The sequence below is a fragment of the Ursus maritimus genome, unplaced genomic scaffold (assembly GCF_017311325.1).
Source record: "Ursus maritimus isolate PB19 unplaced genomic scaffold, ASM1731132v1 scaffold_4, whole genome shotgun sequence".
Taxonomy (NCBI): domain Eukaryota; kingdom Metazoa; phylum Chordata; class Mammalia; order Carnivora; family Ursidae; genus Ursus; species Ursus maritimus.
The window spans coordinates 93,596,008-93,719,438 of record NW_024426552.1 but is presented as its reverse complement, the minus strand read 5'-3'; the positions used below and the strand labels follow the sequence as shown (position 1 = coordinate 93,719,438).

General features: G+C 37.0%; 2 protein-coding genes across 9 annotated transcripts; one reads left to right on the top strand and one right to left on the bottom strand.

Moving 5' to 3' along the window:
* Positions 1-5,021: 5,021 nt before the first annotated feature.
* On the bottom strand, positions 5,022-48,708 carry PDCD10 (programmed cell death 10). 4 transcript variants are annotated; one of them, XM_008710316.2, is made up of 9 exons: positions 48,554-48,674; positions 48,008-48,090; positions 30,778-30,989; positions 22,201-22,254; positions 15,510-15,627; positions 14,740-14,866; positions 8,718-8,796; positions 8,360-8,442; positions 5,022-5,503 (listed from the first exon to the last, which is right to left on the bottom strand). In XM_008710316.2, the coding sequence occupies exons 3-9, from the start codon at positions 30,871-30,873 to the stop codon at positions 5,422-5,424; spliced, it is 639 nt and encodes a 212-aa protein (XP_008708538.1). In that variant the 5' UTR covers positions 30,874-30,989; positions 48,008-48,090; positions 48,554-48,674; the 3' UTR covers positions 5,022-5,421. The 4 variants fall into 4 exon arrangements, with proteins under 4 accessions (XP_008708538.1, XP_008708539.1, XP_008708537.1 ...); XM_008710317.2 differs by having other exon boundaries at positions 30,778-30,884; XM_008710315.2 differs by lacking the exon at positions 48,008-48,090 and having other exon boundaries at positions 48,554-48,708.
* A 273-nt stretch (positions 48,709-48,981) lies between these two features.
* On the top strand, positions 48,982-118,216 carry SERPINI1 (serpin family I member 1). Of its 5 annotated transcripts, none has more exons than XM_008710312.2 (9): positions 48,982-49,586; positions 92,470-92,736; positions 93,770-94,000; positions 95,880-96,074; positions 97,378-97,582; positions 103,194-103,291; positions 115,869-115,955; positions 117,584-117,673; positions 117,899-118,216. In XM_008710312.2, exons 2-9 carry the CDS (start codon positions 92,487-92,489, stop codon positions 117,973-117,975), a joined length of 1,233 nt encoding a protein of 410 aa, XP_008708534.1. In that variant the 5' UTR covers positions 48,982-49,586; positions 92,470-92,486; the 3' UTR covers positions 117,976-118,216. The 5 variants fall into 5 exon arrangements, with proteins under 5 accessions (XP_008708534.1, XP_040477573.1, XP_040477575.1 ...); XM_040621638.1 differs by lacking the exon at positions 48,982-49,586 and adding an exon at positions 83,001-83,099; XM_040621639.1 differs by lacking the exons at positions 48,982-49,586; positions 115,869-115,955 and adding an exon at positions 82,998-83,099.
* Positions 118,217-123,431: the final 5,215 nt, after the last annotated feature.

The following is a 123,431-nucleotide window of genomic DNA, read 5'->3' as shown; positions in this document are numbered from 1 at the left end:
TTCCTGCTGGAATGTGAATTACCACAACCTTTACGGAAAAGAATTTGGCAATATGTAATAAAAGTACATATGCATATGTCTTTTGACTTAGTAATCCCACTTCTGGGAATCTACCCTGAAGGTATACATCAAACAAAAGAGAAATGCGTACGATCATTCCTTGAAACATTATCTGTAATTTTGCAAAACACTGAACTACTTGAATGCCCAAGCATAGCAGATTGATTGGATAAAGTACGTACATCCACATAGTGGAACGCTAGGCCACAACAGGGAGATGGGGGGGCACATGAAAAGATGCTCAACTTTGTCATCAGGGCAAATTTAAACCATGAAATACCCCTTTGTATCTATAAGAACGTCTATAATAAAAAAATTAATTAACAAATGTTAGGATGTGGAAAAACAGGAACCTTCATATATTGCTGGTGGGAATGTAAAGTGGTACAGTCACTCGGTAAACAGTAAGACAGTTTCTTAAAAAGTTAAATACAAATTAATCCCACAACCCAACAATTCCACTGTTAGGTATTTACCCAAAAGAAATGAAAACCCATGTCAACAAAAAGACTTGCACATGAATGATCTTGGCAGCATTACGCCTCAGGGCCGAAAAGGAAGCAACCCAGATGTCCATTAGCCATTAAATGAATAAGTAAAACAGGAGTTCATATAATGGAATACTATTAAGCAGTAAGAATACTGATAGAAATGCTGACACATTGCAAGGACATGGATGAACATAAAAACATACTAAGCAAAAGAAGCCAGACTCAAAAGATCCTACTGTATGATTCTATTTATATGAAATGTCCAGAAAAGGAAAATCTATAGAGACAGAAACTAACTAGTAGTTGCCTGGAACAGGGGAGGAGGCAGGGTGTGGTGGGAACACACATTAACTGTAACCAGGCATGAGAAAGTTTACTGGAATGATGAAAATGTTCTAAAACTGGATTTTGGTCAAGTTGCACAATTCTTTAAAATGAGTGAATTTTGTGAAATTGTACCTCAGTAATTTTACGGATATATGTGAATTTTATAATATGTACAATATGCATCAATGAGTTGTGTTTTTTTAGAAGGCAAATATATGGAATGGCCAGCCCTCCCAGTTTGCCCAACTATCCCAGTTTCAGCACTAAAAGTTCCATACCCCGAGAAACTTCAGTCTCGGGCAAAAGGGCTGATCTCTCTATATGTATGCTACCTTTATTTTAAGAAAAGGGGGGAGAGGAGGTAAGAAAATACCTTTATTATGTTTCTTCATGAAAAGAAGCATTGGGGCGGGGGGAAACTGAAGTTGGATACCTATGAAGGGAATGGGGCAAAAGGGATATGAGAGAGTAACACTTCGCAGTAAACCTTTGGTATAGTTATATGACTTTTAAAAACATGTATTTAGAAACATGTAGTATTTCATGTATTTTAAAAATTAAATCAACAAGGATGTGAGGTATGTGTGTAGGGGGGACCTTCAACTTGGAAAAAAACTGAAACAAATGAATCCAATTTATTTCAAATAAATAACATAATCACAGTGAGAGAAAAAAGAATTAACCCAAGTAGTTTATGAACACAGAATGTAATTATATATCCTTATTATGGGGCAGAGTACAGGTAGGGAGAGACTGCAAACAAGCCGTTAGGTGTTTTTTACAGTGACATGGGCAAAAGCAAATCTAAGAACTATTTTAGATGTAATACAGGATTGACCAAGTGAGAAAACTGACTTGTGCCAGAATTCTGAAAAAACAAGAGACATAGAAATATGGAATGTGGAAGTCAAGAAAAGACCCCTGAGGATGGACTGAAATTGGAGGTGTTAGTGTGAACTCATGATTTCTGAAATCAAACACAATGTGTATATAAGCACATGTAAAATGTACACGGCACATGCATATTTATGTGTTTACGGACGTACATGCACATTTCCTAATTCTGTCTGCTGAACAGGCCTAGAAGCAGATGACATCAGCAACCAGATCTGTGGGTCTAATATCATTCACCAGGGTTTCTTGGAGAAACTGCTGATTCCAGATCCTGGAACATCTTTAAGAGAATGTGCTAAATAAATAAATAAATAAATAAAACTAAAACGGATGCCACAAGGACATAGGAGCCAGATTGAAGGAGCTCCTACTGAGCAAATTTAAGACCATTTAAGCACCGAAGTAAGTAATGAATTATAAGCCACTGAAAAAATAGACAACCAAGAGTCCAAAACAATAGTAAATATAAAACTGTACACACACAGGTGTAGACGAATGAATGGAGGGCTGGGGGAGAAAGGGTTCCTGCTGACAGTAGAATGCTGAGTGTCAAACAGAGGAGGATGCAACGCCGGAGTCAGAAATACCAGCATTTTGCAACTAGCAAAGACTGAGAAGCAAAAATCACCAAAGGCTGCTAAATCCTGGTGGAAAATTTTGATGTTATAGCATGGACTTAAAGAGTCTTCTTCAGATTGTTTATTAGACACAAAGTAAAAAACAATAACTATATATTGGAGAAACTGAAAAACACCTTGACCAGGTGACCAAAATTAACATCACCAATGAGGAGCAGACACTCTGTGCCTCCAGATGTGATGCTCTGATGACAGTATCACCGATGCAGTATTCCAAGAATGCCTAATCTGAATCTAATGCAAAAACCCCAAATAAGGAACTTTCTATTAAAGAGGGGAGGGGAACAAAAGACTGCATTCTCCAAAAACATGTCATATCAATGCCATAAAAGACAAAGGGGGTCATGGAAATGATCCAGAGTAGAGGGGACTTGAGGGCAAATGAACAACCAAATGATAAAAACAAAAATGGTAAGGTTTAAAAAACAGGGAAATCTGGGTAAAAGATGTATTAGTGTTCTTTGTATTAGTCTTAATTCTTGCCAATTTTCAGTAAATTTTAAATCATTTCCACATAGAAAGTTAAAAAAAAATTAGGAGGAACTGATATTGGTTTGTGAACCTCATGTTTTGCTAACAAGCTTATTAAACTGCAATCATTAAAAAAAAATTCCATCAACTATTATATCATTTTACTTAAAAAAAAAAGTGCGAGAAGCAGCATTTTAAATATCCAAAATTTAGTAGTCATACCCCAAAAAATAATGGTCCTTTAAAATGCATAAATTTAGGGGGCACCTGGGTGGCTCAGTCATTAAGCGTCTGCCTTCAGCTCAGGGCATGATCCCAGGGTCCCGGGATCGAGCCCCACATTGGGCTCCCTGCGCCACTGGAAGCCTGCTTCTTCCTCTCCCACTCCCCTTGCTTGTGTTCCCTCTCTCACTGGCTCTCTGTCTCCCTGTCAAATAAATAAATAAATTCTTTAAAAATAAAATAAAATGCATAAATTTATATTTAAGAAAAAACTCATCACATTGTCCTAATTCTTCTCATTTCCCTCTGGACAAGGGGAGTTTTGTCAGTTTGGTGTTAGGGAATTAGAATTCTAAACAAGGTGTGTTTTCAGCAATGGATGAAGTACAGATCAGTGGAAAGAGCATGGAGGTAAACACAGAATTCAAATCCTGGTGCCAGAAGTTACCAGCTTCGTAACCTAAGTTCCCTTAGCCAGTTTCCTCACTTGTAAGGCAGATAGTTTATTCATGGGACTGTTAAGAGAATTAAATTAAATAAACGTATCTAGCACTTGACACAGAGAAGGGTGCTCAACAAATGTCTCCTCTTCCTTTTCTTTCTGTTCTCTGGAGATGCATCTGACTGGGACCATACTCGCCTTCTCCTCACTGATCCAAACGTGGACCCATTAGGATTATGTAAGAAACAGCATTATCCTGAGAACAAACCTTCCTTCGGAGTAAACTTTCTGGTAAACTTCATAAAAACGGAAGCCAGAGATACTGGAGTGAAATGGAAAGATAGATGGCTTATAAAAACAGATGATTTGGGATATGGCTGGTTAACTGGTGAGTTCTGTTAAAGAGGTCAAGACAATCGGAGGGAAGATAGTATTAGTCTGTATTAGAAAAGTTTGCTGCTCAGAAAAAGATAAAACAGTATATTTTTTCTTCATATATTCACAAATCTATTTTGTAAACAACCATCTGTCTATTTCCAAGAATGAATAATTTATATAAAAAATAAATTGTATTAAAATCACCAATTCCATTTGTTTTACCAGCTATGCATTTAAAAAAAAATCAATTCAGTAAAATACCCATAAATTATGAGATTTCATCGAACTGTCTATTGGCTTTTTTTTTGTTTCTTTCCATATATTTCCTGTTTGTATCTAATAGGACAATTTCCTTTTATATTGCCAATGATAGTAATTCTTTAAAAATCTATTTCTAAAAATAAAGAAAAAAGTTTAAAAATAAATTGCATTATCGCAAAGAAATTTATGTTGCCAAACAGAAATTTAGTTTAACATTTAAAATCTTTATAAAAGATAAGCAAATCCTGATTTTCCCTTTATTTTATCATAATTGAAAAATGAAATCACTTGACATGACCACTTGATACATAATTTCCTTAAAACTTCTCTATGGTGAAACAAAGCTCTATTTAAAGAGTGTATATAACATTTATAACACTCATGACAATTTCAAACCAACTAGCATTAGTATAGCTTCAAAGTACTATCAGTTGTGGCTATTTTTGGAAAAAAGGTACAAAGCTTATTATGGCCCAGCATACTAGAAAAACTTAATTTTACATTGTCATAGAGTTCAAGAAGTGACATTATAGTGTGAAGACACTATAAATTGCCATTTCTTTCTCGTAAGTCTCTTAAAACAGGCTGCAAAAATATTCAGTACCTCATATATATTAACTAACAAAAATATTTCCATTGACTACCTTTTGCCCAGAGTGATTAAGGACCAAAAAATAGAATTCTTGTTGCTTTATTATCTGATAAACTGCTAGTAAGCTCCCGTTAGAAGTTCTTTAGACATTACACCAAGTCATCTTGGTCTTCTGATCATATATATATATATCCATATATATATATATACATATATATATATGTATTTTTTCAAGTAAAGAAATGTTTAACAGATGTAAACTATTTATTGAATATTTGCCACCAAATATTGTTAAATACATTATCTTGCAGCATATCGCTTTCAAGTTAAAATGTCAAACAAACACCAATATTTACAATTCTTTTAAGGAATGTTATATAATGACACATTAAGGCGTAAATTCTTTTGGCTTATAATTCTTAAAAGAATGATAATAGCAAAAGTGATGCAAAATCTTCAGTGTGAGATTATGATTAAGCTACATTTTACAAAAATATGGTGTAAGATGGCAATAATCCCATTCAACATCCTGGATTAGATCCCTTCAGGAGGGACTGATAATTTATACAGTCAAACTTTAAAATTTACAGATAAAGGCAGTCCAATACTGCCACTGAGAAGTACATCTCTTAACATATACAACTTTCAGGCCACAGTTTTGAAGGTCTGAAGTATCAAGTTGGTTTGATGAATTAGTCGGTTGGCACTTATGAACACATTTATTGCCCTGTTAAAAAAAAAAAAAAGCATTAATTTTATCCAAAAAATTCATCCTTTAAAAATATTATACTTGATGTCATCTACTAACAGTAGCAAGGAAATCATTTTAGGAAAAAAAAAAAAGGGAAAGTTAGTACTGAGGACCATATGTTTTATACTAGCTTGGAACTGAATGGGCCTGCATCATTTGAAACTATCTAGGAATTACTGCCCCCTAGTGGTTCCGACTGGCAATAAGGTGCTGGTGGGCTGCTAATGATAGGTGGCGCCTCAACAACCAGATTTCGCGAGGTTGAACAAATAACTGGCCAAGAGGATTCAAATGCAGTCTCCAGCTCTGGTTTCATATAAGTTACCAAAGTAATATCTGTTCCAGTATTACACTCAGCCCTAAAGTCTCTACATCAATGGATATAATAAATACTTAAGAAAAAGTTAAATACTTCTCATTTGATTTATCCCAATCTCTCTTACTTCTTTCAAAAACAAACAAAAAACAAAACTAAAAACTACTGAGAATTCTAAACTACTTTTAGAATAAATCTACTTTTAAAACAAAATAACCATGTGGTTTCAATATTTAAGAGCTAATGATATATAAAAATATGTTCTTAAAAAATTCCTTTCTGCTGCACACATTTATCCTATCAGCCCATCTTCATGTGACTGGAAGAACTGATGCCCTAGTCCCAACTGTGTGGTCTTATCAGTTTCTCAGTATCATAGCTAAAACTTGTATCTTCATCCTAGACATTTCTCAAAAACGAGGGACCAGAGAGAATTAGTCGCATGAATGCAAATTCATCCCCCTATTGGAGGATGGCTCAAAGAACAGGCTCTATTAACAGTTTTCAGTTTCAAGAAAACAGGTACAAAACTAAAACCAAAAATAATGCCACATTATTCATATACAAATAATTATAAAGAAGCTACTGAATGGAGAAAAAGTCATAGCAGGGAGCCTGAATAATCTATATGCAGAGTACATAACTTCAGATTAATGAAAATTAGGCTCTAAAGGAATTTCTACCTTTTGATGTACTTATTCCATGATAGTTCTTAATTAAAATCAGAAATAATGATCCCATCATGTAAATTATTCTTTTGATGTGTTTTGGTTATTTTGGCTTAGCAGTGGAGACCAAGAAAAAACAGATGTAAGTTTATTTTCAGAACACACCTGCAAGCTTATTAAACTAAGTCATCAAGGAGCATCTCCCCTAGACTATCTGAAGAGTAACAAAACCATTAATAAAATGTAGCTCAATATCTTTAACTCATAATATAAATGTAAGATTTCAACCTATTTGAACTGTTAAAAATAACTGAAAATTAACAGACAATTCTAATGTATTTTTATTATTTTTAAATATTATTATAATATTATAATGTTTGACATGGATACAGGGATCTTTAAACTTCAATGGTAGGATAAAATGTTATAGGTCCCTGCCAATTATATATGAAATAATTACTATTTAGATTGTTTTTCTGACTTTAAGCACTGTCAGAAAATGGTCTTGTCCACAAAATTTCTAGTATTCTACTTGAGATACAAAGAACTCTCTACAAGGTACAATGCTACAGGAGACATGGCCTCTCCATCAGCTTGTACTTTATATGTACTTATGTAAACTGTGTACGTAAAAACACATAAAGTTTTCTGGTTTTCTTGAGTGTTCTATAGGTAACTGTATGTAAACTTAAAAACAACATCCAATTTACCTTTTCAGTATGCTACTTATCTTACAGAACAACAGTGAAAGCCTTCCTCCTTCCAAAGAGTGGGTCACAAACTTTGTAGTACTTTTAAATCACCTGGAATACTTTTTATAAAAGACTTAAACCCTGGTCCCACTCCAAGCTACCAGTATCAGAACCTCTGAAGTTGGGACCAAGGCACTGGAATTTTAAAACACTGAACCAAAGTGATTCTAATGTGCAAATGGGATTGAGAATCACAGCTTTAACTTTAGTTCTCAACAGACCTGGCTAAATATAAGTATTATCTGGAAACTTCTTAGAAATGCAAATTCTTTGGGCACCTGGGTGGCTCAGCCAGTTGAATATCTGACTCTTGATTTTACCTCAGGTCATTATCTCAGGGTCCTGAGATCTAGCCCCGAGTTGAGCTCCACAGGCAGAATGCATGAGAGTTTTTCTCTCTGCCCCTCCCCCAGTTCACGTGCTCTCCCCCCCCAAATTAAAAAAAAAACAAAAAAACAAGAAAACAAAAAGAGAAATGCAAATTCTTGGGCCCACCCTAGACCTACAGAATGGAGGGGGGGGGGCTCCAAAAGCAATTATATGTACATGTGTAAAATGTCTATTTTGTTCTTTAATAAGCCCTCCAGGTGATTCTGATGCTCCTTAAGTTTGAGAACCACAGCTTCAGCGGCTGGTAAAGTAGGCCAGTAAGCCAAATCTCACTTCCCAGGTTTCTGTACAGCCTGTAGGCTAAGAATACTTTTATATATTTAAATGACAAAAAAAAGGAATATTATTTACATGAAAATCAAATAAAATTCAATTTCAGTGTCTATAAAAAAAGTTTTATTAGAACATGGCCATAATGTCACTTGTTTCCATACTACGACTGCTTTTGCACCACAACAGCAGAGTAAAGTAGGCAGTTCCGACAAGCCCACCAAATCAAAGTATTTGCCATGAGGCCTATATCAGAAAAAGTCTGCCAACCTCTGCTCTAGACTAGTTATGGCTAGATTATCAATCAACAGTCTATCTTAGTTACTAGTTAACTCAAGTAAGAACAATATAGTAAAAGGGTTTAATTTATATGGTTTTAGTATTATACAAAACCACATAATTTAATTAAAAAAGGATGATAAATGACAATACTTACTTGCCATCTTTAAAATAGGTTTTCAGAGTATCACTGAAGCTTTTGGAGTACTTTACAAATTCTTTCTTTTGGTGTTCAAGTGCCTACAGACATCAAAAAGAGTAAGAAAAAAATATTAAATAAGAAAAGAGAAATAACAAAAACCAAAATCAAAGACAAGAGATTACACAGAATAGGATGGACTTTATATTACAAATTAGAATTTTTAGAAATATTTACTTAAACGTATTTTAATTCAAGGACAAAACCAGTGGTTAAGATACAAAGCTATTTTGAATAATCAAGCCATCTTAATAAACAACTAAGGATAAATCAACATCTAGGGTGGCAGCTTATATAAGGCTTCTACTAAACTTACCCTGCGGTTCTGGTATTGATACTTCTTGAAGACATTATTCACTGTATCAAGAAGTTCTTTTATTGCACTAGCTATATCCCTGTTGGATAAGAAAAAAAGAATCTTCTTAAAATCAGTTATATTTAGAAGAGGGGTGTATATATACATTTTTTTTTCTTTTTTTTTTTTTTTTAAGGATTACTAATCACACCGTTAATTACCACACTAGCACTGCACCAAGCCCAAACATCTGACTAGTTGGCTGGATGGAGTTTTTTAGCCTGTACCCTTCTGTGATCCTGACTTCTCTTGCACTGCTGACCAAACGTTCTACAACTAACTTCAGCCTTCCCAAATCAGTAACATTTCATTCAGCATTACTTACTCAAATTTGTAAGAATTACCTCTGCTTATCTTTTCTAGCTATGATTTTTCCTTTCTTTGATGTAGCTGAATTCAAGCTACTATATTCTCTACTTTTGCTATCTCATGAACAATTATATAAAATTTTACTATTACACGTAACTCACTTCTGTATTTATCAGCACTTCAATAGTTTTGATGCCTAATAGTTTTGATGTTTAAAATGAAATATTTCCTTCTCAGACATAGCTCTTCTAAGACACATCTACCTTCTAACAACTGCCTATACTCTTCCAAAAACTTTGTTGTCATTATTTCCTTTGGAAAATATATTTAAATTCCTGAGAGAGACAATATCAGAATATTTTTCTACCTTAACATTTTCAGCAATTATCTTTGGACTATATATGCATCAACACCTTCCCTCCCCCCCAGCTTTTTAAAGATTTTATTTATTTGATAGAGAGAGAACAGGAAAGCACAAGCGGGGGAAGGGGCAGAGGGAGAAGGAGAAGCAGGTTCCCCACTGAGCAGGGAGCCTGATGCTGGGCTTGATCCCAGGACCCTGAGATCATGACCTGAGCAGAAGGCAGTTGTTTAACCAACTGAGCCACCCAAGGCACCCCAACCTTCCTCCCCTTTTAACCAGATAAAGAGAAGAAATCAATAATTCTCATGAATTGACTGTTCTTCCTAGCCATTAACCATTTTTTCCCCTAGACTTTTCTTATCTTTTGTATCTATGCTCTTTTCAATTTTCATCTTCTAACTGCATAGCAATTCTTTTGGTCAAACTGAACTTAAACTTTTGCTGTGCAAATGCAATGCAAGTGTGAAGATATGAATTATTAAGACCTAAATCTAGACTATCCCAAACATCATCTTTTATTACTTCTTAATCACAAATGTCAGATTTTGGTTATTTCATTCCTAAAACATTTCAGCTTTACTAAAGAAAAAACTGAAAAACTCTGTATCCAGATTTCTGTGTGTATATGTGTGTTTCACAGCATATTTCTTTTTCTTTTCTTTTTTTTAAAGATTTTATTTATTTATTTGACAGAGGGAGAGAGGGAACACAAGCAGTGGGAGTGGAAGAGGAAGAAGCAGGCTTCTAGTGGAGGAGCCTGATGCGGGGCTCGATCCCATAACGCTGGGATCACACCCTGAGCCGAAGGCAGATGCTTAACAACTGAGCCACCCAGGCGCCCCTCACAGCATATTTCTAGTAAATAAGTGGGATGTCTAAGAATTACAAATATCCTAAGATATACAGGATTTGGGTATAAAAAGTATTTTAGCCTATTCTGAAATACTAATGACATTTATATTAAATACTTTAATAAATAATTACTTATTACCTCCTGTATGTCCAACATTGGTATTGGGCTGAACATCAAAATATTAGATTAAAATAGGACAATGAATGTTACATAGAAATGGTATTTGTCCACTCATTTTTTTTCTCCTTTGCCTCTAGTTTAGGAACGGCAGTTTTAACTTACATAACTGTTCCCTTCATTTATGGTTTCCAGTAAGTTGACTCCTGTACTGCTGTGATGTGCATAAATTCACCACTGCTTAACAAAATGATGTCATAAGACCATGACACGAGAAAAACTACAATTTCAACAAATAATTATTTGGAAGGTACTTCAAATCCACAATGAGCCCATTTAAAGCAGAATATAATGGAGCAAACTATAGTGATCAAACAGTGAGGTATTTATACATAACTACTTTATAGAATACTTGAATATTCTGCTTTAAAAAAGGGATTATAAAAATGTGCTTTTAGGGCCAACTGACAAGATGAACATATGCTCCATATACAATGATAATGGCTAGATTCCACAAATCAAAAGAGCAGATCAAAAGACCTGCAAAGAAAAAAAAAAAAAAAGGCAAAAAAAAAAAAAAAGGCAAGGGTTTTCTGAATGGTACCCCAGACTTACTAATGAATATTGGGAATCTGTCTGTACTTTAAAAGAAAACTTAAAAAATAAGTCCCCCAGGTGATTTTGTTGATAACCAAATTTGGAAACCCATGTTTGGGAACCTAGAGCCTAGAACTAAGGTTTGATCTATCATTGGCCACAGAGCTTTATAAAGAACTCTATAGAATGACCCAGGCTGCTTATCCCCAGGCCTGGCATTCTCTAAAAACAATGTGTGGCAATTTACATCAAATATTACATCATCTGTATGTACACAGAACAGTATTTTTATTTAAGGCGCTACGGTTTGCACCAGGGAAGCTAAATTATATTAGTAACTAAGGGTTTGTTTCCTACAAGAGAAAATAATCAGCACCAAAAAAATACTCCAGACAATTAAACAGACCAAGAATGGGAGAAAACTTGAGGGTAAAATAACTACAGTGTAATTATAAACAGTCTGGAGTTAAGTGATTCTGTGACAAGGGACATACAGTATGGGTATAATAGAACAGAATTTTAGCAATTTGCAGCTTTTAGTGTGGCAACTTTGGGGAAACATACACTGAAAAGAGAAGACAACAGGCATCAGAGGAAATGCAAACATACATCTTACCAAAAAATTGCCAATAGTAGACTTTATAATCATGTAAGCCAAATTTATATAACATATATTTATGTGAACATTCTAAAGGATGAAAATTCCTATGCTGTGTGTTTAGTTAGGTCTAGACTGGACATCTCTGGAAAAGCTACTCTGAAGCCATCAGGAAAACCAAACTCTGGTGAAATTTAGCGCATGAATATGCAAATACATATTATAAGAGTAAATAGATAAATGCATGGCTTTCTGGTTTATTAAGTCGCAAGTCTCTCTACTAGTCATCCATTAGAAAGTTATGAGACCTAAAAAAAACCCTATAAATTAAATTTATTAAACATTTGCATAAGCTTAAATGTAGTCAAACAGAAACATTCATTAATCAAAAGAACTTTTAAGATCACAGAGAAAAGGGGGAAAGAAAACCCTTATTTCACCCTTATTATGTGCTGCGAGCGCATACCAGGTTCATGTGAGGCCCTTTATGTACATCCTTTCTCTCAATTCTTAAAGTGTTACCCTCATCTTCATAGGCAGAAACTAGAATAACAGAAGCTAAGCAACTTATCCAGGGTCACACAGCTAAATGCAGGAATGGAAATTCAAACCTAGGTCTGCTAACATACACAAAAATACCTGGATATTTGTTAGCTGACAGGAATATTTTTCTACTTAATATAACCTATGAAATTACACATAGTACTTGGAATAGTTAGTATTTGATACATGTTTCTTGAAAAATACTGCTAAAACGAATGAAGAAGATAACTACCTTAAATACGAAAAAGTAAGATATTTTAAAGAAAAAAAAACACACAGTACGTTGTGCCTGAAGGATAAGCCATTTTTTATTCTGGTGCAATTTTATCTACTAATTTATTAAACAATTAACCATGGGGACAATATGTATCAAAATGTGTCAGTATGTATCAGTGATACAAATAATTACACCTTACCTATGTTAATTTATACACGGTCTCATAAATATATATTATCAACAAACTTTCCAGGGTCAATTATACCTCCTAAAATGGTTAAGATATAAATTTTAATTGCCAATACTCTTGATTCACCTGTGTGGAGTACACTCCAGAAAACAGAACTGAGGTATTACTACTGCCCCATAAATGAAAGACAAGCCCCTAATTCAGCTTCTGTCAATGGCTACAGACAAGGCTCTTTGGCTCCTGACCTCAACTTCCTTATGATTAAAATGTGGCTGTTTATACAGTGTTTTCAAACCTATCTGTCTAAAGCCACAATGGGTTCAGCAGAGATGCCTTGCGGACTCCCCCAGAGGGGTAAGACGGTGTCAAAGTAGCAGGGTGAGGGCTCTGGGCCTACCATATTTACCCCAGCTTCACCCCAACACTCTTCTCTCTCTTACCTACTGGCATTCTATATTAAGATATCCTTTATCACACCTCTTCCAGATTAGCTCAGACTTTTTTCAATCACCAAGTTAAACCAGCACTATTCATCTCAGATTGGGAAGCAGCAGAGTAGACCATGGAGTCTGTCTGCATTCGAACCCAGATCTACCAACTTACCAGCTCTGTGACCTTGGAAAAGTTACTTAATTTCTTCACCCATTATTATAGCATTGTTATAGTAAGTTAATATATGTAAAACGCTTAAAAAAGCACCGAGAACGTAATTCTAATAAGTGACTACTATTATTAAGAAGGCATTCATTCAATAAACCTCTCTTTCAATGACCTGAGGCAAAAATTTGCTGAAAATATTATTTTAAAATGTCAGATCGTCACAGAGAGGTAGCACAGATCATAAACAAATGTACAATCATCAAAACAAATTAAAATCTTATTCAATTATTTGAAAATTCTAAAAATAAGCTGTTTAAGCAACTGTGTGCTTCTGATAACTGGCAATTTATCCTTTTATGAGCTAAGCATGTTTACTTTATATTAGACTAAAAATAAAAATCCATAAACAGTTGACTATCTTCTTTTTTCACATATTAAAAATAATTAAAGGAAGCTGAGGCTTTCCTAGCAAGGTAAAATATTTACCTTGGGATTTGTTCCCTGTGACATGAATTTTAGCTAGGCAATGAAAAGTCTTTTTCATACTTTCAGGTTCTCAATTAGAAGACCTAAAAGAGGAGGGTCCCTCCTTAACAGCTGGGTTGTGTACCCATCACAAACTGTTACTTTCTACAATGGGATACTCTGCCCCCTATACCACTCAAAACAGGTGCCCAAACTAGCTAAAATAGCATTTTACAATGTGAATTACAAAAAATGCTGTTTCCAAGAGATGAAATCCAAGGTGAATTTACTAAAAGTGAACCTCTTTCCATTCTTTAAAGATACCAAGTATGATGATGCAGCCTCTTTCAGAAAACAACAACAAAACCTATGCTAAATCTTTCCTTTTCAGCAATTTCTACTTGTGGTTTCACCAAAAGGTTGTATTGACAGTGCCGCTCTAATTATTCTAAATTTTCTTCATATTATATCCAGTCAGGCTGAAGAAAATTGAAACTCTTTACTCACCCAAAAATTGTTTGGATTTTCCCCTCACTTTCCCACCCTCTCAACCCCTGAGGAGAGTGCCCCTGGTTTGAGAACCACTGCTCAAGGATGACCTTTTTTGCTGCTGCTCACCAGTCAGCCCCTGGCCCCCTGTGTATTCTCGGGCTTATTTAACCTGTATCCCAAAGGTAAGAATTTGGAGGTTTACAATTTAGCCAATATTTAAAAATGCTATTCAAGCCTGAGAGTACATTACTCATTCTAATGACTTATGCTATTTTTGAAACAAAAACAATACTACTGATATCCTTTGTTACCAATACAATAATTTATCTAATTTCTCTATTTACTTTAATCTGACATTTACATTTTTGCATTATTTTTGTAGTCTACACTACATTCCAATTTATGTACATTTCATTCAATTTTCATATTAACATTCTAAAAAATGTTATCATACTCTAAAGCCAAATACCACAGCTTAGAAGTTAATAATCAAAATGCAGCATTTAAAAATTTCAAGTCTGATTTCAAATTAAGATTTCAAATTAATATTAATATCATACCAAAATAAAACACCTAGAATGAGTGGTTCCTTTGAAGTACTTTCAAGAAAAGAAGAACCAAAGCCAAAAGTTGCTTACTTGATTGTCTGCAGAAACCTCACTCTGTCATTGATCTCATCTGGGATCTTACTGAGAATTTGTTTAAGTGCTCGTGCCTTTTCATTTAGGTCCTGGAATTCTGGCTCTGGTCGTTCAATCATATACTCTGATAAAATAAATACATAATAAAAACCATCATGCAACTCCCTGTCAAATTAAGTCTATGAATTCCCAATATTGGTTAAAGATGTGGCGGGAGAAGAGAAAGGGAAAGGAAAGGAAAGACAAGGTTGCAAGGCAGAATTCATTAAAGTTCAACTTAGTTCAGAAATAATGTTATGGCTCTCCCCAAGTATCGGAAGATGAAAAACTAAACATTCTCAATTTGGGATAAATGGACACTCCATGAAATCTTAAAACAAACTAATAAAAGATAGGCTCAATCAAATTTATCAGGTTTCTGAAGCTGTATTTCATAAGGAAACCTTGATGTAATGACATTCATAACAAATATAACAACAATATATATCTGTCAAGGGGGAAGAGGAGTTTAATAAAAACCTCTACACTGAATATGAAATGGGCTCATGGTATCAAAACCCAAACAACCTCTAATATCGTTAGCACATTCTTGAAATCTCAAATCAAAACACAAAATAATTACATAGATTTTTTCCCCGTTATCACCACAATAATAACAGTAAGAAAGGGGAGGAGTAAGGCAGGGGCAGAAGAACTATTTGTCAAATAACGACTTGGAGGAAGTGCTTTTCAACAACTGTGAGAAAATTAAACAAGGCTCTGACTACCTTCTACATCATCAGCTGCCATTCGAAGAAGGGACTCTGTAAAGTTAACTTCTACACTTTTTTTCTCTAAAATTTTCATAATGATGTCTTGTGTGAGTCCTGGATTTTCTTTTTCAGCCTATAAAGAAGAGAAAGCTAGTTTTAAGATACAGAAGCTCAATCAGCACTTTTTTTTTTTTTTGGCTCTTTCAGCCATTTCTTTTTATTTACAGTTTGTGTTCAATGCAAATCAATTCCATAACATGAGAAGTTACTATGAATCAAGGCATAAATACACAAACACAATATACAATCCAAAACAGATGTATAGCATTCAGGTATGAAACAAAATGCAATGTTCATTCACACACAGTAGCAAGAGATCTGTTGGATATGGTTGTTCTTGGGTAGGTTCCTAAAGATGGGAAAAAATGACTTTGGTTATCAAGACTACTGTGGCCATATTAGATACTGGAACATCTAAGCACCAGTGTGTGACCATGTGAACAAAAGACCTTAAGAGTATCTATTTTTAAAAAGCTTTCTGTGCATTGAGGCAGTTGTAAAAAGATTTACTTTTCAGAATCAAGTCCACTTTAGGCTTAGGACCAGGTTCTAACTATCTAAAAATATTGACTAACAGAAGTGTTCCAAATGTGGCTATTCTGATTCAGAGTTTAAAAAAAAAAAAGGTATTTACAAAAAGAGTATAAAAGTTTTTCCGAATGTAATGTAAGCTTCCAGTCTTCACTTCCCAAATACTTGAGTTACAATTTCAGCTCCTGCATGTATTTTGCCTTTTTAATTTCAAGATTTGTCAATTTTACCTTCAAAACAGATCATTTTTTAAATTATAAAAAGTATTCAACATATGCAGAAATAAAAAGCACTTTGAAATTAGCTAAGGTCAATGTTCTACTCTTTGGAATCAGTTTAGCTAAATGAATCTGGCACTCTTGTTGAATAGGAATAAGTGATCAGTATTATAAATAAAATGTACTCATTATGCTTCAATTGGGGGGTCGATTCCAATCCATCATTGCCCTGGCACATGTCAATTACTATATAAAAAATCAAACGCAATGTCAAATCCAAAGCCTTAGAGGAAAGAGTTCATTTCCCAAGAAACAGTGATAGCTTAACGAGGTAGAACTTTTATCTAGAGTACATAGGCATTAAGTTAGCTGCAGAAACAATGCACTGAGGATTTACAGTAACACCTGGAAATTCCTTCTAATGTACACATAATAAATAGAATCAGGAAGCTTTTTGTATTAACTGTTTTACGGCCTTAAAAAATTTAATGAACCAAATGAGAACTGAATCTGTTTACATCCCATCTTTTATATCTAGGTGAGATAAAATCTATTCTCATTGTCAAGGTAAAATTTTACATGTCCATATTTCTTAAGCCACATTTAAAGAAATTATCTCTTAACTAATTATGGATGTTGTCTCTTCATCTTGTACGTGAAACTCCAGTAGAATTAACAGACATTCATCACCTAGTCAAATCCTTCACATGTTCTTCAAACCAATCAAATTTGGGAACCTTAACATTTTCTGTGTCAATAAAATAAGGTGTGGAATTAGCAGATTCAATGAAGACATGTTTTTTTGCTTGTCACTCTGGATGTCTAGACACCATGTGGACTGGGTTTAGAAGATAGGGAAGTATACATGTTTCTTGGCCGGAGTCTTTTAACAGTAGAGATGCAGAAGGGAGAACAAGATCATGAAGAGAATACCTGCTGACCGCAGAGCCAGTTGCTGTGGTGGTGGTATTAGGTGGATTTGGGGTAGTCAAGGTACTCTGGGAAGAAGAGTTACTTGAAAGTGTTACAACAGCTGTTTGATTTGAATAAATCTGCGTGGGTAGGAGCAGCGCCAGAAGCAGTAGGCCCCAGTCCAAGCCTGGCCACCATTGCTCAGCCCATGTCTGCTCCTTCAGTGTCAGTGTGCAACGCGTCTCATTGGATGCGGGGTGAGTGGAGAACTGCTGGCTGGGGCTGGCGCAGGAAAGGTGCCTCAATCAGCATTTTAAAGCCAAAACTTAATTGTTTAGAACCTGCTGGGCCCTTCTTAATCAATTTATGACAGCAGAAATCTCTGTAAAATAGGCGTGGCAATGGCATTCACTTATGTTTTGTCGGAGCTTACGCATTGTGACTCATTACAGCCATGGTCCCATTTGCCATTTGAACATAAAGTACTTAACATTTCCTATTTCTCCTCTACACTCACTTGCAATCAAACTAGTAACAAAAAAAGAAATATAGATTATATATATTTTGGTAATCCTTCAATTACTCTGTTCAGTAGTTTAAATACACTAAAGATTTTTAGCTTTTTTTTTCATTAGTTAATATTTCAACTTGAGGATCAAGCAATAACTCATCTTACCATATTTCGCAGATTCTTTGCATTTAAATGAACAGGATGTCAGGAAAAACAAAAATGAAACAAAAGATGGGATTTCTTTTGTAGGTTTTATTTAAGCTATATAATCCTTTACTTTTCCATATAATGATTTTCATTTCCTATTTTACTTCTGAAGCAAAAATATTTCCTTTTGTAGCAAGAGTAACTTATAGAACATCATTTAATCCTTTTGTTATCTCCTGAGCTTGTTTCACTGATGAGTTTGCATTAGTTCTATGTTACTTACACTCACTTGGGCACTAAAATCTTCTAGACTAAACACAGAAAGTTCTGAGTTTACCAAAGTTAATTTTCAGATTTGGGTTTTACCCAGTAATTCTGCCCCATTTTATTATTTTTAAAAATTTTGTAATGACACTCTAAGTTCGTTTCTTTTAGGATGCCTGCCAATTTTCATCATTATGCTGATGATTTCCTATCTTTTTTGCCCAATATTAAACAGCAAATAGAAACACAATTTATGATCCTAATCAGACAGCAATCTATTTGCTTCCGTATGTGTCAACCACATTTAACCTCTGCCTTTCAATTCCATTCTGGTATCACTGCAGATCCAGTTTTCTTCTGTTCCTACTGCTCTTTCCATTATAACATCTTGTTTCTCATTAGGCTTCAATATCAAAAACTGAAAGGTTATGGAATGGGAAAAGAAAATATTCACATTTATCTCAATCCTGGGATCATTTTCACTGCTGTCATATGCTATTCAAGGAAATCATTTTGATAGATGATTAATAACAATGAAGTGTGTTCTACCAAATTCCATTTCCTTTATAACCTGTTTTGATTTTTCCTTCCATGAATATATATTTAAGATAGAATCTATTTTTAAAAAATAAGAGATGCCTTTAAAGGAAAAGTAGTACAAACACGGGTTAAGATGGTGTCAACATTATTAATTTGGTGACCTTCCACAAAACTATATACACTATTTAGATAAGCTAGTATTTGATAAAGTGGTTTATCTTCTTTCCCTAAGTAGCATTAAATTACCGATATAATGCATTATCTTACGAGGTAGGGGAATACTCTCCATGTGCTTACAAAATATGCCAGCAGAAAAATGCTCTCTCTGATTAAGTTATAATAAATTGCCAAAATCATTAAATGCTGAAGCCTGAGAATAAAGTTTTCAACACCAAGTTGGTGTGGAGCCCCAAACTGCCAAAACTGGAGCACTACAGAAATTTAACAGAGGTCTCTAACTTTCTCAATTTACAAGTGTTCTTAGTGCTAAGAAAATAGTGGCTATGTATTGAGTAGTTAGGTTCAAATAACTTAGTAAGTACTTGTGTCCTAACAATTGTCCTTAAAAAATACACAAATTGAAAGAATAACATTTTATTTCATTCTTAAATAACCATGATTACTTATTAATGAGATGCATTCACCTGTTGGGCACTACACAATTTCTCAAATGTTGGAATTAGACTGGATCCTCCCATCCTCATTTCCTATTGGACACTGATCTTCTTGTGGTGCTTTTTATCACAGCAATGGCCAAAATTCTAACTTCACAAAAATAATGACATCACTGAAAGGAATGTAGCCCAATCTAGTATGTTGAAATTGCACCTAGCTACCTCAAGCTAGCATAGTTCACACAGTATCAGATGTTTAGTATCGTTGTGTTCCTTTAAAGTTTTAAAATAATTCATGGCACTCTTCTGAGTTTGCTGTGGGACCCCAGGGTGCCTCGGCACCTAACTTGGGAAAAACTCTGTTAGTATCTTCTGGCTGAAATCCTGATTAAGTTCTCCTTCTTTTTCATTTTAAAAGCCTTAAATTTACCCAATTCCTCTGATTGACAAAATAAATAGATCTGTGCTTAAATTGGAGACTTTTAACTATCTGTACCTTCAGGTTTTCTCCCAGAATACAACCTTAATTCTGTGGGGATCCAATTTCTACGAAGAATCCAACTGTGAGAGAAAACTATCCCCCAAAGGCAGGAACATCCACTCTCATGATTCAGTGATTCTCAAAGCACAACCTATCAGAACTTTCCAGAGGAGAAAAGAATCAAAGAGAATAGGTATCTTAAAAGATAATATTCATTAGTATTTTATCTTGGGGAAAACAATTTTAATCCTTTTTCTCATGATAATAAAAATAAATATTAAACCTTGATAAATGACACTTGTGGTCAAAGAACTGGAAATATGCACATATATTTTAGGGATATATGGGTGGGTAAGGCATTTATTTTATTTATTTTTTGAGAGAGAAAGTATGAGGGGAAGAAGGAGAGGGAGAAGCAGACTCCCCGCTGAGCAGGAAGCCTGATGCAGGGCTTGATCCCAGGACCCTGGGATCATGACCTGAGCTGAAGGCAGATGCTTAGCCAACTGAGCCACCCACGCGCCCCTGGGTGAGGCTTTTAAAATCTTTTTTCAAAAAGTTGTAGTTTCAAAAACATAAAAATCTTCATCTTTTAAATGCATACCCTTTTAACTCCATTTGAAATTTAACAAATTAAATATGATAATAAAAATAATAAAAATAAATCAATGCAAAACTGACTAATTTGTTTTCCTCTCAAAATAACTTCCACTTTCCCCAATTAACAATCAGTGCCATGGATAATAAAATTTATCCATATGTTAAACCAGATCTATCATAGCCACATACTTTAAACATATTGTTTGCTTTTAAATTGTACTTTAGTGTTAAAACATCAGATTATATGTAAGGGTGTTTATAAGAAAAAGCTTAATGAAATTCATTATTTTATCTCTTCTAGAAATGACACTGAGGAAATCATCTACTACCTCAGACAGAGTCCTCCTTATGATGATCCATAGAAGAAATTTCTCTCTGTTCTTGATATCAGAAAAGCTAAAACTGACTTTTCCTTATAATACTATATTGTGCAACAGGTCATCTTTCCTTCCTTTGGCCACAAAGAAAATAGTCAGCAAGTTAGCTTAAAATAGTTTCCATCATGCCTCCCTAATAGCCAAATATGCCATTCCAGAGCCATACTGAAGCTCAAAGAAAAAAGAAAAAAAATTGATGGTGTTGCTTCATTCATTCTCTTCATTAACCCAGTGATTTGTCAGAACATATTTTAATTAAGCTACTACATATATATACATAGGGGCAGCATTTTAAGAGTATTAATCACATCAAAATAGCTCTAATACAATACACGCAATGTAGATTATTGTGGTGAGGTAAGAGAGATGTCTAGTGACATTACCTCTGCTGGCAGTTAAGAGTGGTATCAATAAACTACCTTTGCCATAAAAAGAATTCAAACTTGATGGATTTATAGTTTTAATCCAATAAAACTTAATTATGAATTTATTCTAGATTTAAACATTAAAATACTTTACCTGAAATATAAGTTATTTTAGCTATTGATGGGAACAAACACACAACAAGTAAATAAAAATTGAAGTTTTGGGCACCCTGATATGTACTGGGAAAGAAAGCGGTATGGATAAAGTTTTATATGAAAGAATGCACCCAGGGTGTAGAATAGGGCTACCTAATAGAAATGTAACACAAGCAACAAATATCATTCATTCTAATTTTAAATTCTCTAGTGGCCATGTTACAAAACTAAAAAGAAATACGTGAAATCATTTCAAGAGTACATCCAAAATATTATCATTTTAACATGTAATTAATATAAAATACTTAATACTAAGTTATTTTACATTCTTCTTCTTATAGTAAATATTCAAAATCTGGTGTGTATTTTATACTTGGGAGTACAACTCAATTGGAACTGGCCACATTTTAAGTACTCAAGAGCAACACGTGCCTAGTACTTATCAAACAGTTCAGGTCTAGAGACAACAAAAAAGTTCACTCTGAGTGACTTGGCTGTTATGTTTGCAAGGTGCCCTTAATCTGACCCCCACACAGGTCTTGTTTTCCCATCAAAAATACTGTTTTATACTTATGTTCTATAAGTAAGCAATATGAAAAACATCTTTTTGAATTATAATTTTACAAAAATTTTTATTAAGTCAAATAACAGAAAAAGAAATTCAAAAATATACCCTAAAGATAAACAGAAAAGACACCAAAGAAGTCAGTTCCGAAGCACAAAGTGACAAAAAGATGAATGCTAAGGAAACAGCATTTGTTTCAATTCACTTTGGAGAAGTGTTTTAAGCTTTACGGAGTACACTAAAACAGACATCAGACAGCCAAAGAGGTTTTCACTAAAAAGAAATAAGGTGGCAATTACCACATGGTATCCAGATTTATATACAACATACATTTTAATCATCATAATAAATTACTTGCACCTCACCTTAATGAAAGCTGCTCTCAGTGTCTGAGCTGCAGACAGGTTTACTCGTTCTAGCTGCAATATAAATTTTAAAACTCTATTAATATCAATTTCCTTAGAAAAAGCACATTTCTGATATTCCATTCTATAGTAATAACACTGATACAGCCATCATTTGATCAACAGAAATACTGGCTAATGATTCTAAATCACCTTAATTCTTCAAATACACAGGTCATCTAAAATTTTCATTAGAAACCATGAGAAATTAAGGGACGTACGAGTTCTTATTTTAAAAACAAGACACACTCTACCTTAAAAGTAGATTTAAGATAAGCACAGAATGCAAAATACTATCAAGTCCCTACAGAAAGAATAAGCACATTTTCTTCAATTATTAAAAACAGGGTTCAAGATCAACTCTCAGTGCTCTGCTGCAAGTATAGAGCAAACTGGATGTGCACTGAATAGAAAATGATCAACACCAAGAAAACATTTATTATTTAAGATTCTTTGTACTCATTACCTTATTCCTTTTTAATTATTTTACAGTACTTCAGCCAGGGATTAAGCTGAGGTTAGTCTATTTTATTAATTAGCAAACGGCACTGACAAAAGGTTTGATACTAAATAAAGACTGCAGATCATCTGTCCTCTATATTATCTGGATTAAAAAAAGATTACCTAAAATACTGAATCAAAAGTTCAATACCAAAGCTTTTAATTTTAATATCAAATATGTGAGGTTTATAATTTTGAAAGATACATGTCCTTATTATATACTTAACAGAATTCATTTTTCAGTGAGCCAAAAAAGACATACAATTCCATTAAAAAAATGCCATTTGTTGAAGAGTTAACTGCTAGGCTTAAAATAACCACCTTCAGTTAGATTCATATTTTTTTAATCCCTAAAGATTGGGCTAATTAACGCAATAAAACTCAATATATATATATATATATATATATATATTTTTTTTTGTTGGGGACAATACTGAATGTTCAAAAACAATGCTGACTTTTACAGGATTTTTATGCAAGTGGAATCTTTTTACAAAAATCTTATAAACAAATCATATCTCACAATAAATATTCCTTTCAATCCCTCAAGGCAATAAATTGAAGTTTTCCTTTATAAACAACATATATACAAATACACATATCTAAGGAATGGCCTACACTTTATTAAATCAATTTATTTTCTAAACAAGACAGAAAAGCCAAGAACCTTATCTCCCTAAAAGTTATGCACCTTAAGCAAAAAAAGCAACAAAAATGTGCCAAGATAAATACTTTATCTCCAGAAATAAATAATAGGCCATGTAACTCAGTTTTTAACTTGGCTTCTACAAATCCAGTAAAATCTAACATTGCCTTAGTAGATAAAAGGGAAGACACAAGAGGACCAGGTAGGCAAATACAGCAAAAAAGCAACTACGTAAGTTTATAAAATTAATGAAAATATGCTGCCACAAATGAAAATTTTCTTTTTCCATGGAATTCATTTAATTGTAAGGAATCCTATTTAAGAATAAAATAATAATACAGCTCTTCTGATCTCAAGTTGTGTAAGGGAGGGAGAGGCAGACACACAGGATGAATGTTCCCATTCTGATAGGAACCACTTCCTTATTTGGGTTTACACCACACTCTGACCTCTTTCAACAAGTCAAAGGTCTGAGTCAGATGTGTACCTTCAAGTTTCAGCATTATTAACTCATTCTGTACTGCCCTGACTGGTATGTGAAAGGGTCAAGGCAAATAAAAGAGGCCCAGAAGAGTCAGCGAAGAACTAATAAAATTAGCCAGACAGACATCAGATTTCTAGATTAAGTTTACTTACGTGTATCTTAGAAAAGAAAGGGAAAGGTCAGGCATATACTAAATTAAATCTGTGAGCTGTGAAGCACCTCAACCAGAACTCTGTGGGAGTCATTCTGGGATACATCATATACCCACACATCTTGCAATAAACCCCAGGCTTCATTACTCATATGATATCCCCATTGCCCAGGGAGTACCAGGCATACAGGCATGTATATACTTTTTGAATTGAACTTAATCTCTCATCCATAAATTTATCTAAATTATTCCTGAATCTATTTATAATATTCAGCTAATACTTAGCAAGATATGTTTTTATCTTCCCTAATAAAAAGTACTTCCCTTTTAGATCTTTCACTTGTGATAGATGATTGGATGATAAAATCATGTTCACCTTACCTTTCATGACAGTATAAGGTTCTGGCAGTATCCTAGTAACAGTTATCATTTACTTAGCACCTATAATGAACTTTGTTATGTATTTTTATAGAGAGGATCTCATCCTCACAATCTGTAACTAGCTATCATCATCTCTATTTCACAGAGGCAAAAATTCAGTTTGCATAAATTTACCCAATGTTCAATAGCTAGTATGTACAGAGGCAGGATTCATAACAAATCTGTCTGAAAACCTGTGCACAAGCCACTTAATGCTATCCTGCCTCCCTGAATTCACCGTTTCCAGACTGGCATCCACTCTCTCACTGAATCTCTTCAACTCCTTAAGAACTAACAAATTCTTGAGTTTCTACCATGTGTAAGAAAGTCAGTGTGAGAGATACAAAGAAATAGATTATAGTCCTGGAACCCCAGAAGATCAATTTAAGTAAGCAGCTACATGGAAACTGGTGGGATCACTATCAGCTGAAGTAGAAAAAAAAAGTCTTTATAAAGGTGAGATCTGTGAGGAATGCAGCTTCTTAAAATCACCTTCCTTGGCCACTTGCCCACTTATGGGTTTCTTCGGGGTTGGTAACATACAGGAGTAAAGTTTTTATGTAAGTTTGGAACAGAAAAAATTTCCATTTTGCTTCCAATACTTCCACTAATTAGTCCAGTAATTTTTTTTAGCTTTTGAGATAACAGTTGTTGGCTAGGGTATCTTTAAAAAGCCAATGCAATCATTTCTTAGTAGCAACTGGTTCTGAATTCAAAGGAGGAGGAGGGAACATACGATTATACCTTGCCTTAATGGATATCTGGACAAGGAGAGGCTTTCCTCAGGTCTCAGCCATCTAGGAATTCCATGTCACCAGTAAAAAGGTAAAGGAAAAAAAGAGAATAAGCACAAGAGAACAGGGCAACTAATCTCATTTCATCAAAAAGATAAGGAAAGTGCCTCCTGAAGTCCCAGCTAGAGGGAAATGATAGGCTGGGTGAACCTAACAGCCGGGCTCTCACCCCAACCTCACGTTCTGCCTCCTCTGTTTTGTAAGCTCCTCCTGTAATTTATTCTTGATAGCTACTGAGAGCACTATTAACTGCAAACTTGTCAAATTTAACTCTCTATAATGTTTATAAAAATATTTCAAAAGCTTACACATAATTTTGATTCCCTAGAGAGTGCATTTATTGCATTGGTCCCTCCAAAGGTATCGGTTCATTCCTATACTTATTTTCTAGTTATCAAGCCCATCTCTTACATCTGTAATTAAAAAAAAAATCCATTTAACTCTTTGGTTACTCAAGTTTTATAGGTCTTGCATAAAATCTTTTGAAAGCATGCTTTCTTTTTTTAAGGTCAAAATAATCAGGCTAGTTGGTTCTAAATTATCTACAAATTTTGCTTCCTCAAAATCAGGCATGATTTCTCCATACTGACATCCTTCTCCCCTCCCCACAAAAACTATTGATCCTATTCTTTAAAAGGAATCAAACAGGGCCAAGACACAAGAAAAAGGGGCGCCTGGGTGGCTCAGCTAGTTAAGCATCCAACTTGATTTTGGCTCAGGTCATGATCTCAGGGTCCTAGGATGGAGCCCCTAGGAGAACTTGGCTCCCCACTCAGCAGGGAATCTGCTTGTCCCTCTCTCTATGCCCTTCCCCCTGCTCACATGCTTGCTCTCTGGAGCGCACGCACTTTCTCTCTCTTAAATAGATAAATCTTAAAAAAAAAAAAAAGACACAAGAATAAAAGGTACATCTCTTATGACTCAAATGAAAATGAGGTGAGTCAGGTAAAAAAAAAAAGCTAGAACATAAATAGATGGACTCAAGAGACACCTATTAACTTTTGTGCTGCCACAGAGAAGACAAATGCAGTCATGTGTTTTATACATACTAAATGCAATAACTGTTTCTAAAAATAATCTGTTTCTGGGGTTGCCAAGTTGTCCAGCAAAAATGGTAAACAGAGCCACCTATTATAAAAACGTTTCATTAAAAACTGCCTACGAGAATGTAAAACCCTAAGGAATGATCACAATTTTATCAGAAAATTGCACGAAGACTTCTGAGTAACAGCTCTAACACTTAACTACATGCCTGGTACTATTCTCAGTACTACTATATATTAAGTCATTTATTTCACAGAGTTATGAGAAATAAGTATATTACTGTTTGTCATCAGTTTATAAACAAGGAAGGAAAGAGAAGACTACATAGCCTAGAATAAGGGGCAGAGAAGTAATTCTTATGCAAGATACTAACTGATCACCTCTGGTTGGTGGGACTGCAGGTAAAACTCATGCCTTTACTATGGAGAAGTATGTTTACTATGCCCCAGTTTTGGGGTTTGATTTTTTTCTTTCAATTAAAAAAAGGGATAGTTAGGTAATGTGAATTGGAGAAGTATTCGCAGATTTCATTTGCTTACTGAAAAAATTAAGAGTTGCATATTCTGCTGAGTTGGTAGAAATAACTGTGTTGGATGCATGTGAATAGAATATTAATTACTTATTCAGAAGTACCATTTTTGTGTGATTTATAAACAAGCATAAAAACCCTTGGTGATCTAAAATTCATATTTGGTTGCAAAATTGTTTATTCCTATCTCAAAACACAATACATATTTCTTCAGAAATTATACTTCACCTTAAAACAGTTCCTCTAAAAAGTCATAGGAAATGATGATACATGGTGCATATTTTCCTGGAATGAAGAACTGAACTATACCTCTCTCCTCCTCCATACACAATCAGAAGAAAGTAATACAGTACTTGAGAACCTGATCTAAGACTTGTCATGAGGCTTCCATAAACTATTATTCCATAAGGTAACCAGGAGACCTATTTCACAGTACATTTACAACACATGCAATATACCTGGACTCTGAACTCTGCAGCAGCTGATTAAATAAGAAGCCTACTCCTTTCTCAGCTGTCTCGGCATAGCTTCATTAAGTTTAGCAAGCATCAAACTCCCAGAATGCCATAAATAACTTTGCTTTGTGAGCAGGAGTAACAGTACTAAAATTTCCCAGGTGTAAGGATGCCCTACTATCTAAAAATCTGTTCTACAAGATGACTTTCAGACTACCATTGTTACTACTATGGATATAATGTTAAGGTGAGAATGCATAAGCTTTTTTAACTCTTCCAATAATACACTGTGGAAAAAATTAAGTGTATCATTCAGCTCCAAAGTTAAACATTTATCCCTACTCTGGTACTATTTTCTGTAAGATTAATTTGACAACCATTTTATCTTTAAATCTGCATAGCAGAGAAAAACAGAGCCAAACTAAATTTTAATTTCCCCATTAGTAGATCTGTAGAAAAATCTATGTTTGAACTACAGTCAAATATTTTTTTTAATATTTTATTTATTCATTCGACAGAGAGAGAGACAGCCAGTGAGAGAGGGAACACAAGCAGGGGGAGTGGGAGAGGAAGAAGCAGGCTCCCAGTGGAAGAACTGGGACGCCAGGATCACGCCATGAGCCAAAGGCAGACGCCTAACGACGGAGCCACCCAGGCGCCCCTAGAGTCAAATATTAATGTTTAACTGATTAGGTATCTTATTTTAGATGTTACATTAATACACTGGAATGTCAGACAACAATGCTAGTATTTTATGCCTTTCAACCAAACACTTCACATTTGAAGGCACAATTATTTTATTCCATTCCTACATCAAGTCCCAGATTTCATCTGTATAAAAGAGGAGACCTAATACCACTATTCCTAAAAGCCTATTATTTCTGAACACTTAAAAACAAGTGTTCAGAAATAATTTGTATAAAAAGCTTGATACCATGATGTTAGATCATAAATTCGAGAAATAGACCCTAACAATCTGACACAGTATCTCTCAGTCTGCTACATCTAACCATTTCATTTTCAAATTCAGTTCTAACAATTAATTCTTGAACCAACTATGAAATATTTGGCAACATGTTCTAATTCTGGGCCCATTAACCCACATATTTTTTAGATATCACCTGGCAAGAATCATTGCCTTTATTTCTAGAAGAGATTTACTATCCATTCACAGCCATTTCTTTTTCTTTCAAATTAATTTTTTCTTACACATGAATAAATTAGAAAAGATATCTCAGTATTAATCCCAATAGTTCATTTCATCAGAATCTCATATCCTATATAACTATTTTCCAAAGTCGAGATTCAAATAAAATCCATTTTCCTTATGTAGGAAAAGATCACTCTAATTGTTAGGCAAAAAAACTTCTCTCACTCCTCTTCACTAACTAGAGGGTCAAACAGAAGCTCTGCAATGTAAATTGCCCTTCCTTCACGTACAGACTGAAAATACTAGATAAATACAGAAATGCCGCATACAGCTTGGCCCAACAGCCCACAAGGGTAGCTAGCTATACAGACCCAAGAAGAGGGAGCACCTCCGGGGAGAACTGCCATAATGGTTCTTGACGTCCCTGAGAAGTTAAACACTAATCATCAACATACATTACCTTAATAGTTTCAGTGACTGTCTTACCTCACACCTGGTACAATGATAATTAAATAATATATTTGCTTAAACATCTGTTTAAGATTTTTAAGAACATAGTTAGTTCCCTATGGTTCTTAAGAAGAGGTATAATGCCTTTTTCTTTTCCACATCTCTGGACTCTAGCAGACTACTCAGCAAATAAATGGCTGATGTTTAGTTAATATTTACTAAACAGAACTGAAGCACTTGCTTCCAACAGTAACTGTAGTCTTGTAATGAATGGGTACATATTAGAACAAAATGGTGGAATTGATTACTGGAGTGTTGGCTATACCTGCCAGAGATAGGCAGACCTAAAACAGTGCCTCCAATGCTACCGTATTAGTAAAACAGGGACAGGTTTTTCAAAAGATGCCTCCTATTGCTTCCTCTTTAGTAACAAAATTTCTAAATTTCCCAACCTCCTTTGCAGCTAGGTGCAGTCATAAGACTAAGTTCTTGCCAATGAGATGTAAATGGAAGTCTTGTATAGGACTTTCAAAAAGGTTACTGGAAGGAAGCTGAATTGGCTGGAAGTAACAAGCCACCCTCCTATTCCATTTTTTTGTGCCTTCCAGACAACAACTTAAGACATGATGAATGGCGATTCAGCAGCTATCCACGTGCTGAGGTGACCTTGATAACAGAAAGTAAGCACTAGGATACCGAGTCATAAAAACGCCAGCACTGGACTGCTTACCGCCACAATTTTTATACAAGAGAAATAACTTTTATCCAAGCCACTGTTTTTGAGTTTTCTTTTATGGTCACCAAACCTAATAACACTATTTGATAGCATCTAGAATTTTAAAATGTATGTCTGAAATGCAACTAGGTCTGTGATTTCCAAGTTGAAGAGGATGAATCACTCTCTACCGTCCCCAAGACTTAAGACCACAAATGCATCAAATACATTATTATTAAACCTAATAATGTGGGAGAAAGGGCTTTGAAATCCAGAATCTTACTCTAATACAAATACTTTACAAAAAGGAATAAAAAGTCATTGGAAATAGTGAGGGTTTCCAAGTTACAGCAGGAACAATAAGGTCAATGGTGTTGATAGCTTTATAATTAAATAGCAAAACAAATAAACAAAAAGACCCTAATTAAACATACCGAAAGGCTAAGGCTGAAGCCACTGAATTTGAAATCCTAGATTTTAGTTCTAGGTAATTTCAGGAACACCATTTCACATATCAGCAACTCACTTCATCATTAAAAGGAGGGGAGTGATTAAATTATTTCTAAGGAATTTCCAGCTCTAATTCTCTAACACCTCAGCATTTTAACATTAAAAGAAAAACTGAAAATGTATTAAGTCCTAGAAAATTCCTCAAATAAAAAAGCAAATGCCTCTTCTCTAGAAACTAAAGCAATGGTATCTTCCATTTATCAGTAAAAATATGTTTTGTCTCTACCGACTAGAATTCATCACGGTATTTTTATGCCTGCTCTTCTGGCTACCTAAAATGTGCTCATCCCGAACTCAACTGTCTGTTATTTATCTCTTTTCAATCTTAGCATATATGTCTCATCTTCAATGAGGCTGGTGCTAACCCCTAAAGCAGGTCCTACCTGCTATTTTATTGGACATACCGTTTTTTGTAACTTCACAGCACTTACCACAACTTTCCATTTATATAATTACTTGTAGTCTTTTGTTCAATGTCTGTCTCTCCCTCTATAATGAAACCTCCACGTGGGAAGAAATATATCTAGGTTCCCCCCTCCCCATTGTTTTATGTCCAGTCCTGGTACAATGCCTAACACACAGATGAAATTCATTTACATATTTGTTATATGAAGGAACAAACAAACAAACAAAATTAGGCAGGCAACAAGAACTGAAGAGATCAAATGAGGAAATGTTTACCCGCTTACCTCATTAAACACAGGATACATGACCGCATAGAGGGGCATAGAAACCATGGAAGTGGTCTCAGCTTCATTCTTCATCTCTTCCATTGTCATCCTCATTCAAAAGCCAACTACAGTAGAAAAAGCAGTGCTAAAATGCAGAGGAATCTTCATTCACTGCAGTATTTCTTCTCTTTTTTTGTGATAAAAGAATAGGGCACAAAATATATACTGACCTGGTTAAAAGGGAAGAAAGAACAGAGATTTACTATATTAAGGGAAAACTACAAACACCAATAACTTTTTTTCCCAGTGTCTCTCTTATGAACAGCTGATTTGTTAATATATCTTACTTGTGAAGGTACCCCTGATCAGTAAAGACATCTTTTTTCCTCCTCACACTCAAGAATTTGCCCTTTCTTCAACTAATTTTCCCTCATTAGGTACTAATTCACAAAGCTGTGATTCATGAACCCAGTCATCTTTAACTGAGAGAGAGCGCTCCCTGAAGCACCAGGAATAATCATGCATCTAATTCCATAGTATATATAATCAAAAAAGTTAATACAAGAAATTATCAACAAAGTGTGTAATTATAGCATTTATACATAACATAAAAATATAACTGTGAAATACATAAAGCATAAATGTTTACTGAGAACTGCATTAAGAATTAAGAAAAAAGAATTAAGGTGTTTAGATTAAAATCTTTTTCCTAATAATTCATTGATTTTGCCACCAAAATAACAACAGAAGCATAGCCAAGCACCAAAGATTTAAGACAAATCTTAAAACTGGGAAAATTCTATCAAGGGAAAATGTTATTTAATTTTGACAGTGGTATTTTTGAATCTTTGTCCAAATTTGTCACAAAAACTAAGTAGAGAGATCCACAGACACTGACAGTTTGGCATTAAGATACTGAGAATTCAACAATATAAAAGAAATTTTGTCTTGAAGAGTTGAGGAAGGATGTTGGTTTTTAAGAGAAAGCAACTGTATTTATTTCCTTTGTTAGGCTGAAAAATAAGCCTAATTATAAAGTGAGAGAGTAATATTAGTGACATATCTGTATTTTAAACAATGTATATTGGTATACATATTTAAAAACCATCAATTTTTAATAATTTCTACCATTTATAAAGTAATTTTCAGATTATAAAACATTTTTCACATGCTTTTAGTCCTCACAATTACTTTACATTAACTGTCATTCTAATCTAATGGAAAAGCGGGTTCTGAGATGATAAATGATTTGACCAAGAACACATAATGAAGAGGCCCAAGACTTGATCCTAATACTCTCAATCCAGATCTGATAATTCCACATTAAAAACAAACAAAAAAAACAACAACTCAGTTTGAAGTAGAGACAAAGAACCTCAGCTCACCTACCCAAGAAAATACCCAGAAGTTATTCATTCACTGAATAAATGTATGTTTAGCATCTACTCTGTAAAAGATGCAGTGGGGGGTGATTAAGATGTGGTCCTAATCATTAAAACTTATCTGGGCCAGCCTGTGAAAGACCTAAGTGGTTTGAAAGATATAATCAAAGTCTGAGTATGCAGAGCTTCAAAAAGCTCTAATAAACTGTCCCATCTGAGAACTGCTTACTGTCCTTCCATAATCCCTACCAGTGAAGGGGAACTTGACATCCACGGAAACCGTTTAGTCCCATTTCTGGTAGCTCTAAACATGGAAAGTTTTTCCATTTTGGGGCTGCGAGCTGCTCCCTGAGCTCACAGGACCAAATCAATAAATAAAAATAAGAAGGCCTGGGGCGCCTGGGTGGCTAAGTCGTTAAGCGTCTGCCTTTGGTTCAGGGCGTGATCCCGGAGTTCTGGGATCCAGCCCCACATAGGGCTCTTCCGCTGGGAGCCAGCTTCTTCCTCTCCCACTCTCCCTGCCTGTGTTCCCTCTCTCGCTGCCTGTCAAATAAGTAAATAAAATCTTAAAAAAAAAAATAAGAAGGCCAATTCCTAAGTTTTATTCTATAGGGTAACAGAAAACCATTACCTGATCAGATCATTTATTTAAGCAGATTGCTTTGGTCATACTGTTAAGGATAGAATGGAGGAACATAAACTGATGGCAGGGGAAACTTAAGAGACTTAGTATAGTTATAAAAAGACCAACCGGACCTGAGCAAGTAGCAAGAGGAAGAAGGTAAGTATCAATTGTGACCCTGCTGTTTCTATTTAACTGGCCATTTGGTAATCTACTTTTCCACTTTAGAAATAAATTGTATATACTTTTTCATATTAAACTTGGAACAAAAAAGAGGGGCTGAAATGCAGGGATAGTAGTCAAAATGAAAATGATGGATACTGGATGCACAGTATAGACAGTAATTGAAGGTACCAGTATCAATGAAAAAAACAAAAAAACAAAAATAACCCCACAAGTGAGAAATAGCAGAATAGGGTCAACACCAGAACTGGAAGAGCTACCTCATGGGGTAACAGGAAAAAAAATTTTTTGTTTATTTAACAAATATTTATCCATTATCTATACAGAATTAGGCCTAAGACTAGCTACGGAGCAGTGAACAAGACAAGACAGTCTCTGACCTCATGAAGCTTATACTATGAAAGGAAAGCCAGAAAAATGAACAACTGTCAGTATCACAAGGGAGGAAGTCCAATGGGAGAATTGGGTGAGAGAACCAGCATCACAGAAACCAGGTGTTTCTAAGAGAAGGTGGCCCAAAGTTTTAAATGCTCCCAATCATGGACAATAACTTTTTAAAAATTGTTGGATTTCTTGATGAGGTCATGAATAATGCTGAAAGAGTAATGTCACTTGTATACTGGGGGAAAGAACTACCTACCTGTAGGAACTGAGACAGTGAGCTGGTGAAGAAAGGTGATCTCAGTAAAAAGGAGGTGAATTCCTAAACTAGGCTCAATTGGATTATTTTTGTCTTTTACTCTTTTGAACATGTATGTATCCCTGCATATATAAAGGCAGACAGAAGTGAATGGATCAGTAAAAGTAACCAGAGTCACTGAGAATTCCTGCTGGCACCTACCTATCTACCCACTAAACCTGTTCAAATACTTGATTTTTACCTTTTGTAAGTAGCGGCACCGAATTTTTTTTTAATTGTGTTGAATCAATAGTATTGTCCTACATCAGGAGTTTCACTTAAGATATTTATGATTCAAATTTAAGAAAAACCAAGCATATATATGTATTTCTTGCCTCTAAGACTAATTACAGTACTATCAGCTACCATTTGTCATCAAAAAGAAAAGTATTACAGGGGCGCCTGCGTGGCTCAATCAGTTAAGCATTTGCCTTGGGCTCAGGTCATGATCTCAGAGTCCTAGGATCAGCCCACATGGGGCTTCCTGCTCAGCGGGGAGTCTGCTTTTCTCTCCCCCCCCCCCCCCCCCCCTCCCCACTGCTCCTTTTCTTTCTCTCTCAAATAAATACAGTCTTTTAAAAAAAAAAAAAAAGAAAGAATTATAGCAAAGCTCAATCAGTTAAGCATTTGCCTTGGGCTCAGGTCATGATCTCAGAGTCCTAGGATCAGCCCACATGGGGCTTCCTGCTCAGCGGGGAGTCTGCTTTTCTCTCCCCCCCCCACCCCGCCCCTCCCCACTGCTCCTTTTCTTTCTCTCTCAAATAAATACAGTCTTTTAAAAAAAAAAAAAAAGAAAGTATTATAGCAATATTATGAGCTAAATAGGTATCTGTCCTACATCACACTTACCTACCATGGAAAGTGTTCCAAAGAACCAAGTTACAAGTGAACTTCTCAGAACACACATTAATCAACTGGGGCCACTCACAGTTTCATTAGTGTTTACATGAGATTAAAAATCAACAAATTCAATAAGGCTTTTTAAATATGCCAATTTTAGTTCAAGTTAAAATATGCTGTCATTCCTTCTACATGCTTCTTTATTTGAAATGGTTCAATGGACAACCTGCCATTACTCCAAGCAATAAAGAGCCTGTTAACCTAAAGAGCAAGGGTCAACTGAGCTGAGCAAGCGATTGAGGTCCTGCCCCTTTGAGAATGTTTCTTCCTTTCACCATGGGTGTTGCTCAGGCCCAGGGCAGCTGGGCAGCACACCACCAAAGTTTCAGTTCTCTAAGGGACACTGGCTTCTGAGGTGAGTGCTGGTCATGCACGCACAGCAAACTGAAGATTGGTAACTCCAAATCCCAAATCTGGAAAGGCCTTAAAAAGTCACCTCATCTACCATGTAGTACAGTAAAAACCACAGTCCAAAAAATGACTTGCCATGGTTATAATTGCTAAGTAATAATAAAAAATAAAAATTTAATGTGGGTATAGGGGCAACATGGCAAGAACTACTTAGTTTCCCATTTCCTATATGTTGCATCGGGGGAAAAGTTTTCATTTCAAAGTAAGCTTTGTTTCTCGAGGAGTTAGCATCACAACATTTTTAAAAAGCCAAACTATAGATGTGAATAACTTAAGACAAAACATAATACTTGTAAGCAACTTTTTCTTCAAAAACACCTTCTGTGATATGGTAATACCATACAAATGGAATATAAGCAACCGGTTCATTTATACTTCCCCCCCTTATTTCTCTGAATGTTCAAAATAGCACTGCTAATTTCTGACACAAGATGTGTTAAGTATTAAATTACTTCCTGCACTTAAGACCATTATTATTTGTTTAAAGTGAGGGGAAAACAAAAATAGGTTCCGCCATCTCACTGCCAAAGTCTTAGTCTTAGGAGCTTCTGTCCTGCCCTGCCCACAGAACCAAGAGGAGTCTGTTCGTTTAAAGAACTATACTTAGATATATCTCAAGGGTCAGAATCAGCATTTCCTGAGAGAGCCTCATTTTAATCCATCTGGGCAGGAGATAATTCTAGAGCTGAAGTTATTACTCACAAATATAAGGAGTGTCCACTGGTACTTGGTACTAAAATACCGCAGTTCTTGGGGAGAAAAAGAAAGCTCCTAAATAAATTCCACACTTAAAACATTTGTAGGCAGGTATATTTGTCTTGTTTTTCTTTATAGTCAAATCCAAAACTCAGCCCTCTCACCTGGTCTTAAATTCTTATAATTCCTTTAATTTCCCTCCTTAAAGGGGGAAAGATTGATTGATTGACTGATCGATTTTTATTGGACCCCCAACCTATTCATGAACATTTAGCTAAAAGAAGTTTATTCATTCTGCAGTAAGCAGAATTCACGCTTATGCTACCATCTATAAATATATTTCTTTTTCCCAACAGAGACATTAGTCAGTGTAGAAGGTACATAGTAGACAATAAATGTTTGTTGAATGAACAAATTAATAAGAGATGGGCAATTTATAAGTTGAATCAGTCTTGCTAATACTTTTCAAGTATCAAGCCTAGCAAAACAAAAACATAGAAATCTAATTATTTCTACTAACAAAATCGAATTTACCAGTCACATTTACCAGATTTTACTACTTCTTGCTATCCCAACCTCTTCCTAGTATGATAAGCTAAGAGAATATTAGCATCAGATGATTGCAACTAGAATCAGAATTCCAACAGAAATTTACATGAAAACCAAATAAAACTAAAGAAAAATAAAACAATCACAGATTATAAATTCTAATGTCTTTTATTTGGGCTGCTAGGATATCTTTTAGATCATGGGACAAAACCGGCATATAATTCAACAGTTCACAAAATTCTCAAAGTGCAAGAAATTTCCAACGTAGTTTAGCTTTGCTTTATACATCAAGATCCAAAAAGTTATCCAGCTTTCAGCAAAAACCAAAACTTTCGCTATGGGACAGGGTGCAGGAGTGGTGTGTAGTTTCCAAATGTTGGATGACTTAAGCCATCACAATCACTTCAGTCCTTATTAAAGATATTCTCAAGAGGACTCAATCAGAATCTCCAAGATGGGGTCCAGGATGCTGTATTTTTAGCAGACAACCCCGACGATTCTCATGAACAGGACAAGCTGGAAAACCACTGATATGGAAAGAACAGTGCCTAGAGAGTCAGAAAAACTAGCTGCCAAGGCCAGGCTCAGGGATTTGAGTAAAACTAAGTACCTGAGACAGGGGTTCTTTTTGGCTCTGACTTCGTGGAAGTTTCACTTAATCACTGGCCTTGTTTTCCCAACAGAAACAAAGAGGGAATAAAATTATATCACTTTAAAGGCTCTGGTATTCTAGGGGCGCCTGGGTGGCTCAGTCATTAAGCGTCTGCCTTCGGCTCAGGGCGTGATCCCAGCGTTCTGGGATTGAGCCCCACATCAGACTCTTCCACTGGGAGCCTGCTTCTTCCTCTCCCACTCCCCCTGCTTGTGTTCCCTCTCTCGCTGGCTGTCTCTCTCTCTGTCAAATGAATAAATAAAATCTTAAAAAAAAAAAAAGGGTCTGGTATTCTAAATTTCAGTGATATCAAATAAAATTTTATTACTGTGATCTACCACAGGTTCAAAAGTAATCTTATGGGAAACTAAAAATTTTTTTTATCAGATCACAAAAACTATTTACGAATTCTCATAGAAAGAGCCTCCCCAATAATGGGTTGATTGAAGGTTTCAAATACCTGACAACTCTTTGCGTTCTCTCAAGCACCTGGGATCGTGAATCATACCCATCAGGCTCCTAGAGAAAAAAATTTATTCTAAGGCTGTATAGCTCAGTCTGGCCATTTAGCACAGCTGAAAAGGTGAGCCTTTGATAATCACAACCTACCTTTTAGGGTCTTCTCACCTCAAAATGCTGTAGCCACTTTTAAATGAGACAAAATATTTAAAGGAGAAAGCTAGGAAAAAGGGACACAGAGGTATAGGGTTAAGTAGATCCTACTTAGACCAAAATAAGCTTAAAACCTTCAAGATATACCTACATCTCTCTCCTTCCTCTGCAAATTATATTTTCTATAATAAGGTCTTCCATATGTAGTTTTCTTTTTTAATAAGGTTATGTGGAACTCCACCTCCCTGAGAATGCACTACATGCATGCATAGTTCAGTTTTTACTGAATTTTGCATTTAGGGACATCTAGAAATAATCCCTTGTTAATGGTTAAATGTAACATATGACACTTTGCCACCCTATTTGTTTACATATATCAAACTTTTTTTCTAGAGATCTTCAAGATATCAGTGGAGAATTTGTGCACAGCTACGGGAAAAAAAAGCCTAGGCACTAAGGTCTGAAAACAAGGGCTCAAATTCTGCATACTGTCATTATAAACCATCTTATCTCTGAGCAAGGCACTTCACCTCTTCATGCTTTAGTTTCTTTCTTTAAATGGACAAAAACCAAGCAGCACACTTGAAAGAGATGTAGTTAGAATAAAAGATGAGGTGATTTCTAAATCAAACCATAAAACTTCTATATTAAATACCTGTAATTTACTAAGCACTGTGCTTTTGCACTTTTAAATAACTATTCGAAGAAACTACACATTCCACTATGAATTACCACTTCATTGGAAGGTCTAACCTCTCGATGAAATTTTTAAAGGCACCCTCTCCGTTGTAACACAATTTCCAGGTATCTGATACCACTAACGGCTGAAGGACTCCAGCTACGGTTTGTGAAAAAACAGGGTAAAAAAGATAAAGTCTTCCATATCTCTGTAAACATGATTGACCAAACAAGCATTTGCTAAGCTGTTAAGAAGTAACAGAAGTTCTAACTAAAACATCTGAAAGCTAAGATGGCTTTGAAAACAGGTAACACTAGCAAATTAGAACACAATGACCCATAAAGGAAAAATGCAAAATGTAGAAGTGCTCTAAATTTAACTCCGTTCCTTTATCATTCTTTGTTAATTCCCATATGCCTGTCACAGACAAGTGTTACTTTACTAATAAGCAGACTTGGTTCTAAACATACACTTACAAATTAGTCACTTAAAACTTATGATTTATTTTTCTATGGAGAAATAAAATTCTAAGAAACACTTCAAAATCCACAATGTTACCTAAAGGAAAATAGGAATAGCACTGCTTCCATTATACTTAGCTAACATTAATAGCACTGTCATTAGAGACCTGAGTAATAAGCACAATGATTCTAGAATCAGACTTAACCTAGATTCAATCCTAGACCTACCACTTGCTATATGGTGTGACCTGGGGCAAGTTACCTAACTTCTTTGTGCTACAGTCTTCTCATCTATGAAATGGGAGTAATAGTCTCTCTCTCTTAAGGCTGATGTGATGATTCACTAAGTTATTACAGATAAAATGTTTACAACAGTGCATGGCACACAGTAATTTTTCAATATTAGCTATTATAACTACACTGTAATCTAAGATGAAATATCAGATCTTTTTTCTAGAAATCAGGTCTCCTGCACAATCATCTAGCCAGGCAAATCAAGGATGCTTGAAAGCTAGATAAAGAAAGATAAGTGATTTTAAGCCTCTTTAAAACAGCAGAACTGTTGTTTTCAAAATAAGAGCTTTTTATCAAGAGAGATAAAACACACTAAAGTGTTCATTCATCCAATAAATGGATGAAGTCACTAGTACCAGCCCCTAGCCCCTCCTTCTCATAGGAGTTCTTTAAGCAACTCTCTCTCCACAGTTGGAAAACTATTGCTCTAGGACAAACAGGACACAAGCATTATAAACAAGCCATTATGAAGAACAAAGGGGGAATGAATGGTCCCAAAAGTAAGGTTAAGTGCTGGCAAAAGCCCTTCTGGGCCCAGATTTTTCCATAACTCAGTTCTAAGTCTCAATCTCTCACCAGTAAATTTACCCTTACTCTTGTCATATGCTTATGCATTTAAGAAATTTAAATGTTAAGACCCTAAAATTTTAAATTGAAAAGAGCCATTATATACTATTTCATCCCATCTCCAAATTTTACAACTTAGAAATGCCCACAGAAATTCACATGAAGAAACAAAACAGAACGGTGACAGACATTTCAAATATGCTACTGAGCTACCACAGCCTATTGTACAGGACATGTTAGTCTGCCAAGGGAACTACTTCTAGACTAACCTGCCCTGATCTTTACATCATCCATGGGTCAGTCTGCTTACAGCCAACCCCCAAATTCCACAGAGAGTGTTTGAAGACTGAGGCCAGCAGGAATGGGGCTCTGATTTAAAGTGGTACTAAGCACAAATATGTGGATCCTCAATTTGGTGCTGCCGAGACCTGTGACTCACTCACCTTAAAAGTTAACCACATCATGTCAGTGTATGCACTTGCATATTTTGGAGAGCATAGTTTCTTGTGGGGGAGGGGGAGTATTGTTTCTTAATACAGGAGTCTATAAAATGGACAAGAATTAAGTTTTTCTACACACAGACAGTACAGAGCACCAGGTATGCTCTCAAATTTGAAACAAGGACCTGAGTTTCAATTTTTGCTCAACTGGGTGTTATCATTTAAGTTATTCATCTCTCTTTCTATACTGAGAAATTAATGAAAATATTGAAGTACTCGCCTTACATGGTTATTAAGAGTACTAAACACATATGAAGCAGTTAATACAGTGGCTGACACACAATAAGCACTTAATTAATATTGTTACATTTTATTTATTTATTTGACAGAGAGACAGCACTTGCGCAAGCAGGGGGAGAGGGAGAAGAGAAGCAGGTTCCCTGATGAGCAGAGATTGGGATGACACAGGACTCGATCCCACGACCATGGTTGGGATCATGACCTGAGCTGAAGAGAGACGCTTAACTGACTAAGCCACCCAGGCGCCCCTGTTACTGATGTTTTAGACAGAATTCTATGAACCTGACATAGCAACAAGTTTGGAACTAGGGTGAGGCAAACCAGAACACTTTGAGCACAAAACTTAGCTCTGACTTGTATGACACAGAGTAAGTGCCTCCTTAAATTTTGTACCCTAGGCCCCTCATTTACCTCACACAGGTCCACACCTGCACAGCACACACAATGACAACCTTCTTATTGGTATCACAATGTCATAAAGGTCACTTTACGTAGTGTATTAAAAATTTTTTTTTCTCCTCCATTTGCCAAAATGGAGGCATAAAATACCTGGACCACCAGAAAAAAAGTTGCATATCGTCCAAAGCAAGCTACATAGCTTTAGAATACTTAAAAGAATTTGGCTAATAAGTGAATTTTTAAAATTATCTGCTAAGCCTATGTTAAAATTACTTTTTATTCTCTTCTTGTAAATAGATCAACTTTAGTAGAGAAAACTGGCCCAGAAGCACACCGGGTAGCAGACTGAAATAAAGATATAATCAAAGACCTCAAGATAATTCATAAAAGGGCACAACCTACATAGGATAATAAATAGCTGACAACAAAATCAAAGGGCTCGTTACCACCGAATTACCTGCTAGGAAATGGGAACAATAAAAGTAACAACAACCGGCTTCTAAGATATTTCTGCACAAGTAATTCAGGGGAAAATAGTTGTGACAATTCTCAATTTTTTCCTATTACAATGCCTAAACTTTTGTTAAATCCTAGGCTGAACAAAATTTAAATGAAAACATGTTGTAGGGCAGAAAACAAATTCAACCCCTTGAATACGTTCATCTTTTGTTATAAGTTTTTAACCTAGTGGCTCATCAATCAAATAATGCTCAACTGAGTAGCCATTAAGTGTCTGAGGTACATCCATTTTCCTTTTTATTGGTATTTGTGATCCATTTTAATTTCTCCAATATAATGTTAAAGCTTTCCTTTAAAGTCCCTTAGAAATTCAACTAAACTTAAACCTTCATACTGTCCCTATGTTCTCTATGCTTGAATGTACAATTTAAAGAGCCTGCACCACATGGGTTAGGGCTACGTGTTCTGTATCACTTTCAATCTTAGATACCTACCATTAATCTTAATGACTCTTAATTGCCTAAGGTCCTCTACCAAATGCAGTATGTATTTTCTTTACCTTACTTTACAAAATTTCTTTGCACCAGAACACTGCCACAAGGCACTCAAATGTTGATAAAATTGTTAGCTCCAGATAACAAATTCACTGGGTCATTTGTTTAAAACCAAGTGCTAATAAGGACAAGGTTTTATCTTGATGATAGCATTTAACTTCACTTTTAGCTCCTAACTATTCTCAAATACAAATGCTATTAGTAGCATACACACACACAAAAATGAGGATATCTGCTTGTATATATAGTTCCTCTTGTAGCCTTCCTTTTAAAACTGTAACTTTTTAAGGAGACACACCAAAATTAAAATAGGACCCCAGAAATCTGGAGTTTTGACAACAATGCCAGAATGCCAATTTTATTATGGATAAAGACATCCAGAAAGCATATATATTTCTGAATAAGAGACCACAGCAAAATTCAAAGTTCTTTGGAATTAAATTAATTAAACCTTGCAACACTGTGAACTGGTATAGGGAGCAGTTGCAGCCTAGAGGCCAGGTCTGACTCATCTACCATTCCCAACTGGCTTTTGTGGTGGTAACCTTATATAAGTCTAAGACAGCAGCAGGGGTGTAACATCTTAGGATTTTGTCATTCCTTAACTCCAATCTCCATTGGAGTTCCAGGTCATCCTGAAGACAGGATGGTTGAATGAGGCAGGAAGGCATGTTTCAGTACCAGAGACTGATGGTAAGTTAGAGAAACTAATTTTTTTCCCTTTTTATCAGCTCTCACCCAAAATTATCAAATGAACCGATGCATACAAAAGTACTTAATATGTAAGTAAGGGGGTAAAAGAGGTCAAAAGATAAAAAAAAAAAAAAATCAGAAAAAAAATATATTAGAAAGGCTAACTGCCCATGTAACAGTCTTCCCATCCCCTGCCCCTTCTACCCACTAAATGATAAACACATTAAAGAGAAGTTTTATTTTTCTCCATTTCCTAGTAGCTAGTGCAGTACTTTGCATAGTCAGTCTAAGTCAGCAAGTGTTAGGTGGAGATGTGGTGATGAAAAGTCAGAAAGTCCATGCCCCTGAGGGTGGTGCAGTTTTGCAGGGAGGAAGAACAATAAAGAAACACAACACGTCAAGCTGCCACTTTGCATAACTCCTCGAGCACACCTGTCTCATGTTATACATATACTTTCCGCACACAAGTTCAACACGCATGCTTAAAATTTTTTGAAGGAAACAAAAAAAGAGAGAGAACTATTGAAATCCATAGGTGATCATAATTCCATTCCATGCACATAAGCCCCAGAATGAAAGACAGGATAGACATGGATCTGCTATTCCCCCAGCCAGACTTAGAGACACAGTACTTCTCACTATGAGCAGCTCACCACACTATGATTCCTGTGTTATACGTATTTCTTTTCCAACATGGCTCTGAATAACAAGTCAAATGCTTCACCTACTACTCAAAGGAAAAGTAATTCTATCCCAGTGCTAAAGGAAAACTGGCTGGGTGAAAGTTATGTTAGTCTCCAATGTGCTAACCCCCTACAAGATTTTCTCTAGTAAGTTTAAATATAAGAAATTTTTGCCTGCCATAGTGACCTTAGCATCTAATATAAAAGTTCTCTGTAACCGCAACTCTAAATCTAACGGCCCTCCAATAGAGCTCAATCATTACATCATTTTTACGGCAATGATTTAAAATATTAAATTCTCTCTCTTGAGTGAGGCAGCCTGGATTCAAATCCTAATTCCAAGCGATTACTGGTTATATAACCTTGGGCAAGTCGCTTAAACTTTCTGTACTTTAATTTCTCCCATTTAAATTGGGGATAATAGTGCCTTTACCTCATAGGACTGTTGCAAGGATTACATGAAATCATGTGGCATGCTTAGTATGATGCCTGGCACTGAGTTACTGCTCAATAAATGCTATCAGATTATATTCCAGCTCATCCTAAATATTTAGGGTAATTTCACACATACTATATACTCAATAAATAACTGACAAATGAATAAACCAAAGTATTATTAAGCAATCTATACTTACTTCTCGTAAACTTATTTCCAAGGGACGGGCCTCAGTAAACAGTAGTGACTACCATTTAATACGCTGCACTGCTGTTACCCAATAATTCATAAGCTTGCTGATAAAATCCTTTTTTCTTTCTTTTAAATAGCAACAATTAATTGATTCTAAGCAATCACAGAAAAGTAAGATTAAGACTGAACAGATTCAACTCACTTTTTGGGTAATTAAAAAAAAAAGGTTATTCAAAAATATAAGGGTGATTTTGAAAAATAAGACTGTAATACTACACTACACCAAAGATGCAATTAATTTTGTAGATAAAATTTAAAAACTGAATTTTTCATTTCTACAAAAATGGACCACCAAACTACATTTTTTACCTTTCTGCAAATACATTATTTCTAAATGCTGCAATACAGGTGTTTTCATTGGTTACACTGTGTGTGCCCCCAAAAAATCAGTATCTAAGACTACAACTTTCTGTAACATTTCAAATGCAGTAATATATACAAAAAAAAAAAAATCACACTACTTAACTTCTAAATCTCCTTTACAGTTTATTTACCATGAAATTAGCTTAAAACCCTTAGTAATACTACCTATTATAATGACCCTAACAATCCAAAAACATGTAAGAAGCAGTACTTCAGATTTATTCTCCACATACTGGTTATACTAGGTAAATATGAATTTCTTGGATAAAAAATATCATAAAAAAATAAAAAATAACATAAAAACTGACTTTTTAAAAAAAAGTAAGTTTAGGACTTATCAAAGACTTACACTTATTAATAAAAACTAGGAGCGTTATCAAATTTTAAAGCCAAATACTAGCAATCATTTTTTGACAATCTCTCATGGGAGAGAGAATTGGTAAATTCATGAAAGCATATAAGGTTACAGCAACTCAGAGCTGTTCAATTTATTCTATGCGATTATTATAGTATCGCAAAGGATTATTGAACTTGTTTTCACAACCAAAATCTGACACAAATTTATCCCTGAAATTTGGTTTGCATGTTTTTAAAATAATGATCATTTTACTCTCATAAGTATCTAAGTTTAAAGCAAACAAGGCATTACCTTAAGACCCAGTGAAATATGAAAACCTTCAAGAGCCCAAAATATAAGCTCCTTTGAAACAAGCATGACTCCATTTTACAAAGTCACCTTGTCTAAAGCAGATGATATTAAAAGTAAAATTCAAAATTACATACCATGGTTAAAAAACAAAATGAAACAACAACAACAAAAAGCATGGATTCTGTTCAGGACAAAAATGAGATCACATTAGGGAAGCACAGAATCCATTAAAAGTTTGTTTCCTCCACATCTGTATTTTGTTATAATGAATGTTGCTTGCAAAAAGCAGGACAGTGATAAGGTCTCCAAAATGCTCTGTTACACACAAAGTTTGCTGTAACAGAAAATGACTCCTTTGTCATTTCCCTATAGAAAACAATCTATCCTGATTTTAGAGACCTCCAAAAAGAACAAACATCTTTCTACAATTTATATTCTAAAACTTCTGTCATAACTCCTTTCATCTAAGGGTGTAAAGCAAGTCTGTTTTTGTATTTCTGTCCCCAGCACAGTGCTGGAGGCACTGCGCATTAATGCACTCATTCATTCAATCATTTACTCACTCATTCATCAAGTATTTACTGAAAACTTACTTTCTTCCAGATACTGCCTAAGTAGTGAGGTAAGGCACAAGACAAATGAGGGGGTCCTACCTAGGTAGCTTATCGTCTAGTGAGAGAGACAGACATTTAAGAAGTAAGTAAAGAAATAATTAAGTTCCTATTGTGATGATGTTACAAAGATGTACAAAGCTGGTGAAGATACACTGGGAACTTAGTATTCTAAGTTCTAGTTTTAGGAAGGAAGGGTCAAAGAAGGTCAGGAAAGGTTCCCCTGAGGAATGACATTTAAACTGAGATCTGCAAATTAACTCGGAGTTTGTCAGATTTAGGAAGGGAAGGGAGAGCAGTCCTGCAGGAAGATGGAACATGTACAAAGGTTCCCAAGTCAGAAGGAACTTATGTATGTAGTAATTGAAAGGTGCAGTAAATAAGAAAGGTTGGGAATAAGTATGGAGAGCTGGAAAGAAGGCAAGGATAAACTGTCAGCATTAAAAAGAATATAAAGAGAATTTGAATATTTAAGTAATTTTAAGTCCTTATCTCATGTAAAATAAATAATTTTAGGAACTGAGTCTTTATTCTATAATAGTAAACTCTACAGTCAGAAGACCTGGATTATGCCTTAATCCCACCAGTCACTAGTTTCACGACCTTACACTTAACCGATCTGAATTTCATTCTCTGTGTAAACAGGTACTCAATTATTTTACCTACTGGGAATGCAATGATAATAGAGTCCTGTTCTCATGACCTTCTACCCTCAAAGATATGGGAGACATCCCAAATCCTGTAAGAGATGATGTCCAAAAGCTGACACAAGGCTTCTGCAAAACCAAAAATGAGAACAAATGTGGATACCGGTGAAGTGAAAAGTGTTATAAAAATACAAGTATACACATAACTCTGGGAACCCTAAATTCTTCATTGTGCAGAGATCCAAAATGACCACAGTACACCAGCATGTGACTGAAAGATGATAAATACAATAAAAACCCTACTCCATCATTGCAATATAGGTGAAATATCAAAACTATAATGGGCCTCAGAGATGAAGAGTAATGATAGAACTGAAGCCAGGACAAAAACTACACACTGAACAAGTGCATTAAATTAATTTTACTTATTTCCAAATTTTCCTAACTTTTTTTTTTTTAAAGATTTTATTTGTTTATTTGACAGAGATAGAGACAGCCAGCGAGAGAGGGAACACAAGCAGGGAGAGTGGGAGAGGAAGAAGCAGGCTCATAGCGGAGGAGCCTGATGTGGGGCTCGATCCCATAACGCCGGGATCACGCCCTGAGCCGAAGGCAGACGCTCAATGACTGCGCCACCCAGGCGTCCCCAAATTTTCCTAACTTTTAATTCAAAAGCTCATTCCATAACCTCAGAGCTGCATGCCAAAAGTTAGAGAACTCACTTCACACTTCCCCCAACAAAAAAGGAAATGCCTACACTGACATCTAGAAAACACATTAACACTCTTGCTTTACTATCACTAACTCATGTTCAGTTTACACTCTATATAAACTACCATTTCCTTCTATAATACAGCATGGAGCCAGTTAACCCCACATAATTTTCTGTTTGTTTAGTTGGTCTTCCTTCCTTGTGTACTGCATTACTCATAGTGCTATGTTACTCCTATACTTCCTACTTCATTCTATAATATCATATCTCTATTCTATTTTAAAGGTTATATTAATTTCCAGACCATCTTAACTTCAATCATAGCGGAACAATATACAATATATGATCCTAAAAAGCGTTTTTGCATTCAAAAGTTAAACACTTAATATTTGCAGAGTACATTCAAAAAGCAGCATATTTCAATGGTTTAATTCTATTAAAGATCCAGTAATATTCATGAGCTATAAATGGTCACACTAACAATTATAAAGGATAAGACCGTTACAAGGATACTACTTTCTGCTTAATATAAATATAAACGTCCGATTTTCCCATGGATGAATTAAAAGTCATTTATAATGCTAAGAAAAATAAAATAGCACTTGATGATTTTACACACACACACACACACACACACACACTGGAGACAAGAAAATGAGGGGAAAAATAAATAGAAATCAATAAAAACGTGATGTTACTTCTAAGAATAACTTCTTTTCTAGTAATGAGCACAGTAAACTCTCTTGATGCTACATTACTTGTAAAAAGTGTAAAATACGTTTTGTGAAAGAATTCCTATAATACTGTTGTCAGTTTTACAAAATCGGAGTAAAAACCGTCAGTCCTGAGGTAGGGAGGAAAAGAAATATCTTTTAAATGTAAGGAAGGGATATATTTTTTGACATTCTCCTATCTCATTATCTACCGTTTGAAATGGTGGTACAGTCTGTCACTGAGTATACCCGTAGTAAGTAGGCTGAAACTCATTCTTATTTTTCCAAAAAGTTAGTGTGTGTTCCGGTTTTACTGAGGAATTTCTCCCAACTCAAAAAACTCTTTACCTTACAAAGGGCTTCTCAGAAATACATGAAATGCATTACTTTGCAATTTCCCCCACTCACTTCACAAAACCACCAACCTCCCTACTCTTTCTTTCTGGTGCTGCAGCCCTGATTCAGAAACTGGATTACAACTGTATCAGATTCAGATCAGTCCCTACGTGTGTGACCTTGGGCACGTCACTTATTCCCTCAGTTTCTCATCAGCATCCGAAAACAGTGTCTTTGAAAACAGAACGGGTGTAAAGATACCCTTGGAATTACACCTAACAGGGTTAAGGTTTTCTGCTTAGAGGCAAAATTACCTCCTTAGAAGGGCCACATCATGAAACTGGAACTGAATCCGTAGATCTCTGTCAACATTTGACTCTTCCTTTACAGTTCTCCTCTTCGTTCAAAGGGCATAACCTGAGTCACCCCAAGAGCAGACTCCCAAGCGCCCCTTCCCTTCTCCACTCCTTCCCTATCCTACTTCTAAAGCAGGGGGAAAACAGCAGCCACATCTCCCCGCCCCAAGCCACACCTTCAGAGGACCCCACCCCAGGCACATCCGCCCTCTCCCTTCTCCAGGGGCACCAGAGGCCAACCTCGTCCTTCCCCTCCCGCCCCCACCTAGAGGAGACTTCCTGGAGGCGTTCAGGCCCGAGCAGGGCAGGCAGCCTTTACAAACCCGCTTTACGCCACTCGCGTAGGGTAACCTCGCTTACGCCCATAGGGCCCCGTTCCCAGCCCCGTCCGCTCCGCCTGCCAGAACCAAGCCCGAGTGCCTCAGCCACGGCCCCTGTGTGACCCCAGACCTCTTCTGCTCAGCTCGGGGCTACAGGGACCGGGACAGAAGAGCCACACCTTACCGGCAACTGAGGCACTGACTTCACTTCCCACCTTTGGAGCCCTCCTCAACTCCCGGATCAATTCACTCCGGCGACGCCGGAAGGACCCGAGAGGAACCAGGCGTTGTCCGGAATCCTGCCCAGCCGTAGTCGCGCAGGGGCCTATGGGGACTCGTAGTCCCGCTCGCCGGCGTCGTCGGCAATTCCTGCACAAGCAAGACTACAATTCCCGGCAGGCTGTGCGGTAGAGCCTAAGGCGATGGGTGGGGACACCTCTAGCCAATAGTAAGAGAGTTCCCTGCCTTTGCGGGAGGAGGTGAGACCGAGAGAGAGGGTGTTCGAAAGGAGGAGGAAGGGAGGGGTCAGTTCTCACCTGCACCAATCAGGGTGCTGGGTCGGCCCTGCAGGCGACTCACCCATTGTGGGGGCGGGCTAGCAGAGCAGAGGAAGGAAGGGGGTTGGGGGGAGAGCTTGAGGCGTGTAACGTGGGGCGGCTGAGCTGTGGACGCTGCACCAGGGGGAGGAAGCATCGGGGGAATCGCCGGCGTAGAGGGAGGGAGCGGTGTGGGGATGCGTCCTGGCCGGAGGAGCGGCTTCCCCGAAAGCGGACAAGCCCCAGGCACACCAGGCGGCCAGACCTGAGGGTCGTCGGGAAGGGATAGTGTGAGCCTGGGTTTCTGGGGGAGGCTCCCGGGCGGGGCAGGAGGCAGTTCCAGGTGTGAGGCCACTGACTGAGGAGAAAGGAGTCCCCAGGGAAAAGGAAGCGGCGGAACAGCCGCAGAAGTGCAGGGAGCGGGAAGGTACTAGGGCAGCAGCTTCCCGCCGCCACCAGCCGGGGCAGCAGCCGGAACAGCAGGGGGAGGAGCAACAGCTGCCGAATTCGCCAACTAGAGGAGGGGGAGGCGGAGCTTGGGTCCCTGTAGCCGCCGGAGGCGCAGTCTGGACTCTAGTTTCCCGGGAGAGACGAGAGCAGGAACACGAGCGGAGCGGAGCGGAGCGCAGTCCTCCGAGCATCAGCTCCAGCATCCCGCCAGGGGTTGCAGGTGTGTGGGAGGTAAGCGTGGGTGCCTCTTCTGGGCGTCCTCACACTGCCTGGGAGAAAGCGTCTTCCAATAGGAATTCTGTCAAGGCACAGCTAGATAGAGTCTCTGACTCGGGTTAGGGAACTGGTGCGAACCCTTTTAGATGAAAGATGTACATTTTGGACTTTGTAGGGGGGAAAAAAGCAAAGGGTGGCTTGATTCTGGGTATAAAGGGCGTGGTTAGTGTTTTGGGTGTAAGTTATACCATTAAAACTATTCAGGGAGATCTTGAGATTGTGGGAAACCCTGCTAATTGAGGATAAGGTGGATGATATCTGGATAGGTGCGTAGCTGGTAAAAAAAAGAAAAATTTTGTCATTAATATAGAATTACTTCAGAACTCTTTTACTAGGAAAATAACTTTGCATTCTTCTTCAGTGTCTACCCTGTACGTTGTTTTATCAGATTGTCCTGCTACCGACCTGTTTTCCAGGGTGGTTTACTGCAGGTTTCTAAAATTGAAAGAGATTTGTATTAAGGAAGCAAATGCAGGCAGGAATAATCAAGATGACTAGACCTATCAGAAGTATAACTTTGCCGGTAATAATGTAAAAACGTTTTAACGGATGGATACTTAGCTTTCCTGCCAGTGGCTCTAGAATATTGGAACAAAGACCAGGACTCAGCTTACAGTGGGAACATATGGTGTACTTCATTGCTGCTGCTTATTCTCTCATTTGGGTCTGGTAATATTTGTACATTAAAAAAAACTAAAGTATAAGAAAAACTGTGAGGATCTTTTCTGTTTAGGGAGTATGTGCCAAATGATTACCCTTAGTATGTGTTGTGATAGATTTAGGCTTAAAACACATGTAATAGTATCATAAAATAATAATTTATTCTTGGTATTAAACCATGTGCAATTTATTTGAATGTTATTAAATACCTGTGGATGAAAACATGTTTTAATACTAGGTGAAGGTGAAAGTCCCACCTCCCTTTGTGTAACTGTCACAAAATCGCAGCCTTTCTTTTTAGAAAAGTATGTAAATAGCTATTTTCCTAGTCATTTTCTTTTTGTTACAGAGGTCTTTCAGATTACATGGCTTTTAATCATAGTAGCATATTGCAGCACATTTTGCTCTGAAGTGCTTTCATTGTGACAATTGTGTATTCCAGGGTCTGGGCGAATAATCTGTATTTTTTTTTTTTTTAACTAGAATCAATACAATGGGGTAATTACCTTCTATTTTCTTGTTTTCATGCTTTTCTCATTTACTTAGGGTTTTTGGATTTTATTTTTGTAACACACACAAAATTCCTTTTAGAAAAGAAATGCCCAGAAGGAATTCTCTTCATAGATTAAAGTTCTATCCTACTGAGTGCTACTACTGATAAGCCTAAATGACTTACCAGTGTATTTACTCCTCCCCTCCAGCACCCCCTGCCACATTCTTACAGAGAAATATATAGATGGACAGATCTTAGAACAACAGCTGCTTTTAGACTGTCCTCAGGCAGATCAGGTATTAGAAGCAGCAGAGAGTTTAGAATAAAGAAAAAGCAACAGTAGCCACTAAACTTAGCCATGGTAAAGATCCGAGTTTATCTTTACTATGTCACCAGAGAGTCTGTTAATCCACATAGCCAATGAGATCCTACGTAAATGATTTTAGGAGGAAAAAAGTGGGTACTGGAGCATAGTGAGGCTTGGAAAAGATTGTGTTTACCCTTGTTGTTTGTGATTAAGTGGATTGTTCAGAGTTAGAGTCTTAGAATCTTTCTTAGACTCTGCCACTGATTGATTTTGTGAAATTGAATACTTGCTGTCACTAATTTATTTACCCCATGTAATAATAATTACTAATAATATTGGCAATGAAGTTCTTTCACAGCCTTTATTAAAAGATCTTTTGAAAGTGTTTGGTTGGGAATCAGTTAATAATCAAATAAATGGAGTAGAAAAAAATATCAAAACAGTTGAAATTCAGATGTACTTTGAATCCCAACTATTTCTAGGTCTTCTGCTGTGAGGTATCGTAAAGGATAGAATCTCACTAGAAGTGGATGATACTTTGTGGTATTAAAGTACTGGATTTTTTGCCTGCTTCCAAGATTTGGATCCTCTTTAATTTGTCAATGAAAGAGATTGGGTTCCTGTATCATTTGGGAGTAAGAGCATGTTTTTATACGGGAGAAAATCATTAGCAATATATAGTACTTAGGTATTTGTTACCTTGAACTCGTCTCAAGAGATTTTAAATTGGTGTTCATATTAAATCTCAGATAACCTGAAGACTTCTTGACTATATGTTACTGGTGTTAAGATGATTCTTTCTTTATGTGACAGCTTATACTTTTATGTAAAGCACTACTTAGGTTAAAAGCATATTATTTATTCTGCCCTTGATTTTTACCATTTGTGTATGGCTATTATTGAGCATATGATATGAGAAAGAAAAACCAATGGAGTGCAGAATGTCTCTCTGGAATGGACAATGCTCTGGGGATCACTGTTCTTTTGCCAAAAGACTTGGTTAATTTCAAATTATGATATATTTTGAACTTTTTTTTATTCAAAATTCTGACTCGAAGCTTATTGAGTGAAAATAATTGAGTAGCGTGGATTTCTCCTTCTAACAGGATTCACTGATGCATGCAGCACAAAGAGTTAGACTTTTGTTCAAGATCAAATGTTTTTGGTGTTTTGGTAGGGTGATTTATAGAGGGGGATAGATATAAAAAATACTATTTGATAAGCAGTTTGAGAAACTGTCCTTATCAGGAGAGAAAAGAGATTTGATCTATTCTGTTAAATGCCTGTGAGTGGTTCCATGACCTTTTTCCCCCAATCGTTTCTAGAAGCCTAATACCCATAGTGGGAGACAGTACTTTCCTATATTGTCATTTTAAACTGGAGTCAGAATGACATTAATTCATTAGATTTTGAGGAATCATGGGTTATTAAAGCAAAGCAAAAAAGATCCTCTGTGTATACGTTCCCTTCTAAGTGAATGAGTTATTTGGATATAATATTAAAAAGAAGTAAAAACCTAAAAGGTGTTTCCCCCTTCATAACAGAGATCCTTGAACCAGACACTAAAGATGAGCAAGAAACCTCTTTCCCCCTTTTTACAGCAAACTTCTAAGGTTAAATACTGCTTTGGGGGATCAGGATTAATTATTATACAAAGGTAAGGATTTGTTTTTGTTTTGTGTTCAATCTTCTAATGTTTTCAAAATTTAGTCCTTAAAGTTCGATAAATGTGTTTTAAGTAACTAGATTTTTAGCTACTGGAGACTACATACTTCTTTCCTATCTCCTGCTTGTTCTGAGTATCCTGTGTCACGCTCAGCATAAAGAAGTGGCCCTATAACCACTTACAGATTTAGAACTAGTGACTAAGACTTTTTTCATGTACACATTGAGACATTTTGCATTTTGATACACAGAGTTAAGTTGACCTCACAGGATAATTCCTATACATTAGGCTTTCTGAGAATGTCTTTGTGCTGATTGGCCTTTGCAAAAGTATCCATTGGGCCCAATTTCATTTAGATTGTGTGGGCGGCAAAGACTGATCTACAATTTTGTGTGCCAACATTTCTAAATTCATACCAGAGATAGGAAATATGGATGAGGGGAAAATGCTGTCCCACTGGTAGCAAACAAGGTCGGCATTTTCTAGCCAGAAAAGCCTATGGCTCAACACCGTTTTACCTAAGTAAGATACCTTTGTTGAAGCTTATTCATGAAACACATATTTCATTCCATAAAAACTAAATTTTGTTCTTCCATTTTTCTAATCATTTCTTTAAAAAAAAAAAAAAAACAAGAAAAGAAGTCAGACTGTGTTTAAGCACATGTGGAGCTGGGCATTTATTGTCTTTTGCATTCAACCTTCCAGAAACGAATTAATCTAATTAGTGTTAGAATGAAGAATTCAACTGTGATTTTCCTTTCATTATTATAAGACCTGGAGAAGTTAATTACAAATACTTTTTTAGTACTAAATTTAATAATAGCAGATATTTAACTGTCTTTGCTTTGCTTTTTAACATCTTTCCAGCATGCAAATAGATACAGATTGGCTTAGAATTGATAATTGATTAACCTTCCTTCTTCATGTTCCTTTGGCATTGCTCTTCATGCTTAGCATTGTGCCTTGTATAGGGTTAGCTGAGTTCATAACTGTCTTCCTCACCAGATGCTTAGTAACTTCAGAACTGAATTTCATTTACCTTTCTATTTAAAAGCCTTATATAACATATAACTTGATAACAATTTGTTTAAATATTTGGCAACCTATAATGAAACATCATTTTACATTTTTCACAAACAAGTACAACTAGAAAAGTGAATTTTTCTTAGGCATCTGTTTTAGCACCAAATGCAGCCCTCTGCCCACAACAATTGCTTATATTGAGCTAAATATAAATATTGGTGTCTACTGTTGACTTTGTGAATGAATAGAACAAATATTGCTATTAATTGCAACCTTGCATATGAATGTAAATTCATATGAATAATAAATTTATTAATTGTATGCCTTTTGGAATTTGGTCTCTCTTTGCCTTTAAAATTTTGCTGACTTAAAGATGTACTTTTAAGTAAGATTCCCCACACATTCATACACACACTTTCTATGACTTTTTTTTCTCCTGGACAAAGAAATAGAGAAAAACAGATAAATGTAATATGCGGCCTTAACTTAACTAAAATTTAACTGGTCTTTGATGTTCAGTTTTTTAGTGAAATGGTTACATTGGGAGGCCTGATTCAGGCTTGTTAAACCTAAATAATACAGGTATTTGTCATCTTTGAGTGAGCATGGGGAAGGGATGAATTCTGAGATTGCGTTAACAGTGTTCAGTGCTAGCTTTCTATACATCATTAACTGCTGAAGCGTACATGGTACCTCCAGCTCCAGCCACTGCTTCAAGACCTCCTTCTGCTTCTGCCTAGGAAAGGAGCCTTCTGAGCTCCTCACAGCTCCTAACTTAGTGTGGGAAGGAAGGCAGATGGAATTTATTTTGATTTAATAATCCCATTTTCCTAAGTGTACCGTTTTTCTCAGATATATCTCATACCAGAGTTCTCAATAACAATAACTCAAGTGTCACAAAGTGATAACTATTGCACAGTCTAGCAACTTAATGAGAACCTAACAACTTGAAGCCCATTTCCCTTGTAGCATCTTGACTTCTTTTGAATGGGCCCAAAACAGCTCACTGCAATACTTTTGATATGTTGCCCATATCGAATTGCTTCTGTCATTTTTTTTTTGATGACCTAAATTTTGCTTTGAAAAACTGACTAGTTTTATTTGAGGTCTTTAGCCCTCTGTCACTTGAAGAGTTAATAAACTTTATTTTTTCCACCTTTTAATAGTGTGCTATAAACACGGTATTATGATGTATAATTTTGCCTTTCATTTAATTGTTTGTACTTCACAATGCAATCTAAAATCATTGAAGCAATTAATGTTTTTTAGATACAGTCAGCCTTCCAGTTAAGAAACCTGTACAAAGTATTCTAATTTGCTTACAGATATTAAATTACTTGTTCTATGTTCAAAGCAGATTAAATTATATTATATTTTATTTTTTTAATTTTTTTTATTTTTAAAGATTTTATTTATTTATTCGACAGAGATAGAGACAGCCAGTGAGAGAGGGAACACAAGCAGGGGGAGTGGGAGAGGAAGAAGCAGGCTCATAGCAGAGGAGCCTGATGTGGGGCTCGATCCCATAACGCCGGGATCACGCCCTGAGCCGAAGGCAGATGCTTAACCGCTGTGCCACCCAGGTGCCCCAAAATTATATTTTATATCATAAGTCATTTGATGTATAATACTGGATAAATTTTGATAATACCAGTATCCTTACAGCCACATAACAAGGGTATAATTTTTGTTTTTACTAAATCAGGGAACTTTAAAAAATTATATTAAAAATAAAATGCTAATAACCTGAAATTATAAAGGCCTAATAATAACTATTCATTTTTTTTACTGTAACAGATTTAGCTAATAATTACTAATATAAAGTTAAACATTTTCAAGAACAAGAAATGTTACTATCAAGATTACCTGAAAAAGCAAATTCTTACTCATATGGCCCAAAAGTAATTGACAATTTAAAAAAACAGTTTTATAGTACATATCAATTAGAAATGCTTTCAGCTTCAAGTTTTATGTACAATAACATAAGACAATAGGGATTTATTATTCGAGAACAAGAAGTCTTGAAGCAGGTGTTTACTTTTTGTTTAGAGGCTCAGTGTTGTAAGGGTTTTGTCCTCATGCTTTTTCTCCTGCTGGCTGCAAGATGGATATTCCTGCTGATCCAGATACCATATTCTAGTTCAGGGCAGGAAGAATGGAATGGCTGTACGTCTTGTTTCTCTTTTAATCAGGAAATAAGAGCTTTCCCAACATGCTCCTCCTGCAAATGTTTACTGTGGACCTGCTGGCCCCTAGCATGTAGATGGCCCTAGCTTATTTAAGAGAAGCTGAGGTATTAAGAACTTTTGGCCTTCGTGGTGGATAAAGCAGGGAAATAGTGGTTTGAGAATGATTTGGGGGTAACCAGTTGATAGTTTCAGCTGTTGTCTGATAATTAAAACAATGTTAACTTTAAATTGTATTTCTTCTCATTCTAACTGACTCTGCTTTATGTTTTATTTGTTGTTTTCCCCCAGGTTAGAAAATGCTAACCTTCTTATACCCAAGTTTTCATTTCTGTGACTACCAAACTTCAAGTCTCTGGGCAAAGGCATTCGTCAGAGACTGACAGTATCTCTGGTTGAAGGTCATCTGGCCCATACCACATTTAACACTTGTCTTATAATTTTTATTACAGACATAATAACACCTGAAAGGATGCTTCTGTCTATTTTAAACTACTTTAAACCTCAAGGTGTCAGAGAATCTCCATGTAGCCTGCATTTGAGAACAAATGAAAGAACAAGTAATTATTAGATTCTTTTTACAGAAGATTTGTTTAGCTGCCTGAAAAAGCAAAATAAGCCATTGTTTCATAGAGAGGAGCTCATTCTAAAAAATTTTAATCCTGGAAAATGGTGTTATTACTCGTTTCTAAAATGTGAAAAATGTTATCAACATCCATATAGTAATTAATACCTAAATTTTGACTAATTCTTACAAGGAAGAATCTTTGACTTATAGTTTTGATAAACTCTGATTCCTTGAGGTTAAGAAAGTCTGAGGAAAAAGTGGAAACTAAGAAAATGTTAACAAATACATAGTTTTTCTACATAAAAAACCCTCATAATCAAAGATGTTGACCATAGAATCTTGGTTATATTACAATTGTCTACTTTTCCATATCAGCATCTTGTTTTTCAATTTTTACATTTCTATCATGTGATTTCAGGTGGGTGGTTTTATCAAAATTCTACAATACAGTGATAGGTAGATTTCTAAGCTACTTTTACAATCCGTAGTGTGGGGTTGGTGCCTTAGATACAACAAAAGGTATAAAGTCACTTACTCCTTGGCATAATCTTGGCTTTGAGGAAGAAGTAGGGCAGTGTGATGTGTTGGTTAAGAGCACAGGGTGGCACACTATGGCCTGCAGGCACACTACTTTTTTGGTAAATCAGGTTTTATTGAAACACAGCTATGCCCATCATTTACATATTATGAAGATTGCTTTCTTGATACAACAGCAGAGTTGAGTCATTGTGACAAAGACCATATGGCCCAGAGCCTAAACTTTTTCCTATCTGTCCCTTTTAAAAAAGTTTGTCAACCATTAGTTAAGAATGTGGGCTCTGGGGGCGCCTGGGTCTTAAGCGTCTGCCTTCGGCTCAGGGCGTGATCCTGGCGTTACGGGATTGAGCCCCACATCAGGCTCCTCTGCTAGGAGCCTGCTTCTTCCTCTCCCCCTCTCCCTGCTTGTGTTCCCTCTCTCGCTGGCTGTCTCTGTCAACTAAATAAATAAAATCTTTAAAAAAAAAAAAAAAAAAGAATGTGGGCTCTGCAGTCAAACAAAACTGGGTTCAAATTTGGTTTTGTAATCTGTAACTTGACTCAAAGGCTATTTATGTTGATATAATGAGATTTCACACAAAGTGCATTGCAGAATACCTGGCCTGTTCATAAATGTTACTTTATTACATATTAGATTTCATTGTTATGATTTATTATTTTATGTGAACTGTAACTTTTAATTCAAATGAAAACTAAAACCTCTAAATTTAAGTACTCCCTACTGCTAAAATAAATGTTCAGGAAACTGGGAAGGGTGTCATCTAATTGTAAAACATTTTCAAGTGTTGCACAAAATATGGTATAGGTACAATGAGATCAGTGTAAAAGTGAAACAACCTCAATGTATGGAAAAGTAAAGCCCAAACTTTAAAACACAATTAAGAGTGAATAGCATATTGAATATTGTAGGAAGCCATGACAGTCAATTAAAAAAGAAGTTAAGAATTTAGAAAAAAATGATATTTAGAAGTGAATATACTAAAGAGGAGACCAGTCTTACAGAAATATAAGATTATTAGGGAACACTATGAACAATTATATGGTATTAATTATATAACCTAGGAGAAATGGGCAAATTGTACTAAAACACAAGCTACCAAAACAGAAAAAGAAAGAAAATATGAATATATACTCAGAAATCCTCAACAAAATACTAGCAAATCAAATCTGGCAACAAATAAAAATTATATACCATGATAAGTGGGGATTTATTCCAGGAATGCAAGGTTGGTTTAACATGAAAATCCTTCAGTATGATGTACCATATCAGTAGAATAAAAGGCACATGATCATCTCAATAGACACAAAAACACTTGACAAAATTCAACTCATTTTCATGATGAAAACATTCAAAAAATTAAGAATAGAAAAGAATCTCCTCACCTGATAAAGGACATATACAAAAACCCAACAGCTAACATCATTCTTAATGGTGAAAGACTAAATATTTTACTTCAAAATCAGGAATAAGAAGGATGTTTGCACGCACCCTTTATTCAGCATTGTGCTAGAGGTTCTAGCCAGCACAGTTGGGCAAGAAAAAGAAATAAAAAACATCCAGATTGGAAAGGTAGGAGTAAATCCATCTTTATTCACAGATGAGATGATCTTGTATATAGACAACCCTAAAAACTCCATACACACACACAAACACACACAAAACTACAACTATTAAGTTCAGCAATTTTGCAGGATATAAAGACATCAATTGTATTTTTATGTACTGGCAATGAACATCCAAAAACAAAATTAAGAACATCTGAACAGAAAATATTTTAATCCAATTAAAACAGCATCAAAATAATTGAATACTTAAGTACAAGACTTGTACAGTAAAAAATGATGTACAAAACATCACTAAAAGATTAAAGAAGACCTAAATAAATTGAATATATCTTGTGTTTATGGATTGAAACACTCAATATCGTTGCTATTTCCTAAATTAATCTGCAAATCAATGAATCAAAATAGATATTTTTTGAAAAAATTGACAAGGTGATCTTAAAACTTATGTGAAAATGCAGTGTACCCAAAACATATATTTATTTTTTTAAAGATTTTATTTTATTATATTTTATTTATTTGACAGAGAGAGAGAGACAGCCAGTGAGAGAGGGAACACAAGCAGGGGGAGTGGGAGAGGAAGAAGCAGGCTCCCAGCAGAGGAGCCTGATAAGGGGCTCGATCCCAGAATGCCGGGATCATGCCCTGAGCCGAAGGCAAACGTTTTAATGACTGCGCCCCCCAGGCGCCCCCCAAAACATATATTTATTAGTGGAGTAGCATTGAGAGTCCAGGAACAAACCCTTAAATTTATGGTCAATTGATTTTTGACAAGAGAAAGGATGTTCTTCAACAAATCATACTGAAACAACTGGATATCCACCTGCAAAAGAATGAAATTGGACCCTATCTCACACCATGTACAAAAATTGTAATTCAAAATGGGTCACAGGCCTAAACATTAGAGCTAAAATTGTAAAATGCTTGGAAGAAAACATAGGAGTAAATTGTCATCACTTTGCATTAGTCAAAGATTTCTTAGATACGCCAAAAGCACAGTGATAAAAGAAAATATAAATTGGACTTAATCAAATTTAAATTAATTTAAATTAATTAATTAAATTAATTACAACCAATTAAAATTAAGCAAAAGATTTGAATAGACATTTCTTTTTCCAACCAAGATATACAGATGCCCAATAAGCAAATGAAAAGATATATAAGGTTGGTCACTAGGGAAAGGCAAATCAAAACCACAATGAGATACTACTTCCATTAGATGGCTAAAATAAAAAAGACAGACAATAACAAGTATTAGGATGTGGAAAAAATTGAACCTTTATAAATTCCTGGAGGGATTACAAAGTGGTGCAGCCACATTGAAAAACAATTTGGCTAGTACTCAAAATATTAACCATATAGTTAGCATATGACCTAGCAATTCCACTCTAGGCACATGCCTAGTAGAATTGAAAAACTATGTCCACACAAAAACTTGTACACAAATGTTACAAAGAAGCGTTATTAATAGTAAAAAAGCAGTGTAAACAGGGGTGTCTGGGTGGCTTAGGGTGCCTCAGTTAAGCATCCGACTCTTGATTTCAGCTCAGGTCATGATCTCAGGGTTGTGAGATCAAGTCCCGGGTTGGGCTCTGTGCTGGGCATAGATCCTGCTTAAGATTCTCTCTCTCCCTCTGCTTTTCCCCACTTCTAAAAGGCAGAAACAGCCCACTGCCCCTCAATGAATGTGTATAGCCATACGATGGAATATTATTTGACCATAAAAAGGAATGAAGAACTGATAGATGTTACAACATAAATGTCTCTTGAAAACGGTAGGCTAAACAAAAAAGGCAAGACACAACAGGCTATGTTTTATATAAAATATTCAGAATAGGCAAATCCATAAAGACAAAATAGGTTAGTGCCAAGGGACATAGGAAATGTACAGTCACTTCTGATGGTTATAGGGTTTCTTTCTAGGATGATGAAATGTTCTAAAATTAAATAGTGGTGATGATACAGCTTAATAAATACATTAAAACCCACTAAACTATATACCTTAAAAATGTGCATGTAAAAATGTGAGTACAGTTGACACTTGAATAATACAAGTGTGAACTGCACAGTTCCACTTATATGTCAATTTTTTTTATAAATACAGTACTATAAATGTATTTTCCTTATGATTTTCTTAATATTTTCTCTAGCTTTATTGAAAGAATACAGTATGTAAATATATGCAAAGTATGTATTAATCAACTTTAAGTTGTCAGTAAAGCTTTTGGTCAACAGTAAACTATTAGTAGTTAAGTTTGGGGAGCCAAAAGTTACACATAGATTTTCTACTGTACCGAGGTCAGAGCCCCTAATTCCCACATTGCTCACAGGCCAACAAAATATTATAAAATTAAAAAAAATACAGGGAAAAGTTATGGAAGATTGAATTATAAGGAACCCAGACTAGCAGACAAAATAAAGGAAATAGTCTCATTTTATATAATTTAATCTCAGAACACCAGGCAAAATTAATGAACGAAGACCAAGGTCTAGCCATGGTTTGTTAGAGTTGTTTTTTCACTTGTTAGTTTTTATTTTAAAATGAAAGGGAGGGGGAACCTTAAAGAACTGCAAATAAAAAAAAAAGGGAGTGGAAATCAGCTTGTCATTAGACTTCCCTTCTGCAGCATTTAGTAATGGAAGATAATAAACCAATGTATACAGAATTGCAATGGAATAAGTTTATGATTCAAAACTGGTTCTCCAACTGGGGTATGATTCAGTGTGCATAGGAACAAAAGAACAATCTTCTCATCATACAAAGGCAGACACACATACCACCACCACCACCACCACCAAATGCACACTTACTTGCCAAATAATGAGAATCAAGAATTCAAGATTGGGTCTATGAAATAATGAAACAAATGACATTTATATAGTTGCTGCTATTGTTTTAAAACAAGATGTTAAAATTAATTCTTATAAAATAAGGTTCCTATGGTAGGAAAAAGTTAATAAAATTCTGGGTCAAATCCCTCAGATCACTTCAAAAACAGGAGGCTATAAGAAAGTGTATTAAATGCCTTACTGTGTAGATCATGGATTCAGTAGATTTTTTTTCCCTCACACTCATAGAAAACATATATTTCAGAACATAGGAAAGAAATGTGATTAATGCAAAAAGAAAAAGATAAGCTATGACAAAATGCCATACACACATATTACAATTGCCAATAGATTTAGTCTTTTATTGAAAGATAGAAATTACCACGCTGGATGAAAAACAAAATCAAACTACTAGTTTTTCAAAGAGACAAAGCTAGGCAAAATGACACCAGCTTAAAGCCAAAAGGTGGCAAAGCACTAATAGACAAAAATTAATTTAAAAATATAGGGTGGCCATATTTTTAGAACAAGACAGAATTCAAGGCAAGGGCTTTAATTTGGTGGAAAAAAGTATTTTATATTGGTAAAGACATAATCCATACAGAACATTCAATAGCCATGAGCCTATTTGTACTAATTGTGTAGAATTAAAATATGTAAACAATCTGGAAAAGAAAATATGGCCTTGGTATCAGATCTGGATTCTTGGGAAACAAGTAAATAAACGTACAATGTAAAGAATAAAGAGAGGACAGAAATGGACTTGGGAAGAAGCAGAGGTGAGGTGCTGACCCAGAGATGACAGTAATGACAATGGTGATTCAGGGAAAATTTGGGATACACAACAGTTTTTGTCCCTGTGTTAGCTGCTGTGCAGAGATTATGAAACAAGTCAGAAGTCAGCCCACAGGTAAGTTTGTGTGTGTGTATGTGTGTGTGTTTACTGTATTTGAATACCGTTTTTCCACAATCTCCACCATTCTCTTTTGTCTTATATGGGGCTACTTAGGGTCATTTACCTTATGTCCCTGGCTTCTGCAGGCATTTCAATTTGTGACCCCTGGAATGAGATAAGGGGAATGGCTAAGGAAGAATGACTAAGAAAGTCGTGAGTCTGAGAAATAATAATTGTTCAGAAAGTAACAATTGCATACACTTAAAAATGGTTAAGATGGGAGAATTTTAATGTTTTTTATCACATTAAAACATAAGTTTAGAAACCTAAAAAGATAGTAACAATTATGAATCTACTGAACCGTTTAAATCTGTCTTAAAGGGACTGTGCTTATTCATCTGCATTTAGTTTGGTTCATATTATATTGAGACATTGATATATGACTATGTAAAAATTTTCCTTTGCCTTCAGAGCAAAGAAGTCAACTTTAATTAAAACTCTGTCTCATTTCCTGTCTTTGCAGTCTTAAAATTTTTGTTGTTGCTCTACTTTATGTTCATATCACCTTCCTTTTATGTCACCCTATTTGGAAAATTTTAGTTTTTGGTTTGATACCTGCTTCTTAAGTGCCACAAAGCATTAATTATGTGTTTTACCCTTATAGGAACATAACGTTCGGCTAGCTAACTAGCATGAACAATCAATCCATCACTGAGAATCAGTAACCATATAACAAACCAGAGTAATTGCTATCTTTATACAAGTAAAGACAAGCATTTGATTGTAAGGCTGACAACAGCACAAGTTTCTCTTTATGTATTTGTTTAATAGTACACCAGCTGATATTTTAAGAAATGTTTTCTTTCTCCCCATCAGAATAAGTTGTAAATGAAAACCTTTAACAGGAAGATTTCATTTATCAAATGGATCCAGAATTCCTACCAAAACACCAAACCTTAGAACCCAGGAAGTAAGCTTCACAACCCAGCCAAATTTGCTGCTGTGAAGGTCACTTTATTTGTTAGGCCCTTAAGCCCTATTCAGAGCCTGTTTACTTCCAATAAACTGTTTAATTGACTGTTTACTATTTAATTTGTGTAGACAGATTAACAATGATTCGATGGTATAAACCCTCTCAATGATATAAATGAGAGGGAAAAAACTGCAAAACTAAAAAAGTGTAGTTATCAAAAGGTCACATGTCTTGACAACTCAGTGAAGAGGTTTTTTTTAAGCCAGATGGAAAACTGGAGATGTGTGAAATCACAAGTGCTTACCCTGCTGAATGTGCTTACCAAGGAATAGGATTACTGGGGTTCTCAACAGTCAGAATATGGTGATAGGTTGTCAATGGCATTTTCAGGCTGTCAGCCTGATTGTCAGGGTAGAACTAATTGGTAAGTGGTATGTAGCATTAGCGTGTATGATTTGTTTTAATGTCTTTTGCAATATCTAAGGTAATATAGAAGCCTCTAACGTAAGCAAAAGATTACTTTTCATATGTGAAAGGGCAACATTTTAGAGCTGTATACTATCCCATGATTTAAATGGATTCTGTTCCAAATTGTATTTGTATTAGGTTGAACTTCATGAAGTTGCCAAATTTTGACTGTTTTTGTATTCCAACCTACATAGTATTGTTCCAAACTGGGAATGTGTTTTTTAAGGGAAACTAAAATATAATTTTGTTTCTAGGTGAGTAATAAACATGCCTTGTGTCCCTTTCACCAGGCCCTGTTCTCACATAGATGATAATTTTCTCTCTTTGTCCTCCCAAGTCTTACACATAATGGAATTTCCTAGAACTTGGCCATAGGCCATCTCCCTCACACCCCCCAGGAAATCTCATCCATCCTGCTAGTCTTAAATGTGCTGACAACTCCCAAATATATCTCTGTCCCAGACGTGTGCTCTAAACTCTAACCTTGTTTATCTAACAGCTTCCTTAACTCCCAAAGTGAATGTCATGTAGGCATCTCAGATTTATCTAACCAGAGCACAATTCCTGATGACCTTCTCTCAACCCTCTCTGTTTTTGGTTCAATCTTCTCCGTCTAGAGAAGGGCACCTTCACCCGCCCAAGTGGTCTAGGAGAACCCTGGAAGTCATCTTTCCTTTCGTTGCTATGCCCTGTCCAGTGAGTTTCCAGACTCTGTCTGCTCCTTTTCTACCTACATCAATACAGCTACTATCTCCTTTCACCTAGATTGTTGTAATAACTACTCAATTTGTCCTTAGGCTTCTACTCTGGACTCTCTAGAATCCATTTTGTAAATATCAGCTTCTTAAATTGTTCTGCATTTTGGAGAAAACACAGCCTCCTTGCTACCTACAAGGCCCTGTATGATCTGGCACCTACCTACTAAGCTGGCCTCCTCTTTCCCTTTTATTTACTGGTTTCTTTCAGTTCCTCACAGTAACAAAGCTCTTTTCTGCCCTTGGGCCCTTGTGTTATTCCCTCTGTCTGGAATACTGCTTCTCTCTCTCTTATTTATCGTTCAGCTCTCAGCCTACATGATCTTCGCTCAGAGAGGCCTTGTCTGATCCCCTCTCCAATAGGAAGTAGGCCCCCATGAATCTTTCATATAGCACAGTATGTTTTATTCATTGCACTTAACACAGTTTGCAATGAAATATTTGCATGTATATTTATTTGGTTGGTGTAAACTGCAAGAGGCAGGGTGCTTGGTTGCCGTGCTCACCACTGTGAGGGCCCAGAACATAGTAGATGGTACCTGCTTAAAGTGAAAAACAGCCTATCTTGGATGTTTGTACTTGAAGACCAGACTGTTCAGAAAGAGGTTGTGATAGGTCAGTGCTCTGGAAGTATGGTGTATACGACATGGAACACGGACTGCTCCCAAATCTCATCTTCGCTTCATGGGGTAACACGACTATCCTGAGGCCCTAAATTGTAAGCTTTGACAGCAGATACTTTGTCTCTTTAATTCACTACTGTATCCCCAACACCTAGAAAAGTGCTTGGTAAATAGTAGATGCTTAATAAACACTTGTTGAATGCATGAACTTCTGTTTCCTCTTTTGTAAAGTTCTTGTCTCATGATGGCGGGGTTTAATTAAAAACACACACGCACGTAAGTGCCTAGTACATAGCAGGTACTCAGTAAATGCCAGAAACTCTAATGTCTTCTTCAAAATGTAATTCTGATTTTTTTTTTACACCACTGATTCTCTAAAGCTCTGGGCTCCCACAAAGATTGAGAATGAGGGGCAGTGGGGTGGGTGCATCAGCCTTTGAGGCTTCGTTCAAATTACCTAAACTTCACTCACCTCACCTCCACTGCCTACTCCAGAGTGGCTATTATTCAATATATTCTGTTCCTCAGGTGTGCTGAAGCACAGGTTAAGAGACACCCGCCTAGAACCAATGTCACTGGAATATCTGATAAATGAGGGCTGTTTATCAGAAGACTGTTAATGTTCTTAGTCCAAAGTGTGTGTGTGTGTGTGTGTGTGTGTGTGCGCACATGTGTGTGGAACGATATATATAGTGAACTGCAATGATTCTGTAGCAGCGCCACTGTCTTTCTGTTGGTGAGAAATTCCAGTTTGTGTGCTTGATAGAGTGTTCCTCTGGATCTATTGCCTTGGATTTAATTCTAAAGACAGTTGCTAGTCCATCATTTTTTTTAGAAAAGGGGGACGGGGGCAAGAGAGATGTCTTCCTCTCTGAAATCATGTATGAACCTTACTTGAAGCTCCTTTTTCAAGGGAACTATTTATACTTCCAATGACAATGACTGATCGGAAGAACTCAGTTATGCCACGTTTACCTTTGCTTTATCTCAGTTTAAGCATTTGTGAGCTCTGCAATCGTTTTTATATCAGTTAATTAGGCATGAAATCCAGGCAAGAGAGAGAGGGATGAGGATTAGAATCACCACAGGATGTCCACAAATCCCAGAAATTGGGGCAGTGGGAATTCATCAACCAGTAGAGCCACATATCCCAGCCAGACCCCTGGCTACGGAGACACAACTCTGACAGTCAATCAGAATAGATGAAAGTGCCTCTTAAAGCCCTCTACTGGTCTATAATTGTAAAATGTTTACAACCATTTGGATTATTTATGCATTTGAAATATTTAAGCAATTCGAAGTGCCCTACTTCTGTGCAGCATATATTTTCATAAGTTGTAGTTTCTGGCATAAAGCTGTTCTTTCTATAGTATACAGAGGCTGTTCAAATTTGAATATTTTAAATGTCAACGTAGAATAACATTAAGGTTTATGACCTGGCTTTAAGAAAATCCACAGTACAAAATCTGAATTTACACATCTTTGGGACACCCTGGGAGTGTCACTAATCAGATGAATCCATTAGAAGTACAACTACTTCTGGTAGAGCTATATTCAAGAAGAGAAGTTAATTGAACACACCTTTAGGATTCCCCATAGTTGTAGCAAATTGTAGCATTTGTCGTTTTCCTGCTGCCACTCTGTAGTGCTCCCAGATTTGAACAGCTAAATCCTTTCATTGCCTTCCACTTGAGGATTTCTCAGTCTTTCATTGCTGGCCTAAATGCCCACTCACCCATGGATTTCAAGGTTAAACTGACCTTGTCCTGTCCCCAGCTTCCATGCCCAGGTCCCAGTAGTTGTGAGCCTCCTGGATTCCCCCTAGCACTTTCTCTTTCTCTGTGACTGACCACCTAACCTTGTTGGCCTTCCTGAGTTACTTCTTTTCTTCCTTTCCTACTGTTCACAAACATCTTTGATAACTTTCCTGCAGCCTCAGGCAGCACAGTGAGCCATTCTGTTGTCTGAACTGGTATTTTCAAACATATTCATTCAGCAAATCTACTCCTTCCTCCACTTTTACTTTGATTTTTCACATCTAGCAGATTATGAGGTTTACCTCTCACTGTAAGCATTACACATATAACCCCCCATCTACATTTCATAAATGTATCTGTAAAGGGGAAAATGTTACAATTTAATCCATAATGTATTTCAGGATAGTAGTTTGGAAGCACTTCCTAATTAAGAAACGGAAAGAAAGCACATGGTATTGTGGTAATCCTTCTAATCTGACCTCAGAGTAAATTAAGATTTTTTTTTTATCTGCAACACACCTTCACCTCTGATTTGGAGAGGCAAGTAACCAATTATGCTGATAGATTCAATATTTTTTAATCAATTTACATGTGAAAATAAGTTCTTGTTTTAAAGAAATTAAATGACAGTATCAGACTCCTTCAAATGAGCTCACTGTGCTATTGTTATGCTTTATAAAAAGATCTGTTATTTTAGGTTAAGATGTTGGGAGACAGGGAACTATAAGAAGTCTGTGGTTAGGACTGGAACCTTGTATGATGCAGACTAATATCACTGTTCAGACTTGAAATTGTAGCAAATATAAAATGTGAATTTGATGTGACATAAATAGTCTTTTTAAAAATATCTTGGTTTTCATCTGTTTTTACTTTTCTTCTCTGTAACCTCGGAGATTATAGTTCTAGCTATTACTAGCTATTTTTTTTAAAGATTTTATTTATTTGAGAGAGAGAGCACGAGCAGGGGAAGTGGCAGAGGGAGAGGGAGAGGGAGAAGCAGACTCCTTGCTGAGTGGGGAGCCCGATGCGGGGCTCAGTCCCAGGACCCTGGGATCATGACCTGAGCCGAAGTCAGACACTTAACTGACTGAGCCATCCAGGTACCCCTAGCTATTACTAGCTATTAAAATGAGTGTGTGTTACTGTTTTTCTAATTTTTTTAAAAAAATTAAACTTCCAAGTAAGTATATCTGACCATCGGTCATAGGACAAGGCATCTTTCTGATTTTGGAAGAGGTAGATAAGCAAATGCCCCTTAAAATTAATATGGCAGTCATAGCCATAAAAGCAGTTTCTAGTCTACCATTACAATTATTTAGATTAGCCATTTGATTTCCATTAATCAAGAGAAGAAAACTAAGTAACTGCAATATGCAACCGTCTGCCTCTGACTTTAAAAATAACGTATTCTGAGTCTCCACTGACTTTTCTCATGTCACAAGTCTGAGCCTCTGCGTGAAAAAGAGAGTCCAGGGCTGTATGTAAATGAGGTTTTCCACCCATAGGGTATCAGCTCTGAGATTCAGTAAGTATTTAAACAGCTACGAAGGATTTATTAAAGAGAAAAGTGCATCTATTACTGATTAGGATATTTTGATAGAAAGGCACATTAAACAGCAATTTTTAAATAATCAAGTTAGTGAATCACAGTATCAAATGACTTTACTGCTAAAAAGAATCTTTAAGATCAAAGGCTAACCCTCCTATTTTACTGATAAAGCCAAGAGCTTTTTCTAGAACCACCTGGAACATTTTAGCTTTTTGAAAGGACCTCAGTTCCACTGAACTTCAAGGTCACTAAAAACAGTATGTAATTGCTGCTTATATCCATGGTATTTGCACAGTGCTAGGGACATATTAAACATTCAAAGTATAAGTCTGTGTGATGAATTAATAAGTAACTTTATGAACAAACATGATCACCTGTCTATTGCACAGGGACTTATGTTACACAAATCATACTCAAGGCTGGCTTTATCTGTTTTCAAAAAGTTTACATTAAAGTAGCCTAAACTGGTAATAATCTCTTTCTCTCTCTCTCTCTGTCTCTCTCTCTCACACACGCACGCACACTCACACATATGTACACACACCCACACAAAAGTACACACACACCGTAAGATACAGTTATTGATCTTCTTGCCAGCCTCTGTATATTCAGATGAACAAGGGATATAAATGTCCCTACACACCCTTCTTGCCAATTGCCAGATGGGTAAATCACCAGCTAGAGTACAGATGTCTAGGATATTCAGTACCCTGAACCTCTGTGTGCTTATAGGTGTTTTGTCTTCATTTTCGGAGCTGGTAGTATCTGGGTCCCTGTGTCCTTGATACTCCAGACATTTTTTTCAGCTATACATTTTAATTTTTTCTCATATGCCACATCTCCAAACAGGCATTTCTTGGGGTAGATTGATTTTTAGCAAGGCTTTGATCTGTGTGAGTTGAGCCATCTAAAAAGGCCATAGCAAATCTAGGACAACATGAGAAGTAGAATAAATCATGATAGAGATAGACTATATAACCCATGGAATAAAATAAATACCTATGGATCCATACTGATACAAATAATTTGAATATATAAGTAAATGAGAGAAAAGGGATAGCTCTTTCTTACAGTTGAATTCCAATTAATGAATGTACAAAGAATAATGGAAGTAGAAATTTCACCATTTCGCAAACACTCTGTTAATTGTTGCAGATAAGAATAATCAATGGTTATGAAAATTAGCGGCCAAAAACATGTTGAGAAATAGGATATTTGCAGTCTTAATATATCTACCCACAAGATACTTTTTAAAAAATTGGAGGAGATGGGGGTGCTTGGGCGGCTCAGTTGGTTAAGTGTCTGACTCTTGATTTTGGGTCATGATCTCAGGGTCATGAGATTGAGCCCTGCCTCGGGCTCTGCACTGGGAGTGGATCCTGCTTGGGATTCTTTCTCCCTCTCCCCCTTCCCGGCACCCCACCCCCCACTCATGTGCATGCATGTGCTCTCTCTCAGAAAGAAAGAGAGAAAGAAAGAAAGAAAGAAAGAAAGAAAGAAAGAAAGAAAGAAAGAAAGAAAGAAAGACTAAGGAGATATGACAGCTAAATGCAGTGTGAGACCCTGGATAGAATCCAGGACCAGAAAAAGGAAGTGGAATAATTGGAAAAATTTGAATAAGGTCTATACATCAGTTAATAGTAACATAGCAAAGTTAAATCTCCTAGTTTTGATGATTGTGCATCAGTTATAAGTAAAATGTTAACATTTGGGGAAACTAGGTAAACTAGGTAAAGGGTATATGGGAACGCTACTTTTTTTCAATGTCTTTGTAAGACTAAAATTATTTCAAATTAAAATTTTAAAATATTTTTTAAAATAAATTACAAGGCCATAACACTTTTCTGATATTTGAATGGCCCTTCATAAAAGAAGCCTAAGAGATAGGGAGGTTTTTGGATCCACACTTGACATAGGAAATATGTGCCAGCCATTTCAGTGATTTGCTAAAGGCTACCCATTATGGATCCGGGTTTCTGTTCTATCCCATTTTTCTCACTATAGCCCCTTTGTTCTCATAACCACTTCACAAGGAAGATGGAGAAGGCATTATTATTCCCACTAAATAGACTTGGAAACAGCAAGAGGAAAAGATTTGCTGCTTAGTGAGTGGTAGAGTTAGAAGTCAACTTCAAGTCTTCCCACTCTCAATCCAGTTTCTTTTCATTCATATTCCGTAAAAACAGCTATTTCTCTATTACTTTCTTTCATTCAACAAGCATTTGTTTAGAATCTTCTAGTCAAAACCTTACACTGAGAACTATGCATATAGAAGTGGAAATGATTTGTGGGGGCCGACTTCAATGAACTAGTTATGGAGAAGCAATAGAAGTTAACCAGGGGGAAGGGCTAGAGATATCATTCTAAGCAGGAATTGTAGTAACTCAGCCTCCGAAGATGGCAGCGAGCACAACAGAATTGGCCTTGAACCAGCATCTTTGCAGTCCCGTTTATTACTGCTCTGCAAACATTGAGCGTCCATGCACCAGTGAAAGGCCACTTACAGACTATTGAAAAGTAAACTTTAGTTTCTTTCTATTAACTTTGCTCTGGGGATTGTTTTAGAATCTACTTACATCCTGCTTCACTGGCAAGCTTAAATTAATGTTGCTGCCCGAATATCTCTGTAGTCCAGCTGGCTAGCCTCATCAGTTCCTCTGTGTGGTGCCATCAATCAGATTGTACTGAAGTTATAATGGTTCTGCTAGGAGAAGAGCCAGCCACCAGCTAGACAACTAAAGTCAAGAGAAGATGCACCTACCTGGTTTTGGAACTCATCATAAGCTGTCCTGACACCAGGGCAACGGAAGGCAACTGACCAGAGAATGAGTCAGGCCTCCAATCTTCCCACACTATCCCTGGGTTGAAAATTCATAAGCTGATAGCAGGAGATTCTTTAATTCCGGTAGCCTTGCTCTAAATTGTGTGGTGTGTGTGTGCGTGTGTGTGTCTGCGAGCGAGCGCTCTAGCTTGCGCATGTGTGGTCTTGACTGCTTTAAAATCCTTAATCTGCTTAAACTATATGGATTATTTAAGTGGAACATCTCTCCTGTATTGATCTAATCTGACAAAAGATTATACAGTTCAAAGGATCTGAATTTGCCTTTCTCCATTGGTTTCACACCTATGTTCTCATTGGCCGATGCAGGGGATGATTTCAACATCATTATGATTTAAGGTGTTAACATTTAAGTTTTATTCGCCACAATTCTGCAAATAACAGTGGCCAAAGTCAGGGAGAATAAGACCAGATGATTAATCTCTGAATGGTGGCTAGTCTCGAGTCTTTAGCTTTGGAGTGCCATTGTTTTGATAGCATACGGGATATATGCATCTGTATTTCAGCAAGATTTAATACTAGTACAGCTCCCGATACACAATTAGTGCAGGTGAACTCTTTGCTTGTACAAGAGCCCTCTTCAGTCTAACCTGGAGCAGGGGAAAACAATGCTGCTTCTATGGTTTACTCAGGTATGATTTTTTTGTTGTTGTTCTGAGCCTGCCTTCAGGTATTTGAGTAATAGATTTTTGATATCACAATTTTGTTATAAGTTTATTCATTGCAAGATTAGCCACTGAGTTGCAACACCTTTAAGTCTTAAAGAGTCCAAATAACAAACTAAACTTTCAGGGGTGGCAATTTCAGTGTGTTAAACTATTCATTGGCCCCAGATTAAAAACTCCGTGGGCCTGTACTTAATGACTGAGGAATTTGCCCAGATTCTCTGTTTAATAAAATTGAAGTCCCAATTGTATCAGCTTCCAAGTGTATCATTAACTGTATTAGTTTAAAAACGTTAAGCCATGTTAGCCTTACAAATTTGATTGATGTGTTAGAGTGGAGGAGGGGTGAGTAATACCTGTATTATCTGACTTATGTTTGTCTTTATTTTTTTTAATGTTTTTTTATTTTATTATGTTAGTCACCATACAGTACATCCCTGGTTTCCGATGTAAAGTTCGATGATTCATTAGTTGCGTATAACACCCAGTGCACCATGCAATACGTGCCCTCCTTACTACCCATCACCAGTCTATCCCATTCCCCCACCCCCTCCCCTCTGAAGCCTTCAGTTTGCTTCTCAGAGTCCATAGTCTCTCATGCTTATGTTTGTCTTTAAATGGTGTGTTATCTTTCAACCAAAATTACTTGATCTACATTAACCCTCTAACACATGTTCTACTGATGTCCTAACTTCATAAGACATTAGACTGATTTCTGTTGCATAAATGATAGCTTTCATTGCTTATAAAATGTGCTTAGACACACTCAATGATGCCTTCTTCAAACTTATATTGCATTGATTACATCTGGCAGTCCCATATGGTGAAACTTAGTTACAACCCTTCCAATTAAATTATGGTTGGAAACCCACTTCTGGAGTGCAGCTCAGCGATCTACTAAATTCCTCAATGACATTCAGAACATGAAATAATTTTGAGAGAATAAATTTACAGTATAAGTGGGAGCAGAGAAGGTTTTCAATCTGTATTAATTTATTTTTCAAAATTCATTACTTGCACAGTTTACTTTCCAAGCTAATTCTAACCAAAGATGAGTAACACTGCTTTGGCAAGAGTATGTGCATATAAGATATTTCCATATGTTTTAGAAGAAATACCAAGTTCAGTGCTTACATACGAGTAAGCGCAGTGAAAAATGTTCTGAAGGCAGGTTCTCTAGCACCTGCTCCCTGGCTTGTTCTCAGCTAATGACCTTATAACCTATTTCATGCAGGAAAAGGGACCCATTAAAAATCTTCCACAGTCTCCTGCTACCACAGCTCCCCACCTAAAAAGCATCTGTACCCACATACTTTGCCTTTTCCCCTGTGTCTGTAGATGAATTATCTGTGCTTCTATGCAAGACCACCCCCGACCTGGACACAGGTTCTCATCCTCTCTCCGCGCAGCACCACTTCCGCAGTGCCCTCTCCTGAATCATCAATCCCCTCTCTCTCGCAGCATTGTTACTAGGAGACGAACATCCTGTTTTCTTTTGTACCTCAAACAAATAGGCAAACAAAGTAGACCCTTTCCTGACTAGTGTCTATCCAGCTACTGACAGATTTCTCTGTTCTTCAAAGGGGCTGTCTTTGCTCAGTTCCTAGACCCTCTCTTCCCATTCCTCCATATCCACCCACTCTCCTCCTCGCCCTCTCCATTCCCCCTGGGTTAGCTTCTTGCTGATCTTGGGACCAAACAGACATGCTCCTTCCTCAGGCATGTGCTCTTGCTAATCCCTGGCCTCTGGATCTAGTTATCAGGGGCTTGAAGGGGCTTTCTTGAAGGCTTTGTCCAGAAATCACCTATTCAGTGAAGCCTTCCTCATCTTTTTTATTTAAAACTAAAAAAAAAAAATAAGATGAAAATTGGGAGGCAGACCATAAGAGATGCTGAGTTTGCTGGAGGGGAGATGGGTGGGGGGATCGGGTAACTGGGTGATGGGCATTAAGGAGAGTACTTGATGGAATGAGCACTGGGTGTTATATGCAACCGATGAATCACTAAATTCTACCTCTGAAACTAATAAAAAAAATAAAATAAAACTGCAGTAGGCCTCGTCACCCTTTCACTCTCTTATCCCCTTTTGCTGAGTTGTCCCCACCCCCCGCCCCAGGATATTTATCACATTCTAAAATACTATATAACTTATTATATTTTCTAAATAAACTCCATTACAGGGATTTTTGAAGATTTGAGTGTTAATAGGCTAAGTTGATGTAGGTCTCCTTTACAAATAATCTAATGACCCACGACAAGATGGGGCTGTTAAGGGAAAGCCGCCTGGACTTTGATACCAGCCCTGAGTCTCTACTCACTACACACAGGGTGGTCTTAGGCTACCTACCCTTCCCGAGTCTCCTCGTTTTAATTAGCACTCCGCTATGTCTTCCTCCGCTGTTGCGCTCCCTGCTGCACTGTTTTCACCTCACTTCTACTGACACAGATCCTCCTCAGTACCTTACCAACTTGGTTTTCACCCCTGAGTACGTCACACAATCCCCTGAAATATCTCTGAAGAATACTGGGGCCCATGTCTAGAATTTCTGATTCAAGAGGTTGGTGATGTGGCTCCTAGCCTGCGCTTTCCTGCTTTCCTGGGAAATTCTGATGGGGAAGTCCCCAGACCACACACGGGGAAGTGCTGATTGAGAGAAATAGTTTTATTAGCTCCCTTTTTAATACTAGGTTATAAAAACATTTTAGAGTCATGTCATTCTGAATAAATTATGCTTCCCCAGAAGCCATTTAGTCTGGGACTTTTGCCTCAGATTAATGATATTAACGATCCTTAGAGGCTACACGCACACACTATCTAATCCTATGAGATTCTCAGTCTCAAAGTAACTCGCCCCTCTGAGGACATCTTTTGTTGCCTAGTAGAGTAGCTCAATTACAAAAAAATACTTGAGGAGTTTTAAAATGCCATCCACGCTCATTGCTAAAAAGTGAGGAACATCAAAGAGAAGCACAACCCAGAAAGAAAATGGACCAGAAAGCCTTCCTGCCCAGACACTACAGAGAGCCATCAACAGATGATGCTGACTGCTGCCATTATTAAGCCACGCAGGTTCAAATATGAACGTAATTTCATTTCATTAACACAATTAGGTTAAGGCAAGTAATTTTGAAATACGACATGTTCTGTGATAAGGTCATACCCACAGAACTATTCCTTGGTAAGTAATCACAAGGTAAGTTAGGTTTTATTCAATTCAGAATTATTGAAGCCTGGAGAATCTGACCTGTGGGTTAAAAAGCAAAAGCACACCAATGACAATTTATTATTTGTCTCTTAAACTACAGTCATATCACAGTTAGCTGTGTCCCAGGAGAAATTTGTTTTTCCGTACCATTGAGTTTTCCAGACAAATGAAATGTATTTTGGTAAATATCCCAATATTTTGTTTCTGATGGCTTATGGTAGTTTATCAGACGTGTATCAGACATCCCATATGGAGGGATGTACTGAACAGACTAAGAATTATTTCTGAGATGGCTGAAGGACAGCCTCATGAATATCTTACACTGGGTGCTGCAGAAATACCATGATTCTCATAGGAAATGTGCCTATAGTAAATCGTCCTGGACTTTCAGTCTCTATGTCAGATCTGCATAGTTTTTCACTGACTGTAGAACAACATTTTTTGTGGCTTCTTCCTAAGGTCAGTATGAGGGCTTCCAGCAGCCTTTTTCTCAATTTTTTTTTCCTTTTAATTGCTAAAGATAGGGAACCAAACCAAAACAAACATTTATGTTAGGATTGTATATAGAATAAAAGTAAGCATTCTGGAGTAAGGACCAAGGTATGCCCTTCTGAGTCAAGTATACAAGCTTCAATACAAAATGTGTATTTTTAGGGATTTTTATTTTTGACTATTTTTACAAATTTAAAGATTTTGTTTGTTCTAGTTTTTCCATTGCATTCTGGATTACAGAGATCATCTGACGTTGTGACCTTTGTGTGAGATAGAACCATAACACCAATCCTAGAGATTACTGGAGTGTTCTAGAATTTCTAAGAGGTTACTGTGTTTTTGCCCCAACCATTTTTTTCTGCAAGTCAGATGGCCTGAGCGTCATTTTAAATATTAAGAGTTAAGGCCTTAATATTACTTTAAAAAAAAAATTCATTTATTTGACAGAGATAGACAGCCAGTGAGAGAGGGAACACAAGCAGGGGGAGTGGGAGAGGAAGAAGCAGACTCCCAGCAGAGGAGCCTGATGTGGGGCTCGATCCCAGAACGCCGGGATCACGCCCTGAGCCAAAGGCAGACGCTTAAGGACTGCGCCACCCAGGTGCCCCAAGGCTTTAATATTACTTTTATCAATCTGATATGTAACTAATGGTACCTCAGTGTAGTTTTACTTTTATTTTTTATTTATTTATTTATTTTTTTAAAAGATTTTATTTATTTATTCGACAGAGATAGAGACAGCCAGCGAGAGAGGGAACACAAGCAGGGGGAGTGGGAGAGGAAGAAGCTGGCTCATAGCAGAAGAGCCTGATGTGGGGCTCGATCCCGGATCGCCAGGATCACGCCCTGAGCCGAAGGCAGACGCCCAACCGCTGTGCCACCCAGGCGCCCCATACTTTTAAATAATAATTATAAAAAAAGTTTGACCACATTTTTCTGTGTTTAAGAGCTTTTTAAATATCTTTTTGATTAAAGATCTATTCATGTCTTTTGCTTAATTTCCATAGGATTTTTGTTGGTTTTATTGATTTATAGAGGTCTTATGTATAAAGTAGGAAAATTATTGTTTTATCTGTAATTTAAGATTTTTTAGTTTGCCACTTGCATTTGACTTTACTCAAGTGTTTTTTGCTGTAAAGATTTTTTAATTTTTGTCTGTAGTCATATTAATCTTTTCTTTAATGGCTCCCAGTCTTTGTCACACTTAGGCCTTTTGTAATTCAACACTGTATGTGTGTAATACCTCTTTAAATATTTAAATAGTACATACGCATATATACACATAACATACACAGATGTAATATACACACATACATATGTATATATATACATGTTTTATGTATGGAAAATATATGTGTATGTGTGTATACTTATATATGAATATATTTGTAAGTTCCCAGGATTTTTCCTTGGAATTTCAAAGCTTCAGTTGTCACTTTAAAAGTTTGACCCACCTGGTATTTATTTCAATTTAAAGTACAAAGTACTTATCTTCTTTATTTTTTAATATATAGATATTCTGTTCTTCTGACACCAGTTAGCACTTCCTGAATGATCTCTTACTCCACTGATTGGACATGCCAAGTTTTATCATATACTAAAATATGTTTCTAACCACCCTCTTCTAATTATTATAGTTTTTAAATGCATTTTAGTATCTCATCACTATTATTTTTCCCCAGAATTTTTTGTTTTTTGCTATTCTTGCTTAATTTTTCCTCTGTGAACTTTAGAATGGCTTGTCTAATTTTTAAAGGTTGCTATTTTTATTGAAATTGCACTAAATGTAGAGAGTAATATCTTTATGATCTTGAATATTCCTATCTAAGAATAAGCTGTCCATTTCCATTTATCTTAGACATTTCCCCCATTGTCTCATAATACTGTACATGATTTTTAAAGTTTGTTTCAACCAACATCCAAATAAAGGCCAGGCATTGAAATCTCTTGATATGTCTTCTAAGTCTCTTTGAAGCCACTGGCTTCCTGCCTCCCCAGCCCTCACTGCCCTTTATTCCTGCATTTTATTTGTTGAAACTGAATCAGTTGTACTGTGGAGTTTCCCATGGCCTGGATCTTGCTGACTGTACCCCTATGGTGTTGTTTAATATGTTCATCTGTCCTTATTTTAGGAACAGTGTTACATAAGAAGATGAAACAGTCTCGTCTTTTTTTGGTGTCTATTTTTTAGCAGCTTTTCAATTTTTCTTTTGTTTAGGTCTTCCTTATTTTTTTCTAAGTATATTCCTAGGGTTTTTAATGATGCAACTCCAATGGAGGGCAGTTAGACAATATTTATCAAAATTACAAGTACTTGTGTCTTTCGGCCTAGCAATTTAACTTCGAGGAACTTATCCTGCAGAGATAATTGCACACCTGTGAAATGATATATTTCCGAAATTAGTCATTACCTCATTATTTGTAATAGCAAAAGATTGCAATAATCTAAATTCCCATTGGTAGGAGACTAAGTAAATTATGGCATATCCATACAGTAAAATGCTGTGAAGCTGCTAAAAAAGTAAATAAAATAAAATAAAATAAAATAAAATAAGGAAGCTCTTTATGTAATGATAGCAAATAGTTTTCAAAATATGTTGCTAAATGAAAAAAATGAGGTTGCAAACCAGTGTATATAGGATGCATATTATGTTATTATTTCTGTAAAAAAGGAAAGGGGAAATATATATACTGTATATACATAAGATATCTCTGGTTTGATAACATTGGTTGGTTCCACCAAGGGAAACTGGCAGACTAAGGAATAGGAGATAGAGGGTCTTCACTATAAGCCTTTTCATATCTTTTGAATTTTGTTGTCTGTGAATGTTTTACCAATTTAGCTTTTTTTAATTAAAAAAGCTAAAATATTGTAATGTACTATATAGCAAGTTAAGATCCTAATTAATATATTTTATACTTAAACCCTATTGTAACATTATTTGCCAAAGGTAGGAGCAATACGTTAAAGGAAGTGAGATTTCATCTAAACATTACGAGCTACCTTGCCAGCATGGAAGCCAATCAAACACTGAGATGTCCCACATACACATACATGCACAAACACAAAGCTGACATACACACAGGAATTTAAGCACAGTCAGTCTTGTGGAGGGAATTCCCACATTCAATATGAGAAGTAGATCAAGTGACCTCTAAATCCCATCCAACTGGGACAGCAAAGCATAGTAAAAATAGCATGGGGTGGGGTGGGGTGTGCCTGGGTGGCTGGTTGTGTAAGCCATCGACTCTTGATTTTGGCTCAAGTGATATCAGGGTCCCAAGATTGAGCCCCACATCGGGCTCTGGCTCATCACAGAGTCTGCTTGTCCTTCTCCCTCACCTTCTGCCCCTCCCCCTGCTCTCTCTCTCTCTCTCAAATAAATAAAATCTTAAAAAAAAAAGTAGAATGGCATTTGAAGCCTTCAGATAGAAGCTCAGATCCCCTTTCCATTCCTTAGTAAGCCGTGTGAACATGGTAAAATATCTTAAACTCACTAAGTTTCAGTTTCTTAATCTGCAAAATGAGGTTACCTTCTAGCTTGTTATGAGGATTAGCAATACTTTGTTATTATGTATAGATGACTAGTCCATTATAGGATTTTAGCCCTAGAAGTCCCTGAATTAATTGGTCGCTGGGGAGAAAACCAAGGTAAGAGGATCTATTTTATATGAAAAATTTCTCTTTTCATTTCAAAACTTAGATAGTCCTAGCATATTCTTGAATTTTATTAACAATTCCCTAGTCTTCAAGCTCTCAGACTCTCACTTGTAGGCTCTCAAGCAATTCTAGAAATGAGAAAATATGACAGCATATTCCATCCTATTTGAGTAGCCTCTCTTGAGTTTAACTCAAGTTGAGCTTTGACTCTCATTGTTTTTCTTATTGGGACTATAACTGTATATTTAAAAGATAGATCTATAGATCTGTTTCAGCATAAAAGCTATGAAGCTCGTGCCAACCTGATGCCCATCCTTCCATCATTCTCTGCAGGGCCAATTATCTGTATGTATTTTTTTAAAAGTCAACTTGAGAGAACTATTTCATTTTATCCTAATTTACTTATAGACAAGTCATTTGCAAGAAAGACCCTGACACATATCTTGGAGTCCTAAAAGTATTCTCTGAAATTTCTCTGACACACCTGGCTTTAACTTTCAATAATGCTCAAGACGTGTAAGAAGCAGCCCCCAAGTGAACAAAATGAAAAACCCACCTGCTTGCCTGCATTTCACTGTGACACTTCTGTGATCTTTCAGTGGTTAACTAAGGAGACGACACATCCTCACTGGGTGCTAGGGCAGGGAGCGCTAGTGCTCAGCATGAGAGCCATGAAGTATCCTTCCCATTTTACCCACCCAATGATGGGAAAAGCCTTGAGCTGCTGTGTAAGGAGTTGATAAGGGACAATTTCTTGTCAGTGAGGATCGTTAAACTTAGAAGACAGTCAGAAGAAAATAATTATATCCGTGTCTCTCCAGATCTCTGAAAATGAAAGCGGTTGATTACTAGTTAGATTGCTTGAAATGTGGGGACGTACACTATCTCCCCAAACTACTACTACTACTACTACTACTACTACTACTACTACGACTTCTCTCTCTCCTTTTTTCCCCCTATCTAACATTAACACTGGCTTATTTCCTTAATTCATCTTTCTACAGACTTCCTAAAGCTGCTACTATATTGTAAATGTGGTTCTGAAAATTACAGGGAAATGTAACCAGAATACTTTCATGGAGCCTTTTTATATCTACTTAATGTTTTACTTGTTTGCCCACACTCTGAAATAAAGATTACAAGTTGCCTTTTCAGACACTGACAGTGATGAACAGGAAGAGGAAACCAAACTTTTTTTTTTATAGAAATTCCCCTATTACAATGTGTGTGGTAGGTTTATAAATAGAGTTAACAGGTGGGTATTTTCAGGTAACATTAATACAACATTAGTCAATATCAAGGTAATTTTGTGTCTTTTGTTTATAGGAGTATTAAAAAAACAAAGCAGCAAAATTATCTTTTGACACATTCTTTCTTACTTTCATTTTCCCCATAGTAGTCCTGCAAAAGACTGTCTAGAAAATAATGTAGGTAACTTAATTTCCCCAGGGTACAGTAAGTAAGCCACAAGCATTTTTTTGTTTTTTCTTTTAAAGAAAGAGCCACCTAATTTAGGTTGGTGTTTTGTGTCAGAGAGATCTTTCTGTCAGTTTCTAGCATTTCTAGCACAAAGTAAAAAGAATTTTAAGAGAAAATCATAATAAATTTTTTTCAGATTTCTTAACTAGTATGCATTTTAAAAATGTGAGATATGATGACTTTTCAAAACACATTTTGAAATAACTATGAAATAAAAGGTAGCAAAACAGGGGTGCCTGGGTGGCTCAGTCGTCAAGTGTCTGCCTTCGGCTCAGGTCATGATCCCAGCGTTCTGGGATCGAGTCCCGCATCAAGCCCCACATCGAGCCCCACATTGGGCTCCCTGCTTGGCAGGAAGCCTGCTTCTTCCTCTCCCACTCCCCCTGCTTGTGTTTCCTCTTGCTGCCTCTCTCTCTCTCTGTCAAATAAATAAATAAAACTTTAAAAAAAGGTAGCAAAACAGCATACAAAAGTTCTAATCTCGGCCTGATACATAGTACATTCTCACTAAATAGTAGGTTGAAGCATATGAACATGCCAACATTTGACTGCTTTGACTTGTAAAAATGGCAATTTCACAAAATTTGGTCTAATGTTAATATCCTTCTATAATCATCTTGGTGTCAGAAACCCATGAGTCTAGAGGCACCTGGGTGGCTCAGCCAGTTAAGCATCTGTCTTCGGCTCAGGTCATGATCTCGGGGTCCTGGGATGGAGCCCCACACTGGGCTCTGTGCTCAGTGGGAAGTCTGCTTCTCCCTCTGCCCCTCTCCCTGCTCATGCTCTCTCACTCTCTTTCTCTTTCTCTCAAATAAATTAAATAAAATTAAAAAAAAGAGAGAGAGAGAAAGAAACCTGTGGGCCTACACCATTTAAGTAAAAGAGTACTTGGGTCTTGGGAATATTATAGTTATTAGCCAAGATAGGAAAACAGATTTGTGTGGTCTCGACAGACACTGAAGCGAAATGAAACTACGCATTTCACCCCAGGAGAGTTTAGGGATGTCCTCAAGCCCTCATATGTATTCTTATAAAATAAGGCAAGAGGTTAAAGCTAAAAGAGAAAAATAACAACAGCTATAAGGGCTCCTAAAGCTAAGACAGTAAAATAGTGGGGAGAGCTGGAGAATTCAAAAAAGAAAGACAAGACAGAAACACTATAAATATAACCCAAATAGAATTGAATATAAATACAAATATAAATGCCTTATATCTGTGCTATTTTGGTGTGTATGGCCAACGGCCCTAACTACCACTGTCCTTGGTTAGGATATAATCACATTACAATATTGTATTTGCAGTTATAACTGTACATCATCAAGACAGGTTTAAAACTGGCTTTCAATGCTCTGAAAGTCTGCCTGTGAGAATTTCTTCTTTAAATACTTTCTCTGGATATATTACCTCCTTCCCCAGCCCTTCAAGATATACTCAAGCATTAGCAAATGATTGGAAGGTAAGTTAGGCTAGTGTTGAGAAGCAACCTTACATCTGAGTTTTTCAGGGACATAGCTGGCTTTTAAAAATTTTATTAAAAAAATAAATAAAAACTTTATTACACAAGCAATATTTCAATATTGAGAAATTAGAAAATCCAATATTTTTAAAGCTCTGAATAAAAAGCTGGACATCTCTTTAAGGAATGCATACCTAATACATGAAGGAAAACTCCGCAAAAGCACATCTCTTGCATCATCCTGTTATCTTCCATATCCCTAGCACCTAGTACAGGACCTGGTATGTAGTTGGCAAGAATAAGTAGTTATTGAATGAATGAATGAATGAATGAATGAATGAATGAGTGAATGATTGAGTGAATTAAATTCTGGGTATTGCATTCACATTTAAAATTTATGTTTTTTTTTTAACATCTATAGTAGCTCATTAAGCATCCTTTGTGTACAAGAAGTTGTTCAGTACAGATGACTCAGTTTTCTCACCTATAAAATGAGGGTCTGGTCAAGGTGTTCCCAGCAGGAACATTCTGCAGTCTTTTAAACAGCTAAGCCCTAGGCTGGGTAAGAGCAATCAGCAGGGATTTCTTTTTTTTTTTTTTTTTTTTAAAGATTTTATTTATTTATGTGACAGAGAGACAGCCAGCGAGAGAGGGAACACAGCAGGCGAGTGAGAGAGGAAGAAGCAGGCTCCCAGCAGAGGAGCCCGATGCGGGACTCGATCCCGGAACGCCGGGATCACGCCCTGAGCCGAAGGCAGACGCTTTAACGACTGCGCTACCCAGGCGCCCCCAGCAGGGATTTCTTAAAGCATTAATGGGTAAGCTAAGACCATTAATGGCTGGCTTAGTTCCCAAATGGCCTTGAGCCACACATGACCTTGATTGATGATGACTTTTTAACCCATCTCTTTGAAACTGCTCCCTGAATCTTGCCTTAGGGCTTGTGTGTCACTTGTTCAGCTCTCCTGACAGTATTCCAAAGGAAGTCATTCATTGGCAAGGACAAAGTCTCCCTGCTTGTGCCAAACAGAATTATTCATTACCATTTTATGGAAAGCCCAAGTCACATTTCCAGGAGGGCTGGGATCTGCCAGCTCACTGATGCTTGTTGGCATTGACTTTATTTTCCCTGGTAGTTACCTGCGTTAATCAAAAGCCTTTGGAATTCCAAATGGAGCCTCTTTATCGAGATCTCTTGATGAAAAGGAATATGTTTATAACTAAAACATCTTATGTAAGGAGAGATGTTTTATGAGTTCATACTACTAATTTTTCTGTTTTTGTTTTAAACACTTGTATTTGGTTGCGAAACAATGTTATGAAGAGTAGATCTATTTGGGCTACTTCTAGCTCTGCATTGTCAAATATGGTAACCACGAGCCACATATGGCTATTAAAATTGATTAAAATTAAATAAAATTAAAATACATGTTTCTCAGGTGTATTGGCCACACTACAAATACCCAATAGCCACAAGTGGCAAATGGCTACCTTATTGGACAAGTACACATATATAATATTTATGTCATTGCGTGAAGTTCTGTTGGACTGCATTTTTCTAACTTTTTGAAGGACACACAATAATTGAGTATTTTGGGTTTTGATTTTAGAAATTTGTTATGGCCTAGCATGGGAAAATGTTTGACGAGAGACTTACTTATTCATCATCTATTTATTAAGTCAAACAATTTCCCAAGAGGTTATCTTTGTTGTGAAATGTTCTTGAAAGTTTATAACCCGTATCTCCCACTAGTTAGAGGATGTTTGGCACCAAAAAATCTTCAAAGCTCCTTGGAAGAAAGGAACTCTTGTGAGTCATGGTCCATCTTCATTCCAATTAACCTCCCTCTTGTTGCTGAGGAATTCAGACTTAATATATTTATATTTACCAAAGCACTTTAGAAATTCTGGGGGAGTTTTAGCACATCTTCCCTTGGTTATTTCTCAACATTTCCAGGACTGGTTAGTCCCTAAATGAGCAGACCACCACAGACTCTTCCAGGCCTAAACTTCCTCTTGGATGCATGCAAAATCCCAAGAATTTTAGACCTGTAGCATAGCCAGCTTGGTGCTAGCTGCTATGTGATCCATAGTTCTAAGCCACAGAGTTCTAGTAAATCATTTTGGGGTACCAGTGATATAGCACTAATTCAACCAATAACAAGGAATATTCAGTGATTAAGAAAAGACTAATATTCCAGTTCCTTCCTGCTCTGATTGTTGGATTATCCCATGAAAATAAACATTTTTTGAAAGAAAAATTTCTAACTATAAGGATTTTTAAAATTAAAGGATAATTATTTTTAAAAGGTTATAATCTTGACTCTCAAACAAATATAAAATGAACAGATATCAAAGATTTTATTTAGCTCATTAACTAAAGAATCAGTAAGCTGTTACAACCAATTCATTAGAGAGTCCAAAAAGCAGATGAATATATAAACTCATGAGAAATACTGAAATACATTTGCTTAATAGATGCAGAACTGGTCAATATCCACAGGGCAATAATCAATTGCATTCAATCATACATGTACTCCGTGCATTTTTATAGACAAAAATCATTTGCATCACTATCAATTATCTTCAACTTAGAGAACTATGAAGTTGTTCAAAGATGATGAAGGGCCCAAAACTCGTAATCAGATGCACTGGAAGGGTATGTTCTAGATAATTCATAGTTTTCCATTGAAGACATGCAGTAATTATCTGGGTCCATTTGCAAGTCTTTTCATAATTTTTTCTGGCAAATTACATATCTGTAGCTTACTCTCTCCATAGTTCTGTCCCTTTGATTTACCTGGCCGTTTACTCCTTGTTTGAAAGATGCCAGGTAAGATTTCCTTTTCGCTTGATGCAATAGAACAGGGAAAAGAACATAAAGATGTGGTTTTTTGCAAAATGTAAGAGAGTATGGAAAGAACCACAGGCTAGATAGCTGAGGGGAGAAGCAAAAGAAAGAGAAAAAGATGGAAGGATCATAATTTCATAGATGTCATGATTACAGAATTAAACCTCCTGCAGTCCTTATTTCCTTGGTTCTGGTCCCTTGGTTTTTAAAATACATTGCAATTGAAGTAGCATTTTCTTTTTAAGGAGAAAGAACATTTTAAGGAGGAAAATGTACAGTTCTTTTTAAAATATAGCACAATGAAGTATCTTTATTTATATGCTAGCATATTATGCCCTTAATAACTAAGATTTTAAGTCTGAGCCTTCTTTTCATCCTTCTGAATCACTTCTGGCCATTGTTTATCAGGCACATGACATGATACTTTTCATAATCCATTTTCTGATCAAAACTTTCAGCACCTTTGTGATTGAAAATGTAATCTTAAGACATTTCAAAGACCACTGGTGCATTCTCTCCATTTCCATTTGATTATTTGATTACTCCATCTCCACACCCCTCCACACTTTTCTACAGCTAATTGGAAAGTTATCAAGAAACTACTGACAGCCTACTGCCTGAGCAGTAGTCCTTCACAAAGCACGCATGGATCATTTACCTTTCCTGGCTTTGAAAACACTGTGATTTATATCGAGAGATTTGGCAAGTTCTTATGCCTCTAATTGGGCTCCTTGGCATCCAACAAACAGTTCTTTTGTATATATCCCAAGGACAAGAGATACAGATCCTTGCACAAATTCACTTACATACATGGGTCTTATATTCGTGGATCCTTTGTAAAACACTCAGTTGTTGTGTTACAAGAAAATCAGTAGGTTCATTTCTCGCGTGATAAATGCTTGCATCACTTACCGTAAACTTACATCCTCCCCTCTGTTCACTGCGTCCGTGGCCCTTTTTCTTTTTCATGCTGCCATACAGTACAGTGCTATTGAGGACAGCTCTGGGTCCAAGTTTAAGCAAAACTTTGACTGTGGGAGGCACACCAATGAAAAAAAGGTGGATTGAGGAAACATGGATAAACAAGTAGCCAGAAGTTTACACTCTTCTGGCTATGACGCTTACACATGAAATGAGCACAGTACAGCTTGTATCTCTGAGGATTGACTGGTTTCTTTGGACATTGATCATAAGATTTATTCTAATTTCCAAAAAGTTAAAATTGGGGGTGGGGAGGAGCGCTACACATGTTGCCATTGAAGAAATTTGCTAAATTACAGGTTGCTAAAATACAGACTGTTTCACAAGGTCATGACTCCTTTTTTGTTTCTCCCCCCAAGATTTTATTTATTTGTTTGAGAGAGAGATCACAAGCAAGGGGAGGGGCGGAGGGAGAAGCCGCTCACTTCCTGAGCAGGGAGCCCACTGCAGGGCTTGATCCCAGGACTCTGGGATCATGAGCCCAAGGCAGATGCTCAACCAGCTGAGCCACCCAGGCACCCCAGTCATGACTCCTTTTTTGTGTGTGACAAATTCTTTGACAAATTTTCCAGCTTCACTGCTGCTGATCTAGGTCAACCCTTTCTCTTAGTAAATCAGAGAACAAACGTCTGGAGACCAACCTGTTCCAGATTTCACCAAGTGAACTAGTACTAACCAAACTTAGAGCAGTGGTTTCCAAACACTAAGTGCCAAGCCATGGGGTGGCGGGGGGGCGGGAGTGGGGAAGAAGAAAGAAAAAGTAGTGAAACCATGAATTCAAACTTATCCACTCTGAAGAACTGTCTTCTTTTCATCACAAAATGTTCATTCTTTTATGTGATTGTAAGAGGCATTATTTTTGTTAAACTGTTTAGCCCCCATCCCAATGTATTAACTTAATAAAAATAAAAAGTTACCAACCTTATATTGGTTCCCCAATTAAAAAAATAACTACGTGCAAAATTCTGAGAATTAATACGCCAGAGTGCTTCAAGATAATGTTCTTTGCTTTAGGCATTTTTTCCTTAGTTATTTTCTATGGCTGTTTTTGTTGCTGTTGTTGTTGTTGTTGGAGTAAGGATCTTCCTCAGCCATGTTTTTTCACCTTCTAAAGAGCACCTTTCTTTTTTAGTTAGTTCACAATTATGAAACCATTTTTTTTTACATTTCAAATAATTGAGTTATCCAAAAAAAGCAACAAGTTGCATTTATGAATATCAATCTTTCTATAAATAAGAGTAACTACTAAGAAAGTTTTTTTTAAGTCTTTCTTATTGTGCTAGATTTCTACTCTGTGATTACTCACACCTCAATTATAAGATTTAATTCCCTGACCTGTTTGAATGAAGTGTTTGCCAAAGTGCATTACTCACGTACACATGCCCCCAACCTATTGTACCACTAGCAACGTAGAGGAGAGACGCAAGAGTTAATGGCGATTTATTCGTAGTTCAGCTACTCTGGCTTTTCTAGCACAACAGCACAATCTACTACTATTTTGGTACTGAGGCCCCTTGTTTTTATGTAAAGGCCTTTTACTCGGTAGCTTGAAAATAATGAATCTACAAAGTAATGCTCCATGTGAGAGTAATTCATTTTAGAATGTGTTGATTATTATGACTAATGGTGGGGCCCTGGCATTTTGTAGACTGATGTGAAGACAGTAACGTTTGGGTAGCACCTTTTGTGATTTTTCAAGGTGGTGCGCTTGTCTGTTAATGCATTGCATGTCCAGCCATCGCGTTATGCCAGCACTGGTGACAGAGCCACTTTGTCAGACTGGAAAGATGGTCTCAGACTCAATAAGGCAACACTTTATCAAAGGGAATAAAAAATGGAAATGAGCTACTACCTGTGGACTGAGATTAAAGTAGCTTCGAGAATTGAGGGGCAGCAGCTCCTCTTGCTGTTCCTTCCTATGCAGCATTTGTGAGCCTTGACATCTCAAGCTATATTCATTCAACAAATATTTGGTACCTACGATGCGTAATGCACTAAGTGCTTATTCTCATTTTTTTAAGATAGACAAAGAGGAATGCACTTCTATCTGTGTCTTCAAAAAGCCGAGGAAATGAGCTGACTCGTGTACAGAAATATCCGTAATAGAAGGAAGCAGTGGTATGTGCTGTTGGAGAGGTGGAGATAAAATGTGCCAACATGTCAGAGGAGGGGGAGATTGCTGTTGTAACTGAAGAACCAGGAGGGTATTCACGAAGGAAATAGAAGTGGAGCAGAACCTTGGGGAGTGGTTAGGATTTGAACATATGGAGCCAGGTTGAAGTAGTTCCAGACAGAGAACGACACAAGCCAGCAACAGGAGACAGAAATTCTGGGGTATGTATTGCAAAAAGAAGTCTGGCTTGAATTGCAGGATCCCTGAAGGAAGGGGAGTGGTGGGTAGAAACATGTTGGATCACAGTACAGTGAGACTAAAGATTTGGGGCTTTACTCTAGAGGCATGAGGGAGATTGTGAGGCTTTGTAAATATAGGAATACCTGTTCATAATGGTACATCAAAACAATTCATCCAGAGCCTATGCCTCCTTTGGATTGAAGAGGGCAGTAACCTGGGCTTCTGAGAATGGATGGAAGTCATTGGTGGAGTCCTTGAGGATGAATTAGGAGGGAGAACTGCCACTATGGCTATGGGAGTGGTCATGGGTTAATGGACAGAAGAAGTGTCAGAACGCAGTATGGAATAAGTGTTGACAGCTCACTGAACGTAAGGGAAAGAGAGGTGCACAGGTGTCAAAGACTTTGATGTTTTAAGAAAGAAATGGGGAAAAAAAAAAGAACGGGTTTGACAGACAGAGTCCTGTTTGAGCCACCTTGAATTTGAAGTGCTGGCAAGAGTCAAAGATTAAGACAATCCCAAAACAATTTGCAATGCACATTAGGAATTAAGATAAAAGGAAAGCCAGAGCTAGAATTTTACTTACTGGGGAATTATATGAACAGGGATACTAGTTGAAGTACCTTTGTTTTGAGAGAAGTTCACCAGCAGGCATGAGAAGAACAGTACACAGAAGCGGGCCAGGAAGAGATCCCTGGAGAGCACTCCCCACTTACAAGGTAGGAGAAGGAAAGGAAATCTTCCCTTCTCCCCAGAAAAACAATGCTCAGAAGGAGTAGTCAGAGGCAGCAGGGGTGAAGGGGCCAGCGCCCAGGGGTGGGGTAGTTAGGATCAGAAAGGCTGGAAGCCATTCAGAAGCCATTTTTTTCCTGCACACTGGAAATTTTGCCTTTAAAAGAAGGAAAGATCACTTAACTATAGATAAAATGTGTTTCCAGAACAGAGTTCTTTAAATCTTGACTGAGGGTTTCCTGATGTAACTCGCTCCCACCATTCAGAGCCATACCGCTTCTATTCCCGGCAGAGCGTGTAAATCATGGCCTGCTACTGCTCACTGCCCTGGGAGGAGCCCTCTCTCAGACAAACGGGTGTTCTTTCCAGGAGTCTACCAGAAGCCTGAAGATACATTTAGTGCTTTTGACATCTCTTTCCCCCAATAAGGAAACACAGCAGAGCTGCAGGTCCACCAAACACTGCTTCTTTCTGCATCTGGACCATCTCCTACAGACCAGGGGTTCCTAAACTGAGCCCAGCAGATACCTCGGCCAGTGAAAGCAATGTTCTGTTAGCCACATGCATGCGTTTTCTGAAGAGATTGCTTACCCTTCTCCTGATTCTTAAAAGAATCTGTTTTCTTAAAAAGAGAAGAACCATTATAGTGGATGACCCGTTCTTGTACAATGCTGTGAGTGTCTTGAGGACAAGATCCCGTGCTTATACATTTTGGTATCTTCATGGTACCTCTTTCAATCTTGGCTGAATGAATGGCATTTCATAGCACTATGTTAGATGAGCCAACAGGAAGGATAAAATACTCATTTTGGCTCTAAGCCTCTTCCTTGACTTAACAAATATACAGACCTAGGAAACATATTCTCTAATGATAGTGTTTTTTATTAGTATACTTGTAGCTTAAAATGAGTGCTTCAAACACACACTATTTCATTTACGTCTTCAATAATCGTGTAGAGTTGAGACTGGCATCTTCATTTCATGAATGAGGAACCAAAGACTGAGAGAAGGCCTGCGATTTGCCAAATGTCATACATAATGTGTTAGCTTATTTATCTCATGGCACATTCATTTTTAAATAAAAATGCTGATGAATATGATAGACTTGGCCTTGTTTTTCTAGAATGCTTGTTGGTTGGCAATAGGCTGGCTTTTGTTTTATATGAATGACACCTTTTTGTTAACCTAAAATTTGATACTCATGTGAAAAGCAATGGTTTCCAAAGAGCCATGTTACTGAATGACAGATAGATACCACTATCATCTAGTGACTTCAACTTCATGGTCTTTGACTAGATAACATTAAGCGAAAGTAATGAGGCCCGGCTTTGGGACTTTGCGGGATATGTCCGACAGTGGGATAGTGTCAGGATTAAGAGCATGAGCCTTTGAGTCTGACTTGGATTTCTGAGTTCTAATAACCAGTGTTACATCCTAAGTATTAAATACCAGCTCTATCTTAGGGTCTCTTTCAACTTAGAAGGGTACCTGCTAAATTTCCATCTGAATCTAGAGATTGAGAAAGTTCCCCTATTCTGCTTCCCCCTTTTCCTGGGGTCCTCTGGAGCCCAGAAGGAGGAGAGACTGCCACTTCAGCCTCCCACTGATGGCCCCAGTCCGCAGGCTGGCTGGCTGGCAGCTCTGTTCCCTGCCCTGGGGTTCGGTCCCAGCGCCGTGTGCATCACAGACCCTGTTCTGCAGCAATGCGCTTGCTCTCCCACAGGCAGCCACCCTTGTCTCCCACAGCGTGGGGTGTGAGTCCGTATTTACATACAGGCTGAGCTTTACCTTCCTGAACAAAAGAGAATGATCTACACCTTAATACAAAAGCAGAGGGATAAACAGCAGTGCTTGGAGTTGCTCAGACAAAAAAACAAAACAAAAACAAAACTGATACCTAAAACTGCACCCTAAAATGTGAAGGACTTACAAATTAGTAAGCAGTTGTCTGGAAGTTGGAATTAAAAGCACTACAGAGTGAGGAGGACATTCTGACTCAAACCCCTGTTAGAAACACCTTGCTCTTAAGTAAAATGTGTATGTATGCCTTCTGTTAACTGAGTAAAGGGGACCGTTAATGCTCCATGCTCACTGAAGTATGATTTTCCAAATGTGTTTGCGCAGTATCACTTTACATGCTGTTTTCATGATAATTTTTTTTTTCTTGAAGGTCATGAACAAGTAAGCCACTTAATTGTTTGACTAGGCAGTTCAGCTTTTAGATGCCTGAAGTGACAAAGAGGGAGAATACAAGGAAAAAGGGAATTCTGTCCCAGCTGGGTGCCTGTCAGTGTGTGCTGTATGTGGGGAGACAGGGCTTCTGGAACACTGGTGTGCCAGGAGGAAGAAATATTATCCAGAGATGTCTGGGCATTGACACTTTCTCTTCCAAAGAGAAAATGGTTCAAGAACCAGATAAATCTGATATTTAGATATATTCATTGAAACAGAAGCATCCATAGGCTGATATAAGCTGAAATAGTAATATCAGCCTGAGTGTAAAAGGACAGTGTGGTAGAAGGCTCCTCCCTGCCCAGAGATTACCACTGGGAGCAGCAGCCTCATAGGGAGCAGCCGTGGAAGGGAAAAGTGCACACGGACGCGCTGAGCCTGCCTCTTCTCTGGGTTACCACTTCCTGTGGGTTCTGCAGCTGGGCCTGCATAAACTGGGGCTGGTGGCAGGTGTGTGTCTGAGCTTTTCCTGCCAGTTGGCAACCCAGTTGCATGGTGCATTAATTTTATAAATTATAGTAAATGGGTAGAGCAACATTTTCAAATGCCTGACTTCACTAGTTCATCTTAAACCCTGTAAATACCTTTCGGTTTCCATTATTGTTTTCCTGGACCTATGTAGTTAAGTGTAAGCTAGAGTAAATTGTTTCAAAATCATGACCAAAATACATATGGTGAAGATATGAAAAACTGATACATTCACCTCACCAAACATGGTCTATAATTTTCCATTATATACGTAGCCATACATGCTCTTAAGTCCATGAAGGTGGGGACCAGGGCTACCTTGTTCCTGGAAATATCCTCAGAATTTAGCAATGTTATTTGTTCATTTGACTATTAGTTGCCTTTTTAAAAATAGTACCTTCCAACATATCCTTTAAAGGGGCTTTTGTTAGGAGATAGTAACAAAGTAAATGTTTAGAAACTCGGTTTGCTTTACAACTTTGCCAAGAGATAATTCTTATTTTTATTTTTTTGCCTTTGACTCCATTCTCAGAGATAATTAATGATTAATATGGAAATTACTGTTTTCCAGGCTTGAGCTCTCCCAACATGGCTTTCCTTGGACTCTTCTCTTTGCTGGTTCTGCAAAGTCTGGCTTTAGGGGCCACTTCCCCTGATGAAACCATTGCTGAGCTGTCAGTGAATATGTATAACCATCTTCGAGCCACTGGGGAAGATGAAAATATTCTTTTCTCTCCGTTGAGTGTTACCTTCGCTATAGGAATGATGGAACTTGGGGCCCAAGGGTCTACCCTGAAGGAAATCCGTCATTCAATGGGATATGACAGCCTGAAAAATGGTAAGTGTGCTGAAGTTTAATTTTTCAAGGTGGTTTGACTTTAACTTTCAACTCAGTTATGTTGTCTTGGGCCATAGGTAGCAATACTCACATAATGTGAGACGGTGATCTCATTGAGGTGGTATGGCTAGGAGAACCATTAGGAAACCCAAGAAATGTCTTAATTCCTGGCTGCATCCTTAGCTGAGTTAATCTAAGAAACTTATAGATTTTATTTATTATTATTTAAATAAACCTCACTGTGGATAAATAAAAGCAAGCATGGTTCTTACTGAGTTTCCAGTCTAGAGGGAGAGGCATGTGTCAATCAATTATCACATAAATAAATGAAAATTTACAACTGTGGTAACTGCTATGAAGAAAAGCAACATGATTCTCTAAGAATATCAGAAATCTTTGCTTAAAGCCAATTGTATCTTCATTTTTTAAGTAACATCCAATAATTTTTTTGAAATGGTTTATTGTGAAAATGTTATGTATTGGGGAAAGTTTTTAGCCAAAAGGTGTTTTGTAATCATTTTGACATGATGTATGATTTCTATGGTAATGCTTTTACTATACATGAGAATCAACTCATTAAAAAGTTAAGAACTCCCTGATTTCTAAGGGACTTTTTTAGTTATAAGGCAAAAAAAGCCCAGTGAAAGTAAAATTTCAAGGAATATTTTGATTTTTAAATTAGGTAACTAAGCTTAATTCTTATTCCTGTTAAATATAAAATGAAGACCAATTTAATGAGAATAACCTAAGTACTTTGAAAGGAGACAACCAAAAAATCTCTATAGATTCTACTGAGACAACAGTTAAAACGAAAAATAATACCAGTGTAGAATACTCAAAGTTAATTTGAAAATGTAGAAATGGCACAAATATTGGAACCTGCTAGTCATGTCGATGCGGGGAAAAAACTAGTGCTCTTCCCTTGGGCTCCTGTCTCATCAATCTCCCTTGCTGTGTTTTACTGCTTCTCCACTCCCGGTGGTCATTCACTGTGTTTGTTCCACTAATAAACTTATTGTTTGTCATTTTGCAGGTGACGAATTTTCCTTCTTAAAGGATTTTTCTAGCATGGTAACTGCTAAAGAGAGCCAGTATGTGATGAAAATTGCCAATTCCCTCTTTGTGCAAAATGGATTTCATGTCAATGAGGAATTTTTGCAAATGCTGAAAAAATACTTTAAAGCAGAAGTAAATCATGTGGACTTCAGTCAAAATATAGCTGTGGCCAACCATATTAATAAGTGGGTGGAGAATAACACAAATAGTACGTCATTTGGTTCCTTTCTTTCTCTAGTAGCTTAGTTTTAACTCTCCTCTACTTCTGAAATTGTCTCTTCACTCCATTTGAATTTTTGAATGTTAGCATTTAGTTGAGTATCTAATAATTATTTTGTATAGATTACAGTCTTTTTAGAGGCATTGCTTATGAATAAACATTTTTAAAAAAGATTTTATATATTTATTTGACAGAGAAAGAGAGACAGAGAGAGAGGGAACACAAGCAGGGGAAGTGGCAGAGGGAGAAGCAGGGTTCACCGCTATGTGGGGCTCAATCCCAGGACCCTGAGATCATGACCTGAGCTGAAATCAGATGCTTAACAAATGAGCCACCCAGGCGCACCATGAATAAACATTTTTGAAAGAACTTAAATGTTTTGGCATGTGAAGAATCTTGGCACTGTGATAAATCAGTCTGAAATCTGTCTCTTCAATCATGGTTTTCCTCTGCATGGTAATCTTAACTACTGTATGGAATTTTGGTTGCACTGACTTATTTAAGAAGTTAGATACCAGTTAGGATGGCAATTGGTGGGCCTCTTAAAAATATACTTAAAACAGAATATAAGAGTTAAAAATCAGAGTTGGGCTTTTTTAAAATAAAGATTTTATTTATTAATTTGAGAGAGAGAGCGAGAGACAGAGCGAGCACAAGGAGGGGGAGAGGCAGAGGGAGAGGGAGACACAGACTCCCCGTTGAGGTAGGAGCTCAATCCCAGGACCTGGAGATCATGACCTGAGCTGAAGTCAGACGCTTAACCATCTTAACCATCTGAACTACCCAGGCCAGCCGCCCCCAGAGTTGGGCTTTTAAATGACAGAACTTGATTGGTAATCAAAAAAATTGTATAGGATTTCTTAAAAAAAAAAAAAAAAAAGAGCAGCCCATTTTAAGCCCAAGTAAGTGGAGAATTAAAAGAGACACATTTATTTTCAAATTTATTTCTAATCTTGGGGTACTTGACTGGCTTGGTTGGTTCAGCATGTGACACTTGATCTTGGGCCTGTGAATTTGAACCCCACATTGGGTGTAAAAAAATAAAATCTTTTAAAAATAAATAAAATTTGTTTCTAATCTATTCTTTAAAAATGTATTTATAATACAAATTTTGGTCCTAACTTTTTCAACTATGACGTTAAAATGTAGGATAAAAGAAACTTATGTTCATATTTTAACATTCAAAGAATAAGTCAAGAATAATAATCCACTTTGAATAGATTGAATGATTAAAAGCTGTCTATTTCCAAAATCTTTTTAAACATTTTTAGCTATCAACAAAGACCCAGTATCTTTGAAAATAGATTTGTAAAGGAGTATTTCAAATGATAGGTAATAAGTCATGATGAGTTCAATTGGCTTTCACTCATCTGTTTTCACCTGGTCTAATGCAGTTATATTTGGTGGAAAGATATCTAATATATATGGGGGGAATTTTTAATTGGTCGACATTTTAATCATGTACACTGTTCAAGAATAAGCTCAGTAAAGATTATTGAGGGCTTACTCTGTGTTAAGAGTTGTACATGCATCATTACAACTAGAAAGTGGTGAAGCCTGAGATTCTGTTGTATGTGGTTCGATGGTTTCTACACGTGTCAAGATCCTACCAGTGTTATTGCAGGTGGGTGTGTTTTAGATCTCCTTAATCTGTAACTCGTGTGTGTGTGTGTGTGTGTGTGTGTGTGCGCGTGTGTGTGTGACGTTTTCCCTTTGAAATCAAGATACTTTCAGTTTTTATTGTAAATTTGGTAATGGTATACAGTTTTTCTGGTTACTCTATCAGACAGTAGTTTGATAGCCTTTTGGATCCGTTTCACCTTCAAATTTAATACGAATCTTCGTCTATTCATTTCTTCCTGAATAGGTCTGTTGAAGGATTTGGTATCCCCAAGGGATTTTGATGCTGGCACTCATTTGGCCCTCATCAATGCTGTCTATTTCAAGGGAAGCTGGAAGTCACAATTTAGACCTGAAAATACTAGAACCTTTTCCTTCACTAAAGATGACGAAAGTGAAGTCCAAATTCCAATGATGTATCAACAAGGGGAATTTTATTATGGTAAGACATTCTGGCTTTTATTTCTCTCTTCTTGCAGTATATTAACAAGTTTTTAAGAAAGAACATGAAATATTTATTACTCAAATATCTTGTCAATCTTGTTTGGGCTACAATTCAATTTCCTTGGCTCCATTTTCAAAGGCCTCTAATTAGATCCTGAGTGAATATTATATGCATTGACAGTTTTCCAATATACTTCTTTAACTTATAAAGTTGATTTCACCTGCAGAGTGGCTTTATTCATGGGCAAACACCTGACCTTGTATAAGAACACTCTGGGTTACTCCAAAAAGCACTGGCTTTGGGTGGTTGTCAGCGACCCATATGTTCCACTTTGCTCTTGCTTTGGATTCCTTAGCACGTTTTGAATTACAAGCATTTCTATAAAATTTTGCTTTCAGACTGTGTATGCATGCTCAGACATAATTATTCATTCATAGTTTTATTTATTGAAAGTCTATGATTTGTGATAGAACTCAATTTTCTTGACATTACTTTCAAAGATATTTCATTGGACTTTTCAGAAGTTTAGGGTGTTAATCCTTCGTATACACTACTTGAGAACCAAAATGTTTAATGGTCTAAAGGACCTAGATCAGTTATAGGAAAATACTCATAACAGAAGCATTACATTTTCTTTTTGAAAATGGGGGAAATTTTAAGGTAACAGCAGGGCCATTTGTTTTAAAGACTTCTTTATTTTTTTTATGGAAGCCTGGTGAATTTAGCTAAATTGTTAGAACACAAAGCCCATTACCTAACTAACCTCATTACCTAATTTGAAGGCCTTAAGCACCACAAATACCCTAGGTAACTACTGTAGAATGTAATAGATTTCATTTTGACTATGCTATCTTGGCCTCAAGACTTTTAGCTGTGGTAATAATCAAGTCCCAGGTAGTACGTGGTTCATTTTTCCCTCCTTAGAAATCAGGTGGGTATTTGCAAATGTGAATTACATCTCACTTGGATCCAGGGCTTTATTTTTCTAACCAGGACTTAGCATCATTTCTAAAGATATTCTTTAAATATATATTCATTTGAAGTATCTCATTTAAAAATAAAAAGTAAATCTAGAGAACATATGACAATTTTGATATAATTCTAGGGATTCTAAAATAAAATAAATTCTTTAGGACTGAAGATTCATTTGATTTCAGGGCCTATTTTTTTTAAAACCCTCTTTTTCTTGGATGCCTGAATTTCTTATATTCTATACACTATTTTGGAAGAAAGTTATAACAAATTAAACCTTTTATTTGAGCTGGGATATGGGCCTTGATCACCTTTCTTTTTGTTTTAGGAGAATTTAGTGATGGCTCCAATGAAGCTGGTGGTATCTACCAAGTCCTAGAAATACCCTATGAGGGAGAGGAGATAAGTATGATGCTGGTATTGTCCAGACAGGAAGTTCCACTGGCCACTCTGGAGCCATTGGTCAAAGCACAGCTGATTGAAGAATGGGCAAACTCTGTGAAGAAACAAAAAGTGGAAGTGTACCTGCCCAGGTACGAGGCTCCTGTGGGCCCCCTCTGGTAGCATGGAGGGAGAGATGTCAATGTAGGTTCCGACTCAGGAAAACTCTGGCCACTGCCTTTGAATTGTAGGTCTTACCTGCTCTCTTCCTCCTCCCTCCTTTCCCCTCCTCTCCTTCTCTCCCTTCTCCTTCTTGTAAACTCTTCTTTTGTACTCACGAGGTCCTGCCCAGAGACACAAGCTCACTTATCGATTCACTCAGTACTATTTACCAAGACTTAGTTTCAGATCCGAGTCAATATTCTTAGCTTCATTTTAGAAGATTTCTCAATAGATCGTCTCTGAATATCATTTGCATTGGCAGTCTTCTGTATTTCATTAATATTTAAAGTTGATTATAGCTGGAGAGAAAATAATCTCCCACGTTGTTGGAAGAAGCACAAGCAAGTTTCTGTGCTCAGTGCCAAGATGCAACCATAAATAAGGAGGAAAAAGCTGAAATTTCTCCCTGTGGATTCAACAGTAAAATCTATGCAGGGCCTTGATGTTCTTCTCAACCCTACCTCCGGCCACTCCCCACAACAAACCCTTTGTACCATGTACTACCCATGTGCACGTTGCCATGCTACATACAGATAGCATGCTTCTTGCCTGCCTCCAGGTCTCTACGCATGTTTTTGCATTGGCCTAAAATGCTCTTCTCATGTTTCTTTGCCTGATACTGGTATTGTGTACTTCTCTGTATATTTTTAAAGAAATTCTTTTTTGATAAAATGAGAAATTCAGTACAGTGTTAATGCTTCCCTTATTAAGTTCCATGAATTAAGTGCAGCATGTCCAAATGCTTCAAATCCGTGAGGACGCAGTTATTTAGGCGTATTTTAACAGAATTTTAAATGAATGCTTAATAAGTATCACATATTCTAATTCAACCATATTCACTAGAAAATGTGGCCTCCAGGTCCTGTCCACTGAGAAATTGAACGTGGCAGCAGAAGAAAATTAAATTTTCATTTTCTAAGAGATACTCTTCAATTATGAAATAGTTTAGCTTGCTTGCTCATATTAATGCCTGACACTAAACTAGGCACAGTTGATTACCATGTATCCATTACTCCAGAAGTTCTATGAACTCTCCCTCTGCCTGGTTAGTGCATAGAGAGAAAGGCTAAATAGCTAGATAACATGAATCTGGTTTCCCTTTTGAAGAAATTGACTGTTTTCAAATACTGATGTGTAGGTAATAATCAATAGGAAACGATCCACCCCTCCCATTTGATAGTATTAGGATACGCTAAATGTTCGATGAGGGTAATGATGTTTATGACCTCACTTTAGCAAGGGTAAAAATGTGTTATGAGCCATTTCCTAGGTTTACTCAAGTGTCTATCTTAAAATGTTTGTATAATTTTATTCACATGGAGATATTACTCTGAAACGGCAACTTTGCATTTCTATAATTTGACCACATTCTTGTCCTGCTCCACAGGTGCTTTTACTTTCTATTATATTAGATTTTATGCATATAGGTTTGAAATGCCTTTTTTAAAAGGTATAGGGTATATCGAGGGGGGAGAAGGGGCAACTACTTTTGTATTTTTATTAGTTTTCCCCCTGAATGATAAGTCCTACAGGAATCAGATGCTGAATTGAAACTGTATTTTTATACAAAATATAAAACTCTATTCAGGAGAGGGTAAAATTGCTATACCTATGTGATATCACAAATCCAGTGAAATACCAAAAGGTTAGTGCACAGTCATACATTTCTAAGATTTAAATGAGATGACCAGATATTCTTCCAATTTACTCATGGTAGCAAAAACATTTTGGCTAATATAGTAAAAAATATATGTAAGATATCTAAAAAGCATTTTAGAATAATGCCTAGCACAGAGTAAGCATCATGTAATTATTATCTGTTATCACTATTATTATTTATTTTCAGTGTACATTTTAAGTCCTAGTATTCACCTTGTGTTAATCCATGGGTAGCTTTATATATACTTTTCTAACAGTAAGATTTTTTTTAAAAACCTTGTTCTGATGAACATTACCCTCTTCATTGTATAAGGCGCAAGACGATTGTTCTAAAGTGAATATCAAATAACTTAATACTTGGAATGTAGAGGTACCTGGCTGCCATATCTTTCCACTCTGACTTTTGTAGGCTCAGATTTATCATTTGTGATCAGAGTGCTAGAAATCAATGGATATAAAGTGGTTTTCTATTTTGTAAGCAGAGACCATCCTGTTAGTTTGAAATGATTGTCTTAGAAATTAAGCACTTTAGTTTCATGTTTATAAAAGAAAACTAATACATAAGCCGTCCGATTTTGTTCTTTGACATGAGTGCTTTTTATTAGGTTTTTCTACAGAAGGTGTCTTGATTAGTTTCTTAATTGCTTACAAGTTTTATAAACCTCCTTATATGTAATATATATTTATTCTTTTCTAACACTTGCTCTCCACACCTGAGTCTCTGATGCTTCTGCCCTCTACATACCTCTTCAACTTACTCAGAAAGTTGCAAATGCACGATTACATTATTAAAATAGGCATGCTTTTTTGGGTTTAAAAAAGCTGTGTTGTGGCTTTTTATTTTTAAGTTCAGTGGGCGAAATGTAAAATCTACCTATAGTTTGTTTGTTTTTAAATAGCCATTGTTAGAATTATAGTTAGTGGTGGGGCACTTTGCGGTCAGACAGACCTTAGCTCATATCCTCATTCTACCACCTACTAGGTGTGTGACTAGGGCAAGTTGCTTAGCTTGTCTGAACTTTGGTTTGTTCTTCTGTAGAATAGAGATAATAGTACATAATCTCATAGGATTCTGTGATGTTATCATAGGATGATTAAAGAGATACCGTATGTGAAAGAACTTGCATAGTGTCTGGGACATTGTGAGCCCTCAGGTATGGGAGATGATAATGATTATTTTATGAATATTAGTCTATAGTAAGAGGAAAGAGATAGTAAATGCATAAGAGCTATTTCTCGGTAGTTTGATAAGGAAACAAAGACGAGAAATGGATAGTGGAAATTATTCACATCCTGTCTTCAACTTTGAACAAACATGCTCATGGTCACCTAGATTGTTTTCACTTCAATGTATGTGTATTGTTCTATACCAGACACTATAGATATTGAAATAAAAAAGATACTAGATTTGACTAATTTACATCTAAAGCAGCAGAGATGAAATAGCTATTTAATCAAATTACTTCACCACTACTAAAGTGCAAATATACACCTTAACATCTATAGTAATGTGAATGTTATACGTCACTGCAATGTCGTAAGTGCTATCAACACAATCTGCCCTTTATTACATGCCTCCTACATGTTGGAACCATCCTAAGACTTCTAGGAACTTTTGGGGCACTTGGATAGCTTAGTTGATGGAGCATGGAACTCTTGATCTCATGGTTCTTAAGTTCGAGCCCCATGTTGGATGTAGAGATTACTTAAAAATAAAATCTTTTTTTTTTTTTTAAAGACTTCTGGAGGGGCACCTGGGTGGCTCAGTGGGTTAAATGTCTGCCTTCGGCCTAGGTCATGATCTCCAGGTCCTGGGATTGAGCCCTGCATCTGGCTCTCTGTTCAGGAGGGAGCCTGTTTCTCCCTCTCCCTCTGCCTGCCACTCTCACTTCCTCTCTGTCAAATAAATAAGTAAAATCTTAAAAAAAAAAAAAAAAGGACTTCTACAAACTTTACTCAATCCCCGCAACAATACTGTGAGGTAGGTATTATTAATGTCACTTCCTACATGCCAAATCCAAGGCTCAGAAATTAAGGAACTTGTCCAAATTCAACCTGGCTAAATTACCATCCTCACCTGAAACAGTAAACCTCAGAAGTGTGAAACAAACCAGGTTGCTCTTAAGAAGTACAAAGCATCCTTACTGATCTCTTCCTTCACTTTCCTATTTCAGGTAGATCAGGACATATAGAATACGACCTGGATCCATGCCCCTGCTCTGCCATTTATTAGCCATATGACCTTGGTCAAGTTATCTCATCTTTCTCCTCCTTGGTGTCTTCTTCTGTTAACTGAGGATAATAATAATACCTACCTCCAAGGATTTTAGTGATATTTGAACTAATCTGTTACACTCTTGGAATAGTTTTTGGTATAGAGTAATCTCCATATAAGTGACAATCAATCAATCAATAATAAATGTAACACACACACGCAAAGCACCTTAATCAAGCCATTGAATGTATTCTTTGAGACATTCCATACTTCCCTACTCATCCCCCTTTTCTACTTTCACAACCAACATCTGCTTTTTGTAGGAAACAAAAGAAACAGTGCTAAGTCCAAGTTAAAGTGTAGGATATGGATAAAATTCAGGACTTGGTTTAATATGTTTGCTATACATTTATTTCTCTATTTGTCATATTTTCCATAAACATGAACTTGCTAAAACTATTTCCCCCGATTATTCCTCTTGATGTCTGAGTGTTGTTTATAGCAACCATTCCCTTATCATTCTTAAAACCAGACATCAGAAATCATGCTAATGTGATGTTTTGTGACTGTGACAAACTTAGCTTTTTTAAGGATACAGCCCATTGCCTAAAAACTTACATTTATGATCTATATTGATCAAGAAGCAACATCTTAGGAGAAAAGGAAATGTTTACTTCTAGTTGTTCTCACTTTTTATGAAAAAGTAATAACCTTTGCTTAAAAAAAAAAAACAACAACTGCATTTGTGTGTCAATGCAGCCATGTTTGCTCCATGGTTTTCACTAGAAAGATGGGGGATACAATTCACTGGTTTGGGAGAGACTCTATATTAGGACCAATCAGGCTCTCTGTGGAAACCATTTTTAAAAATTAATATTCTGTTCATGGCCACTGTACTTATTTTCATTTCAGTTTTAAGTAATGTTTTATTTCTTCTTGCAAATGCGATGCACATTTATGTATAATTCATAAAGCCCATTAGCACACAAAAAATACAAATTTGTTATTGTTTTGCTTAAAAAAGAATCTCTAATATAATTGTAAAACTGTACAGTTTTTAATATGTAATATTTAATTCACTTTCGTTGATTAACATCTTTTCTGTGATGCTACCTGGAAAACAGGCTTAGGTCCTGGAGGTTAATATAACCAGGAAGATATATCTTTTTAACATGGTAGCTTTTATGTTTCCTTCCTCTGAGTGTATGGAGTTGAAATGTAAGATGTATCTGTTATACAGCAATTGGATACAATGTTGGCTCTCCCTTTCCACAGGGAGCTGAGCAAGGATGCTCTGAAAAGAATGAATGTAAATGTTTGATTAGCCATTGACAGCTTAAAAAAATCCAATATGTTACTAGGTCACACGATTTTGAAGGCTACTCATTTACATGTTTTATATTCTTGACCTCAAAACACTTATTCTACCATATATATCACAGTTTTGTGTCCACATCAAATAGTTTTCCTACTTAATACTTTAATACTGTTCTGATACATTATTCTTTTTGCTGTCTCCTCTTTTTATAAGCACAATCAAATACTAGCAGTCAAAAGCCAGTTTTAGCATAATTTATCATTAAAATCAACATATCCAACATTTTTTATTCTTGTCCCAGGTAACAGGATGCTGTAACTAAATGCTTTCCCCCCTCTGTGTTCTCCAGGTTCACAGTGGAACAGGAAATTGATTTAAAAGATGTTTTGAAGGCTCTTGGAATAACTGAAGTTTTCATCAAAAATGCAAATTTGACAGCTTTGTCTGGTAGGAAATAAACACCAGTTTTTTAAAAATGTTATTATTTCATGAAAGATTTTAAAAATGATGATGTTCTCAGCACCTTAAAGATTTAAGGGTCAAAATTGTTCCAGGGGGTGGGGGAGATGTAGAGGCTGCTTTTAGGCAAAAGGCTTGAGCAATAGAAACTTGATCAAGGCAGAAGAGCCCACAGTGACCCCCTGGCTGAACGTAGACACACACACTCAGAGTACCCGTAGGCCCTACCTAACCAATGGGCTACTTGCAACCCCGTGCAGTTACCAGAAAAGGAAAAATTCCATTTGTCATCATATCTCTTCACCTTCCCCCTTTAAAAACAGCCTCCACCCACTGGCCTCCTGGCAGACAGCCTCTCCTCTGCTGTCCTGCCCGCTGTTCCCTTATGGTGTATTCACTAAACTTCTAGCTCCTTTTAAAAAATTAAATAAATAAAAATTTTTAAAGAATGATGATGTCGAACCCTCTATTTACTATGGAGTTCTGAGGTAAAATAAAGTTATCATTTGCCAGATAAATATAACAAATATATTTACCTTCTATACACAAAGCTATAAATAACAGTCATAACATTAAGTTTATATTATTCTGGTCCACATCTTATCTTCAACAGTAGATATTCTCCAGAAGACAGCAGATATTCTCCCCATCCTATCTGACACAATGCCTTGTAGATAATCAATAAACATGTTGATTTAATACCTCAATATGTCCAGTTACAGTAAATTATATAGGAAAGAAAGAAGGAAGAGAGGATAAATGCATGCCTGCTGTGAGAACCACACTTTTTAAAAGAATACCTAGTGAGATTATGTAAAGATTATTTGAAGTCTTCAATAAGAAAAGAGTGGTTTTGAAGAAGTAGCTTCAAAATATAGCCGGCATGTTGGATGTTGAGTGATTTCTTTTAAAAATCCCAAGGCGAGGGGAAACTAGTTGAATTATTGGATTCAGATGTCCTCATTTGTTCAGGGTAAAAATCATTAACATAGTAGCAACATTAAGTACTTAGAACATGTAAAATCCTTTTGGAAATATTTTAAGCAGCTCATCCCAAGACATTTATCATTGAAATAAGGTACCTGTGAGTTTAAGACTTAGCTTATATAATGATGTTCTATCATTTCTATAGAATATGGAAAATAAAACAATTTTCTGATGATATCAAAATAAAAAAGAACCCAATGTGTAAGTCCTCTTTATATGCAATTTATTGGCCCCGACGCTCCAACCAGAGAGCTGAGGCATAGAAGTTTCCTGAGCAGTTCATGTGTTACAGGAGAGAATTTAATTTTCCTCTCCTGGAGTAAGAGCCTATAGAAAATCAAGCTGCCCCAATAATAGCTTCTAAACCTGGAGTATGAGGACCCATGGATTGAATTCAGTCAAGTGGATGCTCTACCCTGAAATTGCATATAAGTGTGGACTCACGTGCACGTGTGCATGCACACACACAGAAAAAAGAGAGTGGAGATAGGTTCATAGCTTTCAGGAAGCTCCCAAGGAGTTTATAATCACAAAAGGCCTTGCCCTCCCAGATTTAGAATTGGACAGATTGTTTTCCAAGCAGCACTCAGCGATGAGATGATGTTGATGTATTTGATACTACAACTTTTACCCCTTAATTAGAGAACTCACATCTCAAAACACTAGTAGAGTTTTTCTAAATGTCTGCTATATAAATGTTCCTGTCCACCAGAGAAATGCAAATTTTGCTCGAGTAAAGGAAAACCTTTACTTGGCTCACATCCAAGCTCCTAGGGCTCTGATCTTTTTAGCGGGGTTGTCAAGGAGGTAGAACTGGTGGAGGTTCAAAAGCTCATGGGTACTTTTGTGCTTGAGTCAGAAATATATTTGTGGCTCAAGCATAGTATAATTTAAAGTTCTTATGTTCCCTTCCTCAGGAATTGAGAGAATCTGTCTACCATACTGGCCAAATTCCAACTGGATAATTACATTCCACTTTCTTACCGTGGCTCTATTTTCTGTTTTATTAGCGATTCCTCACTGTTTCACCCAAACATCTCGGCAGTTATTTCCCCCGCACAGAGTATCTGCAGCTTTTCAGTCTTCAGAGAGTTGTGCTGCAGTGGCAAATCAATTACTGTGGTCAGTGTAGCTTAAAATTTTTGACGTATCTGGGAGGTTTATAATGTAATATTTAATTGCCTTTAGTATGTCCAGAGACAATAGAGAATAAATATGTATTATGAATGCAGATGGTTGGAAATTTGAAATAACACTCAGGTATTTCAGGGTTCATATAGTCCATGTGTGAAGTCTCTGTTCGTTTGACCAAACCAGTCAGAATTGAATCCTTCTCAGAGTTCACAGCTGCATTCCCAGGGCCTGGCACCTGGCTGACACCTAGTTGGCACACAGTTGATGTCCACTGAAGGAGCAAAGGAGGGAGGGAAGGAGACAAGAGGTTTCTTCGCGACCACCTTCTATATTACATTTCTTGGAACACTGAACTCCTTAAAACATTAGTAAGAAATCCAGGATTGGCCATCCTCAACCACCACCCAATTCAAGTCTTCAGGATAACTTGATGAAAGATCTAAAGTCAGCTTCTCAAGCTTTCAGTGGAAACTCTTTCATTCTTAACTCCCTGGTTTTGCCAAGACCTTGGTAGCCTCAGCATGTCCGCCCACCCCAAACAATACTTCCTTTTTCTCCTTCTCCCTCCCTGTCTCTCTCCCCTTCTCTCAATCTCTCTCTCTCACACACATGCATGCACATACACATTAATTTATGAATCATTCATTCAAAAACTACCTAGTGACACAAGTATAAAACTTCCCTCTCTGCTTTCACTAGATTTGATAGTATTTATTCCCTGCATCATTCATTTGGGCACCATATGCTCTGCCTTCCATGGTTGGTGTCCTTTTCACAGTCTAGGTTTCTGCCTCTCCAAATGATGTGAAAACCCCACTGATTAAAGTGTCTATATGCTTAGTAACCCCTACAAGTACCCAGGAAAGTTACTAGCATGTATTTGATTATTACTTTCTACCTTAATGAATTTCATGGGGAGAATTTCATGGTGTTTAAGATACACATTCATCACATTCAATGCCATGTCTCTTCTTTTCATTTAATAACTCTTCATGAGTCAGTTGGTGTGAGCACAGGACCAGGTCATAAAAATGAAGACATGACTAAGATATCATACCTGCTGTAAAGAAGGACACAGACTTGTGGGGAGAAAGACATAGACAGTTGGATTTAATACGAAGAAGCATGACAGAAATGCCTTATTGGAGCGGTGTGTCCAGGACACACCAGGACAATTGTGTCCTCCAGGGAACATCTGGCAATAGCTGGAGACCTTTTGGGTTGTCACGACTGGGGAGAGCTACTGATATGTATCTGGTAAAGGCTGGGGGTGCGTCTACATATGCCTAATGCACAGGACACAGCCCACAACAAAGAACAATCCAGCCCCAAATGTCAATAGTGATGAATCAAGAAACCCCACACTACGGAAAGCATTGTGGAGGCAGAGAGGGAAAAGAAAGTCAGCAGGCAGAATGGGAGCTTATTCGTTCAAAAGATGGAGGGGGAGAATATAAGTATGCAGTTAAGCTTTCAAATGCATTGAACATTTTTGAATAATGTCTTAGAAAATGATAGCAATGGTTACCTCTAGAATACAGAACAGAGGCTCCCAAATGAGAGAGGAGATTTTGTTTCATCTATCGCTGTGCACTGTTGGGGATTTTGCCTTCAGTATGTATTACTTCTTCAGTTAAAACTCTTACTTGAAAACTGGGAAAAACCTTAAAAAATTGCACTTAGAATTTGTAAATTCAAAAGCACCCAGGAAACAATTCAGTACTATTGTGACAGTACTCATTCCTAAATTATGCAATGAAATTTTATCTTTCTTTAAAAATAGCAAATATATGTTAGCAGTGGAAAAACAATCCTGCTCCACATTTTCTTGCTTCTGGAAAAATTGAGTGACTTGAGAGTCCTTTGCTAAGACCTCTTGAATCCACTCTTTCATTCTGTATCCCACGGCATCCACCTTTATTTCAGACTCTCATTACTGCTGCCCCTGACGATTTCGATAGCCCCCTAAACGGTTTCCAATCTCTTTTCCATCTAATCCGTCTTCTCTACCACTGCCAAGATTAATCACCTTAAAACCCGCTCTCAGGTCCTCCCAGTTCCTGTTCAAAGCCTCCCTTCAGTCTGCTGTGCCCTGCCCACTGCTCTGCAGGGCATTCAGACCTCAGCTCCCTCCGCCTTAACGCCGGCTGATTCCTTGCACACAGCTTTTGCTGCGCCTCACGTCTCCCCAGGGCCCCAGTTTTATAAAATCTCTCCCACCCAAAACATCTCCTGAATGGATCTTCAGCTCAGACATCCCCAATTTCATCAAGCCACATGATTACACCAACCAGAAGTAATAGCTCCTTCGTAAATTCTACGGCATTCTGTACTTCTGCTTATGCTGCATATCACATCTGATTTCACATTATCATTATTTATGCATCGGATATCTTTTGCCAGAATTTAAACCTCTCCAAGATTGATCCCTATGTGTGTTCAGGGAGCACACAGCTCTTTTCTGCCTCGTACTCACTGAATGAAGAAATGAATAAGATGAGATGCTCTGTATTTATTGTGCTTATTTTTTTTCATCTCAATTTGATGTCCGTGGCTTTTGTCGTGAAATTCCGTTAACATAAAACATAGTCAGACTCATACAGTAAACATGGAATCTAGAGACTGCTGAGAGTCATTTTCTTCTCAGGCTCGATGTAAAAGGCTCATCTAGTTGCAGAGAGGCTCCTGTTATAGAGTAGGGATGTTTTTGTAATGGAAATGAATGACTGTCAGCATTTGGGTTAATAGATAATCCTCTTGGAAGGTGGAAAGGGAAGGAGAAAGAGACAACTAAATCCTTCAGCACAAAGTACAAGCTTTAATAAAGGAGCCAGTAAAATAAAGGAATTAAGAAGACACAGCAAAAGCCACATTCAGGTCGGACTCAAGTGCTTAGATTTATGCCAGACTGACTCTTCCATCCTGCCCTGTTTGTTCGGCTCTTCCTTGCACCCGTAAGTCAGAGGACTGTGTTTCTCTTCCAGAGCCCCACCTGCACTTCCCCTCTCCTTTCTTGCCTGGGCTATTGTAACAGCTAACAAACTTGATGGTCCTGCCCCTAGCCGTTTCCTCATCTGATTCACGCTTTACAGGTCCTGCACAGATATCTTCTAAAATCAAAGCAGATGTGCCCTGTTACTTCTGGATGGAGCCCAGGCTCTCCAGCCTCATAGTCCAAGCTCTTAAAATCGGGTGTATCCCTTGCCCTCCCCCCCTCCTTATGATGTAAGCAGGTTCCAATAGGACCTTCAAGTCCTTGCTGCTGCTTGTCTCACTTGACAAGTATAATCCTTTGCTTGGAATGCGCTTGCGTGATTCTCTGACTTTCCCTTTTCTGCTTATCCTTCAAGAACCAGCCCAAATGGCACCGCCTCCAAGAAGCTTTCCCTGATATCTCTCCCTTTCAAATGGTTTACTTTCCCTCATCTGGGCTATTGTGGTGCAAAGTGCTATCACAGGTTCTACCTTTTCCTTAGATTGTTTGTTCACATACCTGTCTCTGATCTCAGAGCTCCTCAGTAGCAAGGGCTGTGTCATAGATGACTTCTGTCCTCAGAGCCCAGCATGGTGTGGAGACTGGGACAGATGCTGGGGGGGGGGGTGCGTGCGGTTGGAAGTGGTGCTGGGCCCGCCTCGCTCCAAGTGTGGAGGCTTCTCTCAAACCCCTGGCCCTCCTCACTCTCCTCGCTCCAGCCATACAGGCCTTCTTTTGGGTCCTTGAACACACCTGGCTTGTATCTGCCTCTACACTAGCTTTTCCCTCTGCTGGAAACTACCTTCAGGTGTTCCCATGGCAGGCTCCTTTGTATTCCTTAGGTCCCAGCCAAGTTGACCTTCTCAGATATGTCTTTCCCAACACCTCAGGTCAAGAAGGTCCTCTTCCCTGCCCTCATCACCAGCCAACACATCACCTCATCTTGCTTCTCAGTAACACTGACCAGACCCTGAAATTGTGGCCATTGCTCAATTTGTATTTTTATTGTCATTGTTATTTAATTTCTGCTTTCCTCCTCTTAGGAAGGAACTGTTTAGTTCACCAGAGTAAATCCAGTGTGTATCAATGATGTCTGGCACATGAGAGGTGCTTCGTACCTGAATAATGAATGAATGAATGCATGAATGAATCAGTAGTCTATAACAACATTTCTCCAGAAAACCAACCAACCAACCAACCAAACAAGATTCCTACCTTGAAGGAGCTCAAATTGTACAAACCTTTCTAAAGTTCATGGGTGGGGCTGAAGCTAAAAATATTTCAGCAACTCAAGTACAGAGACGCTTTTGGTATTCTCGGGTTCTGTTATGGAACTCTCTTCATTTTGTTATTTTAAGCATGTCCTTGGTGACGCAGAAATCTATTTCGATGGGCTGTGTTCAGGAACAGTGCCGCGAGGAAGCGGTGGCACGCATTGGTATGATGGCCGCCCCGCCACGTCGTCTTCATCACACATACCCCGAGCCTTTGGTGCCCGCACAATATCTCAGACGAACAGAGAGCTTGATAAATATTTGCTCAGTGACTGAATGAACGCCTTAGTATTTTGCCCTGCTTTCTTCAGAAGAGCTTGAATTATTGCCCAGCTCTTCTCTGGGAAACCTAGGGTTTGCTGGCCCCGTTCCCATCGTATCCTTTGTGAAAAGCCGGCTCCTCACTGCCCAGAGGAAAGTTACTTGGCAGCAATGTCTGCTGTGGCCAGAAGAGAAAAGACTGCTTGGGGCCAGCGTATGGATTTTTTTTTTTTTTTGCCTGTAGTTTTGTCTTTGATTTATTTATTTTCTTTTTTAGAGAACAATGAACTTTTCTCTAATTGATAAGACAGGCTCATCAGTGTAAATCTCCTTCACCCCCCTCCCATTCTGGTCCATCAAATATGGTGCTTCCTTGGTACCCAGCAGTGTGCACAGAATTGCAGGGAGGGGATAAATTGGATGAGCACATCCACACCCTTAAGGAGTAGGTGTGTGTGCTCGCGGGAAGGACGGCCTTGATCGGCACATCATTACATCAGGATGAGCAACTTTGTAGGACAAGCATAGGAAGCTTGCGCTGTATGCCACGATTGGGCGGCCGCAGACCCATTCTCGTTGAAACCACTTTCAGCTTACATTTGAATGTGACTGCTTGAAGTTTGTCCCGAGAGAGAAAGGTTTCGTTTTCTTTTTCTCCCCCTCAGGATTTGTGATGTGATTTCTTTGTCGCATTTTCTCCTACTGGTGTATCTAAAGGGATGGCGGTTTTCTATAACTTGAGAGTCCTCAGGTCTCACTTACATCTGCAGATGTTTGCTGTCTGTCGTGCAGCAGTTCATCACCCCCGGGAGTTGGAACATTGGATTCAGTCTTTGTGCTGCTGTCTTTGACATATAGATGATGCCGCCGGCCTGCTGGATCCCATCCCCTAGCTCTTCTACTCAATTGGATTTTTAAGTCTTTTAGCCTGTGCATGGTCTTTGTGTTCTTTCCCTCCCTAGTGCTGTTGTCCATCCATTTTCCTAGAGCGTCTACTTTGGATTAGTGTCATGTTTTATTTATTACAAGAATACACTTTATAGCCACACCTGTGAACAGAATTGGGGTCATGGTGCCCTTAGAGGGACAACGGTCTTACAATAGGAAATAGCTAGTCCCTTTCATTGAACAATTACTAAGTTCCTGTTTATTCTAGGTGAAACGCTGGGAACTTGCACATGACCAGGAAACTCTCTTTTAGTTCAGTTATTAGGGCCACCAAATGCTAGAAGCCAGGCACACGACGGGCAGTGGCACAGTCCTTGCCTTCAGGAATTTGACAGTCCAGGAAGAGAGAGAGATAGATGCAGTATGGGAATCAGAGCCTGGGTTCAGTAGGAAAGAGTGGTCCATTCTGCTTGGTGGAGAACAGTAATCCAAAGAGAGCAGAAAAGGCCTGCTAGGCCTCGAAGCTGAGCCGCAGAAATAGATTGGGTATCTGACTGTACAGGGTTGAGGGAGTTTGTGGGGAAGCAAAGACACAGAAGTGAGTGAGGGTGGTATGTTTAGGGGATTGCAGTTCAAGTAGCCTGGAGCCCAGGGTGTGGGGTGAAGCACGCTAAATGAGTGACGCGTGGGCAACCTCTCGGAGACCCTCACGCTGCACCCAAGGTCTGTGGGTACGCAGTATACGGAAGGCAAGGTGGGAGGCAGAGCCAGCACAAGTGGGAGACAGGGTTTTAAGTAGGGTTGTAGTGGCATAAACTGGCTTGTGTCTGATGAGATCACCCCAGAGGAAGGCTTGGTGTGAAATGGAGGCAGTTACAGCAGTTCTCAACTGCTGTCATTACACACTGTGACGTCCCTTGAAAACTCATTTTAAAAAAGTATTTGCATACATTGCTGGGTTTAACTTTCTGATTAAAAAAACAAAACAAAACTTTTATCTCTACGTTAATAGGTGAGCTTGGCCTATGATTTTCTTTTCTTAGATGGCCCTGGTTCAATTTTAGTATCAAGGTAAGATTATCCATAGATGACTTAGATTGCTTTTATTCTCTTTTTAGAGTTGAAAACAGATTTATAACAGAAAACCCTATCTTTTCCTTGAAGGATTGGTTAAATCACCTAGAAAATCATCTAGGCTTGGATTTTTTTTTTTAAAGACAGGGGGAGGAGGGGAGGGCCAGAGGGAGAGAGAGAGAGAGAGAGAGAGAGAGAGAGAGAGAATCCCAAGCAGGCTCCAGGTCCAGTGCAGAGCCCAACGCAGGGCTTGATCTCACAACCATGAGATCATGACCTAAACTGAAATCCAGTCAGACGCTTAAACCACTGAGCCACCAGGTGCCCCTAGGCTCACATTCTTTAATTTTGAGGAGGGAAGAAGTTTTCTCTACTAATTCAGCTACTTTAATGGTTACTGGATTACTCAGATATTCTATTTTTTCTTCATTTAATTTTATAATTTATACATTTCTATAAAATTGTCTGATTGATGGCAAATGTCTTTATTTTCAAAATTATCTGCATAAAGAAGCACAAGAATCTTTTGGGGAGATGGAAATATTCTGTATCTTATTTGTGGATGTGGTTCAAAACTTACCGGGGGCTCCTGGGTGGCTCAGTCGGTTAAGCGTCTGCCTTCAGCTCGGGTCACGATCCAAGGGTCCTGGGATCAAGTCCCACATTAGGCTCCCTGCTCAGCGGGGAGCCTGCTTCTTCCTCTGCTTTGCCACTCGGCCTGCTTGTGAGCTTGCTCTCCCTCTCTCTGACAAATAAATAAATACTATCTTTAAAAAAACGCAAAAACTTACCAAATTGTGGTGTGGCTTGTAAAATATATTTTGTTGTCCTCTATCGTAATTCTTATATTGTAAATACATGCAGTTCACAATAAACAGGTCACACCTCATAAGCTGGTTCACATACATCTGCAGGAAATGATACAAAGTATTTTTTGTGATTTTAAAAAATTCTCTCTGTATCTTTAGACATGTTCTCTTTTGTCTTCATATTGTTTATTTGGGTGGTCTCTTCTTCCTGAACCTTGTTAAAGGTTTGTCCATTTCATAATCTTCTAAATAACTAGCTCTGTGGGAAGAACCCTCAGCATCCTTGCTTTCTTGATCTCTCCGCCATGGTGCCTTGCACCCCTCCCCAACCTCTCACCATTTCGTGCGGGTCCATGAAGGCATATAGGAGGTTAGATGACTGCAGAAGGGTACCTTTGTGGCAAAAGCCAGCATTGAAGGGATGAGATTCCTTCTTTCAAGGTGTCTAGTGCAGTCAACGGATCAGGCTCAGGAGCTAGGAGGCAGTTTCCTCTGCTCAAGTCGACATGGCTCAAGTATCATTCGGTGACTATGAGAACTCCCCTCAGAATAGGTAAAGAGGGCTTAGCTGGCAATGTGGATACTCATTACCCTTTAGGAAGTACATTCTGTCACTTTGGCATTCAGGGCCGTAATACTGGCTCTTGGTGCCTGACCCCACCTTCACTGGCAGACTGAACGAAATGGGTAGCAGGATATGAAAAATAATATAGCATCAGTTAACTACTAAATAGTTAATATATTTTTCTGTCTTGGAATTCATGTGTTTGTTTCGCCAGCTAAATATATCTGACTAGTTACTTAATGCAATTTATATTGTTCTTTTTATTTGTTGAAAAAAAAACTAGTCTTCTGGATTTGAGGGAGCTAATTATACTTAATTGTTTAATGTAAAAGCTCTATTGCTTTTTTTTTCTTCTAGTCATCAAATGCATTCTAGAAGAAAATATCATAATATGTGAGACAGACTCTTTCAAAATGCAATCCTTATATCTTAATACTAAATATAAGCTGAGAAAGTAATATCCCTATTAAAAGTGTATTCAGAGTTGCCACTCAGTAGTCTTGGGCTTATTCAAAATAAGCAGGTGCTGTGCAACAGATGTACCAAAAACATTGTTGAACACTATTCCCTATCAGTATAAGATAATTATGTGTTTTTGAAAACTTGAAAGAAAAATGTATGTTGTGGGTAGGACTTGGTTACTGACAAAGTCTTACTAAGTAACCTAATGGGAAATGCACTGTGCTTTTACTAAATGGTGCATCAGCCACAAGATTATCTTAAATTTGAATTCGACCTCCTGGAATGGAAAAAGGGGGTGGGGGTGGGGGCAGAAACTTGAGTAATCTTGTATCTTGCTTCCTTGTGCTATTTTTCTTTTTATGTATTTGAACCATCTTTTGTTCATTTTGTTTCAGTCTTGGGGACAAAAGTTGGAAGCCCAACACTGAAAGCTATTGCGTAGTTTGCTGTGGTTGCCCTAACAAAGTCCCCCAGACTGGGGGGTTTGAACAACAGATGTTTGTTTTCTCATGATTCTGGGGGCAGGACATCTGAGATCAAGATGTCTTCAGGCTTGGTATCTTCTCAGGCCTCTCTCCTTGGCTTGTAGATGTCTGTCTTCTCATAGTGTATTAACATTCTCCAGATAAACAGGACCAACAGGGTGTGTGTGTGCATTTATATAGAGAGATATATCTATATCTATACAGAGAAAGAGACAGACAGAGAGACTGAGAGATTTACTTTAAGGAACTGGCTTGCACACTTGTGAAATTTAAAATCTGCTGGGTGGGCTGGCAAGTTGGAGATTAAGGGAAGAGTCCAAAGGCAGTCAAATGGCACAATTCCTTTTTGCTTAGAAGTCAGTCTTTGCTCTAAAGCCTTCAGCTGGGGGTGCCTCAGTGGCTCAGTTGGGTAAGCTCCTGCCGTCAGCTCAGGTCATGATCCCAGGGTCCTGGGATCGCGCACAGAATGGCGCTCTCTACTCAGCGGGGAGTCTGCTACTCCCTCTCCCTCTGCCTGCCGCTCCCCCTGCGTGTGCTCTCTGTCTCTCTGTCAAATAAATAAATAAAATCTTAAAAAAATAAATAAAGCCTTCAGCTGATTGGATAAGGCCCCCCACATCACAAGGGCAATCTGCTTTACTCAAAGTCCACCAGTGTAAATGTTAATCTCATCCAAAAAAAACATCTTTGTGTAAAACATCCAGAATAATAGTTTGACCAAATATCTGGGCACAGATATCTTGGCCCAGCCAGGTTGACACATAAAATTAGCCATCAGACATGGTCTTCCCTCTCTATCTCTCTGTGTCTGAATTTCCTCTTCCTACAAAGACATCAGTTATATTGGAGTAGGGCCAGCCCTAATGACTTCATTTTAACCTAAGACTCTATCTCTAAATACATTCATAGTCGGAAGTCTTGGGGGCTAGAACTTCAACACATGAATTTTGAGAGAACACCATTCAGCCCATTACAGCCATTAATTTAAAAGTAAACATACATAGAAAGACAACTCGAAGGGAGAATGAGACCTCCTAATACTGAAAATATGTTATTTCCTCTGACTTTAGGATAAGGCATGTTTGTGAACCCTCAGAAAAGCCAAATAACTGGAATGGAAAGTAACTTTTTAATATTCACATTTCTACAATCCAGCAGTCAAATTTGTTTTTCTTTGCCAAGGCTATTTCTATTATCAGAGTAATAAGAGATTAGATTTTTAAAAACTTCTTACTCTGGTTATATCTGGATTTCACCTGTTTTCATTTTGTGCTTTAAAAATTTCAGATTAGAGTGCAACTTGTGAGATGTTTTTATCTTGAGTTATGAACTAATTTGAAGTTGCTATTAAAAACAGAGCCACATTTCTGCTTTCTCTGGCAATATAAGAAATAAACAATGGGAAAATTACCAATAAAAATGAAAGGAAACATTAACAAGAGAATATAAAATAAGGACAAATAGAAAACACATCTTCAAGGCTTCTCTGAAATCATAATATAATCTGACGACATTATCTCTTCTATTTTATATGAGTACCTTAAGTCCCTTGTATTTTCCAAAGCTGTTTGAATAAAGGGTAAAATGCTCCTCTATTTCTGATACTGAAGAAATTCTTCTTTTCTCTCTCTCTCTCTCTCTCTCTTTTTTAGATAACAAGGAGATTTTCCTTTCTAAAGCAATTCACAAGTCCTTCATCGAGGTTAATGAAGAAGGCTCGGAAGCTGCTGCAACCTCAGGTGCCAAGTTATAATTTTCTACAATCTTCTCACATTTTTTTGATTTGTATTTTTAAAACAATTTTGGCCGGGGTGAGATGAGGGTCATTTTTAGAACAAAGCTAAAAAACACTGACTCTGCTTTAACTCAGAAGTCAAGCTAATGCTGAACGAGCTAGAATTTTCTAAATAGAATATGAAGCATGCACTTACCTCCAGTGCCCTGACACAGAGTAACTCCCACCCCTAATGAGAGGCAGGAGGACATTGGCGGCTCTGTGGGACAGATTTCCCCCATGTGCTGCCTGTTTAAATATTTTAAATATTTTCTTGTCGCCCATTTAAACATTCTTCTTCTTACCTAATTACTTGTGGAAACTAGTTTTTTGTTGTTTTTTTTTTTTAGATTTTATTTATTGGTCTGAGATAGAACACAAGTGGGGGAGAGGGGCAGAGGGAGAGGGAGAAGCAGACTCCCCGCTGAGCAGGGAGCCCAACCAGCTGGATTCCAGGACCCTGAGAGCCTAACCTCAGCTGAAGGCAGATGCTTAATGGACCGAGCCACCCAGGCGCCCCTGGAAACTAGTTCTTAATTTTGTCAAAAGTTTTAATTTTTTAAAAGCACACACATAAACAAGACATAATAGTTTTAAATAATTTTAACCGAATAATGCTGAAAAATAATTTTAAATAAATAATTCTAAAATTTTGACTCAAATCATGTGTTCAAACAAAATGTTAAATGTCCTTGATTATTTTGATTGTTCTGATTTCCCCAGTTAAATGAGAATGATTTTTTTCAATGACTTTTATTTATTTATTTATTTATTTATTTATTTATTTATTTATTTGGATTTGTTTCAATCTCATGTTCAACTGCTATGTTCAAATTTTAGTAGGATTTTTCCTTTCTCTGGTAGAATGTAACCTATCATTTTTTAAAATTTCTGCATACATTTGTCCACTAAAAGAATATCACCAGTTAAAACAGTGTTTTTAGGAGGAAATAGAAACACAGTAGTCTTAGGCATCACGAAAGCTTAAAATCTTACATAATTTAATCTTGACCTTTTCCTGACAATGAATCACCCTGCAGCAACTATAAAATGATTATCCCATAATAAGCATCTCAGGGGAATTCAGTTTCCCAGCTGTAGGAAACATCATGCTTCTCTTACTGTGTATTTTCCCTTTAATCACTGCCATTCTGGCCACTTACTAAAAGCCTGGCTTGCTTGCTATGTAAAAATCCCCATTTTAGACAAAAGGAAATAATGATTTGGGAATATAAAGAAACTTGGTTTTTTGTTTGGGGTGTTTGTTAATTCTCCCCCTTTCCTTAGCTCAAAGGTCATTTTGGTAAAGCCATATGTATCTATGTGAAACTGAGAATAAAAATTTAGTAACAGGCAGAATATATTTTTCTAGTATTTTTGGCGGAATGGAGGTAGGAAACTGTGTGTGCATGTGTGTGTTTAAAGATCAAGTAGAAATGTTACCACCTTTACAATTTTTTCTCTCTTTAAGTCTCTAAAATTTTGTTTCCTGTAAATTGTTGCCTTTGCATTACAGTAGATGGTTTTAAAAGAAATCACTCGTTAGTCTTTGCACATGCACAGACATGTAATTACTTTCTCCCTGCACTGTAGGAATGATTGCCATTAGTAGGATGGCTGTGCTGTATCCTCAAGTTATTGTCGACCATCCGTTTTTCTTTCTTATCAGGAACAGGAGAACAGGTAAGTCTGTAAGGAGAACAGAAGTTTATTTATAGGCCGAAAAGAGATAATTTATTAAAATTGAGAGCATTTTTTCCATATTATCAGATAATTTCTAATGTTCAAATTATTTTTTTAAAAAGAATTATTTATATTTTTAGAACACTGCTGATTGTCAGCAAGAAGGAAAGTAAATAGCCCCTTTTTTTTTCACACCCTGTTTTGTTCACTTCCGACCCAATGCAGGTACAGTCCTCTTCATGGGACGAGTCATGCATCCTGAAACAATGAACACCAGTGGACATGATTTTGAGGAACTCTAAATCATTTCATATGCAAAATAGTAACTAAACACGTTATGTTTGCAACTGGTATATTTAAGATTTGTGTTTTACAGTATATCTTATGATAATATTTAAAAGTAGTTCCAGAAAAAACAATGTATGTAAATTATACGCCAACTTGTCAAGGAATGTGATCAGTGTCATTGAGGTCATAGTCCTGTGCTGTCATTGTGTCTGTTGCGCTGGTATTTAAAATAAAAGTACATATTGATCATGTGAACAACTCTGTTTTCATTTCACAAATTGTAGTATAAGGATACTTCTAGGTAAGATTTGGAAATGGTGATGTTTGGGGACATCTTAAATCTTTCATAAAATCATGCAAAAGCAAAGCAGTGGAGTCCGTTGGCACTATTACACTCGCCGTAATAAGCAATAACAGGTCAGAGGAGGACAAGCACTCCCGCAAGCTTCTAATTGTTATTTCTCCGACGATGGTGTGTAGTGTAGAATAAAAGAATGTAAACTGAACATCTTCTGTAGGCTCCATGATAAAACCTGATAGAAAAGAACAGGACTATGCAAACCCCTAGATTATGGCTCCAGCTTATTTACGAGGTCTTTAAAAACCCACTGGGCTTCAGCAGCCTGATGTAGATTAGAAACCTGGTGTATCACCATGTTTTGCGGCTGCAGGTAAAATCCAAATTACAACAAAGTTCCCAAAAGTCCCCAAATAAGCCATATGAGCAAATTAATAATAAAAATATGCCCTTTGATAGGTCACCAAAAAATTAACGAGAAAAACCATGCGAGGGCAGATACTGGAAACTGGCAGGTCAGGGGCTGAATGCTGCCCTCAGAAATGTTCTTGTTCTTGTTTGTCCCTGTGGAGGGTTTTTATGTTTTGAACTTGAATGTCTGTAATTAGGGTATCACAGTCCTGGTTTCTCCCATTGGTCACCTGATGGCACTTGGATGCATTTGTGTTTGGGACCCCTGGAGAGTTATAGTAAGTACTTTGCAGAATATAGTCGTCTTTTTTCCTAGTACAAGTAGTCAATTCCAGTGGGGGCACTGCCCACATCTGAAGGTCTCCAGTGAATGACTTGGTTATCCTTTGGCTGAGACAATGATATTCCTTGGGGCAAAGGGATGGGTGGGGAAGGAGCTAAGGGAAAATTATTTCATCAGGTTTCATGAATGGAACCAGGCCCATATGACACCACATTTTTGATTCTATGATTAAGGGTTGCAAAAAGTTTGAAACATTTTCAGAACTTAACAGAAACAATTTGCATGTGACTCTCCTGCGTGTTAGGTATTTTGCTATGATTTGGAGCTGTCAACAAGAACTGATATTATCACTAACTTTAATTCTGTTTAGGGGAATAATTGTTTGAGGAAACCAGGCTTGGCCCCATACCTACTGAATTCTAAACTCTGGGGAAAACCTTGAAAATCTATGTTTTTAACAAGTTCCCTTGGTGATTTTGTTACACACTAAATCTTAAATATCACAAAAATAAAGGATATGCGTGGAATGCTTACTTATATAGTAGTTGTTTAGATATAGTTAATTTATAGAAAATTAGACCAATCAATAAAGTACCCTAAAGTATCATAGCTTCTTAAACTTTAAGTGTAAGGGAGTAACCTGGAGATCTTATTAAAAATGCAGGCTCTTGTTTAGTAGGTCTGGGGTGAGACCTGAAATTCTGCATTTCTCACAAGCTCCCAGGTGATGTGATTGCTATTGGTACATGGACTCAGGCTGGTATCAAAACTCCACATAATATAAGGTTTGCATGTTTGATACTTTTATATGTAGAAACAAAAGCTGTATAATATTCACACAACTTGGAGAGATTTAGAGGGTGGGGTAGTAGTCTACATTAAAAATGCAGTGCACTTACACAAAAAGAGAAAAAAATGGTTTTATTCTAAAGCTTCTTTTTTCATGTATGTACTGTGGAAAAATGCAGACTTCCTCTACCTATTAGAACACTTGAAATATATTCTTTAAAAATATAGAGACATTTATAGGCAATATGCACAAAAAATTTATGAATACCCAAGGACACAATGCTTAACACTGAATCTTTTACAGCTTATGTTTTCAGAAGACTTATAGTTTATTCATAAAGCCGAGATTGTTGTAGAACAGTGCTCTTGTTTTCATTTAGCATGTACACAGATTGGGCTAACTGGTGTTGGTTCAGTATTGATACTCGGAGTTTGTGATATTCTTTGTTACCATATCACTACTTGTTAAGCGTTACATATATTGCTATATCTGTATGTCCATCAGTCAACTAAATGAGTTACCTGTAAGGAAGAGTAAACATCATTAGACAAGCGTATGAATCTTATAATGCCCCAAGTGCAATTTTTATTAGCTGATAGAAGAGTAAACTCCACCATTCAGAATGTTTACCTTAAAATATTTCAATACAATTTAGATACCCCTTAAATGAAAATGGATTCTGCCTTGTTATTAACATGTCTGTGGAGTGCGTAAAAATAGAATACTTGATAGTACCAGCTTTTTCCTATTGTTGGACTTTATAATTTCTTTAATATCTTCTATTCTGTTAAAAAGGTAACATTTCATAGCTCAGCTCCATTTCCCATAAAAAGTGTAGTTGATCACACACATTGTACACAGCTTACGGAAATTTCTTTCTCTTTGAATATATATTTTGGGAAGAAATCAACAATTATATATCTTTTGCTTCTATTTTAAATCTTTCCAGCTTTATTGAGGTATAATTGACAAAATTGTATATATTTCAAGTGTACAATGAGATTTCATATACACATACAGTGTGAAATGATTACCACAAACTGATAAACACATCCATGATCTCACGTATCTTACCTTTGCATGTGTGTGTGTGGTGAGAAGACTCACTCTCTTAGCAAATTTTAAGCATACAATATAGTATTCTTAACTACAATCACCATGCTGTACCTTAGAAGCCCAGAACTTTTTCCTCTTATAACTTGTTCATCTTTGGCCAATGTCTCTCCGTTTCCCCCACCCCCTAGCCCCTGGCAACAGCCAGTCTACTCTATTTCTCTGAGTTCTACCTTTTTTTTTTTTTTTAAGATTCCACATTATGAATGAGATCATACAATCTTTGTCTTTCTTTATTTGGCTTATTTCACTCGGCCATAGTGTCCTGCAGATTCATCTATGTTGTTGCAAATGGCAGGATTTCCTTCTTTTTCATGGCTGCATAATATTCTTTTGTATATTTGTGTATATATGTATATGTACATATATTACAAAGGAATAGTTATATTACATTTTTTATCATACATCAATGGACACTTAGGTTGTTTTTATATCTTGGCTATTATGAATAATGCTTCAATAAACATGGGAATACAGATGTTTCTTCAAGATACTGATTCTGTTTCCTTTGGAAATATTTTAGATATTAACCCTTTATGTGTGTATTGCATGTATTTTCTCCCATTCTGTAGGTTGCCTTTTCATTTTGTTGATGATTTCCTTTGCTATGTTAAAGCTTTTTAATTTGATGGAGTCGCACATGTCATTTTTGCTTTTGCTGCCTTTGTTTTTGGTGTCACAGCCAAAAAATTATTGCCAAGACCCATGTCAAGGAGCTCCTTCCCTGTGCTTTCTTCTAAGAGTGCAAACATGGAGAATATGATACTTAGCCCAGCCTCTTTGTTTCATGTCTGCCAACAAAGTTATTCTTGAAGGAATGTTGAAGCCTCGACATGCACATAAAAATAGCTTATGGGAAAAAAATCTGTGTCTCGTGAAGACAAGGCGAGAGATTTCCATAGAAGAATCAGTTTGTTTGTATTTTATTAATTACTGTGGTCCAAAGTGTAAGAGAGAGTTTAACATTAATCAGCTCGGAGTTAAAGGCGCATCCTATTCATGTCGGTTCTGATTTTGGTGAGACAGAGATCCATATATTTGTGAAAAAGATGTTTAATTAATGAAAATAAAACCAATGCAAATAAAATACATACTGTCCTTTGTCCAAATACATTCTTTATTATATATTAAGTATAGATGAAATTTTCCTCTATTTGAAAACTGCAGTTTTTGTTTAACTGGGGAGAAATAAAGTGGTTATGTGTGACATATGGCATGTTCCAGAAAATGTTTCTTCAGTCATCAAGCTTCCAGCTGATGTAGCAGTTTTTTTCCTCTTCCTCAAATAAGAGACAATGTTTCATCTCTCTCATTTTCTGAAAGTTTTGTGATAATTCAGGGATACATAAATCTGACATTTGTTCACACAATTGCTCTTTGCTCTGTCTGTTATTCAAAGAAAATTGCTGATGGAGAGATTATCTTTTTCTGTATGATTGAGTGACCCCCCTCTTCTGGTGTTTTCTGCTTAAATATTTATAACCAGATAGCTATGGAAAAAACACAGGTTGTGATATGGGAGAGAACCAAGTTTAAACATCAGATCTGCCACTTACTACATATCTGTCCTTGGAAAAAGTTGTATAATCTATACTTTCAAATAATAACATCTACTTCATAGGGTTGTATTAAAAATTAAATGATATAATATGCATGAGGAATATAGTAAGTATTTGATACATATTAATCACTCATGGAAGGCTCACTATTAGCATTAACAATCTCATATTGCAGATCTTCTAAGCCATATAATTTCTCACACTTTAACACTTATGAAAATGGAGTAATTGATAGTGTCTCACTATGGCTGGTAAAGGTGGCAGCAGTGACATAGAAGGCGTTGTTTGTGCATATAGTAATCTTGTTGCATGACGATCGTCTAACTGAAATCCCTTGGCTTTTCAGTCAGAACTCTTTGAGAACAAATCATAATGACTATTTGAGGAAGCATCGTAAATCCTGGTTATTGTCTAAAAACCTTTCATTGATTTTTTTCTGTAAGATAGTGCCAGTTTCAAAATTTGTAGAATAGTTGTCGATAGCTTAGAAGAAAGTTCTAGAGACAGAAATTGTAGTCTGGGCATGGCTGTGTCACCAATGCTCTTAGGGGCACAGAGGACAACGGTGTGGGCAAACACAGACATCAAGCACTGCACGGAAAGTGACTTGGATCTGGACTCTGTGTTTTAGAAACATTGTATTTTGCTTTACTTTGCATTGTATTTTGCATATTTTCATTTAAAAATGTATGTAACTATGACACATAATAAAATTTATTTAAATAAGTCTAAAGACATACTTAATGTTTTGAATGAATTTAAAATAAATGTGTATTCTCAACGTGCCACAGTTTAACTGAGTGACCTTTTTTTCCTTTCTTAGTAGTACATAAAATGAAGGAGTATCTTACAATTTATGTCTTGAATTGGATGAAATAGTACATTATTCACATCAACACTTGTGAAGGAATCACATTTATTAAAGTACATAGCAAGTGGAAATGTTGTCACCTATAATTTCCAAAAGATTGCCTTTATCAGCCATTAGAAGGGTTATTTAGAAGTTCAAATTCAGA

What these genes read in the sequence shown, in the direction of transcription:
- PDCD10 (XM_008710315.2), bottom strand. Translation starts at nt 30,873, where the DNA reads ATGAGGATGACAATGGAAGAGATGAAGAATGAAGCTGAGACCACTTCC. An exon ending in TGAGAGCAGCTTTCATTAAG is followed by an intron (nt 15,628 to 22,200) that starts GTGAGGTGCAAG and finishes TCTTCTTTATAG; the next exon opens with GCTGAAAAAGAAAATCCAGG. An exon ending in ACCTATTTTAAAGATGGCAA is followed by an intron (nt 5,504 to 8,359) that starts GTAAGTATTGTC and finishes TTTTTTTAACAG; the next exon opens with GGCAATAAATGTGTTCATAA.
- SERPINI1 (XM_040621638.1), top strand. An exon ending in GGTGGAGAATAACACAAATA is followed by an intron (nt 94,001 to 95,879) that starts GTACGTCATTTG and finishes CTTCCTGAATAG; the next exon opens with GTCTGTTGAAGGATTTGGTA. An exon ending in GTGGAAGTGTACCTGCCCAG is followed by an intron (nt 97,583 to 103,193) that starts GTACGAGGCTCC and finishes TGTGTTCTCCAG; the next exon opens with GTTCACAGTGGAACAGGAAA.